Source organism: Vipera berus (genome assembly GCF_964194415.1).
Source record: "Vipera berus genome assembly, chromosome: 3".
Lineage (NCBI taxonomy): Eukaryota > Metazoa > Chordata > Lepidosauria > Squamata > Viperidae > Vipera > Vipera berus.
The window spans coordinates 174491966-174612340 of NC_138204.1; the positions used below are offsets into that span (position 1 = coordinate 174491966).

The 120375-nt window shown below is 37.6% G+C and overlaps 2 protein-coding genes and 1 long non-coding RNA gene across 3 annotated transcripts; 2 read left to right on the plus strand and 1 right to left on the minus strand.

Annotated features, from left to right (window-relative positions):
* Positions 1–896: 896 nt before the first annotated feature.
* Positions 897–95737, minus strand: PRKDC (protein kinase, DNA-activated, catalytic subunit). The gene is made up of 86 exons (XM_081326028.1): positions 95504–95737; positions 93409–93485; positions 93076–93168; positions 92131–92205; positions 91928–92036; positions 90940–91052; positions 89699–89798; positions 88456–88511; positions 88323–88353; positions 87814–87971; positions 87029–87175; positions 84577–84741; positions 84239–84407; positions 82069–82118; positions 81133–81270; positions 80531–80683; positions 80232–80347; positions 79795–79954; positions 77992–78078; positions 77511–77630; positions 76931–77090; positions 76493–76599; positions 75648–75738; positions 75299–75462; positions 74101–74253; positions 72898–73005; positions 72041–72267; positions 71471–71565; positions 70515–70614; positions 69466–69596; positions 68161–68415; positions 65688–65917; positions 64103–64311; positions 63859–63991; positions 63170–63328; positions 62188–62391; positions 61544–61729; positions 60317–60418; positions 59255–59422; positions 58481–58608; positions 57793–58000; positions 57506–57684; positions 56790–56958; positions 50766–50831; positions 49761–49833; positions 49062–49210; positions 47500–47637; positions 47270–47389; positions 45580–45723; positions 43894–44045; positions 42345–42476; positions 41692–41803; positions 40809–40933; positions 40563–40712; positions 40186–40359; positions 38252–38350; positions 35916–36126; positions 34550–34721; positions 33995–34213; positions 31988–32100; positions 30194–30325; positions 28170–28349; positions 27717–27928; positions 26249–26387; positions 23482–23670; positions 22365–22589; positions 22026–22134; positions 21392–21503; positions 20767–20950; positions 19891–20065; positions 19575–19765; positions 18123–18306; positions 16996–17156; positions 16055–16266; positions 14419–14506; positions 13867–14010; positions 12053–12257; positions 10594–10661; positions 9706–9926; positions 9166–9258; positions 7823–7909; positions 6410–6481; positions 5967–6168; positions 5180–5368; positions 4683–4822; positions 897–3707 (listed from the first exon to the last, which is right to left on the minus strand). The coding sequence occupies exons 1-86, from the start codon at positions 95667–95669 to the stop codon at positions 3503–3505; spliced, it is 12417 nt and encodes a 4138-aa protein (XP_081182154.1). The 5' UTR covers positions 95670–95737; the 3' UTR covers positions 897–3502.
* Positions 22508–25966, plus strand: LOC308666990. Its single transcript, XR_014026201.1, has 2 exons — positions 22508–22576; positions 25842–25966. It is a non-coding gene; the product is annotated as an uncharacterized lncRNA (long non-coding RNA).
* Positions 95738–96517: 780 nt separating the features above from the next.
* MCM4 (minichromosome maintenance complex component 4) lies at positions 96518–109189 on the plus strand. The gene is made up of 16 exons (XM_081325338.1): positions 96518–96793; positions 97863–98018; positions 100317–100477; positions 100626–100727; positions 100990–101085; positions 101168–101263; positions 101811–101949; positions 102320–102540; positions 102943–103063; positions 103659–103918; positions 104782–105147; positions 105589–105716; positions 106563–106770; positions 107692–107920; positions 108072–108205; positions 108820–109189. Exons 1-16 carry the CDS (start codon positions 96700–96702, stop codon positions 108910–108912), a joined length of 2604 nt encoding a protein of 867 aa, XP_081181464.1. The 5' UTR covers positions 96518–96699; the 3' UTR covers positions 108913–109189.
* The last annotated feature ends 11186 nt before the right edge of the window (positions 109190–120375 follow it).

Sequence of the window (120375 nt, forward strand, 5' to 3'; positions counted from 1 at the left end):
GCATCCTGAGCATTTCTTCTTACAGTTCAAGCTTGAACTAGATGTTTCTTTGTGTGATCATAATTCATCAGTCTGCCACAGCAAACACATTTATGATTAACTCTAATAAATTATTAGCAAATTTTGTAGAGAGTTGGGGGTGGGGGGGAAAGGTCAATCCTAGAAAGCTCTTAAACCAATCAACCAGAAATCACTTCCACACCCAATCTGGTCATCAGATCACTATTATAAAGGGTGGGGATTACTGTTCATGTAGACCGAGGGTAGAAGCCTATGGAGCCCAGATGCCCCAGTCAACATGGCCAGCATGACGAGTTGTCCATCATCAACTTTGGATAACTACAAGTTTTCCACTTTAAAGCAATAATATTTCACTTTATGGCCTGAATGTTTATTCCTTTATGTTTGGAAGTGTTAATGGTAAATGGAAACCAGGACATCAAAGAACATGGGTGGCTGTACACCATCAAAATTGACACTAGCCAGAGCACAGAAAAACTCGAAGGAGTAGTGCAAGATTGGAAGATGTGGAAGGACCTGGCCCATAGAATCGCCAAGAGTTGGATATGACTGAATGGTTATCATCATCATCATCATTATGGCCTCAAAGACTTTAATAGCAACTGATAGATTAGAACAGGGGTCACCAACACCCAGTCCGTGGACCGGTACTGGGCCATAGCATGCCAGCAACCGATCCGCACAAACAAGCAAAGCCCCATCCGTGGGATGCAGGTAGCACACAAAACCACACACTCTGCAGTCCATGGAAAACCCTTTCTCCACGGAACCGGTCCCTGGTAGCCAAAGGGTTGGCAACCTGTGGACTAGAAGATAACAAAAAAAAATGGGGGGGGGGATTATCAAAATTGATTAAAGCAATCAAAATAATTCCATATGGTCCAGTAGAATTTATTTTATAACAATGGAGACATCACTATACAGAAAAACACACATGCAGTACAGGACTTAATGTGATTTTTTTCCCTTTTAGTTACAACTACAGTGAAATAATATTTAAAGAAAACTAAATTCTCCCTCTCCTTTTGAAAGCTTATCAATACTGACCAGACTGGAAAAATTATCTTTGAGCTTGTAAATTTAAAGACTGTCTATCTTACAAGCATATTGACTACTGAATGGAAAAAGGTAAAAAATCTCCCATAGAATTAGTTGGACTCCTGCCAACTATATGGACACATCACTGTTGTCTTCCTGGAAACAGTATAGATTTTCAAGGTCTCCCTTATTCATAATCCCAGGACTTCCTGGTCGTCTCCCATCTAAGTATATAACCAGAAGCAAGTCTATCTTTTGAATGGTAAGATTGTTTCTGAATAGCAGTTTGCAGACTTGCAACAGTGTTTCCTGTTTAACATTACATAATCTTGGATGCCTTTTTCAATTTTCTATTCTTTCATACCAGACTTAAGTTTCTCCCTAAACAATCATTACTCTATCACCATAATATATACTCAGTCCAAGGAATACACTTTTTAACCATAGGGAGTTTGGGATACTTCTTCAAAGTTTGTGGTTCCTATCCGGCAACTACTATCTTCATGTGAATACATTAACACCATTCTCATCGTTCTCTCAGGAGAATGATTTTGTTAATATTAGAAACAAGGAAATTTTTTTAATGGTATTGAGCATAGTAGGTATTAAATAGGTGGGTCAGAAACCAAACTATACTGTAACATTGAACAGTTAAATCATTTGATAATATCTTCCTTCTGTCTTTAATATACAGTACATCTGACATTCAGAATATGAACCTGTAACAAGAAGCAATTGCCACAAGAATGCTTTACTTGCACATGCATTATGATTAAGAACTTGGTTAAATTATAAGCATAGAACTTTGCCCTTTAAGCGTACAGGTCAAAGTGCTCAGTAAGTGAAAGACTGGGCAGAAGTACAAATTAATGCTTCTTTTTAAGGCAAGCACCTGATTCTTTGGCTGCAGCTTTCATTGAGCTTCATATTATTTTCACAGTACAATTGTTTTAAAAGTAGAACATCTTTATTGATATAAATATAAAAAGAGAAGATAATGCAAATATGTCTAAAACAATTTTAAAATTTCACTATACATACTCACCAAACAACGCAACCAGATAAGAGAGGGAGATCTGAAGGCAGAAGAACGGCCTTATTCCAAGGACTGACGGGCTCACAAAAAGCAGAAGAGAGGAAGGGGTGGATGTGTTTTCCCACTATATTTTTATCAGATATCTCCCATCCTTTGCAGTAGAAGGAAAAACTACTGGCCAACGTTTCTATTAGTCTTGAATATGGAGGATGCATAGCCAGATCATGTTTTAATGCCCATTATATGAACTTTTTACATTGGCTTGGAAGATGAGACTTCCCTAATAGGATGGATGATGATGATATTATCCATTCAATTGTGTCAGACTCTTGGCGATGATTCTATGGGCCAGGTCTCTCCACATCTTCCAATCTTAACCCTAACAAAATAGATCCAAATAACACCTGGATGCTGCCAACTGATCTTGGACTCAATCATTATGTTCAGGATTTGTATTCGTATGTTTTTAAAAATGCAGCATGAAGTTCAGTACAGCAAATAGTCCATACCATGTTTTAAAAAGTAAACATTTTGTTAGATTCAGTATTATTTATTTAAAAATATTTTGCTGATTTTATACATCCTAAAAACAGATTTTTTTATCCATCTGAAACAGGGTACACAAGTAAAAGTAAGCCACTTCTGTGATATTCATGAGGAACTCTTCTAAGCCATGTTTTGGAGTATCTTTACAGATGGGCCTCCGTGACGTATCTTTCAAAGGTACCCTTTTTGTCTCTGTAGTCTGGTTTCTATAACGGAAGGTAGGATCTTATTGTCAAAAGACTTTATTTTTAGTTTCATTTTAAAACTGCACACATATTAGAAATAACATTTCACAAGTGATTAATTTTGTTAATATCTGTGTCAAGGAATGACAGAACTCAAGAGTATGTATTTAATGTATTCAAAGTGCTCTGTCCACATCACTGCTTGTATATAACTATTCAAATGCAGCTAAACCATATTGTGTCTCTCTTCTGAACACAACTTACAACTATTTTTTCTGTTCATAAAAGAAATGATTTAAATAAAAAAATTACTCACTTTAGCAACCATACTCATACCCATTAACAGGCAATATGACACTAACGTGAAATCAATTCAGCATATCACAGATTTATAAAATATTCATTTTTAATACAGTAACTAATTCTTACTATCTTTTTCTAACTTTCTGAGTAATAATTTTGGGTATCTCTCCTTTCATTGAGATTATGCTTCAGGTTTTCCTAATATTACTTAATTTAAAAAATCAGTTTACAGAAATGCCAAGAAATATATAAAGTTCTACTGATACATAACAATTTGAAATGCATGCTTAATACTTTCGTTACAAAAAATAATATCCAGTCCTTTTAGTCTTCATCTCCAGGTCAATTAAACACTAAGTCACAACTTTGTCTTTCACATCCAGGGTTCCCATCCTTCCCACGTTCTGCCAAGGATATTTGGGTCGGTGGCTTGATCAATAAGGCATTTCACTTGTATTTCTTCTGTAAGTCCATCCTGTGATTCTCTGGCCCGGATGTTGAACTGTTTGTTCCCTTGTGCTACAGACACATATTCTCTGAAGGTCTCAGATTTCTCATGGCCCAGGCGTAATTCATCACTTAAAAACAAAGCTTGTATTTAGTAGTTATTTGATGAACCATCTTTCCCAATTACTTCTTCCTGTCCTACCAGATCTCTACTAGACCTGGCATGCAGTTGGCTGTTTCATTTAGGGCAGGGGTCCCCAACCTGAGGGCCGTGAACCACTACCGGGCCGTGGGCCACTGGACTGCATGAATGGCTGGTGAGTGCATGTGTGCATGCACAAACCCCCACTCGCACTAGCGTTGCAGTGTCACGTGGATGCTAACATTGCATAGTTTGGTTCTTGGCTACAGTGGCCTTCCGGAAAAGCCTGTGACTGAGAAATGCAGGCCTGGCTGCAGAAGACGCCGCAGAAGAAGTGGATCAGCAAGGAGAGGCCTGGCTGCAAAGTAAGTGGGTGTGGGGCACGTGGGGCAGCTCCACACACCTACCCCAGCTTGATTTTTAGGTGTGTCTTGCCCCAAAACTAGGGCTTATTTTTGGGATAGGGTTTATATTAGGCCCACCCCGCAAAAAATCAAGCAAGGGCTTATTTTCGGGGAAGGCTTTACTTTCGGGAAAACACGGTATCTGGAGAGTCTAAGGAACATAAATAGCTATGAGGCAATGTATGTGTTCCAAACTCACGTGTTGCCTCACATATTTAAAATAAAGTATGTTCAATGCAGTCTTCAAGAAATGAGCATGAATGAGTGCTTATAGTTGTACAAAACAGATAAAGGCTGAAATATTTTCATTCCCAAATGTTCTTTCCTGGCATTAGAAAAAACATATTGTCCTGCTCCATTTTCAGAATAGGTGAATCTGGCTATAATGGCTTATTTGAAATCTGGACATTTTTGATACACAGAATTCTCCAAATGTTTTGCACACTTTAAATAAATTCATCTTAAAGTAGAACAATATTAAATTTCCTATTTTTCAGGAATCAATTCTTGCATTTGCATTTTTAATTCAGACCTGCACATTTAAAATGTCAAATTCATACCAGGTAATCACAGCTGGATTAGCCCCTGCCAACTTTCTTCTTGCAAATTTTACTTTCTGTAGAGGATACCAATTCACTTCATCTGTATTTATTTCCTTAGTCCATGTACCTCCTTTTCTCAACTGTTTCAGTTCAAAATTCTGAGAAAAGAAGGTCAATCCATGAAACCAATATTGTATAATACAGTGCATATTATTAATGGCAGTTATCAACCAAAGTTTAAATTCCTACTTCATGTCTGTATGTGTGTATATACTGAATCTTAGAGTACACATATACCTTCAAAATGATTTTACAAAAGAGAAAATAGTATTTTGCTTAAATTTCTAAATGGCAAATATACTTTGCCATATTTATTTACTGAAGGAAAAGTGGGGCTAAAATGTAGGAAGAAACTATTTTAAAATTCAGTGTTTGTTTGTTGAATAGCAATTCATTTAATATTTTTTCCCTATTTTCAGGTGTGCCAAAATTAAGCCATTAAGTCAATAGCTTACTTTCCAATCCAAAGAAGGTTCCTTTACAAATATATCCATAGTATTAATAAGAACATCTTGATTTATACGGTAGGCTCTTAAAGAATGTACCATCACACTGTATATAAGACCAGATTCTTTCATTGGCAGCATCAAATTAACAAATTGTCGAGTCAAGCGGAAAGGCATCAATTCTGGAACTTGCAGAAACTACAAAGAAAGAATAAAAATTATGAAAAAAATTCATGTAGTAAACAAGAAAAAATTAACTTTTTGCTCACAGCAGAAGCCTGTGATTTATGAATAGCAGAAGTAAAAACATGTTAAGGAAACGTGGCTTCTAGTTATAAATGCATGCATTAGTACATAGTTGTGTCTACACTGTTTCTGACTTTTAAGATACTCTAATAAGCTACTAAGGGTGCAAAATAAGGGGACTGGCAAGTACTTCCCCTTTAAATTTCATATCCATTCTGCCTAACAGGAAATGTCTGCTATTGTAAGAAGCACGTGATGAAAGCAAGCACTGACCTAGAAGGCTATTACATTTTGGTCCTCTTAGCTACTGGAATTGTGATAGTAGAAACAGGGGGAAAAAATGGTGCTCTGAATGGATTCTCTTGACACGGCAAAGAGCAAGAGCTCAAGGGACCTCAGACCTTCTGTGAACAGAAAAAAAAGCCCCTAAAGTCCCACGGTTCCTCAAAAACATCCCCTGAGGCTTTCAAGATATTTTCTACCCTGGTTTCATTCAATATAGCTAAATGTGTTTGCTGTAAACATTAGAATAAGGACAAGAGGAGAATACCTGTGTTGCTGAACCAAACGCATGTCCAAAGTCTATTCCCACCAAGCCTCCAGTCTCCATACTGATCATAAAATTTGACAAGTGTCGATCACCAATGCCAAGAATCCAGTGGCTGATGCACAGCAGTGCGTGGGTGCTGGCAAAATGGGATCGCAGAGACAGCAAGGCTTCTGGAGTTGTACTCATTTTAACAAAGGCTTTCCTTTAGAAAATAAATAGATTTTACATTAGCTGAATATAAACTACCTGAACTATCTTCAGATAATTCCTGGAAATCACAACATTACAAATATGGGTTTTTCTCATCTTTTCAGACATGTAATAAAAAGTGGGGGAAAAACAACAACCAAAATTAGAGTGATTTGTGGAGTAGTAAATATTGCTACTCTATTCACTACTCTTATTTCAAGGCCAAGAGCTTTGAAAGAACACCCTCACCTTACCTTAGCAAATCTTCAGGAACACGGTTTTCTCGACGCTGGAAGGACGTAACTACTTCTGTTCGGCTAGCTCTTCTGAAAATTAGAGCAAATAGTGAGAATTATAATTAGAATTATGTAGCAATGTTTGGTAGAGGACAGGAAGGCCTGGAGGAATGTTGTCCATGGGGTTGCGATGGGTCAGACATGACTTCGCAACTAACAACAGCAACGTTTATTTTTAATCTGTGCTTATCCTAAATCCTTATTTTTTGCTCTGTCAGTCTATAAACTAAAAACTCTACTAGGATGTGAAGCACCAATAACAGTGAAAGTATAGTACAGAGAATTTTATTCTAAAATAATTCTTTTTTGGCATTTTAATACCAATGTTTTACAATGTATAATTATTTGTACAAAAACACCAAAATATATACATCAAAGATAGGCACATATAAACATAAATTAATTGTGTTGTGTTGTATACTTCTGTGGCGATTATTTAAAAGGATACAACTTATGCAATCATATATTGAATGTAATTAAACTAAATTGTTCTTAACTCCAAAGATATTCTTACCTGCTTGCAAGATTGAACTAAAACACAATCATAGACTTGCAACCCATTCCTTAATTAACATTCTTCTCTGTCTCTATAATATCTTTTAGTTGTTGCCTTTTGTTTTTACTGTGCTTTAGGTATGCTGACAGAATTTGATCCTGCCTCATAAATGTACTTTAAGCCTATAACAATTGCTATACAGCTCACCTTTGTATTTGGGCCTTTTCAATACAAAACTACATTTATTTATAAAATGATCATAAAAACTTAACACATGGAACAATTTGAATAAATTTTACATAACAAAAGAAGACAGATTATGATTATACAATCCATATTATAGTAATTATAAGTTTTGCATATGATCACTCTATCTGATTTGTCTTTCCTGGAAACCTGTCTATCACGAAGAAAAAGACAAGACATATCCAAGAATGGCATCTCCCTCTACCACAGTGGTTTCAACACAGGGTAACTTAAAATATACTATAGTATTACATCTGTTTCTAAGTCTTCTAAGCCAGTTCAAGCATAAGGTGCGCCTTCCATCCTTCCGAGATCGGTCAAATAAGGAGGACCCAGATTGTTGGGGGCAAGATGCTTAGAGAGGGCTGTAAAGCACTATATAAGTCAAAGTGCTATTGATATTGCTATAAATATGTGGAATGCAGAAAATAGAGGCAGGTGGAAGAAGGGAAGCAGGTGTGGATGATCAGTCAGTGCAGAACTGCTGTATCTTCAGAAGCAGCTCTAAATGCAGTATTTACTATTACTGGAAGAGCAGACGGGAATATCCTGCTGACAATAATTTATGTATGTGGTGGAGGAAGGGGAACCAAAGTATCTGATGGAGAATAAGCATTTCCAAGACTTACTTGAACATAGTCATGTAACGTTCAATTCCATCTCTTTCCCCCATCTTGCACAGCCAATCATTATAGTCAGCACAAGGGCCTTTGGGGCTTTAGAGAAGGAAGAATGCAAATTTAATCTACATGCAGGCATTTATACATCATTTGAACTATTAAAAATGCTTACTTTCTGATTTGATTTTAATACACTAAAAGTTGGGGTCCTTAGTGTTCTCTAAGCGTGGTTGCTTTCTTGCAAACTTTTCATTACCAAACTAGGTAACATTATCACTGCACTCGTTACCTAATTTGGTAACGCAATATCTGAAAGAAATCAACCATGCTCAGAGAGTTCAACCCCAAGCTACAACTATTGTCTTTTATTGGTAGTGTACTAAACGTTTTACCAATATTTTAGAATAATATAAAGACTAACTTTATTTGCAGATGACTGTTACATCTGTTAATAAAAAATAACCAAAAAGAATGTGAACCATTTATTGTTATCAGTGCTATATTCAGTCAAGTTAGTTCAAACTGTTACAAGAACCCCCACAATTGTTTATAGGAAAAAAATAGTTCGTTACATAAAATCTATTCACAGAAAAATGCCAGGCACCTGGTATAAACCAAAAAACAGAAGGTTAATGGGGCTGATAGACATTCAACTGAATGTATACATTCAACCTCAAATGAAGCTGTCAAAACAAATTATGTCACAAAATATCACAGAAATTTTGATAAGGGCCAATAAGTAAAGACAAGCATTGAAATGTTGGCAAAAAGAGTTTTCTTTAATTTGGCCTTCGTATAAGCCTACAATTGTACATGATCTGTCTATGCTTAAGAGCTGCTTTCATCATTAGTTTAGCATTCATGAGGGGGTAAAATACTTCCATAATGAAAAGTGGCTTAGATTCTGTTGAGTGATGCACAGTGAGGGCTCCTCATACTCCTAATTTTCCACAAGAAATGTCTCCTGCTGCTATTGATCTGATTTCCACACTTAAGCAAGCATTTACACAGATCTGAGTTCCAATTTAATTAAAGTTCACTTCCTAATTATTTAAAGTGAAATTTAAAAATCCCTTCCTTGTAAAAAAAAACAGCCTGTTGATAAGAATATGGTGATAAAAAAGCCTCAGGTAATAAAAATGTTCTTGCTTAAGTAATAAAATATATAGATGAATTGATGCTGATTAAATAAACACCTTCCAATTATTATCTAGGTCAGGAAATACTTCAAATAACCTCTAACGATTATTGTCAGCTGATCCAATGGGCATTAGTACAATGAGTAATGTTAATTGGAGATACCTAACAATAGAAGCAAAGAAAGTCTTAACAGTTATGCTCCACTTGCTTACCTGTTATAACAATTCTTTTCCTGTTCAGACATGTTTTCCAAAAGGAACTCTTTTAATGTATAGGTATTCTCTAGCCATTCAATTAGTCCCAATCTGTATGAAAATAAATTCGAACTTATTTTTGTTAAGATATGGCTGTAGGAGGATGACTGGCAGAACCAGAGGGAGGAATTAAAGGAGGCATCAGTTTAGAATCATTACAAGTCAAATAAGCCCAACTCTCCCCCCTCCCCCAAAATGCCATTTATCTAGTTCTAACCAGGTGCTAAACATTAATCTGAGAAGATTCCTGCGCATAGGCTTTAACAATAAATCAGTAATCTGGAACTTCTGTGTATGGATCTGATTTTTCACACCTGACAATAGCAAAACAAAATGTGCATGTTTTGAAAACATCTTTAGAGGAGGAGCTTAAGAATGTGGGGGGAGGCACAAGTAATTCAGAGTTGGTGCTTTGGAATATGCAGGAATTATTTCCAACAAGGTCTTGTGATGAAAACAGAAGTCTCTGCGCTACGTAAGGGTTTAGCATGTCTCTACCTGGTCGTCACTGGTATAACTTGGTAGGTTTTTATCTGCATGTTTCTTTGGCTGCAGGCAGCATCTCGTGAAAGGATGTTATTCATAACTTCAAAGAGTTGCTCAATGCGTTGGTCTTGCCTGAGGTCTTCTCCTCCTTTCACAAGAAAGGGATATTCCCGTTCATCATTGCCTCTGATAACTATACGTTTTGGTTTCCGGATGGATTGCATTACTTTTATCTTTGACAGAATGTAGGAAAAGAAAAAATAAAGATAGGAAAATACTGTATTATACAAATTGACCCCTAAAGAGATTATTTATTTCTAAGCAGCACAGAAATGAAATACTCTCCTGAGTTTTTCAAGCAGTATTTCCAAAAGGTATCTATTCTTTATTTTTAGTTTGTTTTTGCATGTAGCATGAGTTTAGTGACCCACAATCTGTAGTAATAATAAGTAAGATTTATAATAAATTAAAATTAACAAAATTGGAAAGTATGGGCACAAGGGGGTAAATCACATCAAAGATGTATTAAAGATGCTATAGAATTACTTATTACTTATGAACAAAAGTAAAAATATCACCTGAAAAATCTTCCTGTTTTAATATGCACACAACTCAATTTTAGGAAAAGTCAATGATATCCTACAATTCTTAATGATATTGCTCTTAAATTTGGTTATACATACAGGCAGCAATGAAAAAGCCATGTTGAAAGTAAATAGATTTAGTTTGCTACAGGTCACTGATTTTCAATGAGTTCTGGATATACAGTTCCTACAGATGTATCATAAACCTTCTTGCACTGAGTGGATTAATATGGGAAAATGCTCAATTATTTAAAATTAAAATAAATTTCTACTACAATGTTAATCATATGCTCTGTAGGTTAATAGTTTAACATACCCGCTCATCAAATCCAGAAATTTTTGCATGATATTCCGGCAATGGCTTTCCTTTACCGTCATACTGACCTGAATAAGTAAAAGTTTTTTTAAAAAATGGCTTTTTAGAATGCTTACTTGATTAATCAAATAACAAATAACTTCATTAAAATGTATTATGTGTTTGATACATTTTTATCTTGTACACAATGCAGTATTATATTGGTAGAAAATCTCAATGACTAATAGGTTATTTTTTTATAGTAGAAAGATAGCTGTAAGGGAAGGATGCCTGTTAAGAGAGTTTCAATATGATTCTTGCAATTCTAGTTTTGACATCAAGATTGTCAGCAAAAGCTTTTACTAAAAGTCCAATGGGCTAGGCACACTGATAAGCACACTGTACAGGTACAATTTTAGCACCTCAGTCCTGAATACCAACCGAAGCAAAATGCCATTTTTTCTTTGTCAGTGCATTAAAAACAGTTCAACGTTGTTTTAAATCACATTTCAACCAACATGCATTTTTTAATACTTAAAGCTTTTGAATTTCAGTAAGTTTGAAGATTTCAGAGTATCCCCAAAGTGATAAAAATCAAAGATAGAAAGTATCTATCAAATAGTCTAGTCCACGGGTCGGCAACCTGTGGCTCCGGAGCCGCATGTGGCTCTTTGAGCCGTCTCCTGCGGCTCCCAGCCGCCCGGTGCGCACGCACCTCTTCGAACGGGCAGTGGTGCGTGCGCACCTCTCCAAATGGAGAGTGGCACCGCCTGTTTGGAGAGGTGCGCGCGCACCTCTCCAAATGGGCGGAGGTGCGCGCGCACCTCCCCAAACCTTTGAAGAGGTGCGCGCGCACCTCCGTGCGAACGGGCAGCGGCGCCGCTCTTTGGGAAAGCTGCCGCGGCACGTTTGCAGGCTGCCGAAAGCGGCAGCTCTGCAAACGGGCCGCGGCAGCTTTCCCAACAAGTGGCGCCGCTGCCCATTCCGAGAGGTGCGCGCGCACCTCTCCAAACGAGCAGAGGTGCGCGCGCACCTCCCCAAACCTTTGGAGAGGTGCGCGCGCACCTCCGCGCGAACGGGCAGCGGCGCCGCTCTTTGGGAAAGCTGTCGCAGCATGTTTGCAGGCTGCCGAAGGCGGTAGCTCTGCAAACGGGCCATCGCCGTCGCGCAACCGGGAACTGGTTCCATCACACATAAAAAAAATGGCAACCGCGCACGTCCACGCATGCGCAAGAAAAACCCGTTTTGCGCATGCGCGTGCATGGACGCACACACGCGGCTCCCACTTTTTTTATGTGTGATGGAACCGGTTCCCAGTGGCTCTTTTCCTTTTTCAGGTTGCCGACCCCTGGTCTAGTCCAACTCATTGTGATTATATAATTAGAGGATATTTCTTCAATTAATAATAATCTTTTTCATTAGGGACATTCTTTAATTTATAGGGAGTTTTCTTCCTTTTACACTTCGAAGTATACCTTACCAGGGATTTCTAGTTCAGTCCTCAAGAATTCTGGTTTGAATTCACTCATCCAAGGGGAGCACTCCTTCAGATTCCCAGGTTGTTTTTCACATTTTTTCATCTTTGCAAAGAGAGAGAGTGCAACTTTATTGAAGACGCTGGTGTTCATATCTAGCAGTTTTGAACCTCCTTTTCCAAAATGACTGTCAAGTTCCTTTCCAAATTCCTGAAATAAAATTCATTTACAAGAAGAGCACTAGCTTTAATATAATAGGCCGCTATGAAAAAAAGTGTACAGTGGTATCGTTAACAAAGGACTAGCGTAGAACCTTGACAAACTGCCAGAACTGAACTGTCAACATGCCAAATTTAAGTGATCAGCTAAAAGTACAAGCTGTGGCCAGGGAAGGACGCCATGTATCTTAAGAATTATGGGTTGTGAGTGATGTACTACAATGGGGTGGAAGCTTCTTATGATGCTTCCAAACATTACCACTGGACTGTTCTCTTGGGATGGCAGTTTTCATTGAAGTTAGTAAACGTGGATAAATATGTCTTCCTAGAGAAGCTGCAACACTGAACCACAATCAAAGGTGCATGAACTCTTCTTTTTACTAATGGAATAAAACATAACTATGCCAAAAGGAAAGATACTTGGAAAAAAACCCCTAGAAATTTAAGAACTAAACTCCAAGTGTCCAGTCTACTTACATTATAGGAAAAATGAAATCAAAAATTTTGCAGGAATAATTCACATAAAAGACTGTAAAACTCTGAAACAGGTAAATTCACTGCCTTCTAGGTGTCCAAGAACAAGGAACTCAAATCGTTCTGTGCATACACATTTACCTCAGATCTATTTCTAGCTGACCAGCAAATCAGTTAATATAGGAGATTCCCAAAATTCTGCCAAATCATCACCCATAGACTAATTTTTGAATTGCTCAGTTCTATGTATGAATATAAGGGACGCGGTGGCTCAGTGGGTTAGGACGCTGAGCTTGTCGATCAGAAGGTCGGCAGTTTGGCGGGTTGAATCCTGAGTGCCACGTAGCAGAGTGAGCGCCCGTTACTCGTCCCAGCTTCTGCCCAACTAGCAGTTCGAAAGCACGTAAAAATGCAAGTAGAAAAATAGGGACCACTACGGTGGGAAGGTAACAGCGCTCCGTGCGCCTTTGGCGTCTAGTCATGCCGGCCACATGACCACGGAGACATCCTCGGACAAGCGCTGGCTCTTCGGCTTTGAAACGGAGATGAGCACCGGCCCCTAGAGTCAGAAACGACTAGCACGCATGTGCGGGGGAACCTTTACCTTTTATGTATGAATATGCTAAAAAGCAGCTGCTGCAGTGATGACTTCTGATGACTATTACTAAAAACACAGATTATCGAGAAAATTTCTTAAGACATTTTCATTTTTAATTTACTGTGCTCAACAATTTCAGAAGAGGCTGAAAAAGTTTCTTGAAGTGGACCTAAAGTCTTTTCTGTATTTATATTCTGTAGTTATGCAGCTGGAAGCTTATTCTGTAAAATCGGAATGAATGCTCCCTCTGGAGGAAAGTTTGAAAACTTCTATTCCGCTTTCAACTTTTCAATTTGCAGCCTGAGTAATAATAGTAATGGTGGACTAGAGTTAGGACTCTTAAGTAATTTTTGTTTGACTGAGTTTTTAAAAATGTTTCCAAATTGTGTATAAAGCCAAGATTTGTGAACAGTTGCGCTAAAGAATGTCAATATTCCTGGGAGATGTAGCTACAATATACATATAAGGATTATTAAAAATTCAATAATTTATAAATTTATAGTATTCAACTGTAAAGCATGATACATACTTGAATAAATTGCTTTCTGAACCACCCAAGACCGGGAGCATCTAAATTTCCAAGATTTTGGTACATCCCATCATACAATTGCTGAATGTTACTTGTATTTTTCTTAGTTTTTCCCAGCTCATTTCGGATATCTTCAATCCAATCCTATAAATGCAGAATAAAAATTATTTTCTCTTCTAGTAAATGAACTGATAGCAACATCAAAATGTAATAACAATCAGGTCATAATCAGAAATTCATGTTGCTGAACATAGAATATTTTATTAAATTTAGATGCTACCTAACTCCCAGCGTTTCTGGCTGGTTTACAAAGTTACAACATTAAAACCAAGAAAACAATAAGAGACAAAAAAAGGGTAGAAATGGCTGGATGACAGAATTGGATGGGAACAAAGGAAAAAACCCACCTAGTCTAGAGTTGCTGAGCGAACAGCAAGGCCTGGGCGAATAGCAAAAACAGATCAATTCTGGCACATTCAAGTCACTATATAAATAAATAATATATATATATATATATATAATTTCAGATTATGAAGAATTTGACAGATGTACCTTGAATAGCATTGCTGGACTGGAAAGCTGTTCCAAAGAGTGGACAAAATCTTGTATCACTCCTCCTTCATACAACTTGCTCTTCACTCTACAAAGGAAAGAAACAATGCAACAAGAGATTACAGAAATGTTCCCCTTGATGTTTTTAAGCAGTAACCTAACAGTTTTTCAACTTAGTTTTTCAACCTATTTCAGCTATAATCATCTAAAGCATGTTTGGCCAACCTTGTGGCTTGCTTGGATTGCACTGAGTGAAGAGGAATCGTCTTGGACCACATATAAAATATATAATATAGTTAATATATATAAATAACAAGCTTCCTTTATTTTTAATACTTTTATTTTCTTGTTGGCCAGGATTAGTAGCTGTCTAGGGCCATATATGGCCTTGGGTTGTGGGTTGAACATGCTTGGTTTAAAGAGAGATTATAACTTAAGTTTAAAATTTAATGATTTAATATAATGATTTAATATAAACTGCTATTTAATTAAGATACCTTACTCTTTGGGTTAATAAATGTATTTTGCTCTTTCAGAACAGATGTAATAAAAAATAAAATTAAAAAAACAATTGTAGTGTCTGAGCCACTTGATAACAAAGATTATGTTAGGGACAGCAAGATTAATAAGCTGAATGAACTTACAACTTATAGAAACATGCTTCAGCAATTATGTAATTCCTTTTTTAGGAATAATAACCTTTAGCAAACTAAAAAGAACTTTTCACTTAAATGTAGTGTAGTATGAAATTATGTGCAGATGATACCACTCTAATGGCAGAAAGTGAAGACCTAAGAGCCTCTTGTTGCGGGTGAAGGAGTGCAAAGTTGACTTGAAACTTAACATTAAGAAAACCAAGATCATGGCATCTGGCCCTCTCAATTCCTGGCAAATAGATGGGGAAGAAATGGAGGTAGTGACAGATTTTATTTTCCTGGGCTCCAAGATCACCGCAGACGGGGACTGTAGCCAAGAAATTAAAAGGGGACTGTAGCCAAGAAATTAAAAGACGCTTGCTCCTGGGGAGGAAAGCCATGGCACATCTAGACAGCACACTAAAAAGCAGAGACATCTTCCTGTCAACAAAAGTGTGTATAGTCAAGGCTATGGTCTTCCCAGTTGCAATGTATGGCAGTGAAAGTTGGACCATAAGAAAAGCTGAGCGCCAAAGAATTGAGGCCTTTGAACTATGGTGCTGGAGAAGACTCCTGTGAGTCCCTTGGACTGCAAGGCGATCAAACCGGTCAGTCCTAGAGGAGATCAACCCTGACTGCTCTTTAGAAGGCCCAATCCTGAAGTTGAAACTCAAATACTCTGGCCACCTAAAGAGAAGGAAGGACTCCCTGGAGAAGAGCTTAATGCTGGAAAAGATTGAGGGCAATAGAAGGGGACGACAGAGAATGAGGTGGCTGGATGGAGTCACTGAAGCAGTAGGCGTGAGCTTAAATGGACTCCAGAAGATGGCAGAGGACAGGAAGGCCTGGAGGAACGTTGTCCATGGGGTCACGATGGGTCGGACACGACTTCGCAGCTAACAACAATAACATGAAATTTTGTGCCATTACACTTTTCCCTAACCATAAGACATCATTTGCTTTTCTTCTAAAAACATGTTTTTGTTAATTTTTAATATTACCTTTCTACAAACTCCTTATTTTTATGACCTATGGCAGTTTCTGGGAAAGAAAAGCTTTCACTGCTGATCATGAAGGGATACACTATTGCTTGTGGGTAATTAGAAGCAATTTCTTCCACTATATGCTGAACAGCATGTGCTTCATTCTTATCCAGCATTGCCATCAACTGGCTGATCCAACCAATGAACTGCCAGCAGGGAACTGAAGAAATCTGTGAAAACAGTAATTGTGAATTATAGCAAATAAAGCATGCTTATATCTTGACTCCCCTGAACCCAATAAAAGCCTTTACCTGATGGAATATGGAAATGCATGTGGAATCTATAAAAAGTTTACCAAATTCAGCCAAGGACGTGGTAACATGTTTCCAAGAACCAATGAACTTGAGAGACAACAAAAATCAACTAGTTTTCGCCCAGAATTTGTAGCAATACTCTTATCAACTGTGGAAGCAAACCACAAACTTTGTGTTCAATGCTGACAGTTGCATGCACTGTTCCTTTGAGTGTCTATCCTAAATATTATATTTAAATGTAAATATAGGCTTGACCCAGGGAAAAAAAGGACAGGGAAAATCGGGGCACTTTTCCAATTGTCACTGGAACAAATTGATAAAGTTCTCCACATGGAATAAATGTGCAGAAACACCTATGGGTGAAGCATCAATTTGTAGGATGCTCTCCTGAGGCAGTAGGATGACCTGTAAGATAATGTTGGAGGCCTGCTAAGCGTGCTGCAGCAAGTAATATTCACAAGCAAGGCACTAATTCCAGTGAGAGGTTAAGTACAGATGTCCGTGAGAATACCTTCTCTTTTTTCTAAGTAAACCCTCAGTGGTCTTAAATTTTCAAAATGTATTTATAAATGTACAGGCTGCCCACACAAATGATTGTGAGTGGCCTACAAAAGTAGATGATGTATTAGAGGTGGGAAGACTTACCTCTTGTGTCATGAGTCCCAAAATCCTTTCTGGGTATTTCTCTACAATTTGCAATAGTCTGGGGAATTTTAACCTTGCTTCATTTGAATTTAGTTTCAAAGCTTTTATTACTTTTTCCACTACAATTGCTGGAAACACCTGCAAATCCTCGATGTTTACATCTGACAAACATAAGATCGTCAACAGAATATTAAACTTTTAATGCTGATTAAAACTATGATTTATTTAACATAAAGTGTTTTTATGGCTACATAAAATAATACATCCCATTTTTTTCTAAACCTTTTTCATAAGGTTTTTCTAAAGTCAAACCTTCTGTGGACTTCGTATTTCACCTATCACCACACTTCACAAGAAAACAACATATATTATGAGACTTGATGGATGGCAGGAATGACATTTACAGTAGTAGTAAAAATAGTAAGAGATCTGTTGAATTAGGTGAAAGGCACCTAGGCCAGCATTTTGGATCATATAGTGGCCAATAAGCAGGGCACAATTCTTTTCTACTGTCATTAAACAGAAACTTGAATCCAGGGCCCATGTCGCGATTCAGGAGATAATGAAGAACTACTAAAACGGATAACACCAGCTCATTCCTTTTTGAAACTGCCATTTCTTCTCTCTTAAAATAATCTTAACTGGTTACCATCACATTCAATGGTGATAAATTCCAGCATTTAACTCTACTAAGTACTCTCATTTATCCAGAAATCATCTTGCATTATTAATTTATTTGAATTCATTAATTACAATAGGTGATACTTTTTTTAATGTGAACAATGTTTTCCATCTCTCATTTTACAGTACTTCTATTTTATCTCTTTCTACCTGTTTTGCTTTGAAGTATAATGTCCCAAATATTATGCCAAATATTAAAGTCACTTTTAGTTGATTTCAGTTATGGCTAGCAGGAATGTATCATTAGCACGGTAAGAACTGGTATTTATCAAGACAAAATAAAGGTGAAGATTAGAACTGCTCTTATGTTGCAAACATTAGCACTACACATAACTGAAATCAACTAAGGGCGACAATATCAAAAATGATATGTATTGGTCTGAACCCAATTTTCTATGGCATTTGTTGCAGAACTGAAATAATGAACAAGTCATCTTTTAACTTACCTGCTGAATTTTGTTCTTCTTCTTTGCGGAGATGACTGTCACAGAAATTAGCCAGTGTCATATAAGCATCAATAATTCCATTTGTATCTATGTGGTCAAATGACATGGACTGTATCTCTTCTTCAGCTTTTTTCATAGCCCCACTGAAGCACAGAAAAGCTCTCTTGTTCAGCCCTGCTATCACCTGAAATTATATGATAAATCAGTGGTCATGATCACAAAGCACAATAGGAAACAATAAAAAAGGAATATAAAACTATGAAGTTTATGTGTGATTGCTTAAACGGGTTATGAAATGGTTTTGATTCAACACTAAGAGACGAAAACTAAGGGACACTAGTAGGAAGAAAAGATTAAACATTCACAGATTAAAAAATGGAAACAGTGGAAGAAAAGTCTTGATGAAATAGATTAATTTACTCCAAATATGAGTATTTATTTAACCATTCTTCTTCTCTTAAGGATGCCACACCTTTTCCATTTCTTAACTTCTGAGTAGAGGGACCTTTTGTCAGTCCCTATTTTGACCTTTCTTTAGAAATGGAAAGGAGAAAGACACAATCATAAGTTCCTACAGGGGGGTGGGGAGATCATATAAGAGAAAAACATTACCTGAAAAATCTAAATGGGATATTATCACTGATCAGAATGTACAAACACATCCGAAAGAATTTATTGGAATTAAAATTAAACCTTTTTGTTAAGGCCACTATTATCTTTATGATATGCTGGTAGTACAGGAATATATTTAACTACTTCAGATCCAAAATCATTCTCATATCTATGCTCTTTGAGATCTAAAGTAAACTTCTGTCCCAAACTGTGTCAACACCCTTCTCCTCTCTCTTATCCTTAACCGAGATCCACTGGAAAATGTTGTTTTTACCATCCCAATCAGTCTGCTAAGGAGTGTCAGCTGGCAAAGCTCAGGTGGACAACTTTTTTCTGTTGTGATGCCTGGCCTCATCCATGTTGGCATTCCATAAGGCTTTGAAGACTTGGCTCTGTGCTCTGTGCTCAAACCTGATGAGCTGGGTCTATGATAGAACCAATTTTTTGGTTGTGCCGAGTAACTGACTGTTGCTTTTGTAATTTTGGGGGGCTGCTCTGTTTCTTATAGTTTTTTTTGTGGGCATATTTTTATTATTTTTATATCGTTAGGTGGTCAGAGCCATATATTTGAAAGGGGCAGCCATATAAATCTACTAAATAAATAAACATATAAATAAATGTAAAAAGAATCACTGAGAATGAAAGGATCTAAAAACAGACAAACTCAACGAAGTCCACCATGCTTCTTTATTAAGAGCGCTTGGTTCTGGTTCAAATATCAGTGTCCGTGAGAACTATAACTATAATATCTGCTGAATCATTTTTTTTAAAAAAAAATTCTCAAATTCTACCTTCATTTTTCTAATTAGGCATTCACATTTTAGGAAATGGGCATCTTACTTTTTCAATGTTATCAGGTCTTTCTTCCGAAAGTATCAAGACTTTTCTAGCTTTCTCTTCTTCAATTTGGTCGAGGCAATTTGGATCCTTGGAAAGAGCATTGGCCATTATATGAAAAGTGGTTCCCAAGAGGAGGTTTTGGTTACGGAAAGTAACAGGATTATTGCTCATGCTGCACAGTTTAACCTCATCTGTTGACAAAAAATTATAAAATTAGTATGCTGGTATAATACCGCATACAACCAAGGATCATTTCCTTAAGGTCAACATCATGATGTTCTTACGTATTGATGGAAAATCTACGCAAAACGCTTACCCAGTAGAGAGACTGTTTTGAGTACTGTAAGAATTTGTTCAGGACTACTTTGACTCCGGCTGCGACTATGGCTAAAACAACAATAGCTGTGGTTCCATTTCACTCGCCAATCTTCACAAGTCTTAGAATCTCCATGCAAATCCTTCAGAAGCTTTAAGGCTAATGAGAAACTGTTCTATTTTGCAATCCGACAGGAGAAAAGAATGAAGAGATTACCATAAGAACATGGAAGAAGAGTGAATCTCTTGAGTTCAACATATGAAAATTAAGAGTAATAATACGCATTACAGAAATGCCACGGTGTTAATAAAGGGTTTTTTGACTGATCATCTGTTTTATTTAAATATTTAATTCAAAAGATCAAATAGGCCAATTCTTTGTGGGCACGCCGACCCTCTGGAATGAGTTGCCTCCGGAGCTGCGGATGGCCCCGACCTTCGGTCCTTCCGCCGTGACCTGAAAACGTGGTTGTTCCAACAAGCGGGCCTGGACTGACTACGATTTTTAATTAGGCTTTTTACTGGGTTAAATTGTTTTGTAATTTTGTATATATTGTTCAATTCTTTTAAATTTTTTACTCTATGTTTTTTAATTTTTATTGTTGTGAGCCGCCCTGAGTCCTCAGGGAGAAGGGTGGCATATAAATTTAATAAAATGAAATGAAATTTTGCTCATTTGGTACCTCTGACGGTGTCTATTTCAATAAACTATGCCTAAAACAAATCTTGGCATAATGGTAGGCACATACAGCCCTGTTATACTAAAGAATATTTTAAGGGAATTAATATGACTGAATCTCTCAAAGCAGGCACAATATATTTCAATGAAAGCCTATATTATTCTGTTATATTTTGTTCTCATAAAGGCCATAGATACCTGTTTCCTAGCACACTCTATCATCTTCATTTTCATAGCAAATTTGCAGTTTTTAATCTCTGAATATGTATCTTCGTTCTTATTGTCCATTTCCATGCTGAAAGAAGCATCTCCATCTAATTCCATGCTCTCATCTAGGTGGGTGCTAGAAAATTTCTCCTGAATTTTGTCAAGGAAAAAGCATCTGCACCAAAAATTAAGAAAAAAACTGAGAACCCATCCAACTATCTAAAAAAGCTATTTTTGTTTTGCCTCACAAAATGAGAGCTGGGCATAACAATGATTTTATTAGAGCTCTTAATGACCTTCCCCAGCCAGTTTCAGCAGTAAAACTGAGCAGTTGAAAGCAGGAATCAATCCATAAGCTTGTTTCAATCTGAATATATTTTTGAAACTCATAATAAAAGGTATTTTAAAACTTATAAGGGTCAATATTTTTATTTAGGAAGTCTCACAAATCTGCAAAAGTCCTCAAGTTGTTACCAAATGGCCCCATTTTTCTCCCAAGCTGATAGATTTTAAGTGACCAAAACAGTGATCTTGGGAGAGAGATTTCACCGGGGATTGTCTTGGGTGTACAATAAATATATGTAAACACCAATAACGGAATCAGATTGTTTTTTACCTATTTGCAATTATATCATCCCAAATGTTCATAGGATCCATTTTGGTATCAGGATATGTGCTTGTCCAAATACTGAGAAATCTCTTAAGAGAAACCTGAGAAGTTAAATTACCTAAAAAGCAATTATTGAAAAAACATATTTAAAACTGCCAGCAAGTGAAGAATCACATTTTAAGCTAAATAAATCATCATAGTTAACAGATTTTAAGCTCTGTAGGCATATGCTTGTATTCATGCAGGCTAAACCATAAAAAATAAATTTACAAACCACAATGGCACATTAAGCTGAAGCCAAATGAAACGCATGATATGAACCTAATACATTTCTAATACATTTGTTTTAGAAACATCAGTTTCATTGGTCATCAGAACCTTTTAATACTTCTTGTATGTTAAAAATCTGTTTTTATGAAGTGTAATATACAGAAATAGTTTCAATCAAATTTTTATATGCTCTTATGTATTTGAACCAACTAATTCAAACAATAAAATGAGCAGTAATGTCATTAAAAAACCCAAACCCAAAATGCTATCCACCAGCGATATCCAAAACTATGTTCGTTATTATTTTACTAAAACAATATATTTAGTACATAACAAGTGCTGCATTTGGGGGGGGGGGGGAGGAACTTACTTGGTTTACTCATAAAGCTGATGAAGTCTTGTGTTTCCGTTAAAGCCTGAACAGACTGCAGTTTGATCATACGGCTATTGTACAATAATGAATCAATATTGGAGTAGTTCTGTGGGAGAAAAAGCATTCGTTTTGAATTTCTATCTGACAATCAGTGGATTTTCTTGGATTTCCCTGATATAATCATCTTATCTTAACAATAAAACTTTTATGAACCCATTTATCCCATTTTAATATTGCTGCATGTGGTGGATCCATGTACAGAATCTCTGAATGATATAATACTCCTGATTAGTTAATACAATTAGCATGATATAATATTCATTCATTCTGAAGTACCTGCATGAACACTTGCATGGCATTTTTCACATAATATCTGGCTCTGTCAAAATCATCCTGTAAAATGTAGAGAAGACTCAACTCTTGGCTGTAATACATTTCTATTAGAGCTTTCTTCTCTTCTGCTTTCATAGCCTCATCAATAAAGGTCAATAAAGACTGGTCACTGCCACCATGAAGGAGAAGTTTCAACTTGCTGCGAATTATGTAAGGTAAATAAGCTTCCTAAATTGTAAGAAAATTGGAATTATTTTTCTGTAATAAAACACACATTAACATGGTACGTTAAATTGTAAACTCTACAAATTTATATATTTTAAAATACAATCAGGTTCTCCAACACACAAGTTTAATGTTGAAACTGAGAATTCTCTCCCCCCAACCAAATAAAGGTTAAACCACAGCACTGTACATATTTTAATGTATTATACAAAGCAGTTCTTAGAGGAAAGGTCAATGGCTCAATTAAACCCTTTCCTTTAGGCTCACAAATATAACATGAGAACAGAGGCATGCGTATATCTATATATCTATATCCAGTGGCGTAGAGTGGGTTGTCAGCACCCGGGGCAATTTGCGCCCCCTAACCCGGTGACGTCATGGCACCGCCGAAAAGACGCGCCCCGCAGCGGCGTAGACTTTCCAAGAAGAGTCGCGCGCATGCGGGATGCTTCCGGGTCCCTCTCGAGGGCGGCTGGGCGGGGCTCCGACCTGCAAGAGCCGCTGCATTCAAGCTCGCACGTGAGCCCCGCTAAATAAAGCCACGCATGCGCACGAAGCTAGGCCAGCCGGCCGGCGGGTCCGTCTTCGCTCGGCCAAGCCTGCCGGGGCGCCTGCGGGGCGCTTGCGGTTGGCCTGAGCCTGGGCGGAGAGTTGGGCGCTTCTATTTATTTTATTCAGTTTATGTGGCCGCCCATCTCACCTGCCGGACTCGTTTCGCTTTGCAAGAAAGAGCAGCTCGAGAGCGGAGCCAAGCCGACTCTGTGCAGCCCTTGGGGCTCCCTGAGCAGCTCAGTGCGAGCGCGCCCCCCCCAGATGTTGCGCCCGGTGCGGCCCGCCCCCCCTGCACCCCCCACGCTACGCCACTGTCTATATCTATATATTTTTTTCTGAAAACCTGGAAGAACGGATCACTCCATATTTTATTTAGGTCTGCTGGTTGCCCATTATCAATGTTCACAGTCGAGCAATATTCCAGAGATTTCCATTCTGTCAAATGGTTGTAGCATTCAAGAGATGCGATTTCCCAGAAATCCTTTTCTGCTTCGGTTGGCTCGTCATCAGGCCAGTCTTGTATTGAGAGCGCCTACCAAAGCAAAGAAAGTTGCAGTTTAGCAATTAATATAAGGCTGCTGGAAAAAGTTGTGCCTGTGATTTGCACGAATATATTTATGGAATTCTGAGTTATTTTTCCCACAAAACTGAAATACATCTATGAAATAAATGCCATCAGTTAGGGACATAGAATGATTCTTACAAGAGGTCTATATAGATCAATATTTACATTCACTGGCAATGACTTTCCCAGTCTTTAGAGAGAAGCCTTTCCAAGCTCTACCTAAAAATACCAGAGATTTCTGCATTCAAAGCCTATATTCTACTGAACAGTCATAATAAACGAAGTTCATAGTATAAGAATTTTTATAAAAAGTACTCTAAGGAGTTGCCAAAACTATATTCAACAAAGCTAACTTTCATGAGCTGCAATACTCCAATTTAAAATAATTTAATTTTCATGTGCTGTAATACTACAATTTAAAATACCGATAACACTACACAGTATGCTACAATATAAGAGCCATGGTGGCATAGTGATTAGAATGCAGTATTGCAGGTTAACTCTGCCCATAGCATGGAATTTTATTCTGACAGGCTCGAGGTTACTCAGCCTTCCATCCTTCTGAGGTCAGTAAAAAGAGAACCCAGATTGTGGAGGGCAAAATGCTGACTCTGTAAACTATCGGAGACTGCCGTAAAGCAGGGGTCCCCAACCTATGGGCCATAGCCATAGCCCAGGCTGGCCAGTGCGCGCAAGCGTGGGTGTGCATTCCTCCCTCTCGCTAGCACCCATGGCCCCATTTGCAAATGCACGTGGGCGCGAATGGGGATGCTAGTGGGGGGAAGTGTCTGCGGCCCATTTGCGCATGCGCGAACAGCCCACTACGCACGAAGGGGGGTGTGTGGCCATTTGCCCATGTGCACACTGACAGCGCATGCGCGAACAGGGCCACTAGTGCCTCACCAGTGTGTATGGCCCCATGTGCCCATGCGTGCAGCAATTTTGAAGCTGCTCTCCTTCCCTCTGGTCCGCGAGCCTGGAAAGGTTGGAGACCTCTGCCATAAAGCACTATGGAGCAGTATATAATCCTAAGTGCTATTGCTATTGCTATGTTCTATTTTCATTATGGACTGGACCAGACATGTCAAACTCGCGACATCACGTGACGTCACGCAATGTATCGAGAGTTTTGCCATTGCCGGCAATGGGGTGGGTGTGGCTTCCAGATGACGCATCCGGCCCGTGGGCTGGCAGTTTGACACCCCTGGACTAGACTAAACATTGCAATTTCCCTTCTCAGAAGTGATCATAAATTATAACATTTTACCAAGTTGTTTATTTAGGGGTGGGTTTTTTGTCAGATTTCTATTCTTCAAAACTGGCTCAGACCAATTTAGAAAGACAGGCAAGAGACAAAAATAGAAGGAAAATATTGGGGAAAAGAAGGCAATCAGTTATTTAAGGCCTGGGTAAAACAGCAAATCATAAATAGTGATTTAAGCAGTTCAGGCTGATCAACCCTGTTTCTGCAATTCTTCAAACACAGGGTAACTATCAGTAGGAGCTCAGTTTTTTAATCTAGCCTAGAAGTAAGATATTGAACTCAGCTGCTGCAATGAGGAGGTAGGAAGTGCTTGGCCTATAGATGGGCTAAAACATGCGCTACTGTTGGCTTCCCCACCACAAACTGACTCAGTCTTAGGCACCAAGGAAAAGCCATACCTCTGCATCCTTTTTGTTGCTGCTTTTTCTTTGGCATGAAGTAAATGCCTACAGTAGTTATTTGTTTTAAATATTTCTACAAGTCTGATATGCTATTAATCTCCAAACAGTTCATAGCATTAAAATACATTGTTATACAATTTTAAGATTAGAAGAGAATACACTGCCATAAAATATTTAAGGTATGTTAAAATATTTAACCCAGTGGTTATTAACAGTGGAGCAGTACCAACATATGTCATGGAACTAAAAATAGTTTCTATTTGTACCTATTTTTTAAAAAAGATGCAGGATGGAAGGTATATATACAAATATTTGTTTTCATGTTTTTACGCTAATACAAAAATCTGGCTACATATGGTGCTAATCAGGCTCAAACAGCAGCCTAACTGGTACATTCTGCCAGCCTACACTGCAATATTTAAGACATCACGTTACCAATAACTGGATCACTGTTGTTCATTTATCATGTTTAGGACTTATGATAATGATATCTGAGCAGAAAATGGGAAAGAACATTAATCACTGAGCATCTGTGCCTTTGTTGAATTCTTGCTGTGGATTATTGTTTTAATAAAAGGAGCTTCTTTAGATGCCTCTGGATTTGTTTTCCATTTGAATTATTTTAATTAAAAATGTCTTTTGATTCAACCTCATCTCAAAGGTTATTCTTCAATTGACCTATCTTTTAAAGCATATTAATAGCTATAAAACTGCATTAATAATCTTTATAAAATTTAAATATATTTATGCACAATTCAGGTTCCTTCTTTTTCCTCAGGCACCAGTTATGCTGATGATACTTTTTGCATTTTTACGTGACGTTCTATTTGTTTCCCCTTTATGTCCTTGAAAATGCTGTACTTTATAAACATAATTGTACCTTATCATACAGCTTAGCTGCTTCAGCATAATCACTTTTTGCTTCAGCTAACAAAGCATTGTGGGTAATTTCCTTCGTTCCAATCTTTCCACTAAAAATATCCCGGACAACATCATAATCTCCAACAGATCGATAAAGCCTACAATATTTGGGGGGGGGGGAGAAACTTCAAATTACTAAAATAATTCATTCCTCAAATCGATGAGGTTAAACTAATTTTCCAAAGACACAGATAAATCAAGGACAAATTTCATAGCTCAGGATACAAAGAAACTCAGCCATGATAGGTTTCTGTATTCATACCGCTTGCATAATACATACTACCACCATCATCATCAGTTTGTTACCTCAGCTAGCAAATCTTTTTTGCTTTTGAGAAAAATCTGATGATTGCCAGAATCAAAATCAGGTGATAGCTAGTGGGGAAAAGCTGTTCTGAACTAAACTGCAAATATATGCCAATCGGTGCCTGACTTCTCTAACCTCTGCCCAATTATATAACTTCATAGTAGCCATGCAATCAAGTCCAAAATCACCCTTACCCCATGATAGAACTAATTAAATTACCACCTGGGCACCCCACGTGCTTTTTCAATTTTCTTCTATTTCATAAACCATTATCGTTTCTTAAATGCATGGATTGTGTGATTCTCTGTCAATCAATTCTAATTCAAGTAGCCAGGAGGCTCATTTGGCTCTTCCCCTCATTCAAGAGATTTAAACTATTTATCTTTTCATTTGATCTCAGTTTTAATCAAGACCAAAAGTTGGCCAAAAAACCCCACCACTCCCATTATTTACTATCCTAAAGCTAGGTACCCTAGGCAGGCTCTATTTTAATAATTTGCAAGTAAGCTAAGTTAGCCAATTTGAATTAAGCGTGTTGCTTGGTATGTCCAAATAACGCTTCATACTAAGGACCACTGAATTCTTTGAGCCAAATCATAAGTTGGATATAGCCATGTATGAACTGACTGCCTTTGCCTATTGCATCTGATGCCCATGAATTTCTGACCTTGAGTTCAATGAGTAGAGGGATAAATAGTAAATTAAACATGGTGTCAAACAAAGCTTTTAGTCACATCTTTGGTGTAGATTCTCCATATTTTTATTTTTTTCTTCATAGTACTTTTAAAAAAGCCTTAGCATTTTTGTACTGTATTTCAAAGTGTTTTTGCAGTAAGGCTTCTAATACAGTGCCACTTCTTACTCAGTACTGGATAACTCAAGGTATACTTTATAAATGGCTAACTGTATAGAGATTCTTTATTATTTAATTAAAATAAAAGAGACTGAAATCATAACTTCAGAAGTAAAAGGTGATCCAAAATTCTGACAATATACAACCAAAGTCATTGCCATTATATTAATTTCATTAATTTAAATATTATCTTTTACACAATTCTAAAACACAAGTGCCACTTAAGGTAAAAATCTACCAATATTTTCTTTCTCAAGGAAACCTTACCTAGCAAGTTCAATCCACCTGGTCACATCAGGTGAAAGTTCTGTCTTTCCACGCATTCTTTTGGAGGGAGGCTGCTGCTCCACAGGTGAAAGGTGAACCAAAGCTTGTTCAAGAAGAAGGATGCCCACTGGTTGCTGTAAACTTGCTAAACAGCTAGTACTTACACTGTAACAATTGAGGTCTACCAATTCTTTGTGCTGATAAGTCATCTCCTATTATAACAAATAAACAATTAATGAAATTGATTTCATTCTGATAATGGAGTAACAGTGAGTTATAGCCACCAATATTAAATATAAGAACATATTCAAACCTTTACTGAAATTTTTAGAAAGAGATCTAAAGTACTTTGAGGGGGGGGGGAAGAGAGAGAGAGAGAAGAGGGAGATTTTATATAAGTAAGAAATAAAGAAGTAAAAAATAAATTCACAAATACAATATTGAATGCCATACCAGGATGCAAGCTATGAATGGTGGAAAATACAACACAGTTGTAGTTAAAAAATGATTGAAGTCATGCAACAATTGCTGGATGATATTATTTCTTTCAGCCAGAGACTTGGATTTTTTCATTTCTTCCAGAATTCCAGTAAACAAGCTGCTGAAGAGTTGTTTAGCCAGCGTGGGATCTTTCTGAAAATTGCACACATATAAATGATATGATTGCTTACCACATTCTGCAAAAGTATTATAACAGTATGAACAATACGCTCACTAGAGTAGGAAATGTCCTGTTTCAAATTGGATAATATTCCATATTATAACCTAATTTACACATTTTAAAATTTTGTAGGAAATATTACACAACAACTATTAGATTTTATGTAATCATGATAAACAATTTGTGAGTTCTTGTAAAAAAGTTTCTTTTAAAAGATGACAAATACTAAAACAAATTGCAATGAAACTTGTGAAAGATGGTTGAATAAGAAAGCACGAAGAGTTACAGAAAACATATTGTTTCTGCACTCTAAACTGGAGATTACAATTGCCCGTGAACTCTATGCAATGCCTGAAAGTAAAAGAATCTAATGAATTAAGTGGTCTAAATAAATATATATTTTAATATGCCAATCTCTGAGTGAAAATATGATTCCCAGGGACTTGTTTTTACAGAGCAAAGAAAACCATCACTTTTTGTATAGTACATTTCCACTATACATGAAAGTTTAATCATGTTCAGAATCCATGAATACAAATGATGACGATGATGATGATTTCACAGAGTTAGGATTTCAGACTTTTCCATAGAGAAATGGAAAGCCGGCCATAAACAATTTTGTAGCTATTCTTGTCTTTGTGGCCATTGTATTCTTTTGGGGGCAAAGGGGACATGTAAAAAACAAACTCTGTTTTTGCCAAGATCAGATAAACAAGTGTTTGGGTAAGCTGCTCGCTTGACAAAACTGTCAGAGAGCAGGAATTCTGGGTTCTGTACCAGCCTACTACCGGCCCTGCAGAAAAGGCAGGGACAACCTATTTACAAAAGGCAAGAGGCTGAAACTAAGCCTGCCAAATTTATTAACATAAAACAGAGCAAAACAAGACACGAACCATGAAACAGGAGCTATTCAAACGTCTGCCTTCAGCAAACCAGCCCTCCCACACATTCCCCTTTTAAACAGTTCAGGGCGTGGCTTCTCTCTGCCTCCTTCCGAGGTGCCCCATTGCCTTCCTCTGTTTACTCCTGATTGACTGCCTCCTGTGTCGGGCGTCCTTGAACAGGGCCAGCTGTAGGTCATCTTCATCCACGCTGTCAGGCTCATACAGCTGGGTCTGCGTCGTAACCAGATGGGAGGGGCCTGGCTGAGGGCTCTGCGGAGCCTCAAGGCCATCATCAGCAAGCTCTCCAACACCCTCAGCAAGCTCTCCAACACCCCCATCCTCCTCCTCTGAATCGTCCGACCCAACTGCCGAACCCACAGGCTGACCCTGAATCACAACATTCTGAAGGCCTGGTTTCTTGAAGTTGGGCAAGACTGGAACGGTAAAGGATCCCTCCCCCATGCTTAAACAAGCATGAGATTGTTTGAACAGTCCAGCCTCTGAAGCATGTAACAGGAAGAATACGCTTCTGGTTACAATAAGCAACATTTAAGCACTTTAAAAGACCTCGTGTGTTATACCATGTTTTAAATCTGAAATGCCTCATTTTCAGGTTTACCTCAGGATCATTTGATATAATACAGTGAGAAAACAACTATTTATTTTTCTAGAATGCAATAAGCTAAAGAAAACCTGGTATCAAACTCTGCATATTAAATTATGTACTAAGACTAAACAATTACAAAAATAATTTAAAGAAAAGAAATACTGTCTAATATGTAAATTGGACTGACTCAGTGCAATAATACAAAAACACAAGAGTCTTCAACAAAAATACCCAATATCCAAACTTTTAGCATGCTGCTCTTAAATTGCATTTACTAAAATTGTTTAGCTCAAAGATATTAAGAATCCTTGGTAAAATAGCCTACCTGTGCCACAACCTGCAGGGGAGTAATTAGACTGCTGTATTCAATCTGGATGTCAGGGAGGTCTCCTTGTCTGTATTTTCTGTACAAAGTGATCTGAGCATCCTGCTTTATCTTCAGCTGGGATTTTATTTCCTGAAACAATTTTTATCATAAGTAGTAAAAAATTTGTACCTCAGATAAGACCAGCCCTTTAAATTCCTAACTGTCTCTCTAATGCTCCCCTCTGACGAAAGACAGGCTTCAGGAAAGTGGAGGCTAGAGCAAGGGTGACCATACTCAACTACTAGCTCTATATGTTTTCCCCTTGGCTTCACCTCATTAACTATAAGTGATGATTTTCAACCAGCAGCAGTCAAAATTCAAGAGATGACGAATCTTGAATTTAATAAGCCCCTAGCTTGCCATTTTAGAGTGCTGGGCAACTTGATAAGAGTCTTCTGCATGCTGACCTTTTCTTCTTTCCAACACCCATCTAATGCTCCTATGTCTTCTTTTAGATGCCAGATTTTTATATATACTTTGTTTTTATTTCATGTTTTTTTAGCTTTTTCTATTTTTTAAGATTATTTTTATTCTATGCTTTTTTTAATGACTGTACCCACCCACCTAATGCTGGTCTATAACAATAATAAAGATCTGATCTGATTTGATTTGCCCCTCACAGAATAACTTAAATCATTCACACTTCCATTAGTTTGGTTTTATTACTAAATACATTTTTCCCTCTCAGTGAAAATGTTCATTTCCAGATCAGAAAGAGGAATCTAAAAACCCATGAATCTCCACAGTCATCTTCTAACTTTATAAAGGGAAGAGTTACTGCACACCCTTTAAACCAAGCCAGGTATTTGCTTGGTTATCTAACATTATCCAAGCAAAATGCAAAAATGATAGATTGGCTTTCTATTCACACATGTATTTTTTTACGCTTTGTGTTTTTTTCCCAGTTATAATTTGAATATTTTGGCTCAAAGTTTAACTTTGATTCAAGAAAAGGTAGCTAATTTTAAATACTTATGGAACTGCTAGGTACACATTATATGGCTTCTCCACTGATCTGGACTGGATTCCTCTGTGAATGAGATTGAAGAGAATGTCACTTTCTTGAAATTGTTCACCCCTATGTTGTTGTCTATAGGGACACGGTGGCTCAGTGGGTTAAGACACAGCTTGTCGATCAGAAGGTCGGCAGTTTGGCGGGTCGAATCCCGAGTGCCGCGTAACAGAGTGAGCCAGCCTGCTACTTGTCCCAGCTTCTGCCAACCTAGCAGTTCGAAATCACGTAAAAATGCAAGTAGAAAAATAGGGACCACTACGGTGGGAAGGTAACAGCGTTCCGTGCGCCTTTGGCGTCTAGTCATGCCGGCCACATGACCACAGAGACGTCCTCAGACAAGCGCTGGCTCTTTGGCTTTGAAACGGAGATGAGCACCGGCCCCTAGAGTTGGAAACGACTAGCACGCATGTGCGGGGTACCTTTACCTTTATGTTGTTGTCAGTGAACCCATAAGGAATACATCAGATCTGCTTGCTCTTCCTGAAATACTCTAGTTCCGTGTCTTTCAAACTTGACAACTTTAAGATGTGTGGACTTCAACTCTCAGAATTCCCCAGCCAGCATGTTGGCTAAGGAGTTCTGGGAATTGAAGTTCACATATCTTAAACCATGCTTAAAGCACAATTATATTATGATTAAAACTTATAATAATCTTCTATAATTTACTATCAGCCCAACAATGGGAACTCCCATGTACCAGTCAGGCATATCTGGAAAATTATATATAGAAAACTAACCTTTTCTTGCTTCTGTTCAGCAACACCCTTTTTTGCATAGATCAAACTGAGCTTTTCTTGATCTTTTAAAAAGCGTCTCCGTAGTCTCAGAATTTCTTTGCGTTCTTCTGTATCTAATGCATTTAGAAATAAATTCCTTTAAATCAGGGGTGTCAAACTCAATTTCATTGAGGGCCGCATCAGCATTGCGGTTGCCCTCAAGGGGCCAGGTGGGTATGGCCAGAGTGGACGTGGCCTACTGGGTGGGCATGGCCAGCTCTACATCGTTCTCATCAAGGGTGCCTATGGGGGCCTGGGCAGGAGTGGGACAGATCTGAGGGTCTCTGGCAGAAGGAGGGTCTCTGGGCCAGGGCCATGCAGTGGGGGCCATTCCTTCACTGTTTCCAGGATGGCTTCACGGGCCACATGAAACCACTTCGCGGGCCGGATCCGGCCCCCGGGCCTTGTGTTTGACATGTCTGCTTTAAATGTATACAGTAAAACTATTTAAGAAATTATATATTCAATCTTGTTAGCCAAATCTTGGAATTGAGAATTTCTGAAATTGCATGATTTAAAGATGTATAACAGGACAGGGACAGAATGGAATACCTTTAAGAACCATCCTATTGTCATGCTTTAAGTTAGGTTTTTGGGATTCCTTTGAACAAAGAACATAATTTGACAAATACTGAATTGCTTCATTTACCATTTCCTGCCCACTGTTACAATCCCATGCAATAGCTCCTGCAGGGCTATAACTGTTGTCCTTTATGCACTGGTTTCAGTTGTGTCCTTGCAGGTGTTCATATAAGCAAGCAGTGCTTCTGATTAGAAACTAATTATTTTTATTTTTTTTTTATTTTAATTCCATTTATATCCCGCCCTTCTCCGAAGACTCAGGGCGGCTTACAAGCTTAGCAGTAGCCTTCATTCTATGTATATGCCTGCTTATTAGGGCTTTCACACCCCCCCCAAGCGGCATTATTACAAAGTCAGCTTAATTGCCCCCAACAATCTGGGTCCTCATTTTACCTACCTCGGAAGGATGGAAGGCTGAGTCAACCTTGAGCCTGGTGGGATGCAAACCTGCACTGATTGCAGGCAGCTGGTGTTACTTAAGGAGGCATTAGCCCACTGCTCCACCAAGGCTCAATTAGTAACAGCATGTAGATTTCACAAATATTCCTGTACACAAGCATACTCCTCTCCCCCTCTAATGAGGCTGCTAAGGGAGAGAAGAGAGGTAGAATGACAGAATGGCTGAAAATATTTGTTCTGAAAACTTTTTAACAAGATAGCTTGTAAAAGGATTTTTTACAGTGGAGATACTTGTTTCCACATTTAAAGTTAATACTTTCTCAGCAATTTTTTTTACATAATTTTAGAAACTTGTTCAGATTTCCAAAGAAAAAATCTGTTTTAAGTTACATATTTATATGTATATATTTAATATTGAACAGAGAAAGTAAAAGCAGGATGACATTTTCCCCATTTGTTTGTATCTCTGAAAGAAGTTTGGCTATTGGAAGTAAACAATTGTAGATACCAACAAAGCTGCGAGCAACTTCATGGCGTAAATAATTGGATTCAGGGCATAAATCTTTATGAAGACATGTCTACTAAAATCTCTTCAAACCATTTAAGCATGTATTATGCTGAATGTGGGTTCACTAGTATCCCTCATGTCAGTATGAACTCAATGTGTTTTTTTGTGCATCCTACAAAATAGAATTTCAAGTGCTGGTGTTTGGGAAAGGGGGCATGCAAAATTGTGACATGTATTGTTGATTTACAAAGAACAGATAAGAGACACTGAAATGTTAATTTAAAAAACCCTCAATATTAGAATTCTAATATTTAGTATTTGTGGTGGTGTTGAGGCCTACATGATGTTTACTCCCAGTATAAACTTAAAACAAATTATGCTACTGCTATCCAAATAAACCCTGGTTTTGTCATAGGGATGACCTGATTTGAGAACGACATTGAAAGAGCAAAAAGAACTAGATTAACAGTAACAAATACCTTTAGTTTTACTGTCTACTTCATCTCCTGGCAAACCCAGTCGTTTTTCCCCAAAATTAGGACTTAACGGTTTGAACGCAGTTTTGTAAGATCTGTCTGTACGCTTGTTAATGAGCAACATGGATGAAGAAACTGATTCAGAAGAGGAAGGAACTGTATAGTAGTCTGCAAAGGTGTCAACACTATTTCCTATTAGCCAGTTGAAAGAGCTTCTTCCACCTGTAAAAAGAGCATAAGAATATAGTTCAAGTTACATAAAAGTAAATTGCCTCTCTGCAGCAAATACGGTTCCTTTACTTTTTCCTATTATATGCTAAAGAATGAAAACAGAGTATCAGTTTTTGATAGAAAAACTGAAATTCAAGCATACTATATGAAATGCAAAGACATATATGAAAGAAAGGTAACCAATGACATCCTGAAACAAATTAAAAATATAATTCTGCATTGAATGATTCTTTAATGCAGCAAAAACATAATATGTCATGTCCTTTAAGTTTGACAATTTCGTTATGACATGCTAGTACCCTTACAACAAAGGTGAAACATACTTACTGATATTCTGAGTGGGCGTAAATTCAAATTGTTGCTGAGTAGCTCTTAGCTGGCCACCCAAATATCGTTCCTGTGAGGAATACTTAATGGCACCTTGAGAAGCCTGAGTCTCCAGAAAAATAGGGGTAAGCATAGTGCTTCGATACCGCCAATTGGAATCAATTACAAAATCCTGGAGAACAGATACGGTATATGAAATATTTGAAGCCATCTTGATATCATCGCTCTGATGTCAGCACAAACATTATAATCCTATGCAAATATATTTTGCAGAACCCTATTAAAATCAAAGAGATTACTAAATCTTCACATACTTAAGGTGTATTATTTTCCCAATTATATATTGTATATTTTCTATTTATTTTTAATATCAAATATCAGTAACTGGGGAAAAATAGATAAGTTTGTAGTTTTAATCAAATCATGCATCTATTAGCTTGAAAAAACTACCCCTTTGACTTTTGCTTAAAAGAGATTCATTCCTAAAAATGATTTAAAGATTTTCAGTTTTTAAAAATGATAGCATGTATTTTTATTTATTTCCCACCTATTATTTTAATAAGTAACTCAAGGCAATTAACATGACTAATTTTCTCTCCTTCTCCTATTTTCCTCATAAGAACAACCATGAAAGATGGGCTGTGAGAGAGTAACTGGCCCAAAGACACCCAGGTGGCTTTCATGTCCGTCTAAGGCAGCATTAGAACTCACAGCCTTGTAGTTCCTAGCTTGATCCCTGGTGTTGTTAAATTATAAATTAAAAGTATCTTATAAACATTATAGTTAAAAACTATAAAGTATAATATGCAAAACTATATATACTGTATACGGTATATAAAATCTACATTATAGTTAAATAATTAAATATTTATTTGCCCATTTATTCTCAAATTACTGGCTCACATAGTCATAAAAATAGGAAAACATTATCCCCTTTTCCCCCATAAAAATAATCACAACAAATTGTAGGCAGCACCATATTAATACATGCAACCTTTGTAAATATTTCATAAGGAAATTAAGGAAGATTCATTTTTAGAGATGCATAACATTTATATGGAATAAGCATAATTCACCATATTCCTCTCTTCCATTTTTCCTTATTATGAAGTTTATATAGCAGTAAATGATAATTTTAATTTCAATAAAATGTATCAAGATAAAAACAGAAATGCAGTTTGCTTGTTTTTTTAATGTAACTATCAACATTCATATCTTTGCCTTATTAAAACAAAGGATTAACATAAAAATTACAATATTATGAAATAAATATTTTTAAAAATGATCTACTTCTGATCTAAAGGATTTTAGTTGTTAAGATGTACTCCAATAATCTCTTATACATTGCAAAATAATATACATTCACCTGAAATTTACATTCTGAAAGCGGATATTCAAACATTTTTCTAGAATAATCTGGGCTTTTGCTCGTCATTTCAAGGAGAAAATTTGTAGCTAAACTCAAATACTGAGTTTCAATTTTGTCAGAGTACAAACCCCTTAGTAAAGACAACATGCGATCAAGAGTATTTGTTGGTAACCTAGTTTCATCACTCCAAAAATTCCTAACAATTAATCTGTAAAAGAAAATAAATATGCAAATGTCAACTTCAAATAATCCATAACTTTGTAAATATATGAACAAAGTGCATGACATATCCTTATGTCATTATGAATAGTAGGTGAGGATTGCCTCTATATCATTCCCATATTAAACACACAAAGTTTTCTTTAATCTTCATAAAAAAGGATCAGAAATAATAATAATAATAATAATAATAATAATAATAATAATAATAATAATAATAATAATAATAATAATAATAATAATAATTTAATTTTTATACCGCCCTTCTCCCGAAGGACCCAGGGCGGTGTACAGGGCAGTACAATAAAATACAATATATAAAAATTAAAAGAAATATTAAATACAGTAGCCCAATTAAATAGATTAATACAAAATGTTAAAATACCCCTAAACCCATCAGACCAGGCCGGCTTGTTCAAATAAATATGTTTTTAGGTCACGTCGGAAGGAGCGAAGGTCGGAAGCTGTCCGGAGCTCCACCGGTAAACGGTTCCAAAGGTCTGGCACGCCCACAGAGAACGCCCTCCCCATGGGGGCCGCCAGTCGACACTCTTTGACCGACAGCACCCTAAGGAGGCCCTCTCTGTGGGAGCGCACTGGACGAAGGGAAGTTGATGCCGGCAGCAGATGCTCCCGTAAGTAACCCGGACCCATGCCATTTAGGGCTTTATAGGTCGTAACCAGCACCTTGAATCTTACCCGGAGGACAACCGGAAGCCAATGCAGCTCACGGAGTAGAGGTGTTACATGGGAGTATCGGGAAGCCCCCACCACCACTCGCGCGGCTGCATTCTGCACCAGCTGGAGCCTCCGAGTAGTCCTCAAGGGCAGCCCCATGTAGAGAGCATTGCAGTAGTCCAAACGGGAGGTCACGAGTGCATGAGTGACTGTGCGCAAGGCATCCCAGTCTAGATAGGGCCGCAACTGACGCACCAGGCGAACCTGAGCGAAGGCCCCCCTAGTCACAGCTCCTATATGATCATCCAAGGAGAGCTGTGAATCTAGGAGGACACCCAAGTTACGAGCCCTATCTACGGGGGGGTAATATCTCACCCCCCCATAATTAGCGATGGAATATTCTGAATTTCCCGACATGCCGGCACACACAGCCACTCAGTCTTGTCAGGGTTGAGTCGAAGCCTGTTCCTCCCCATCCAGACCCTGACCGCCTCCAGGCAACGGGACATCACGGAGAGGGCATCACTGGGGTGGTTTGGGGTGGAGATAAAAAGCTGGGTATCATCAGCATATTGATGATACCCAACCCCACAACCACGAATGATCTCACCCAGCGGCTTCATATAGATGTTGAACAGGAGAGGCGAGAGGACCGACCCCTGAGGCACTCCACAAACAAGAGGCCTCGAGGCCGACCTCTGCCCTCCTGCCAACACCGACTGCGAACGTCCCAGGAGGTAGGAGAACCACCGTAAAACGGTGCCTCCCACTCCCAACCCCCGAAGACGCCGCAGTAAGATACCATGGTCGATGGTATCAAAAGCCGCTGAGAGGTCTAATAGGACTAGGACAGAGGAACAACCCGTCCCGAGCCCGCCAGAGATAATTCACCAGCGCGACCAATGCCGTCTCCGTGCTGTACCCGGGCCTGAAGCCCAATTGCTACGGGTTTAGATAATCAGCTTCCTCCAGGAACAGAGGGAGCTGCTGCGCCACCACACTCTCAACAACCTTCGCATGAAAGCGAAGGTTGGAGACTGGTCGAAAGTTGTTTAAAACAGCTGGGTCTAGGGCAGGCTTCTTGAAGAGGGGTCTCACCACCGCCTCCTTCAAGGTGGCGGGAAAACTACCCTCATTCAGAGAAGCAGTTATCACTGCCTGGAGTCAGCCTCGTGTCCCCTCCCGAGCCGAATAAACCAACCAGGAGGGGCACGGGTCCAATAAACAGGTGGTGGAGCTCAGCCTCCTCATAATCCTGTCCACCTCTTAAGACATTTAGACTGCAATTCTATATCATATTGAATAAACAAGTTTCAATTAAATTTAAAATTAGTTTATTCTGTAAATGTATGTGTATACATGCAATTTTGCAACAGATACAATTCAATTTTTTAAAAAGAGAATTCTGATTTCAGAATAAAATTTATGTTACTTACTGTAATTCAGAATTTTTATCAATCAGTCCTTGAAGTAAAAATTCTTTTGCCAGTTTCAGCACTTGTGAAGATTCCTCATCTGCTTGACTTTCTGAATCACTGATAAAAGAAAGTTCATGCTCTTACTGAACCTCACTCACACAAGGATATTGATGAGTTTTCATCAGATAAAATATACTACGTGAGACCACTTAGAATAATAATAAATAATTAAGAAACAGAAAAAAGCACTTTATGGCTTTGCTTTACATTTAGATATGGTTGTTAAATAATAGGCTTCAGATCTCTCTGTTGGTCTAGGATTCAAAAGAGGTGCTTATAAACTAAAGCTAAACAAAGAAAAAGAAATGCATTTTTTCCAGTTGCATGTACTTTGCCAAAGTCACAAAAGAATATTTGAAGCTGCTCCACGTTGAAATAAATTCTGAAGGTGAACACAAAATTATTTCTTGTGCCTCTTCATCTTGTTCCTATTCTGGTTTTAAATCTTTAGCCTGTTTAATGTTTCTTTCTCACATTCCTTCACTCCATAATATAATCTCTTAATAAACAGAGATAATGTATTTTGAGGTTCTCAACAGTTTTTTTTAGCTGTACTCCATATTCTTTCCTTCTTCCCCTTTGGTTATCTCCTCTAGCTATAGGTAAAGGTAAAGGTTCCCCCGCACATGCGTGCTAGTCGTTTCCGACTCTAGGGGCCGGTGCTCATCTCCGTTTCAAAGCCGAAGAGCCAGCGCTTGTCCGAGGATGTCTCCATGGTCATGTGGCCGGCATGACTAGACGCCAAAGGCGCACGGAACACTGTTACCTTCCCACCGTAGTGGTCTCTATTTTTCTACTTGCATTTTTACATGGTTTCAAACTGCTAGGTTGACAGAAGCTGGGACGAGTAACAGGCGCTCACTCTGTTACGCGGCACTCGGGATTCGACCCGCCAAACTGCCGACCTTCTGATCGACAAGCTCAGCATCCTAACCCACTGAGCCACCGCATCCCTCCAGCTATAGCCTTTGTCTATTTTTTGCATTTAAATACCTTGCCTATTTCTACCAGTATTTGTTGAGTGATCTTTCTGTTCAATTCTCAGAGTCCCTACCTCTGCTGATATTCCTATTATTTCTCTGGTTTTGTAGATTTTATGAGTTTTTCTACTTAAGTTACTCCCTCCTTCCTCCATGGAAGTACTGAAAAACCCAAGATCACACAGAAATTCATCTAATGGCAGTTTTGCTATAATGAGCTTATGCATGAATTCATTCACATTCTCTTTGTTCCTAAAAAGTAGGCTTTGCCTATTACACAAGTGTGTATGTGATGATGGTTTGCACATCCTCATATGTTAAACGTCAAAGCCTGAATGTACATGATATACACCCATTATTCTGAAGTTTCTGTAAAGTGGAAAAAGAGAAATGAAAGAGGCAACTCTCTAATGCACAGTACATCTGAAATATCTAACTGCATTTCCCAGCTTTTTCCTCTCTTTAGCTACAAATAGGCATTGTGGCAAAAGTGAACAATCTGCAGAACAAGTATGACCCAGGCCTTCCCAATGCAGTTTCCAACACCTCATTTTCTTTGCTGATTTGAGCAAAAAGAACTGATAGAAATTCAGCCATGTATAGAAATGAGGTATTGAGGCATTTTGCTCTGTGGCTTTCCAAACTGTAAAACAGATAAGATGAAAATGGGAGGAGGAAAGAGACAATTTTCTTTGGTAGGTGGAAATAAAAATAAAAGAGCCTGATCAACTCTAGTTTTCCTTTTTCTGGAAAAAAAGAATTCTAATCAAGGCCTGTTTTACAGGTATTTTGTTAGACAGCACATAAAAGTTAAATTAAATTGCAGACTACAGAAATTGATTTAGAATCCTGGAAAAGACAAAATAGCTTCAGAACATTTATTTATAATAATATTGATGCTTGAGTCTTTACCTGTAGTTATCATAGATCCACATGAGCACATCATACATTCGGCCCCGACATAATGGTGAGGGATGAGAAATGAATCCTGTTATTGTAGGAAGTAGCTCTAATAGTTCAGCAGGTTTCAGCTTAGGTAACATCTTGTACACGATATTTAAGCATATTGTTTGCCTTTCATCGTCTCTAAGGGAAGAATGAATAAAACACCTTTATTGCCTTCGTTACTAATCATGGGGAATTATATCAAATAGCCTATTGAAACTGACGGGATGTAATTCCAGCATCTGTTATCAGAGAAAATGACCAAAAAACCCCAAAACACCTTCATGTACTCCCACTTTCTTAAGTGGAATTTGTTCAAAGACATTATAATATGGATCCCTCACCTGTGACACATGACTTGTGTGAATTCCTTACTCTTCAACTGTAAGTACATATCAGCCGTTTCTTGGGTACGGCACATGACTACTTCCAAGCAATGAGTCTTCATTACTCCATGAAGTTTTGGTATCAGAAAGAAGACAAAATTCATAAATCTTCCCATGACCGAAAACAAAAAGTATAAAAAGTTATACCAAGCTATTAAACTCATAATAACAACAATTTTAATACCACTCATAATTCTAATATACCTATCAGCAAGACGAGGGAAGCTCTTTGTGATTTTATTCAGGCATACAATAAATTTGTCATCTCTGGTATTCTGATGCAGCTTTAATTGTTTTATGACCATGTCATAAATTGGACCTTCAAATATCTGAAAAATTGAACATATGTAAATGTTAAAAACATAACATATTGGCCAAATATTTTAGCAATAATTAAAACTACTGCTGTTAATTGATACTCTTATCATAATGTTGTAAACTATTTTTGATACAGCTTCTTAAGAGTTAAATAGTTGCCCCGTACTGGAGAATAAGTCCTGGGCTAGAAGAATCTTTCAGAAGATCCAGCGAATTAATTCTAGTCTTTTGTAATACTACTGTTCTACAGTACCTATCAATGCTATTTTTAACACTGGTAGTCCTTGACTTACAACAATTTGTTTAAGATACAACAGCATTGAAAAAAAGTGACTTATGACCATTTTTTACACTTACGCAGCCATCCCCATGGTCACATGATCAAAATTCAGACACTTGACAATTGACTCATATTTATGACAGTTGCAGTATCCTGGGGTGGTGCGATCAACTTTTGCGACCTTCTGATAAGCAAAGTCTATGGGGAAGCCAGATTCACTTAACAACCATGTTATTAACTTAACAACTGCAGTGATTCAGTTAAAAACTGTGGCAAGAAAGTCTGTAAAATGGGGCAAAACTCACTTAATAACTGTATCGCTTAGCAACGGAAATTTTGAGCTCAGTTTTGGTCATAATTTGAGGACTACCTGGAGACTAGATAAAGTAAACCCAAAGTATTTCAGGTACTAGGTTAAAATTAAATTGATTTTAGAAATTAACTCTTTGGTTCTAGCAGCATAACACATAAAAAGCATGTTCTCCTCACATTTTCTTTCTCGGCAATGTACTGAAGAATGAGTCCCAGTACTTCAGCGGCAGCAGCATATACTTCCTTGTATCTTGTCAGAGCCATGTTGTTAGACAAAGCTTGGAAATAACTAACATAAATAAGAAATATCATTTAGTTCTCACAAATGCATATTTATTCCTCTTATATTAAAATATTGATTTTCTCACTCATTTTACATTTAGTTGCAACAGGATGATTTACCAAATGTCTAGTGCACACATGTAATTTGAATGTAAACTCCTTTCACTGTATTTTGAAGTGTTCAGTTAAAGTCTTAAGAGCTCCAGAGCTATATCTGTCTTTTACATCTCCCAATTCTATTATAAATTTTCTAAATTTAAAATGGTTAATTTGCATTCACTGAAAATCATCCCAACATATCTACCTCTTTCCCATGTTTGAAACATGTCCAAGCGTAATATTTCTGAAACACATCTATATATGTGAAATATAACAAAGATCAATCAAATTCTTTAGGAAAACGATCGCGAATAGCTGGTAATGTGAATTTCATCATTTGTTCTCTAATCTACATGCTTGGGGATACCTATTTTCATAACTTTCTTCTTGGCTAAAAGTTTTATGCTCAGTACACCTCAACAGGAATATCAGAAAGTTGAAATTCTTACCTTATATTATCTATTTCACACTTTGGATCATATGGAGGTAAATTATTAGCAAGAACAATTCCTAATAATTGAATTCCTACTGAATTGTCTTTTGTATTAGGATCTCCACCAGAAAATTGTTCAAATATTATCCTGCAGCAAGCAAAAACATAGATGAAGATACTGAAAATAATAAGTAACTATTCGTACCAATCAAAACTATCAGGTTTGTATTTTGTATTGAGAGAAAATAGGCAGCAGATTGGTCACTTAATAAGTGGAATCACTCATCACACTAAGTCAAAGATCCCCAACCTTTTGGGCACCAGGCACCAGTTCCGTGGAGAAAGGTTTTTCCATGCACTGGAGAATGCATGGTTTTGTGTGCTGCCTGCATCCCACAGATGGGGCTTTGCTTGTTTGTGTGGACCGGTTGCTGGCATGCTGCGGCCTGGTACCGCTCCACGGACTGGGGGTTGGGGACCCCTGCACTAAGTCATAAAGTTTACCTAAATAAAGAGATTGTTGAGTAGGTAGCAGACTGGACAAATTACTATAACATAATAAATCAAAATAAATCATAAACAATGGTTGGGATTCCTTATCGAGCTTAAGCTCCACAAGCAAATGATGCAAAAACATAATCCTTATTAAAATCTTTTCTGATTTAGTATAATGGAGGCATCTAATAAAAGAGCCAGTTTCCCATAGATGAAGTTGAAACCTGGGTCTAGGCTTTGGAGACCCAGTATTAAATCCACCTTAAGCCATGGAAGCTGACTGGATGATTTTGAGCCAGTCATGCTCTCTCACTTCAATATAGCACACAGAATTGTTCTTGTGAGAACTTGGGTCAAAGTATTATGAGATGTCATAACAAAGCCATCTAGTTCTGGCAGAACTAGAAAAGTTTGATTCCCAGTAAAAGAATAATTTGTAAGCATACAAATGGTGTATAAAAATGCTTGATTTAGAAAGTGATAAATAGCTTTGATAGTTTGGGTAAATATTCTCCTTAGGCAACTGAAAGAACCTGAAGAAGATGAGACAAATTACAAAATAAATGCTTTAGGAAAGAAGTGGATTTAGGAATAACAAAGTGAAAACTTTGTTCTGGGGCTATCTTTTAATTTATTAAAAAATAATAAATTAATCAATCAATCAAGTCACTCATCTCAAGAACTTTGCATTTTTTAAATATCAGAACATGTAGAAACCTTTTTCTATCAAAATCTTTCCTCATTCGTCATTTAATCTTCTAATGGCACAGACAACATGACTTTTATTGTTTCTAGAGGAAATCATGTTTAATTTGTACATATTGTCACAAATCACCAAATAAATAACAGATTAGTCCTACTTTACTTAAAAAGCATATATGACAATAGGCTTTGGTATAAACCAGCAGACCAACAACTACTGAACTTCAGTTACAGCTTCTCTTAGTATGGCCAATGCCCACTGGGGCTGCTGTTGTACTTCAATAATATGCAGAAAGTTATCCCTTCCCATCTTTGCTGTAGCTCTTGGAGAATTCTATATACAACCACATTTTATTATCATTACTTACTTGTAAGGTATGCTCAGACAATCCTTCCAGCACTCTATTACCGTCTTGATTATTTCCAGGTTATGTCTAAATACTGCTCTTTTCTGATGAAACACATTTTTCATTAGGAACTCCAACAACCTGTTTGCTAAGATTTCATCCTTTATGTTTCCCTAATATGAAAGAGTTAGAACAAACATATTGCAAATATTCCTCTTTGCTCATAAAATGTCAAAACATATGGTACCTTAATTTAAACATCATATATTCAAGGCTTGCCAATTTCTCCCTGGTTAGGAATAACAAATACCGTGTTTCCCCCCAAATAAGGCCAGGTCATATATTTATTTTAGGCCCAACAGACCCATTAGGCCTTATTTTTGGGTAGTATTTTTTTCTATGGCCTACATGCGGGACAAGCCTCCCACGACGGCCAACCGGACCCTGGGAAAGCTGGATTGCTTACAGGGAGAGGCTACATGTTGCAGGAGGACGACTTCAAAGGGTGCACGGGGATCCCTGCAGCTCCTGGAGGCTCCGAGCACTGCTTTTTGTGCCACTCGGTTTCCCACCCCACCCCACCCAGGCTGATCTGGTGGGTGGGATTGCTGCTGTCCTCCCCACCATTGCATTGGCAGCTGACGCTGCCTTCCTGAGAGGCGGCATGGCCACTGAATGGCAGCCACACTGTGAATGGGGATAGACTATCCCCCCCAAAGCGCTGCCGAAAACAGCAAGGCAAATGCGCAGACACGGTGCTGAAAACAGCATTGCGAAAAGCATTGTTCGGCGCCTTCAGGAGCTACAGGGATCCATGTGTACTTTTTTCATGCCACTGTTTTTGTCACCGCATCTGTGTGCGTGTTTGCCTCGCTGTTTTGGGGGGGATGATCTATCCCCATTTGGAGCATTGCTGCCGTCCAATTGCCATGCCGCCTCTCAGGAAGGCACCATCAGCTACCAATGAAGCGGCAGGGAAGACGGAAGGCAATTCCGCCCACCAAATCAGCCTGGCGGGGGTGGGGTGGGAAATTGAGTGGCACGAAAAGCAGCACGCAAAGCCTCCAAGAGCTGCAGGGATCCGCGTGTGCAGTTGTCCTCCTGCAATGCACGGCCTCTCCCTGTAAGCAATCTGGGTCGCCCAGGGTCAGGTTGGCTCCCGTGGGAGCCTCATCCAGCATGTGCGGCGGAGCTGGAGGATGGGGACGGGCCATGCCTCCCGCGACGGCCAACCTGACTCCGGGTGAGCCAAATTGCTTCAGCTGAAAGGAGCCTGGCCTAAGGTTTCCATCGCCCTGGCTTCCTGAAGCTGATGGGAACTGCGGCCTGCCGCAGCTGAAGAATTTAGCCAAGCTGCAAAATTGAACTTGCAGCGGTGGCACCGGCAGCAGGTAAGGGTAGGGGGAGGCACGCGATCCAGCCTGCCAAAAAAAACCTACGGTGGGACGAAGTGGGGTGGGGGTCTTAAGTAGGGCTTACTTTTTGGGGTGGGGTTTATATTAGCCCGAACCCCCCAAAATAAGCTAGGTCTTATTTTATGGCTAGGTCATATTTTTGGGGAAACATGGTATTCAGGAAAGAGAGAAGTCCTTGGCATAGTGTTAAAATATATGTACTAAAGAGAAGAGAGAAGAGAGAGGGGAGGGGAAGGAAGGGTAGAGCATAGATATATATGGCTGTCTTATTATAATCAAATACATTTCTTACTTTAGGAGTTGCCACATTAGTCCATGAAAGCAGAGTGACCACTATCTCCACCACCATGTAATGTATTCCTTCTCCTCCATTATCTCCAGAAACGACCAGCTGCAGTAAAGGACCCAGCCACCACTTTGCATAAGGCTGGAAAACCTGGAGAAGAAAAATCCAAGATTGCCATTGTAAAATTTGTTGCATGTTAACTTTATTATTTACTTCTAACCAAACTAAATGATTATTTAAAAGGTTACCTGTGCAGATACTCAACAATGCAAACACATTTCATGTCTTACACAACAGTAGCTTTTTGTCTAGAAGAGATATTATTTTGCCAAGGAATTACCATCCCTTACTCCAGGCTAGTTCCAGAGACTTGATAAAACTTGTGAATCAGAAGCAGCTTTTACTTTGTTGGAAGGGTTTATTTTTGAGCAATAGCACAGAGAATGAATGATATTAAGGTTATTTTGCATCCTTGTCTATTTACAGTCAAAATGCATATATGGTAATAACACTATTATATGACCATAGTTTGCTCATACGAATCATTCATGAATCCACCTCATATAATACATACTAGCTGCATTAATTGCTTAAGAAATCAGTTAGGAATCTATCCTTGCTTAGAAAATTAGTATATTTCAACAAGGGGCGCGGTGGCTCAGTGGGTTAGGACGCTGAGCTTGTCGATCAGAAGGTCAGAAGTTTGGTGGGTCGAATCCCGAGTGCCGCGTAACAGAGTGAGTGCCTGTTACTCGTCCCAGCGTCTGCCAAAATAGCAGTTCGAAAGAACGTAAAAATGCAAGTAGAAAAATAGGGACCACTACGGTGGGAAGGTAACAGCGTTCCGTGTGCCTTTGGCGCCTAGTCATGCCGGCCACATGACCACGAAGACATCCTCAGACAAGCGCTGGCTCTTCGGCTTTGAAACGGAGATGAGCACCGGCCCCTAGAGTCAGAAACGACTAGCACGCATGTGCGGGGGAACCTTTACCTTTACCTATATTTCAACAAGCTGCCAAAAAACAAACTAGATCAAAATACAGACTTTATTTGATATTGTTATGCCTATATTTACTTTGAACAAGAAGCTTTTGTCACTTTTGGTAACACTTGAAAACCTTGAATGTTTAACTGCCTCTATTTAATAAAACCACCAGAACAATTATTACTTTTAGTCCTCATATACTGACTGCCTTGTTTAATGACTGTTCAGTTATGACAGTTGGGAAAAAACAGCTTTGTGACCAATCTTCACATCTCATGGATGTCACGGCCATCACAGCTTCCCAGTCACAGGATCACCATTTGGGCGGTTTGCAATTGACCCATATTTACAGCTGTTGTAGCAGTCACGTGATTGCATTTGCAAGCTTCACAACTAGCTTCTACCAAGTACAATTATTGGAGAATGTAAAAGTGAAATTGCAAGTTGAGGTCATGTGATATCTTGCTGAATGATCACAGTAACCCCCTTAATGCTAGAAGTGGAAATGATATTGTAGGTCTGGTATGGTTATGTGATGCCTTGGTGCATAACGATGGACTTGCTGGTCACAATTGTGGTTGTTAAGCAAGGAATACCTGTAATTATTCTAATTATTCTAATCTCATTATTAGCTTCTCTAATAACCCAAAGAAATGCAAGTATATCAGATATATCTTACAACACTTTTCTCTATCATAAAAAAGAACTTACTTCCTCTGTATTCACAATGAGTTTTGCTACAAAGAGACGAATATTTAGAGGTACAGTAGAATTTCCCAGTTTACTGTGCAAAAACTTCATCCATGGAGGAAGTTCTGGTGAATTTGTATCCTGAATACCAAAAAATTACAGATTTATGAATACGAAAGCATACTTATCATAAATTAGTTTAGCTGAAAGTGATATTTGCCAACTCCATGAAGCTATAACGGGATACTTACTTTTTCTACTACTGGTGTGATATTATTTCTCTGCATATGTTGGACTAGGGTTGTCATAGAAGCCATGCATTCGTGCTGATTGAGCTCATCCATTTCTAATTCCATAACATCATCTGTAGCCACAGTACCTGTCATCTCCTTTTAGAATAATAATTAATTTCAATTTTGTCCTTATCTCTTCTTTTTGTTCAGATTTTTGCTATAATAACAGTACCCATAAAGAATGCATATATTATATCCTAGTATTTCAAGATGGTTTATCAGGCAAAGCTTGTATTTCTCCAAGTTATTTATATAATATCTTTGTAGCTCTATTTTTTTTAAATAATATGTTGGCAAGAGACTTGATGTAAATGAAGTTTGAGCTGGGTATCTGATTAATATTCCATGTGCTAAGCTCTCACTTCAATTAAGTCTCCCCTAAAAGTACCAAACCACAAAATGAACACAAATGAACAATGAGAACAATGCAACAAAACTTTGGGAAATATCAATTTATTGCAATAATGTAACTAAAAGATTCTCCACATTTCCCTGGACTCTATCTGGACCTCTCCAAGAAACCATGATTTAACAAAACAAAAGTTTCCTGGCTATTTATTACACACCTAATGTATTATTTCCATTTAAGTTTTGAGGAAAATCCCAATTAGTATATCCATTGCAATCTCTATGGTCTGCACATTCCATGGGCTCCATCATTTGATGTGAAAATTTTTTTAAACCTAGCCTCATGAAATTTGATCAATATATTGAAAAAACCTTAAAGGCTTTTATATAGGGAACATTGTAACTGGAGTGTAGAAAACATTTTTGTATAATGTGCAATAAAACAATAAAGAATAATAAATGACAAACTGTTAAATTTGCCTGAAGTGGAAAATTTTGATCCAGCCCACACCTCTTACCCTCTTTCTCCTCACAAGATAACTCAAGGCAATTATTATTATAATCAAGCTTAATTAATGACTCAGCCTTCCATCCTTCCGAGGTAGGTAAAATGAGGACCCAGACTGTTGGGGGCAATAAGCTGACTTTGTAATAATGCCGCTTGGGGTGTGTGTGAAAGCCCTAATAAGCAGGCATATACATAGAATGAAGGCTACTGCTAAGCTTGTAAGCCGCCCTGAGTCTTCGGAGAAGGGCGGGATATAAATGGAATTAAAATAAATAAATAAAATAAAATAAATAATTAGACAACCTAATGTTAACCTATTCATGCCTATCTATTCTGCTGCTGAGGTACTAAAGTTGCAACATTCCCGTTTTTCACAGTTGAAATTTGTCATTTAGATTTAAGCAATCATAGAAATATTTGTAACGCAGACATGGTAACGTGCCTGACTAGTTATGGATTTATGTCTTCCTCAAAAGAAGATGGTATTTTATAGGAAAACTATGTTGCTATTAGACTGCAGTTATTACATCCTCATTAGTATTCCAATAAGGTATGGTTTTAAAGTCTTTAGAAAATTTGACAAATTTCTACAAACAATTAAAGGAGTTGTTTGGGCTAAAAAACAGTATAGTTAAGGCACACACTTACACATAAATTAAATCACCTTTTTCCTGAAGTGAGAACCAGAAGTAGTAGCATCTTCAGAGTTGTATGAAAAACTCTGTATTCCAGTTGAGAAATCAAATTGGCTCATTTCTTCACTTAAACTGCTATCTACCATATATGATGCAGATGCTAAATAGTGTGGTTCAGCTAGAAAGAAAATAGTCTGGCTTAAATAAGGAAGAAGCTTCCCAAAAAAAATCACACGATCAGTTGAACAAACCTCTGTATGTGTTCAATAAATAATGCTCAACAGATTCTCTTGCTTCTTTCAAATCTCTTTTCTGAATTTTCTGATTTCATCATTAAACTGTATTTATCCCTTAATAAAAAATTAGTTAATGTTAATATTGAAAACACCAAGAGATATGATCCAGATTGTTATTCCTAGAGTTTGTCCTGCTTAGTTACAGAGTCCACTTATTTTTCACTGTATTCACCACAGTTAAACATCAAAGCTATCGCAGCATAACGTAATGAGGAAGGTGGTTTTCAGCTGGTTCTTGCAGACCTGATGCCAAATAGGGTTGAGAGGGAGTGTCTGGCCTTCAAACCAAGGACTGGAACATGGGTCTCTCCATGCTCAATCCAACACCTTAACCACTATACTACACTGGCTCTCTAGAATATATATATTCATGCTCGACACAGAATAACTTAACCATCATCAATTCATCTTTTTTGTAGTCATAGCAAATACCTGAATCCCCACTCATTGCTTGCCTGGCTTCTTTCCTAATAATTATGTACCGTTTTTTCTTTTCCAGAGGAACCTAGAAAATATAAAAACCTTTCAGGTATGAACTAGTGTGACTGCCACTTAATTACAAATTTAATATATTTACAGAATTTCTAAATAAACCAAGAGAAATACAAGGAATTCTGTGGCAACTTAAAACACTAACATGTATGACTGCACTATCCACTTTATTTCTAGGCACCTGGCTTTTGAGAGGCATGCTGGATAGTCATGCTCCAAAAAGTAGAGAATTTGGTTAGATAAAATTTGGTTTCATTTACCTAACAAAGAGATTACCCTCCACTTTTTATTTATTTTTTGTCACATTAAAAATGACCCCTTTGTACGTTTTTGGGGAACTACATAATCATCATAGGGGCTAAATCTGTGCATCATTATTGTAAGAACTTGCCCACAAATTCATGTTGTTTAAGGCAGAGGTCCCCAACTTCCGGTCCATGCCCTGTTACTGGGCTGCGGCCTATTGAGAAACAGACCATGCAAGCAGCAGGTGAGAGTATACATGAAACTCCATCTGTGCAAATGGTAGGCACACATACAAAACCATCCCCTCCCCCCACTGCTCCACAGAACTGGAAAGGTTGGGGACCAAGGTTTAGACTCCACCATGCCAGAATTGAACTTGGAATTCATCATATTCCATATCAAGCAGTTCATCAAAACAGCAGCCAGCAAAAAAAACGAGGCTAACATTTGCCAAAGGAAACACTCCATTCATAGTACTATAGAGTTATATAAGAATACTAATTCAAGGAGGTATACTTTGATACTTGTCTTCGGTTTAGATTCCTTAAGCTTACTGTAGAACTTTTATAATTGGAAAATGTTTTCTCAATAAACTTATCTGGGAATATTAAATTCTTATATTATCTATATCACAATCTAGTATCATGCTAGATAAAAACAATTACCCTTTTGGAAAATCTAGAAAATAAGATTTCTTACCTCAATCTCTATGGGAAATGAATAACGCCGCTGTAAATCTAACAAGTTTTCAAAAATAAGCAGATTCTGTAGAACAAAAAGAAATTGTAATCTGGTCACCGTGCATTTACATTATCACAAACATTTCTTTTATTTATTCATAATATATCATTACTACTCAATATGCAACCCAGGCAGGCATATACATTTTTTAAAAAAGCAATATTACATACAAAAAGAAATTTATGAATACAATGTAACACAGCATATTGTATCAAAGGCAGCTCAAACACCAAAGACAATCACTCAAGACTAGCTCATAAGACCTCTTGATTCAATGGTTAGGGGAAACCAAGTATTTTGAAACTTTCAAATTTAGCCAGTTAGCACTGATTTTCCAGGGAATGGTGTTCCATAGCACAGTTGTTGTACTAGAGAAGGAACATCTCCCAGTTCCCACCACATGATAGAGTTTATTAGACAGGCAGAGGTAACTGGAGAAAAGCAGTAGTTGTGTTACACAGGCATACCAAGGTGTACCCATAACTACCCACACTATTATACTCAGGATTATTTGTAGCTTCTGAGTGTTCTTTAAGGGCATCTCAATATAGAATGCATCATGGTAATCCAAATGAAAGATGATCAAGGCATGTATGACCATCGGTAAGACCTCCAGATTCAGAAATGGGCACAACTGGTGCACAATTTGTAGGAACACCCTGTGAGGCATGGCTAACAGCAGGATGAATTTAGGAAGACCTTCAGTCTGTCTGGAGCAATAAGACTTCATCCAGGACAAATGATGGGAAAATTCTGGATTCAGGAAGCCTCAAAATCCAAGGCCACTTATACTTTATAGGACTGAGTCTGATTCATTTCTTCCTCATCCAGTTTCCTCACAGTCTTTCTACAAAGAAGCTTGATAGCATTATTTGGACAAGCAAGGGCTGATATATACAAGTGTGGCTGTTGTTATGAGGGAGACCTTATGTCCGCGGGAGGCCACTGTTCCTCAGATAGTCGGGTGTGAGTCTCTCTTTCTGAGATGCGGCCCTGGTGCGCAGTTGGGCTTGCTGCTGGTGTACCTTTCACCTAGTCACGCAGCAGCAGCCCTGCCTGAGCTGCTCGATGTCCTCTCTGGGCTGGTGGTTGAGTTCCCGAAACTTATAGTTTTGGGGGACTTCAATCTACCATCGCTGGGAGGATCATCTGAGTTGGCTCGGGAGTTCATGGCTTCCATGACGGCCATGGACCTGACGCAAGTAATTTCGGGACCGACTCATGAGGGAGGCCACACCCTTGACCTAGTTTTCTTATCTGGACGGTGGTTAGATGATCTTGGTGGGGGCTCTCCAATTATTATGCCCCTGTCATGGACCGATCATCATCTCCTGCGGCTGGTCTTCCGTTTTGCCACCCCCCGCCGTGGGTGTTTGGAACCAATTAAATGGTACCGCCCCAGACGCTTAATGGATCCCCAGAGGTTCCAGGCAGCGCTGGGGTCCCCACCTGCCTCCCTTGCTCACAGCTCGGCAGATGCCTTAGTGGAAGCCTGGGAAAGGACGGCCACTGAGGCTCTTGACCGGGTTGTACCCCTGCGGCCCCTGACCCGGTGCAGATCCCGTCGAGCTCCATGGTTCTCTGCGGAGCTCCGGGAGATGAAGCGTCGGAGACGGGGCCTAGAGAGCGGTTGGAGGTCCAGCCGATCCGAATCCGACCGATTGCGACTAAGAGCCTACATTAGGTCTTATCTCGCTGCGATAAGGGAGGCGAGGTCTAACCACTTCGCCACCCTTATCGCGTCCGCAGATAATCGCCCGGCCGCCCTGTTTAGGGTGACTCGCTCCCTCCTAAATCAGGAGGTGAGGGAGGATCCCTTGCAGGGTCGTGCCGAGGAGTTTAACCAACATCTGTCGGACAAAATCGCTCGGATTCGGACCGGTCTGGACTCTGACTGGGCAGAGTCTGACGATCAGGACACGGGCGGTCTTGTCGATACCATCTGGGATGAGTTTGATTCTGTGACTCCGGAGGAAGTGGACAGGATCATGGGGAGGCTGAGCACCACCACATGTTTATTAGACCCGTGCCCTTCCTGGCTGGTATATGCAGCCCGGGAGAGGACACGCAGCTGGTTCCAGGCAGTTATATCGGCTTCTCTGAGTGAGGGTAGCTTCCCCGCCGTCTTGAAAGAGGCGGTGGTGAGGCCTCTCCTCAAGAAGCCTGCCTTGGACCCAGCTGTATTGAACAACTTTCGTCCTGTCTCCAACCTTCGCTTTCTTGCGAAGGTTGTTGAGAGTGTGGTGGCGCATCAGCTCCCTCTGGTCCTGGATGAAGCGGATTATCTAGACCCGTACCAATCGGGTTTCAGGCCCGGGCACAGCACGGAGACGGCATTGGTCGCGCTGGTGAATGATCTCTGGAGGGCTCGGGACGGGATATTCCTCTGTTCTAGTCCTATTAGACCTCTCGGCGGCTTTCTATACCATCGACCATGGTATCTTGCTGCGGCGTCTCAGGGGACTGGGAGTGGGAGGCACAGTTTTACAGTGGTTCTCCTCCTATCTCCAGGGACGTTCGCAGTCGGTGTTGGCAGGAGGGCAGAGGTCGACCGCAAGGTCTCTCATTTGTGGAGTTCCTCAGGGGTCGGTCCTCTCGCCTCTCCTGTTCAACATCTACATGAAACCGCTGGGTGAGATCATTCGTGGCTTTGGAGTTGGGTATCATCAGTACGCTGATGATACCCAACTTTTCCTTTCGACCCCAAACCACCCCAGTGATGCCCTCAACGTGATGTCCCGTTGCCTGGAGGCGGTTCGGGTCTGGATGGGGAGGAACAGACTTCAACTCAACCCCGACAAGACTGAGTGGCTTTGCATACCTTCATCCCGGGTTTATTCGGACATTCCACCTCTGGCTATGGGGGGTGAACTATTACCCCCCGTAGATAGGGCTCGCAACTTGGGAGTCCTCCTAGATTCACAGCTCACCTTGGAAGACCATATAGGAGCTGTGACTAGGGGGGCCTTCGCCCAGGTTCGCCTGGTGCGCCAGTTGCGGCCCTATCTCAGCCGGGATGATTTGTGCACGGTCACTCATGCGCTCGTGTCCTCTCGTCTGGACTACTGCAACGCTCTCTACATGGGGCTGCCCTTGAGGACCACCCGGAAGCTCCAACTGGTACAGAATGCAGCCGCGAGAGTTGTGTTGGGAGTCTCCCGATACTCCCACGTTACACCTCTGCTCCGTGAGCTGCATTGGTTGCCGGTTGTCTTCCGGGTGAGATTCAAGGTACTGGTAACGGTGTTTAAAGCCCTCCATGGCATGGGGCCGGAGTACCTTGGGGAACATCTGCTGCCGGCATCAAGCTCCCTGCGCCCTGTGCGTTCCCACAGAGAGGGCCTCCTCAGGGTGCCACCGATCAGAGAATGTCGATTGGTGGCCCCCAGGGGGAGATCCTTCTCTGTGGGCGCCCCGGAGCTGTGGAATCAGCTACCGGTAGAGCTCCGGATGGCGCCCGATCTTCGCTCCTTTCGTCGCGATCTCAAGACGTTTCTGTTTGTTCAAGCCGGCCTAGCCTGATGGGGATTGGTGGGGTTTTTTATTTTTGGTGTCTTAATTTTAACTTGGTGTTTTAGAATTTTATTCCAATTGTTTTAACTTGGGCAATCATTTAATCTCTTTTTAATGTTTGTATTTAGTATTTTATTCTGCCCTGTGAACCGCCCTGAGTCCTCAGGGAGAAGGGCGGTATACAAATATTATTAAATTAAATTAAATTAAATTAAACATCATATAAAGTGATATATAACCTCATATAAGAGATGACATAACCAAGAAGCCTCATTTATATATTAAACAGGAGTGGAGAGAACTGAACCATGAGACCCCACCACAGAGTAAGAGTTGGGGACAAAGCTCACTATCAAAAATGTCTGGAACCAATATCACAGAAAGGAGGAAAGCCACTGTAATACCATCTCTCCCATTTCCAAACCACCCAAAAAGATATCATGATCCATGGTATTTCAGGTAGTATATGCTAGATTTTCTGTTCTTCCACCTATTGATAAGAGCATAAGTCAACCAATTTTGGAAGATGAAGGTGATTTTTATTATGAAAATATTTTAAAATTGTATCCACTCAAATTGCATTAATTTCATCTTGTCCATTTATTTATTTGTTCACTCATTCTATTTATATGGCTTTCAACTCAACTGCATAACTCTGCATGGCTTACAGCAATTTAAAAACTCCAAAAAAGCAATATACTCAAACTACATAAAATACAGGTGAAACTCAAAAAATTAGAATATCGTGCAAAAGTTCATTTATTTCAGTAATGCAACTTAAAAGGGGAAACTAATATATGAGATAGACTCATTACATGCAAAGCAAGATAGTTCAAGCCGTGATTTGTCACAATTGTGATGATTATGGCTTACAGCTCATAAAAACCCCAAATCCACAATCTCAGAAAATTAGAATATTGTGAAAAGGTGCAATATTCTAGGTTCAAAGTGTCCCACTCTAATCAGCTAATTAAGCCATAACACCTGCAAAGGGTTCCTGAGCCTTTAAATGGTCTCTCAGTCTGGTTCAGTAAGAATCACAATCATGGGGAAGACTGCTGACCTGACAGTTGTGCAGAAAACCATCATTGACACACTCCATAAGGAGGGAAAGCCTCAAAAGGTAATTGCAAAAGAAGCTGGATGTTCCCAAAGTGCTATATCAAAACACATTAATAGAAAGTTATGTGGAAGGGAAAAGTGTGGAAGAAAAAGGTGCACAAGCAACAGGGATGACCGCAGCCTGGAGAGGATTGTCAGGAAAAGGCCATTCAAAAGTGTTGGGGACTTTCACAAGGAGTGGACTGAGGCTGGAGTCAGTGCATCAAGAGCCACCACACACAGACGGATCCTGGACATGGGCTTCAAATGTCGTATTCCTCGTCAAGCTGCTCCTGAACAACAAACAACATCAGAAGCGTCTTACCTGGGCTAAAGAAAAACAGACCTGGTCTGTTGCTCAGTGGTCCAAAGTCCTCTTTTCCGATGAGAGCAACCTTTGCATCTCATTTGGAAACCAAGGACCCAGAGTCTGGAGGAAGAATGGAGAGGCACACACTGCAAGATGCTTGAAGTCCAGTGTGAAGTTTCCAGTCTGTGTTGATTTGGGGAGCTGTGTCATCTGCTGGTGTTGGTCCACCGTGCTTCATTAAGTCCAGGGTCAACGCAGCCGTCTACCAGGAGATTTTGGAGCACTTCATGCTTCCTTCCGCAGACGAGCTTTATGGGGATGCTGACTTCATTTTCCAGCAGGACTTGGCACCTGCCCACACTGCCAAAAGCACCAAAACCTGGTTCAATGACCGTGGGATTACTGTGCTTGATTGGCCAGCAAACTCACCTGACCTGAACCCCATAGAGAATCTATGGGGCCTTGCCAAGAAAAGATGAGAGGCATGAGACCAAACAATGCAGAAGAGCTGAAGGCCGCTAATGAAGCATCCTGGTCTTCCATAACACATCAGCAGTGCCACAGGCTGATAGCTTCCATGCCACGCCGCATTGAGGCAGTAATTGCTGCAAAAGGGGCCCAAACCAAGTACTGAGTACATATGCATGCTTATACTTTTCAGAGGTCCGATATTGTTCTATGTACATTTGTTTTATTGATTGCATGTAATATTCTAATTTTCTGACATTGTGGATTTGGGGTTTTCATGAGCTGTATGCCATAATCATCACACTTATGACAAATCATGGCTTGAACTATCTTGCTTTGCATGTAATGAGTCTATCTCATATATTAGTTCCCCCTTTTAAGTTGCATTACTGAAATAAATGAACTTTTGCATGATATTCTAATTTTTTGAGTTTCACCTGTATATAAAACTAATACAAATTAATATTAACAAACTGCATAGGCAGGGTCTAAAAAAATCGATTTCTCAACATAACAATTGTATAGGCTGTTGACCATCTTTCTACGCCAAAATTCCATTTTGGAACTAGTTTCTGTTTACTACTACGTACTTTGTCTGGTTTTTCAGTGAACAGAAAACCTTGATAGAATTTACTTTCAGTGAAGACACAGCTGATAACTGCAATGGCACAATTATATGCAGCACAATGAAACTGTCTCCTCTTTTCCAACATTTGTGTTTCACCCGACATGTTTTCTGTAAACGCATCATAACAGGACCTTGGAAGGAAGTAAAAAAGAAAAAAAGATACCAAGACATTTTAAAGAAAATTGTGTATACTCTTCCCAAATCTGCTACCCTGTGTATGTATGCACTGCAACTCCTAATACATCTGAACAACATTAGGGCTATTAGTCTAATTTGCTAGACGAATACATTCCAGCAAATACCAAACTGAAGTTGTAGTCTATCTTTAGTTGGTATCTATTTGGTTTATATAACATTCCAATCATAACCAACCCTCAGTCTACGGTATGCCCTATTTATATAAAAAAGGCTAAAAGATACAAAGTTTAAACAAAAATAATACAATATAAAGGACAAGATTTTCAGAATAAACGTTTAACATCAAGAAAGAAATGTGAATTTTCATCTAAATAAATAGGAAAAGTTTATTGTTTATCATTATTAATAGTGTAACACTGCTCATCCATGTAGCTTGCCATGACACTTTTAAGGCAATATCTCAAAATATTTTTTAATGACTGTGATAATCAAATTAATTATTGGCAACATTGTTTTAAAGCATAAATGAACAATTCTCACTTTATAAGTGTTTTTGTAAGTTCATTCCCCTCTACATGAATGGAATGCTGAAAAGCTTGGTTAATTCTGGAATCTTTGGAATATACATCTTCTTTGGATAGACGGGAGTACATAACTTCTAGAATCTTGTAATAGCTTATTTTCTTGATTAGCTGTGTTTCAAAAGCAGTTTCATTTGACTGGAAAAATATATTAATGGAACAAAATGTCAAAGGAGCTTCATACATGAATATGCATTTTATTTTTTTAAAAAATAATATAATGATTTAGTAATCATTCACCTTTACCTTCGTAAACCTGGACTTCAGGGTGTCCATGGCCTCTGTGATAATCTTACTTAGAAATTCTTTCAATGCACCTAAGCTGCAGTGAAGCAACAGAATGAGAAGACATCGATCTACATAGGCTTGACGGGTTATATTTGAGAGAAGGGTTTCGCTCTGGAACATCTGGTGCACGGTATCCAACAACAGCACTTGCCTTTCACAGCTGCCCCTAAACATCACAATAAATTTAAGTGGAATTTTCAGCTACTTTCCTACTTATAAATTATATGTTATCCACAATCTTTCAGTAAATTCTTTCTAAAGCAGTGGCTTGCTTAAGTTATCATGAAATAAGTAGACACATATTTTTTTTAACAAAAATAACTTACCGTAACTAATACTACAAACCAATCTATCTTTCTTTCTATCTGAGACAATCTCCAACAAAATGTCACAACCACCAACCTTATTACTGCTGTAAGAAATCATATGTGCTGTGCCTTCTTCAGCAAGAGTATCTTCGATACGAAAGCAAAATGAATTACATGTAAACACACACAAAATATATACAGTATATGAATTTCAATGTGTAAGCACAGCATATCGGCTGTCATTGTTCACATTTTAAGCCTTTAATCTATTACTGAACTCTTGTTTTTTAATCATGCTGTTAATATAATGTAATTAAAGAGTATGTTTTACTGACTACCTTTTGGCAATTCTTTTGAAGTTAATCTCAAATAATTCCTCCATTATATGCTTATGGTCCCTACAAAGAATTTCTGCCATCAGCACCAATAATGTAGAATTCTGGGATAGTTCTAAGGCATCTAAAAACTAAAATATAAAAGAATAATTGTACAGTTAGAGAATATGGTAGAGGAAGTTAGTAAGATTGCAAAGTTTTGTGTTCTAAACTTTCTCTGAAACCATTTATGAGGCAGTAACAGCTCTTTAAAAAAAAGAGAATAAAATTTTAGTCCAATAAACATACAATGTGTTTACTTACAAACGCACACACATTCATAACATCATTTACATAAAGGTAATGTGCCTACAATATACATGATTAAGAGAGAAAAAAACAGAACTGTTTCCATATATTAGGTGTATTTCTGGTACGTTTAGTAAAACATTGATTGACTTGGATGGCCATCTCACTTTGGGTGCTAACAGCCTTTAAAATTAAAATACAAACAAATACAAACATGAAATCCTTAAAAAATTAAAGAATTTAGAATGTTAAGGTTATGTCAACTGACAATTATAATTTCTAAAAGTATAAAAATATTTAACAATTACACATGAAATTTAGGTAATTAAGGTATACATTAAAATAATTTCTCTGTATATTACATATTGTGTTTGTTCCTATAGTTTAGTTCACAGATTTGTTTGCTTTATTTTAACTTGGCTTAGAGTTAGTAATATGCTAGAAACACATAAATTACGTAATAAATTGTTCTAGCTTTTGCTCACTTACTTTTTTTATGCAGTCCACATAGTTATTGTACTTTAAAGATCCCTTAGGAAATTCATCTGATTTCAAAGGAAAATTAAACACTACAAGTTGATCTAGTGCATTTTTAAGGCTATGAAGTCTTTCTCCCACAAGATTAGTGAAGAATGGCAGAATAATAATTGCTTGACTCTGAAATATATACAATTTACAACGTTTCATGTTAAATCTAAAATTGTTGTCTTTGGTAGAAAAAAAAATAACACACAAGAGTGGTAAATTCTGCTAAGATTAAGGTTAAGCAATTTTTACACTGAAATCTGAACATGTTTTAAACTTTACCTTTACTTCTTTGATTAATTACAAATCCTGAATAGCATTTAGACCAATGAAAGCTATAAATATTTAAGATTTAGTAGGGAAAACAAGGTATAAAAGCAGCAGGCTACCCCATAAACTTTGCTCAAATGTAACAAATGATAGTTTGTGAAGCCAAGTTGGCTTGTACATTTGATCATTACTCACACAAACAAATCATAACCTGAAATTGCCTTGGCAACCTTAGCTTTAGTAACTGTAGACTATGTTGTTTCTTCCCAAACTGGTGTTCTTACTTTTTAATTAAATGCTGAGAAATGTAGACTGTGGAGGACAGCTGAAACCACTCATATGGTAAAGACAGACTCTGGCAGATATTTTTGTAGAAATCTGTAACTCTATTAATTCTACCTAACAGTCAGAGATTTTTCTCATTTTCTTCCCTGCTGAAAACACATTCTCTTCAGTTTATCTAGCAGCAACCGATTACATGGGATTAGGTTTCATGTACTCAAAAATCGTCCTCAATACAGATATCCACAATAAACATATCAATATTTACCCTTAAATGATGATACTGGCACAACTTCTATGAAGCATCCTCAGACTTACCCAAAGTCATTGAGTCAGGCAGCATTAAATAACAGTAATAATAATTCTCACTGCAGCTCAATGTGTCTAGCTAATCACACATTTGAATAAAGCTAAATGGCCACTGTATGCAACACATTATTTACTTATACCAATCAGCAGGCACAATACACTTACCTTGAGATTTAGACCCAACTTCTGATCCATAAGTAGACATGTGTATGTATTAAAAACATGGGGAAATGCCTCATGATGAGTAAATGACATCGAAGAGTCGATCTTGAAAACATAAAGGAACTTATCTTTTAAAACACACCTATAGAATAGTAATCTGATAGTATTCCACAGCATTTCCTAAAACAAATTTGTTGAAATTTTCCATGTTTTTTTGTATACGTGTGTGTGTGTGTTTGTGCTGAAAGTAAATCTGTATTAAGGAAAGTTTATATTACCTGTTTTATAATTCTATATACAATATATTTCTACATTTTTGTATCACGCAGAGCTCTTAAGAACGCTCATTTAATTAAATTAACAAATGCAAAAAACAGCAGCATTCCTACTAAAATCAAAGCATTCTTTTGAACAATTATAACAAATTTATTATTTAATTTCATATTAGTCCCAATTCTAAATATATGCAGACAAGTAACTAACGCTCTCCATTATAAAATGAGGTTGGATACTATAAGCCACATTACCAAACTGACAGATTTGAGTCATTTTTGTTCATAGTGCAGGAAAAGTTGGCAATTTCAACTGTGAAACATCCATCATATCAGTATAGTTAATATGGGGAGTGATGCTGCAATATTTATAAAAGTGCAATAAATATTGAGCCATATCCCATACATATATTGAGATCCTTGGAAAGGTGGACTAAAGATCAACATGCTACAGCTATGATAATATAACAACTTATACACAGATACAGGAATAAATACATTTAAATAAATATATGTCTAATACTTCTGACCACACTGAACATTTTTACCTTTTTTAAGCATACATGATTCTCTCAAGGTATCCTGATGTAACTATAGTCTTACCTAGGCAACACAAGTAATCTCAGTTTTCATGTGTTCTCAACCCAGACCTTTATATTACCCTCTATTGTTAGGTGTTTTGTTAGGATGAGAGACCCCTTTATCAAGATTACAAACACAGCAAGTGTAAAATTAATGTGATGTGCAGTTCCTAGTATGGTTGTGGGATGCTGATTTTATCTTGTAACACTGTTTTGAAATGATGTTACAACAATTACATGAAGCCAAACATGCAAAAGGAAGAAACAAAGCTACAATAATGAACAGGTATAGCAATAATTATTATTCCAAATTCAATTTTGATATTATATCCCTAGGAAAATTACCCAGAGGAGGATAGATAGATAGATAGATTTACCTGAAGAATTTTAGCCAATAGGGTCAAAACAGACATTTTGCTCTCAGGAGAAGACTCTATGGCCCACCAGTCATCAAGATGTCCCCAATTTTTTAAAATAGCAGCTACTAGTTGTACTCCTTGTTGCTTGCATTTAGCACGGTCTTTAAAGCTTTGATCCAACATGCCATTCAAAACTGTACTAACCTGCAACATAGGATATTGAAAATATGGAATATTGACAGCACTTTATGTAATTCAACTTTTATACTGTGGAATAAACATACAAAATGTGCAAGATAAGCAATTAGTAAGTACATTTTTGAGACGATTTTCTCAAATGCTAGAAAGAATGTTCTAGCTAGCCTGTTTAAAAACATCCATTACTTGTAGAGTAGTAACAAGACGATCTAGTAGTAGATCCGATCTATTTATCTAAAAATAGATGTGGGTGTTCAAGGTAAAAGTAACAAAAGGCTAAAAAAATATGATTAATTATAATGAAAAACAAATAATTCAACAGAAATAAAACCAGCAAAGAATCTGTGATAAAACAGAAGGATAGCTAAAATACAGTTTCATTATGAATGTTTTGGGAAATAAAATCTAAAAAATAAATATGCTAGCATATTTTAAAGGAACATTTTAAAGGAAAAGTCCAGTACCATTTTGGGGCTATCTAAAGCTGATTTCATAAGCTCAAGTACAGCAATTTCCAGATTTTTCAACAACTCTTGGTTAATGATTTCTAAGAAGAGACTGTAGAAATATTCCCCGTGAGAAAAGTTGATAAGACTTTCTTGGGCTGTTCCAGACAATGGTACAGATAACATCAATGTGTTCAACAAGAGGCTCACCAGCTCTGTGCACTAAGGGAAACAAATACAAAAGAGTATTTCCTGTCATTCAACTTTTCCTGTGTACCTTCTTAGTCAAAAAATACAAAATAATACAAGATTTCCAATGAGAACCATAAATCTTTTCTATTTGAACAGAGGCAAATATCCTTTGGTGAGATGAGCAATAGTAACCCAAAGCAATTGCTTTGTTCTTCTTGAAAAAATGATTTCTAATGATACCTAAGCACTAATCTTATAATGGTAGAAATGAAAGCAGGCACCCAGATGGCACATCTACAAATGTCTTTCATCGATTGTGCTGTTTTCATTTTTGGGGGATATTTAGGTTCACAGAATAGGGAGGTTACCCAGTTCTTCCAGTGGAACAGGACACTGATGACAACATAGTAACTTGCAACTGTCTAACAAAGCAAGCTGCTTTTGGCAACAGTCACAATTTCTAGAAGATCTACCAGCAAACTAATTCCTCTCTTGTTTGCTGCTGTTGTCATGCTGTCTTTCTTTCCTCAATGAACTAAACTTGGAAATAGGAAGGCAAAGAAGAAAAGCTCTCCTGGCTACTTGAAGTTCAGATGCAGAACTGCAAAATGGAAATTCTAAGGGTCTTCTGTATGCAGTTCTGCCTCTCTGTCAATCAAAAGAATTCACTCTACCCAGAACCACTAACTTGGGCGGTGGCTTATACAAGTGACAGAAATCAGCAAATGGAAGGTTTCTTAAATAAATGTAAACTCCAAAGAAGAGACAAAGAAGAGACAGATAAGAACCAATAAGGCCAAGTCCTTACCCGGACACCAAAAGCAAAAGCCAGATGCAGAAGTCCCTCAGCTAATTGTTTATTGCTGATGTCTAACGAAGGAAGGGACCTTCTTTCATCTCCTGGTGCAATACCTTTGTACACTACCAACATGAGCTTAGAACCAATTTCAAAATGTAGATCTGCACCCTTTGGGGAGAGAAAAACAATAAAACATTTGACTAAAAGCCTATTCATAATTAAGCAATTAAAGAAAGGTCATCTAAAGTTACAAAAAGTCCTTGCGGTCTTTATCACTATTTTAAAAACCCTAGAGATTCTTCTTAAACTGAGTAACTGATGAAAAACAATGGCTTTCCTCCAATCCATGACATTCCCCCAAACTATTAAGAATGAGAACTGCATCATTTAGATGCTCCTAAAAGAGCAATACATATTATGACAGTTACAAACACTTCAACGTGAACGAAATTATTCAGTAAAACCCAGTGTGGATTCAGATACTGAGCACTGAGCGAATGTATCTAAACAGTGAGCAAAACTAGAAATGTTTCCCCATACTAATGAAGGAACACAATACTTGGTAAATGATGAATGCCTAATGTTCCAACGACTAACAAACATGTTACATTGGCATGATAGACATGTGAAGTCCAATTTATTCTCTTTCACTTTGCAAGTATACTGATGCCAATATAAACAACAATGGATATTTTTACCTTAGACTGCAAAATACAGTACAATAAACCAGCCTTGTGAAGCTGTCTGCAGGCAGAAAGAATGGATACATATCTAACGTGATCCAGCCGGGCTTCTGGATTGTACAAATCAACAGTGCAAAGCTCATCAATGCTAACAAATAGAAATAAATAATAAATGTATATCAGACACATTAAATGTCACACTAAAATTATTTGTTTTTTTTTAAATATTAATATTAGAATAGACTCTAAAGTGTCTTACCTTTTCATTGTTATTATTTCTCTGATACTGTTCTCTAAATATTTATTATAGGGAGATTTCATCAAAGCTTTTACTAGTCTCACGCAAATATTTGGTAGATTTTCCATAATTTGTACATCAGCTATATTAAAGCCTACACTTTTGGGGTCACAAATAGTTTTCACAACAAGTTTTATTAGATTCTCATTAAGCAGTTCTTTCTCAAGCAGCTAGAAATAAGATAAAAATGAGATAACAAAATAATAATTTTGTTCAATCTACATTTTATTATTGTACATTTTTTCAAAAGTTAAAGAATCTATTTAAAATGTATTATGTAAGCGATATGTTTATAGATAATAACTGGATCAAATTTTCAAGAACACCTATGACATTAAAGGTAGCTGAGGGGTAACAGTTCTACTACATTCTAACAGTATCTTCAGCATGCCCAATGACAACTAGTGGGCATAGTTTCAACGAACTGCTCATGATATTATCATCTTCATGTGGGGCAAACATATATTTCTCCGGGCTTGCAAATAAACACCATGTAGTTCTTTAATCAGTAAATTAATTCAGCTCATTCAGGACAGTGCCAGAAAAATTACAAAAGGTGTTGGCCTGAATTTCAGAAGTCAGTCAACAAAGGCAATGTGGAATATGAAGACATTTTTAAAATGACACAATACTCTTTTACTATTATAATTCCAACCAAGATATACCACAAATGTATCTTAAATCTATCTTATGTGCCCACGGTATCATTCCTAAATCAGAAAGTCTTATTCACTCATGCCTTACCTACCGTACCTTACACTTAGATTACTGTAATATGCTCTATATGAGGCTTGAAGCTACATCGGGTTGAGGATACGGCAATACAGGTAGTTATGGGTACATCACAGTACCATGCAGGTATTTATGGTATTTTGGCACAGTATCCAGTCCTGTGCAAAATTGCTTATATCCAATTACTGTTATTTGTCTCATAAGAGCTGATAGTTGACATGCTCCAATACCATTACTTAAGTATTATTTAATACAGGGTTCCCCAACCCCAGGGCTGTGGCCCATCCAGAACCAGGCTCAGCAAGCAGCAGGCACATGCACGCAGCTCCACTTGCACACCTGCTGCTTGCATGGAACCATACCCTCTTCTCCCCACTGCTGTCACTGGTGGTCCACAAAGTCGGAAAGGTTGGGAACCGCTGATCTAATAGAACCTAGGAGATACGCCTTCTCTATCATCATATCCACCCTATGGAATAACAAAATCTTGATGGCTGCTACTTTTTATAAGGCCTTTAAGACATTTTTCCCCCTCCAGAGAAAGGTAACGTGGTCTTGTGATCTCATCAGGATTGTTTATTATTGCTTGGAATAATTTGCTATATTTGCTAAATTTTTATAGTGCTACTGCTGTTCTGATTATATGTCACACTTATGTTGAGATTATATAACTTGAATAAATCAATCAATCACAATTTCTGAAAATAATTTGCTCCAAAGTCAGAAAATAGTGCGCCTGTGAATGCATTTCTTAAGTGCCTTCAAGTGTGGTAGCTCATAGCAAACTTGCTTGAACCAATGGAGCCAAGCCTACCTTCCAGAAATGTTGCTGGTGAGTCTCCAAAATCATGCTTCCAAAAACCATAATCCGAACTATAATTGTACATTTGCTATAATTGTATTCTTCTCTTTCTTGTGGACTCAATAACGTATCACCTTTGGATGCACCGCTAAAACATTGCTCTGCACTGGATATATTGTACAAGGCAATTTTACCAAGGAAGAACTCCAGTGATTTTAAGAATGAAGACCCTGTATTTGTAGCTTTAAACAAATATAAAAGAAATGTTAAAAATACAGCCATCACAATTTTTACTCACAAGAACTTTCAAAAATCATTTACACCAATATACTGTATATTATTTGAAAAGGTAGGCCTTTGTGATGGCCACCATCAAATAATGGCCTTGTAAAAACAGGAAAAAAATATATAATTGGGAAGTTCTTTGATAATAAGATTGAAATACTTTTTGGCAAAGTAAAGGATATAAAGAAGAATGAGATCTTCTATAACGTAAGTCCTCCTGGTGCAACAGTGTCACAGTGCAGAATTTCAGAAAGGAAAACCTACTTCCCTGAAGGCCCTTTCCTTTGCCCCAATAATCCAACTGTTGTATAAGGTAAAGGTAAAGGTTCCCCCGCACATGCGTGCTAGTCGTTTCCGACTCTAGGGGCCGGTGCTCATCTCCGTTTCAAAGCCGAAGAGCCAGCGCTTGTCTGAGGACATCTCCGTGGTCATGTGGCCGGCATGACTAGACGCCAGAGGCACACGGAACGCTGTTACCTTCCCACCGTAGTGGTCCCTATTTTTCTACTTGCATTTTTACGTGCTTTGGAACTGCTAGGTTGGCAGAAGCTGGGATGAGTAACAGGCGCTCACTCTGCTACGCGGCACTTGGGATTCGACCCGCCAAACTGCTGACCTTCTGATCGACAAGCTCAGTGTCCTAATCCACTGAGCCACCACGTCCCTAACTGTTGTATATCAAGTTACAATTATCATTCCCTGCCTTCCTTAGAGAGAACACTTCATCCCTGCAAGGCATTTCATCCTTTCCATACAGAAAATTAAAAGCCTTTACGTCCTTCAAATCACTCAGTCTAAGTTTAATACAAATACCCTTATCGTTCCAAAATGCATTTAAAATACTGCATTTCATTTAGAGACAGCTTGTTTCTGTGGATATTAAAGACTGGCATCCAATGTTTAGTTGAGTCATCCTTTTCTAAAGTGCATCCGGCTCCACTGGCTTCCGGTCTCCATTTTAAGTTAACCCAGCTAAAAAAGGTACATCGGCAAGATTCATTTCCTAAGAATCTTGCCAGAGTTGTGTGACCATCAGTTTTTCTAATGTCAGAAATATGTGGGACGTTGGTTTCAAATCTGTAAAACTGGCCCCTAGTCCTAGAACCTGTGGAGGAGGTTGTCAAACTTGACTCTGCCAGTCTACTTATCTCATCTTTCACTCCTAAAATTCTGCCAGGCCTGCATTTTGGGCAAGCTGGATGCATTGCCTTCTGCTAGCCATTTGGGGTTTTACAAAATATTCCTTTTTTTAAAAAAAAATTATATTCAATTTTATTTTCCCATTTCTTCCACAAACAAGTCAACAAATATATCGCCATACATAAATACATACACGTAAATTTGGGTGCTGCTCGTCCATTTCCCCTTTAACTGTATCCACCATCCTTTTCTCTCTTCCATCTTCTCTACTTTCTTTCTCCCTTTCTCCTCTTTCTACTTCCCTCTTCTTCTTCTCCTCTCCTCTTTCCCTCACGACTCCCCTCCCATTTCTCCTCCTCCTCTTTCCCTCCAACCTTCCTACTTCCTTCCCCCTCCTCTACTCTCTTCCCTGTCTCCTCTCCTTTCTTCCCCCCCATTCCTCTTCTGATACAATTCAGGGGAGATGTCTGAGCAGCAAAATATTCCTGTTCAGCAAAGCCGATACTTTTGTGGGGAGAGAACTTACAGTTCCTGAGCCAAGAAATCCCCTCATTACTCTCTCCACAGGGAATACCAAATGACCTTTATATATTCTATCCAGAATTGACCAATATTTTAAGATAAAAATTTTATCTTAAATTTTAAGATTAAAAAAACTGGCTTCCATTTCTCACTTTTGCTATATGTTCAATATTGATCACGTCCTTTAGAATTGCCTCTTCTTAGGCATGATTTGCACTAATTTCCTTTTTTTAAAAAACTTTCTGTAGTGAAGAAGCTGAAACAGGAAAAGATATAGGAAAAACAGTGCTTGATGCTGCAGGCATGTCCATGATATTATAACTTCCTTGGTGCTGGGACAAGAATATGTTCCTAAATAAAGGGGGGAACTGTATGATTTTCTGTATATTGGTCAATAGATTATAAAAATTCTATCAAAAATAATTTATTTAAAATTAAAAATGATCTTAAACTCGTTTTCACATCTGTAGTTATATATTTTTTTCTAATGGATTTGGGATGACAATCATAATGCAAAGTGATTAGGTCATCTACCTACCTAAGATCTCATTTGGTTTTATCATTCCCTGTTCAATAAAGGTATTGTAGCAGTCTAAAGCAGCTAGAAGCATATCCATCCATTGTACAACAGCTCGCAAACTAAAGCTCCCTTGCAATTCATAGAGGGTTGAATGAGATAAGATTCCAGAGACATTTTCACCCTCGCATCCTCCTCCTTCAAATTTCTTTATGAGAAAAGAGATTCCTTCTTTCTGAAGAACATCACCCAACCATGAAGATGGAGATGGGTTTCCTGTCAGGGAAGCAAACAGATTAAAGACTCTAGATAAATTTGTTACAATTCAATTCCATGCTTACATTAAAAACAAAACAAAAAACAAAAAATATTTTTGTTATAAAAATGGGAGGAAAGTAGAAAAACCATTTGCAAAAAATGGATCCTTTTTAAAATAAATCCTAGATCAGTAGAGAAATTGACAAAGAATATTTTTATCTATCCTTAGACATTCTACCATGTTTCCCCGAAAGTAAGCCCCACCCTGAAAATAAGCCCTAGCTTGATTTTTTGGGGGTGGGCCTAATATAAGTCCTGCCTCAAAAATAAGCCTTAATTTTGGGGTGAGGCACCCGCCTAAAAATAAAGCTAGGGTGGGGGTGGGGGGTGGAGCTGCCCCATGCGCCCCACATCTACTTACCGTTGCAGCCATGCCTCCCATGAATCAACAACTGCCTCGCTTCACCGGCCCACTTCTGCAGCGTCCCCCGGCCTGCATTTGGCCATCAGAGGCCTTTCCAGAAGGCCTGATGACAAAATGTAGAACAAGGGATGCAGCGCATCAATCCAGAGCTCCATTCTCAGCATTTCCTTCGGCTGCAGAAGAAGTGAGCCAGCTGGGTGGGGCTGTTGGTGCTGCCATGAGATAAGACCGTGGAAAAGATACCCACGAAAATAAGACCTGGTGCCTCGTTTGGAGGCAAATAATAATAGTAAGACCGGGTCTTATTTTCGGGGAAACACAGTAATAAATTAATATTGCTAAGTAAGCAAAGGATTTGATTTTCTTTGGATGATAATACAATTTTTAATAATTATAGAAAACATAGTAACATTTTGAGGTTATTGAACTATTTTACCAATGTAAATAAAACTAGTAACTTCATGGTATGCAGAACACAATTTTACAACCAGTCCACATGCTTTCAGAAGGTATTCACATGAGGAAAGTATAATTAATTGCTAAATTCCCCAAAGTGACATTTTTCAAAAGGAACTTCCAATTTACAACACAGCGCAAAAGTCAGCATATTATGCTAGCAACAGACTATTTACACATATACATACCTGGCAACAAGGGAACAAATTCAAAGAAAAGTTCCATGACTTTGTGCCGGCACTCTGTTTGGGGTTGTCCACACTGTCTTAAAAGCCACACGACAACATCCTCTAAACAAACAGATCTAGATGGAAATCCCCTACAGGAATGTATTAAAACAAAGTCTGAAATTACCAAGCAGTTGTCTGCTCTGCTTCTGCATTTAAATATAAACGTAAGATTTCAAATGCTCTACCAATAAGAGAATCAACAGATTCATATGTGTAAGAACTTTATACTGTAGTCAGATTTTTGCCATGCATTGCATTTTAATTTAATTTAATTTTAATTAAATTTTAATTCCATTTATATCCCGCCCTTCTCCGAAGACTCAGGGCGGCTTACAAGCTTAGCAGTAGCCTTCATTCTATGTATATGCCTGCTTATTAGGGCTTTCATACACCCCCCCAAGCGGCATTATTACAAAGTCAGCTTAATTGCCCCCAACAATCTGGGTCCTCATTTTACCTACCTCGGAAGGATGGAAGGCTGAGTCAACCTTGAGCCTGGTGGGATGCGAACCTGCACTAATTGCAGGCAGCTGGTGTTACTTAAGGAGGCATTAGCCCACTGCTCCACCAAGGCTCTTAGTATCTCCAATACTAAATATTATACGTAATATTAAAATATTAATTTGTCCTCATGACTGCAAAATAAATAATTAGTAACTCTGTTTATTCCCCCATGCCATATATCAAATCAAACACTGTTTCATCTTTTATATTTGTGACAGAATTGTATTCTCCTACATGTCCAGTTGCCTTCTGAAGAAGCATCTTTAGGACAACCATGACCTGGATGACTGGGAATCTCCATAGGTTGGATTTAGAGGTTTATCCAGGTCAATTATTCTGGATGCCCACTTTAGCTGCAAGTAAATTTAGGGAACAAATTCAAAATTTATAGAATGCTGAAATATATTCAGTTAGATTATAATAGTGTTTCCTGAGAAGAAAAATCACTGAAACTAATATCTACGTAATGTTCCATCTGAATTGATAAAGAAATTAATACTAACCGAGGCAATCTCCGATTGCTTTTTTTGTTCAAAGTAGATGCTTTTTGCTTAATGATACGCTTGAGGTGATCAATAGCATCACAGCACTGTTGAACTGTACCTATTTTCAAACCAAGAAAAAATATTGTGACTGCTTCCAAATAATATGTTGAACAAAAATGACCCTTAATTGGTTTTACAGTGGTAAAATACACATTTTTTTGAATTACTCTCTAGCTTTGCTGATACTGTATAAGGACTATTAAACATTTTTTTATTCTCTGCCAAGTTGGTAACCTTTAGGTTTTCTGAGAATAAGAAACAGAACCAGAAATAATATCTCTTCTGTATGCTTTGTCTGAAAAGGTAATCTGAAACCTGATAATGAAGACATTTCCTGGTGAAAATTGGATTCAGTCTTTATTTAATCAACAAAGTTGTAGTATCTAGCCCAATTTCTAATAGTTGTAGTTTTCCCCCATTTTGGAGAACAAAAAGTCTTGAACATGCCTCACTTAGTTTGTTTATAATAAAAGTATTACATAATAAAAGCTTTAAAAACATGACTAGGTACTTAGACCTGGGGCTCTTGGTTTTACTATTGGTTAATCGTCTCACCTGATGTTTGTATTTATTCATTTTGAGAAAGTTTTGTCTATTTTAATATGTTGTTTTACAATTACAGAATTGTAATAAATAATTTATTAAAATGTAGCACTTAAAAGAACATAATACTGAAGTAATTAATACAAAAATATGAACCATACAAAAGTATTTGAAGTATATTTTTAAAAAAAGCATTCTTCCAAAATTGTCTTGTCAATACATTTTTATAATATAATTTCATAGAAACATTCTAACTGCTCAAAACAGAAACATTTCATTAGAAAACTATTAAAATATATAGGCCTGAAGTTTTTAAAGAATTCTGAAACACCAAAATGTAAATCTAATCCAACAAAAGCTGTTAATATCACCTAAAGACTTCTCATCTCCATGTGTCAAGGCCAGACTTTCCAGATATACAACCAATGCTTCAAAAACAAACTGGTCCACCAGAGCATTCTCTTCTCTATGAAACAAAGGGAGAACAAATCAAACTTATTATGCGGGAACTATTTACAGTTAATGTACTGTAAAAAAATGGTATTGTTTCAGATGTTTCAAAAATGTTTAGAATACATGCAAATGATAACAATTTGATCTCTGTCGAAATAAACATGAGTTATTAACTGGATTCTACTACACATGAACAAACACCACAGCCAAACATGGCAAACAATTCAGATTTTAATAACTATAAACACAACAAAACTGTTGCAAAGTTTAATAAAGCATTTCATTTATTTATTTGATTTTGTCCTTTGACAAATCTCTTGCACCCAGTATCATAACAGGTTGTGGCAATGTGTTGTCCTCAGCTTTGCAAATACTTAATATCCCACAATACTTTTAATAGTATTTTAAAGTGCATTTGATAGAAACTGCACAAACACTCGTACATCAGTGTATTGCTTGATTCAGCTATTAATTTATTCACTGCTCACCTAAACTCTCGGTAAATGTTATTGAAAGCAAGTGCAGCTCCTAGCCGTTTGAAAGCATTAGGGTGGAGAGCAAGGCTGTACAGTCTCTTAAAAAGGGATTTTGTGTTCACTGGACTTTTTTCTTGCTGCTGTGGAGTAGTTTGCTTAATGGACCATTTCAAAAATTCATGGACACATTGACCACAAAAGTCTCTCAAAGCGCTGTCCACAGGATCCACTATCCCATCCTGAAACAGAGAACAATCTTGATTCACTGTGCTTCAGAGTTCATTTAAGCAACACAAAATGAAGTGGAAAGTAATTTATGTACACCATTTTTAGGCTACTTAAATAATTACAAATGACAGCAAAAATTGGCTATTTAACCTACAAGTAAGCTGCTCCAAGAGAAATGTTTGGCTTAATAACAGGGAATTTTTTAAAACACAAAAAAGGATTGTCTAGTTGGTTGAAATCAACAATCAATTAATTAAATTCTATAAAAAACCAGAAGTCAACATAAAATAAACACTGCACCATGAGACCATATTTAAATTGCATTATAACCAGCAGAGAAAAGAACCATTAACCTCAAAATTGGAATGTATATAAACCAAATTTTACAGTTTTGGAAAAACAAAAAGGTCTACATAAAGCTTAAGAGTTCCTAACACAGTATTTCTGGGAAGCTTATTTCCCAATTCAGAACCTGATCACCTAAAAAGTTTTCCCTTTCTCCTTCCCATTAGACATGGAACCTAATGTCCTTGTTCCTGATGAAAAACTGAAAACTAATTGAGAAAATCTGAAAAATTAGACTGGTAAGTTACAATTTTGACAGAAATACTTATAATTTATCTTAATCAACAATCACTTACCAAAATTGCTTCCAGTAGTGTCACAGTATCTTGACTTTCAAACTTTTTATTGTTTGTGAACCAATGAATTAATTCCATTACTAAAGTGCCATAGAGTTGCCTTGTAACCTAAAAATGAAAGATTAGTTTATTCTACATTTTAGATTTATAATTATACTGTAGAAAGTTTCTCACAGTTTCTCACAAAATGATTCTAATGTTTGTTGGACCTTTTAAAAAACACATACTCACAACTTGATTTCATATCGCTTGAACTCTTATTATATTTTATTAAATATTAAGTGCTATGTAATGATTTCTATTAGCTCCCTTTTGAACTGATACAAAAATTATTGCTAAGAATAATCCTTGGACTAATTTGGATAATAATCTTCAGTGCTATCCCAATGAATGGATAAAAACCTTAACACATTAGGCACTGAAAAGCAACTCCTACAACTCCTACAACTCTGCAGTATAATTCTCCTGGGAAAGAACATTTGTCCATGTAAGCAGGAAAGACATCCATGAAGCTTACACTGTATCCTCTTCCAATCTGTATTCAATCTAATGCTACCAATTCAGATTCAGTTTTCTGTATTCATTGCAGTCAACCAGTTTCGAAAACAACAACAAATGAGTAAGTGGATGACACTTGACCGTTGAAACATACAAATTTTGGCATGTACACTTAAATTCAGAAAACTGACAAACTGGTTTCCCCTTGACTCTGCCTGTCAGAAGGTCTCAAAAGGTGACCATATGACACCAGGACACTACAACTGTCATAAATATGAGTCAGTTGCCAACCACGTGAATTTTGATCAAGTGATCATAGGAATGCCGCAACAATCATAAGTGTGAAAAACAGTCAGAGGTCCCTTTTTTCAGTGCCGTTATAACTTTGAACAACCGCTAAATGAACTGTTGTAAGTCAAGGACTACCTGTATGTATTTAGTAGTCCACTATTAAATTAATTCAGAAACACTGATTTAACCTATATATTGAGTAGACTGATGACTGTTGTTTTTAGTTTTAAACTATTTTCCTCCTATTTAATTTCAATGGCTCCCATGATGTAACAGACAAAAAAGTAAATTTTCCTTGGGAGGGGCAATAAGACCAAAGATGAAATTCAAAATTATTGGAAATCCTCTCGTAAGTTTTTTTTTTAACCTCAAAAACCAATCTCACTCTGAAGCAGTAAAATGAAATTTACTTGCCTGGTCCACATCACAAGCAAGTCGAAGCAGTACAGGAAACAAATGTTTATACAAATGAAACATTGGTGGGGATTTCTCGTGTCCTTCAGGTATTTGAGAAGCTTTTCCCAGCATGAACATAACAATGCTATGCAACAACTCACAAGCTGCAACCTGAAAAATGTGAGTCCTGATCAGCTACTAGATTGGATTGTTCCAAATTAACTTATTCAGCAAGTTTTATTTGATAAAAATAAGATTTAATGTGAAAGAATATGTTACAACTCTAAATCTTTAATTTTCCTTTAAAATGTACAAACAATACATAAAGGTAAAGGTAAAGGTTCCCCTGCACATGCGTGCTAGTCGTTTCCAACTCTAGGGGCCGGTGCTCATCTCCGTTTCAAAGAGCCAGCGCTTGTCTGAGGACGTCTCCGTGGTCATGTGGCCGGCATGACTAGACGCCAAAGGCGCACGGAACGCTGTTACCTTCCCACTGCAGTGGTCCCTTTTTCTACTTGCATTTTTACGTGCTTTCGAACTGCTAGGTTGGCAGAAGCTGGGATGAGTAACAGGCGCTCACTCTGTTACACGGCACTTGGGATTTGACTCGCCAAACTGCTGATCTTCTGATCGACAAGCTCAGCGTCCTAACCCACTGAGCCACCACGTCTCTAAACAATACATAGACGGGGATTAATATTAATAGTTCACCAAATAATTAACATCTTTATCCTGCAATTAGAAAGCTGGGGTGAGTAATGCTTACACTGTTGGATACGTGCAGGAGATAATCAGGTTCTACTTTCTATTTGCCCATGGAATTCACTGGAACATTCTGGACTGGTTTCTGTCAGCCCAACCTATCCCAAAGAGTTGTTGCCATTAATCGTAAAAATAGGACAGACCTCTATGTATATCACCTTGAAGTCACTGAGAAAAGGCAGGATATAAATGCAACAGCAATAGCACTTAGACTTATATACCACTTCAAAGTGCTTTACAGCACTTTCTAAGTGGTTTACAGAGTCAAAATATCGCCCCCAACAATCAGTGTAAAGAATGCCACTGTGTTCAAATATCTTCACAGTTTATACGGATAGAATATTTATTTGTATCATTCATATCTGGATTACTTTTAATGATGAACCATAGCTTCAATCCAGAAAAAAAATAGTTCAACAGGAAAAGAATAGAAGAAAAAGATTCAGCTTAATACCTTAGTTTGTCTGTCGCTAGCACAAAGAGCCAATTCAGTGACCCGAGGCAAGAATAAATCCAAGTATATTACAGGCTTCATATCAGCAAATGGAACTGCAAAATTCAGGCGCTTCTCTATATCCCAGGACACAAATTTCTTCATTTTTTCCTCTGTAGAAGCAGCTGGTAGAAAAGAATGTCTGGTTGAAAAACCGAGGGCTGGTTTATCTGCAGATGGGTTTACACTTGAGTATGTACAATATACAACTCGAGGCAGCTTTCAAACAGTTAACACAATTTTAAAACCACAAAACCAGTACAATTTAAAACAAGAAAAAATTATAAAAGTTTACAAATAAAACTGCTACCTGTAATTAAATAGCGATTGATTTGTCCTCCCAAAGTTCCAAGAAGGCGTACAACTCTAGCTCTTACTGCCTCTAAAGACGGATCTTCCTCCTAAACCATAACAACAATATAGTGAGAATATGAACAGCTTAGAAGGTTTAAAACCACCCCAAACATGCTACTCTGGTGTAAGATTAGGCAACAGAGACACAAATTGGGGACACCTGCCAGGAGACTATTACAGTAATAAAGGCACAAATAACCAAAGCATTACCAATGCTGCAACCATTTCCTGTGTCAGAAACCTACAAATATTCCTGGAACATCTTAAATTTATTTATCAAATTTAGAAAGTTGGCAACAGAAGTGGTTTTATAAAATTGACTTTGGCCTTCAGATAATACATGTATAAAGCGTTTTTCAAAACAAAAATCAGAAAAGTACATTCTCTTCTTATTTTATAAACCTTCTATATTTCATAACCAAACTCTGTCAGAAAGATCTTTCTTTAATATTGTAAATTTTGAAGCCTTTTAGGAACACGCTATCCTTTTTGACGGAATGGAATATTTATGGATTCTGGATATTGCAAGATCAAACCAGCAGATACAATTTTATTTGTACGAGATTTTAGCCTACCTGAGGATAAAGTATTCTATAATAAATCATACATAGTCCTTTATTACTACCAATGAAATCTAACGTGAGACACTGTTTACTGAGAAATTCTAAGCCTTAATATGTAAATTCTATTCAAGGCTTATTTACATAATAAATAAAATTAGCTTTTATTGAAATAATAAAAACACATATCACTTTTCCAAATGAAAAGCTGGTATTTTAGAAAGTCAGGAAAATTCTTTACCAATTCAAGATTCTTTGATTTTTTGAGATGCTGAATTACTACTTTGTTCATTCCTTTCTGAATGGCTTTGGAAAGTTTCTTCACTTCCCAATTATTCTGAGATTCACCTATTTTAAAGAAAAAAAGTGAACATTTAATATGCAAGCAATAAAATATATCTTAAAAGGTCTGCATTTATGATTTTTCAAGAAACTAATATAAAACTCAAAGCGCCCCAAATGCACTAGAAATGATTGACTACATACACCTTCCATCAACGCTATTATAAACAGCCATTGAGTGGTGCTACAGAAAATCAGAAAGCTGAAATACAGTCCTTTACCCCTCAGACATTGCTCACTCCAAGACTATTCAGTAACACATGAATGATGCTAAAACATCTTCATATTCCTAGATATACTGCAATAAATATATAGGAGGTATATTTATTATTTTTACCTGCTGATGCAGAAGTTTTCAAATAACCATCAAGGCAAGGCACAATGTCTTTGTAATAAGGCTGAATAGTGTATCTGGGAATGTGGGCTGACCAGTCCTCCAATGCATCCAGTGCCACATCAGCCATTGGAGTGTAGCTAAGACCCAGTCTAAAAGCATTCTGTAGGTAGTGCATAATATCAAGGCTTAGAAGTTTGGAGATATAAAACATCTATACTGTCCTGAAGTTATCTCTGACTACACAATGGAATATTTTCTTAACTATTGCTACAAATATTTAAAATGTTAAGGTTGCTAAGAGACTTGCTCCTGGAATAAGGTACAGTTAAACCACAGAATCAAATAGATGTGATAAAACTACAAAATCACATGTAACAAGCATACAAATTTATCATTCACATTTTGGACTTTCTCACTGATTTGCTCACTATTGTGATGGTAATATAAAGAGGACTGCAGTCCTGCATGCGTACTATTGAAGTATCATGAAAAGATATTTTGTATAAGTGAAATGAAGGAAAGAATACCAACAAAATTACAAAATAAATATTCTGCATTATTTGATCCCAAATTAACCCACCTGTAAAGCAGGAATGTATGCTTTGATATCAAGCATAATGATGTCATATGGCAGAGAAAGCACAAAAGTCAGACAGGATGCTAATAATTCATCTTTGTACTGCTTCATTTTTGCAGTTACCTGTGATAAGAATTTTTTTCAATGCAAATAACATTGATGTTACCTGAACGAATAAATAAATGTAACACATAATTCACTGTACTTCAAAAAAGCAACAGTATTCTTTTAAGATAAACCCACAAAAGTGTTCTTTTAACTAAAATCAACACTTCATGCATTTAAAGTTAAGAGAAATTATAAATGAAAAGGTGATAAAGTTAGAATTCTTTGCCTTTTTTCATCCCTGCAAATGCTACTATCACAGTTCAAAGAATAATATTTATTTATTATTTATTTATTTATTTGATTTGTATACCGCCCTTCTCCCTAAGGACTCAGGGCGGTGAACAGTGACATAAATATAAATATAAATATAAATAACCTCTTTTCCAAATTTGGAAAATAATGCAAAACAGGAACTCTTCTCTGGATCTTCAGGACATTTTTTCTTACTCTTTGGATTGACACCCTGGCAAAAGACAAAATAGAATTAACTGTATAAAAAATCTTATGTTTTACATTTTAAAAAACTTTTTGGATAATGTAAAAATATTATGCAATTCTATATGCCAAATAAAATATCCTTATATGTCATTTCCTTTGAAGACTGGAAGTTGGAATTGGTTTAGAATACAGTTCATTTTTCTTAGCAATTTTGCTAATTTTTAAATGAATTACCATGGTCTATGATTTCTTTCTGTGCATAACTCAAATACTAATGTTCTTATAAAGCCCTAAGGAAACTTATAGCAAGTATATCAAATGTCCCATTTGTTCATATATACAGCACTACCTTTAAGACCCTGAAAAACATATGAGATAAGACTGATGAAGAATGAGTAAGGACTTCAGGTCTTCTCAATTTTGACATCTTTTCTATAATGGAGCATTTGTCAATTTCAACAGGCTTAAAATTTATTTATTTTTTAAAGTTTAAGCTTAAAGTGTTTCATGCTAAGAAACATGTTGTAAGGCACCTGTACTACAAGGCATGCATACAATAGCTACCTCAAGTATTTTAAAAATACTGCTATATATTTAAGCCTGCCATATGACACATTGACATGCACAGCTCCTTTTCTGCTGCTTTATGTATTTAACAGGGTTTATAGACAGTTCAAATCACAGCCAAGTATGAGCAGTGTACAATTGTCCCTGGTTACTTGATGTTTAAACAAAATACAATCTACAAGTCAGGGCCAGAAAATCACCATATAAGACCTTGGGAATACGTAGTTGAAATCTATCTCCCAATTAAAACCACTTCCAATACTGTCACTCTTCATTTAACAACTACACTGGCTAGTTATCATTTGGTAACATGATGATAATAAACAGCAATAAAAAAAATCATTTTCTGACCAACGCCTGCCTTTACAACCGAATTTCATGCGCCTGACAACAAAAGCCTTCAGCATGCAACTGATTAAAGTTTGGTCAGTTTAAAGCAGCAGCTAATCAACTAATTATTGAACTTATTAGCTTGAGGTCAGCACTTTGTAAGGAAGCGTTCCGCTATGAAGAAAAGCAGCTCAGGAAGAACATTGTTGTTCACTTAGCAATTTTTTTGCTTAACAACCAAGTCGTTGGAATGAAATGTTGTCACTAAACAAGGAAGGGGTTTAATGCTGCATTTTAATTTTACTGCTTTGGTAATAAACTTCTTCAGAAAATGAAAACAGAAGATGCTTGTAAATAAGTATTTATTTGTACCCTAGCTTTATTATTATTAGAAATAGCTTAAAGCAGAGGACATCTCCAACACCTTCCTCCTCTTATTTTCCCCTGGAATATTATAAAAATCCAAATGTTACAAATATTTGTAAAAACCCAACTGACAGATTATGCATCTATCATCAGAATTGCTCCTGATCTCCACCAGCCTGAACCATGACCAACTCCTGTGTCTGAAATGTTTATAATTTACTTCAGACTTGTGATTTAATGTCAAATAGAAAACAACAATTATACTTAATGTGATAAAGAAATAATATGAACCATATATAGGTTCAATGGGAGAAGAGAAAAGCGAGTAGGAAAACAGCTCAATCCTACTTTTTCTCTTATAAAAATGAAGTAATCACAATTATATTTAAAATATGAAGGTGTGAACAGACCAATGCAACTTCAGTGATTCTTTGAACCCCCTCCCCTCAAAAAAAAAATCCTGCAGTGGCTTACTCACCACAAAATATTTAGTCTTCTTTGCAATTTTCATCGCAACAGACAGCAGCTTATAAAATCCACTAATAAAAGGTAAATGTGTTGCCTGTATAATCAGCTCATAACCAAATGAATAAATCCATGGTTCAAAATATTTAATATGCTTGTCTGGAAGGATCTCTCTGTATAAGTTTGGAAACAGGACCAAAAACAAGTAGAGAAGAAAGTGATGAGCAATCTGACCAATGATGAGTTAAAACAATTCTCAATAACCCCCACCTAGGATGCCCCAATCAACCAAAGAGTCAAACACAACTATTTCAACTATTTTTAAAAAATCCTAAATAAGTACATTTGTGATGCTTTGCCAGGATATGGCTTTTTAGTAAGAATGATAAAAACACAGTATATTAAATGATGCATCTCACACATATGCTAGTCTTTTTAGTCCTATTATACCTGCAAAATTCCACTAAGTTAATGAAGGCTGTATAGTCTTTAGGCTTAGATGGCTGAAGGTTTGCAGCTGGATCAGAGGTAGGAATTGTCAGATGGGCATCACCTTCACTTCCATCCTGAGAAAAGAGTATCAGAAGCAGTTTTGGAAGTGATTTTCAAGTTTGCCATAAAGTCTATTTTCAAATTCTTGCAAGCTTCTCAAATAAGAATAAAAATCCAATAATAGACCTTGAAAACAATGATATGGAAAAAAGTACTGAATAACTGTATATTAATATTTTTTAAAAAGTAAATCCTACCTTCTCTTCATTAATGTTCTGTTTCTGAACTGTAAGATCCAGTTTATCAATTATTTTTATGATAGATTTTATGAGTTCATCATATAACAGACGGTTTAGAGACTGTAGTGGTGAATTTTCAGTTAGACAAGCTTCATCTGCCAACAGAATGTCCTTTAACAGGAAGGAAATAAAGAAAACTGCAATTGCACACTATATTGGGTTTTTGCTAATTTATTAGAAAATGCAAAGATTAAAATAAATAATACATATATAGAGATCCCAAACATAGAAGTTCTACAGCTCTTTTTTGATCAAATGTATTTATGGCACTGTATTTCAATGTTTGTTTACCACAAGAAAGATGTAACTGCATATATTGCATATACAAAAGTACTCGAGAAGCCATTTATGTTCATGCCCAGCTAGTGCGATCTAAACATCTATATGAGACTTCAGATATATTGAGCTGGACATAAGGAAAAAGAAGACTTTGAACAACTAGGTGAAAGAATGAAAGTGTGCGCCAGGAGACAAAACTATAAGTTTTTTTCAGGAGAAAATGTATCACAAAGCGTAACAATCTATTAATTATTATCGTTAACCTTAAAGACTTTCTTTACCTTCATTGTGTCGCAGCTAAGTAAGGTTCTAAACAGAACCAGGTAATCCTTGTATGTAGGCACTTTCCATTTCCCAGTCCTTATTTCTCCAGATGAATTTGATTCTTCTGATTTGGAAATATTCTTCCCAAAAAAATCCTGAAAGATATTTCAATGTTGAAGTAACCATGCCAAATTATGTAGTTTTCCATACTTAATCTTAGACTCCATGACAATAAATCAGGAACATTTTGCCAAGACACATTGAAATATTCTTTGAAATGCCTTCATCTCAGGAACAAATAACTGGTACAGTATAAATTAACTGAAAAGTGCTGAATGGTTCTTAATATATCTGCTGGGGTCCCTATTTATGTTTCTTGCAATAGAAATCAAGAGGGTTGCATTAACATATAGGCAAATGAAAGTTATAAATTGATACAAGTAGTCCTTGAGTTACGATCATTTGTTCAGTGGTACTTGTGTTTGGTCCCCAAAGTTATGGCCACCACAGCAACTCCATGGTCACATGATCAACGTTTGGGGATTTGCAGCCTGCCCGTATTTACAACTATAGGGGTGCTTCACCTATCTCCAGTTCCTTCTTTGCCCCTTTGGCCACCCTGTACAGTGGCACTCCTCGGTGGCAGTATTGGACTGAACTATACTAAAAAAATTACGGGGGGTGTCTTCTGAGCCTTTTGCCCCACCCATTATCCAGCTGTGGACTATGCTGTCTCTTATCAGACTATTCTTAGGCAACATCTCTGGAACCAGCCTCCCAAAGTCATTCCTGCACACCAGTACACTACATTCTAAATTTTCTGGTAAGGGAGAACATTTTTGCCATTCATAATTGCAAAATTACAAATTTTGCAGGGCCCCTAAATTGCAAATAAATACTTTTCCAATTTTGTAAATACACATTTAATTCCACAAAACCCCAAATAAACTTACCATTGAAAACACCAGTGGTTTTGAACAGATTCTGATTAAAGCCTGATGCACTGAAAATGAAGAAAGTTTGTTTTAATTTAGTATTTCAATAAGCTGGACTTAAATCAGTGTTTTTCAACCTTTTTTGGGCAAAGGCACACTTGTTTCATGAAAAAAATCACGAGGCACTCCACCATTAGAAAATGTTAAAAAATTTAACTCTGTGCCTATATTGACTATATATAAAGTAATTCTCTTGAATAGGAATCAAATAAACACAAAGAAAGTATTTTATAATTACTTTTCAATTTTTCCCACGGCACACCAGGCAACATCTCGCGGCACACTAGTGTGCCGCGGAACAGTGGTTGAAAAACACTGACTTAAATAACACTAATGTCCTAATGTAACAAAAATTATATGTTCCCATTACAGAGGGGAGACAGATATTGCAGTGATCAATCTGCTGTACTTCTCTGAGGCCTAAATGTGAACCCAATTTTATGGCAGACTTTTGCAACAGTCTTTGGCTTACGACCTCAATTGGGACCTGAATATGAATGGCTAAGCAATGTGGTCATTAAGTAAATGCAAGCCAGTTGCCAAGTGCTCAGATTGCAATCATATGATCATGGGAGTGGTGTGAGAACTGTAACTTCAAGGATGGAATGCAAGCCATTTTGTCAAGGCTATAGTAACTTTGAACTATTGTTAAATAAATGGACATAAATTGAGGACTACCTATACTCAAAATTACATTTTACAATGTCAACTTTGCACTAGCCACTGAACTCAAAGAAAATGAAGAAAACTTCTAAAAACTCTGCTTCTCCTTTTCACATTTACTATGAATCTTAAAATGGTATTTTAAAATGGTCCAGTTGTTTAGTGAACAAGATTTACAGCATCCTTTATCATGTTGAACTTTATCATGTTGAACATTATCATGTTGAACATTATCACTATTTTTCTGTAAGTTCTAAGTCCTTTTGCATGTCAACACATGGAACGTATTTCCTTGACTTGTCAGACTATCAACTTCATTATTTGTTCCCTTCCCACTAATCAACTGCTAATTTCTGACTGTATCACTCACCCTATTTGTAGACAAGAAGCCTTCCCCCTTATTTCCAGATTGTAAGAAAATAAAACTTTAAAAAGGTGTTTTCTGACCCAGAATCTTGCTGGTAATAAATCTTTGTCTGCCTCCTATCCAGAACCCAGTCTAAGCAAAACTAAACTAGGATGGAAATATGGAACCTCTTATCTTCTAGCATTTAAAAATAGGGAAAATGCCTGAGTCAAAAGAAAACTATGACAAGTAGCATTAGAAACTGGAATTAATACAAAATTCTAAGCCAAGATTTTAAAATGTTTGCTGCATGAGCCATAATGTTCACATATAACGCTTAGTTTACTCAATGTTCATTTTGTTAAGCCTAAAGCAAACTTCATTATAGTATAGGAAGCCCATTTGTTACAAGAATGAGGAAAAGAAAAAATAAGTGAAAACTAATAATTAAATCATGATTGACAGGGAGGAATTTAAAAAAATAACTGAAAGGGAACAAAGTAATGTCTTCCAAAATGGTGGAGAACATGATGGGAGTTGGGGAAACTGATTCAGAAATTAAAATCCAAATTGAAGGGTTGTACTAGAAGGGACGCGGTGGCTCAGTGGGTTAGGACGCTGAGCTTGTTGATTAGAAGGTCGGCAGTTTGGCGGGTCGAATCCCGAGTGCCGCGTAGCAGAGTGAGCGCGTTATTCGTCCCAGCTTCTGCCAACCTAGCAGTTCGAAAGCACGTAAAAATGCAAGTAGAAAAATAGGGACCACTCCGGTGGGAAGGTAACAGCGTTCCGTGCACCTTTGGCGTCCAGTCATGCCGGCCACATGACCATGGAGACATCCTCGGACAAGCACTGGCTCTTCGGCTTTGAAACGGAGATGAGCACCGGCCCCTAGAGTTGGAAACAACTAGCACGCATGTGTGGGGGAACCTTTACCTTTACCTTTACTAGAAGATGCAAAACTTTAATGTAACAGTATATTCTAATTGCTGCAAAAGTTAAATAGTAATTATCAGGAAATGCCTATTACTACTGTTTCTTTAAATTTGTAATGCTATTCAAACCTAAATTCATGCTGAAGTCAAAGGAACTATACACATTTGTACACTATAGGATACTCACCGACAGTGCTCATAAAACTCCACAATACAGGGCCTTTTGCTGCCAAAGCTAAAAATACTTTCACAATAGACCTACAACATGCTGTTTGCATCTTGGTACTATATTGTGGGAAGCTATCTATTTGAACTATTATAAGACGTTCAAGAACTGGAGTGTATATCTCAGGAATCTAGAAGAAGAACAAGAGGAGATATTGGAAAAAAGCAGTTGCCTTTGTTCTCAAATTTGCTGTATTATTCAACCAAAAAAAATTATATCAGCATCTTCATCAATGGAGGTCCAGATATTTCCTGAACATACACATAGCCTCACAAATTAGATTTAAACTGCTTACTTACAGTATCCAAATGTAATATAACACTTGCAATGGATTGAAGGAAGCTTGGTAGTTGATATACATGGTCATCAATTGTTTCTGCCTCAGTTAGATACATCTGCTTACAACGCTGAAGAAGTTCAACATACATGAAATCAACATCCTTTGGTCTGATAACTTTACAAGGCTTTAAGTGGAAAAAATACAAAAATTATTATATAGGTTTAAGGTTAGGAATATGCAAAATTCATTAATTAGAGAATGGACAATTCTGGACTGTTTTACTCCGCTTATGGACCATGTCAAAATGTCTTTAGAAATTACTAAGTTATTCATTAATGTATATTGTCCCAAATTTATTTCACATGATGAGACTTCTTTGAAATTCTATTCAATATTCAGTAGAAGTAATTTGATACAGAAAATCCAGAGAAATGTACAAAATGGTCTCTAAGACAGTTTGTTTAAAACATCTTCTACCTATCAAATAGAGGTAGTCCTCAACTTACAATAGTTTGTTTAGTGACCATTTGAAGTTACAACGGCACTGACAAAAGTGACTTATAATCATTTTTCACACTATTGACCATTATGACATTTCCATGGTCACATGATCAAAATTCAGACACTTGGCAACTGACTCATACTTTTGATAGTGTCCCAGGGTCATGGAATCACTTTCTATAACTTTCTGACAAGCAAAGTCAATGGGGAAGCCAGATTAATACGACAACCGTGCTATTGCACTGATTTATCTGATAATGCGCAAATTTGAAGATTAACACAAAAGAACTTAAATGGGATATAATATTATATCTAAAGAATATATTTTTTCTGTCAACTTTCTGCATAATCAAAACCTTTAATATAATCTTGAATTTATATTATATTGGTTTGAATTTCAACATCTAGCTGCATGAGTGGAATGAATTCCTAACTGCATAAGACTACAAGAATCAACAGCATCCTGAACTATTTGAAAAGTTCTTTCTCAATAAGTCTCCTAAAGCCAGTTAAAAAAACTATACAGGTAGTCCTCGAGTTACGAGTGTAATTGAGCCTGCATGTTCCACTCGTAACTCGAAAACTTGTAGAGTGAATCTCGTACCTCAAATGAGATTACTCCCTTGCTTGTTAAAACGCACATGGCTCGTTAAGCGAACATGAGGTATCTCAGGATGGGGAAGGCCATGGAGGGCCTAGTGATGGAACAGGCCCCCAAGGTCTCCCCGACCCACTAAGATATCGCATGCTTCCCCCTCCCTTCTTGCTGTGCCGGACTCACATGGAAAAGATCTGTCTTTTCTCTGCTGCGGTTCCTGCTGCCACCTGAATCTAAAGCTGGGGAATGCTTCCGTGGCCCGATCTGGACTCCAGAGGCCTTTCCCAGGCCACTGCCACCTGGATTTGAGTCCAGGGGATGCTTCCATGCAACGCCATGACCCGATCCGGGCCTGGAAAACAGCCTCTGGAACCCCGATCCAGCCTCTGGAGGCACATGGAACCATTCCCAGCTTCAGTTCCATTCTCTGTTGCAGAGAACTGAGGCCTAAAGTACCGTAAGATCACATGAGATCACTGTGTGGCGTGATCTTGCATTACTTTAGGCCTCCATTCTCTGCAAATGCACCAAAGGCCTGGAGCAGCCAAGAAAGCGGAGGATCTCAATCTTCGCAGGGTGAGTATTGAAGGCCTGGTGCCTTGTGAGACCCAGGGGGAGGGAGGGAATAACCAGGGTGAATGTTGCAGAGCCACTGCGGTTGCTTGTAAGGGCAAATGACTGCCATGGTGCCGCAATATTCGTAACTTTGGGACTTGCTCGTAAGCACTAGGGGGCACTCATCATGTAACTTTGAACCAGCATTGAGTGCTCATAACTCGGGGATTATCTGTAGTTTGGAACAGAAGGCACCCGTGTCTTCAACACAAAATGAAGTATTTATAAAAGGCCTTCATGACTATCAATTTCTAGTTGAATAGCTCTATCAAAGAACATGTTCAAAATTTATACAGTAATCTTAGTATACAAGGGAAACCAAATTTAAAGAAGGGGAAATTCTTAGTTAAAAATCCCCTAATTGTTCCTAGCAGAATTTTACTTGTAGTATAGCATAGCAATTAACAAGATTTCTATATGAGATTAAGAAATCTTTGGTTGAAATATTAAAGATGTTAAATTATTGAAAATGATTGTACTTGTCTTTCTGAAGATGGAAGTCATTTCTTTTTAGGTTTTTTCTTTTATTCTTCTTTTTAATATATTTTTCCCTTTTTGCCTTCTCTCCCTCCCTTTTTTCTTTTTTCTCTTTGCACTTTTAATCTTTTTTAAAATATTTTTCTTCGTATGTATTGGTTTACTATCTACAGAATTTCTACAGAAAATGATCTGCCAGATATATAAAATAAAACCTTATTCCCATTTGTAGCATTGCATTCCTTCAAAATAACTTTATATCATGAAGAAAACTACGTACCGCTGCAAATAGTCCATAACCACGAATAGCAATGGACAGTTCTTTGTTGCTGGCATCCATATTTTTGATGGTAGCATAAAATTGTTCCATAAAGAATTGTAACTTGCTCTTATGCATTTCAACATCTTTTGCAACCATTGATGAAATCTTAAAATTATATATAAAATTAGCAATTTTATCATTTAAATATTCAAATGTTAAATATTTCCCAATCTTACATTTATCTATCATTAACACTATTTCCCCCCCAAAATTATGTAATAAAATGCTAACACATTTGAAGGAACAAGAAGCAATATCTATTGACACTAAAATTAACATAATAAAACTATTAAGAAGCCTACAATCCTACAGGCCATGAAATCATGCTCCGGCAATGCAAAAAGTCACGATATGTCGCGACATGTCATGTGACACAGTGAGTTTGACACCCGTGGTCTAAGACATGAAAGGAAAATCTGCCTTTAAAAGAGTGAATAAACTCTGGATGACCTTTCCATGCCTTCATGGAAGTCTGAGACCCTCACAACTCTGAACCCAGTCTAATATTGACGAATATAAAAGGGAAGAAAAGAGATAAAATATGGTTACCACAGGTAGATTTTGAAAATTTTTGAATTCTTTGGGCTAAAGCCATTCCATTCTTCTTAAAAATATATGCCGGGCTAGAGCTAGTATGCATAACTCATTTCTTACTAGTTAAAACAAGAGGCAAACTTACATGTAGACAATTTCACTATAGTATTTTCATTCTAGGAATTCTGCCAATGAACACTGTATTGTACCTGTTTAAGAAATGAATCCAATGCAGAATGACCAGCTTTCTTGACTTCTGCATTTTGATGGCCACTCCATTTGGACATTGTTTGAAACAATGAGACATAATTGTCTAAAAGATAAGTGCTGAACTGAACAGCATGCTTACTGAATAAATGTAGACCAGCTGTAAAGTAAACATTTTAATTTACATTGACGTTTTGTTTCAATTATACCCAAAATATTTTCACAACAGATTTTAACAGTTTTGAATGATTATTTGTTCATAGTATTAACTTTGATCAAATTGTTCAATTGTTATTTTATTTTTAAATATTTCCTTGCAAAAAAAATCCATATGACATGTCTATGTCTTTTCTAAATGGAAGGCACATGTCAGCCTAAGCTAAACTGCTATTATACCGGATAATAATGAAGCTGAAATTAAAACTAGCTAAAGAATATAAACTCAATATGTTATTACAGAAACTACTTTGTCACCAAAGAACTATCTCATAAGAAAATAAGAAATTCTTACCAAGAGGCACTGCATATCTTTTTAAATCGATCTGCAATTTCAAAAGGTTCAAAATAAGAATAGTTTGCCAAATCTGCTTAGCATGTCAGAATCTTCTTTTAAGAAGAAGATATAAAAGAGACACTATATATACCTGTGGACTTATGGCCTTTACTGTAAAATCAAAGATCTCTTTTGAAGTTCGGGGATCTGTAGAAAAGAGACAAACCATACAAATACAGTAATGACAGAGTTGTGTGAATTTAAATCTTTCTTCACAAGACATAAAAGTCAGATATCAACAATACTTTATTCCACCATATTGCTTTGATTCGACAAGGACTTCCTAACAAACTAAACCAAAGTAATCCATCATGTGTATTTACCATAGAAATAGGCCCTGGTTAACAAAACAGTAATTGGGATCAGAATTTCCATTGCTAAGTGACAGGTCAGGAAGTGCAACAGTGTGTAACTGCATCACAAATCCTGGCATTCCCCATTCCCATTGATAATCAAATTCCACCAATCATTAGTCAAGGACCCACTCCAATCCAAGGCATTCCCAGCTTGGTCCATTCTACTTTTGCTATTGCAGGGAACCACTGAAAATCTCCATACAGATGCACCATAAAGCCTAGAAAATTATCAGAATGAACTGTAGAGAACAACTAGAAGTTTTAATTTATACCAGTTTGTTCTACTCTACTCTCACATTTCCCAATTTTACAAAACCTTCAGAGAACAAAGCCAAACATTATGAAATGTCTGCTAATCTGCTTTAAGATTCTAAGAGAACAAATTATTTGGAAAGGGCACTAAAATGCAGATATTTTTAAAAATATTTTAGAAAAAGGAGAAAAGCAAAGTATACACCTACATTACAACAGGTTAAATAAAGTGAATTAAGGCTATTCCAATAAAACAAATTGCCAAGATCAAAAAAGTTAAAAAATCACCTTTTATGATTCTAAATATTTGTAGGCTTCTTTTATACATGAATTAATCTAGGAAAGTATCCATAAGTTTGTTTTATAACAATTCTTCTCAAATTGATAAATCAGTTTTAGTATTAAAACAAAGCAAGAAAGTAATTCATAGAAAGTTTCCATAATTTACAAGCTTTCAATAAGACTTTTCATTTTAAATGTGTGTGCAAATTGTTCAACATTGAGATTTTGACAAATTTGGTCATTTCCATTTTATTGAAAGAAGTCTGATCTTGAAACAAATTATTCCAAACAGTGAAATGAGATTTAAATAGGATGAACTTTCCAGCCTTGAAATTGTCCCCACCCTTAAAAGATTTAGCCTTTTTGGTGAAAGGCAATTTTATACAGGAAGAAAATTGTACACTTTTTTGTTAATGATTTATTTTAGTAAAATAAAGATTATACCTTCATCCATGGATTTGGTAAAATTATACATAAGTGCAGTCAGTCCTTTCAGACACCCTGCTACAATAGGCAGCTTTGGTTGTCTTGTTGCAGAGGTCATCTGAAAATGAGAAAATATATTAAAATAAGATCAGAGAAGGTCTGAACTAACAATAGTAATAAAAGTCAACATTTTAGCAATGCATCTATTTTAAGATTATGGAATAAATGTGGTACTTCTGATGTATAACTGGGTACCAGTTTAATGTAGGATGAATAATCCAGAAAATGTTGACACCTAAATAACCAGTAAATCATACAGGGTTGTGATAGCACTAACCAAGTTCTTACCAAATGCCTTTAAAGAAGTCATTTATATATTCTGGCAAATTGGCACCATTTATATATATTAAATAATCAGAGATCTATTATAAATGAATAACCGATACTTAAAAGACAGGTTTGTAAAATCTGCGCTTGTTAGAAGCAAGCTACTTTCTACAGCAATAAGAGATGTATTCATCACTCTGATATACTATATAAATAGATCAGTTCTTTTATTTCACAGTTCTAAAAAGTTTAGAGCACATGCAAGTTTTAATTACATGTGTAAGAACAATACTATATAAGCAGTAGAAAATATACATAAAGGTTATATGTTGTAAGTAAAGGATAAACTTCACCTGATTCCCAGGAGCTTACATATAATTTCTAACACATTTACAAAAATATTTAACATCCTTTTCACCTATTCATAATTTAATACCAGCTATGCAAATTATTTTTGCCCATCATTATATTGAAAAATTAAATTCAATGTAATATACAGATTTCTGAATCTCATTAAATTTTTTAAAAATGCTAGATGTGTTTACAAAAACATAGCAAATATCTCACTAATTCAATTTGCATTAACTATGTCTCACTTCTGCCAATTATTCTCATAGTGCAATTTATAGAAGAAAATGCACGTCCAAAATTAAAACACTGTGATGACCTTATTAAATAAGCTTCATTAATACTGAGTAATTGGATCAGCCTGGAAACCTGCAGACATATACATATACAGCCTGGAAACATGCAGTACATATACATCAAAAGCATACATGGAAAAATATATATTCAATTTTATACAATGAACTGGAATAGCCCATTAAAACTTGTATCATAATAAAACAGTAATATATGAGGTATTAAGAGTCACCATTGTCAACACTAAGAAATCAAGCTCAATCTTCCATACCAAATGCAAAACTCTTTACCTGTATTTTTAATTCTCCCAGATAAGCACGGAATAGTTTTTCAGAATTGTCAATCATTTCACTAGGTTGAACTTCTCCCAAGACTCCTAAGAGCTCATAAAGCCTTTCCAACACTTTAAAAAAAACATAGCACTTTAATCACTTGATTATATTTTATTTGATGTCAACTACCCCAATTATTTTTCCACTATCATCAAATGTAGGATTTAATTCAGAGCAACATACAGATTTCCAAGTTCTTACCAGCATTCACATACATTGTCCTGATGGGTACTAATCTCACTGTATATATGTTGCTACTCAATTAGTTATACCATAAAAAAACACCTAGAAATGCACTCCTGCACATCTGCAATGATTACTTCCAAGAGAAGTTCAAGTAGCTGCTTAGTTTTGAAACATGTAATTTCAGCAAATAACTATATTTGAGCCCTCTCCAAATCCCACCTCACCCTTCAGCTTTCTGAATTGATCTTGCTTGCCAGGCAAATCACAAATAAACTTGCTAAAAGGAAAGAGTCTACCACAAGGTGGTACACCTATTGCTCAGGCTTTCAGCAATAATTTTTTAATGATTCAGGGAAGAAATAGAGCATGTGAAAAGATATTAAGCCAGAAACCAACAGAATACTCTTCTTTTTCCAACTACATTTTTTTCCTGGGAAGAAAAAGTTACAAATTATCATGCCATGTTCCTCAGACTGGTCTCTTTTGCAACACCTGGGGAACAAATCTTGATGTCTGGCACATTTTTTTAAAAAAAATGTTAAGCTGTACATGAATTTTAAAAACAATTAAGTAGGAATAAATTTGTACAAATCAATGTCACATAGGGTCACCATCATTCCTTGCTTTCAATACTACTTACAACTTATTAGAGGCTTACTACTTTTTGTCAGGATATATCTCAACTGATTTATTATTTGAGACACTAGCTAATTTATGATACTTGCTAATCTTAGTTACTTACAAACAAGTTAAATATTACCTGTATCAGGCACTTTGCTTTTTATAGCAAGTTCTCCATAAAATTTGTTAAAGATTTCTCCAACTTTCATATCTTCCATTACATATGATGATTGTAAGTTCTGAAGCAGCTACAAAGATATTCAACAATCAACATGCCAAGGATTAGAATGGTAAATAATTTTTTAAAGTACAGCAAAATATAAAAACATGCCATAATTTTACCTTTATCAGTAGCTCGAGAGCTGGAATTCCACATTTTGCTGATCTTTCTTTTGTATAAACAGTAACACATATCCGCTAATTTTTTAAAAGACAAAAAAGATATTATATAATGATATAACCAAAATCCTCCAACTTAAATATGGAATTGTTGATGTAATTGTTCATTATTTTACTTTATTCAAAAATATTAAAACACCTAAAGATAACAATGCAAATTTGTTTACCCACATAATAATTTTGGATACTGGAATATTTCACATCCCTCAGTTGCATTAATCAAAAGCCAGGTTGTAGCAATGTCTTTTCTGTACATTTTGGGCTAAATTAAATCTTCTCTTTTCAACAATGAAGTGTGTTCATAAAAAGACATCCATTCAGAACATCCCAGTGGTAAAGAGAGAATATGAAATTGATAGAAATCTATTATTCTATCTGGAAGCATTAACAATATTCGAATATTATATTCTAATTATGATAAATACTATTAACATTAAAATAAGATTAGAACAATATCAACAATAGCACAATAGTACAGTTTCTAGTTTGAGACAGGTTACAATTACAGTTGATTGTTCAGACCCAGAAGAACTAGCATGTTACAGATTTTTATATTAAAAGGGCACATTCCGAAGATAAAATTATGAAATTAAGATGAAGTACAAATCATGTTTTCTATTTTTCCAACCTCCATCCAAAATACAATTTTCATACCTAATCTGTTTTGAAGATGTAATGTTTTTCATTTGAGATATTTTAAATATTTCTCATGAAGTACAGGTAAGTATTATCTCGTTTGAGAATTTCAATTGAACAAATAATTTAAGAATTTCATGAAAGCAATTAGCTTTTAAAATTACCATTAGTATTTTAATATTAATTTTACTTTGCTCAGCAAATTTATCTAGTTTGACATAAAAAAACGTAAAATAATTTTCTTTGACTTACCTTTACATCTTGTGCATAAGGCTGAACTTTGAGGCCAATCTTTTCCACAAAGGCAAGAATAAATTTTAATGCTTCTTCTCTGCATTCTCTAAACTAAAATAAAATCATCTTCATTAAGAATATATTCAGACAAAATAAGGCTTAATATCAGCCTTCTGAAATGAACATATAAAACACTGCACTCTCAGATCACTTACTTAACTGCTACACACAGCCTTTGAAAAAGCAATTCAAATAACTTCCAACATAAAATGTACCTAATTAGTCTAGAAATATAACTCAACAAGGCAAGACTATTTAAAAAATAGTTTCATCCCTAGATTTTTAACTTACATCTTGAACACTCAGCGACTTATGAATAAAAGATAGTAGTCCATTTTCTTTACAAAACACCAGTGAAATCTGCAAGGCTGAGGGAAGAATAAATGCAAATTAATATTTTTTAAAATTAAGCAAATACTTGACAGGTAATCCGTGACTTACAATTATTGGTTTAGCAATCATTCAAAGTTACAGTGGCACTGAAAAAAGTGACATGATTGGTCTTCACACTTACAATCGTTGCAGCATCCCTACTATGGTCACATGATAAAAATTGGGTGCTTGGCAACCCCCATGTATATTTATGATGGTTGCAGTGTCCCTGGGTTATATCATTACTCTTTGTTACTGTGGGAAGTCACCCCCCCCCAGAAAAAGGAATGTTTTGGGGAATATTAAAAAGGCAGAATATATTTCTCCAAACGAATAATGGAGATCTTAAAAAAGGCAGGAAACTTCTCCCCCCCCACCAGAAACTCGGCAGAAACCAGGTCTGTAGAAATGCAGATATGATAATCCTTTCAGAAAGGCTGAAGCCAGGAAGCTTGGAGTTTATGGGATTAGAAAAAGATCCCTAGAATCAACAACCCCTCACCCAAAAAACTCCAACACAGGCCATAGTCATCAGCCACAGCCCCAGGGAAGCAGGATATGACCTTTGGGACATAATAGGATTAACCCACCATTAGAATACCAGAAAGGCACACTGAACCTCAGGTCATAGTTCATGCCACAGGAACAGGAAACAACCTCAAAAGCCCAAGAAGGTATAAAGAACCACCACTCCCTGCTACATGTGGTCAGCTTTCCCAGAGTCACACTTCTGTCTGGCTCTGCTCTTCAATAAACTACAACCTTCTTTCTAAAGCAGTCTCCATTTTGTTTATTCCCGGCTTGGACTGGACCCTGATGAAGATTTTTCTTTCAGCATTACTTTCCCAATCAGCTTCCAATAAGCAAAGTCAGTGGGTGATTTGCTGAGCCATGGCAAAAAAGCTTGTAAAATCAGGCACAACTTATTTAATGACTGTCTTGCTTAGCAATGGAAATTCTGGTCCCAATTGTGGTCGTAAGTCAAGGACTACCTGTATTTCCAAATAAAGGGTTTCAGAATGTAACACTATCCCTATGAATGTAACAAAGAATGGCATGTCCAGGAAATACATGACATATTGGAACAAGGATTATGCATTTGGCTTTTTTTCAACATCACAGATGCAGGGGAAAATCTAAAGGCAGTCTAGAAGTTAAGACAATTTCAAATCTTGCTTGGGTTTATTCATCATGTTAAATTAAATAGTGGAGAATCTGCTACCACTGAAATGTGACTAGCCACTCATTTCATTCTCACATTAGACTGAGAAACAGCAAGAGAAGTCAGCAACTTTAAAGAGTTCGAATTCCAGAATTCCCCAGATAGCATTCTAGCTAAGGAATTCTGGGAATTGAAGTCCACAGGTCTTAGAGTTGCTGAGACAGAACACTTTTTTAACTGTTAGGTTACACTGCAGCTCCCTACTATTGCTGCTTCAGAAATCAAATTGTTCCAGCAGCTTTATCGAAAGATACCAAGATTACTATAGCTTTATATATCACTTTGTTGAGAACTTAACCCTGTAAAGCAGTTTAACATAATGTAAATAAACCTCAATTTCATAAATAATACTCCCAAAAAGTGATGTAGTATCTACACGGTAATAGGACGATTTAAGTTCTCCTGCACAACTCATTACTCGGAAGGTTGTAACCAACCAATTGTTCCCTGTTTAGTGCACAGCATTTGCGAATGCAGGCGCTAGCATCTATACTTCTGTCTGCAATTTTGTTTTCCCGTCTGTTTCACCTAATTAACTACAACTGAGTCTGGAAGTAAACATTCTGCTTCCAGAATAGATCACACAGCTGCAACATTACGAAGTAAGGCTCGCTGAATAAGCAACGCATCGAGCTCTTTGCTCTCCGCATGCTCGAGAGTTAGAGAAACGCGTCGCTTGCGTTTACATCCCAAAGCCCCAATTCCACTGCCTCACCACCGAAGTTTGTTTGCTTTTTTAAAGGAATGCATTGCCGAGACGTCAGGTTACGCCTTGATCAATTGTTTACACACCCAGGATGTCGTCTCCACTGCTAACGAGACACGCCTCCGCTAAAGAACGGATTAAGCCGCATCCGTGGAGCGCTGCACTGCCGGGGTCTGAGCTCCGAAGGGTGTCGTGCAGCTGGAAAAGGAAGCCCTGCAACCCACCGCCAGGCGCTGCACCGGAGGGCGCCATGCCGCCCGCCGTACCAGCAGCAGGAACAAGCTCGGGCTCAAGAGGGAAGTGGAGAGGAGTGGACGAAACCAAGCCCACAGCCGGACGGAGGAGGAGGAGGATCAAAAGCGAAATATCCAAGGAATAAACCAACTCTTATCAGGCGCAAGAAAACATCACGGGATTGGCTTTAGCAAGAGGAAGCTGCCTGCATATTAAATTAGATTAAACCATTGCCGCCTGGAATTGGGGGGAGAATCTTGTCTAAGATGACAGGATATTATTCGCTTGGTCCTGTCGAGATGTTGAAATAGGATACAACGTTAGATAAACACCCCCTTTACATTAATTGGATATTCCTTATCTGAATAGTAAAGAGGCTCTTTGAGACATCGAGGTACTAGTTCAGGGATAGGCAACCTCGGCTCTTTTATGACTCATGGACTTCAACTCCCAGAATTCCTGAGCCAGCTATGCTGGCTCAGGAATTCTGGGAGTTGAAGTCCATGAGTCATAAAAGAGCCGAGGTTGCCTACCCCTGTACTAGTTGAACACAGGGGGAACTCAACGTGGAAAAAAAGTACTTGGAAGCATACGGGGCCGTATGGTTTGGTCAGCAGCCCCTTCCACCAAGCCGACAAACGGCTTTTCGTCGTTCTAGCCATCCCACTCAGAAACACCACTTCAAATATTAAACGTGCAAGAGGCAAGCGGGTATTAGCTCCCCCCTTGCCTAGCAGACGGTGGTTTCTCCCGCTTTGCAATTGGCGAGAAAGCCCGCGAAAACGCGCGGTCAGGTGATCCCATTTGGCGCGGTTTCGTTTTGTTTTTTTCCCCCCCTCCCTGCTAAGCCTATTTGGGCAAAACGAACCAAAAGTTCCAGACGTTCGCGGAGGAGCGGGTTGGTTTGCTGAAAGTCCTCGCGGTGGGCTTTGGGCGCAGTTAACAGAGGAGGTCGATGAACCGCACTTGATTATTGGCATTCTCTGTAGTGCGGCGCTCCCCGTTACCTGTAGTTTCCCTTCCTCTTTCCTTTAGGATTCGCCCAGCCATGTCCTCGCCAGCATCGACTCCGAGTCGCCGAGGCAAAAAACGCTCAAGAGGGGAAACCACCCCAACTGGCGGGAACGCCAACGCTCCTACCCGTAAGTTGCTGATCCCCGAGCGCTAAGGGAGAAGATGGCTCTGCTCGCCCTTCGTTTCGCCGAGTCCAAGTGATCGATTGGATGCGATCCCTTGAATCAGGGGTCCTTCAAACCTGGCCCTTTTATGACTTGTGCACTTCAACTCCCAGAATTCCTCAGCCAGCTTTGCTGGCTGAGGAATTCTGGGAGTTGAAGTCCACAAGTCATAAAAGGGCCAAGTTTGAAGACCCCTGCCTTGAATAGTGCAACCCGGCTAATTGATCGGTCCAAGTTCTGTCGCGCAAGGGGGCCGCCGTTGTATCATCCCGAATTGTGCATTTATTTGCAAGCAAGGATCTGCAACTGTCTTGCTTTCGGTTTTTCTGCGGGTGGCTTGCTCATTAGATAGGCTATTAACTATTGAGTCCTACCCTCTGATTGTTTTCGTTCCTGTAGCTTCCTATTACAGGAGCATTTTGGAGATCTCATTGGTAAAATATAGTAACTAAACTGTTTAAAGGTAGAGTAAACGTTTTTATTCAAAATCTCAACCACACTGAGAAGTACCAAGCAGAATGCAGCCTTACCACTTTCCTGTCATTTGAGTATGCTGTTAGATCAGGGGTGTCAAACTCAATTTCATTGAGGGCCGCATCAGCATTGCGGTTGCCCTCAGGGGGCCGGGTGGGTATGGCCTGGGTGGGCGTGGCCTACTGGGTGGGCGTGGCTAGAGTGCATATGGCCTACCGGGTGGGCGTGGCCAGCTCTGCATCGTTCGCATCAAGGGTGCCTATTGGGGCCTGGGCAGGAGTGGGACAGATCTGAGGGTCTCTGGTGGAAGGAGGGTCTCTGGGCCAGGGCCAAGGCAGTGGGGGCCGTTCCCTCACTGTTTCCAGGATGGCTTCGCGGGCCACATGAAACCACTTCGCGGGCCGGATCCAGCCCCCGGGCCTTGTGTTTGACATGTCTGTGTTAGATTAAGGAAGGAAAGTATTTTCACACTCTCTCTGATGCTCTAGAAGTAGTTTCTTGTGCAGATTTTTCTTGAAACTCTAGTTTGAAGTTTTATTTACAGTATTTCTTGCTGCAGCTGCTTCTGAATCCATACGCTCCACTCCGTCACAGCAGAGTCGCCTGGATGACTCTACAGATTTGCAACCAATGCCAACTTCTCCACCAGTTGACATACAAAGCCCAAATGGTCAGGATGCTCTGTTTTCCAGTCCACCACAAATGCAAAACTCAGGTATCTTTAACATCGGATGATAGTGATTGCATTAAACTACTAGGATTTTTAAAGTTGTTATTTGTCAAGTAAATTTGAGATATGTAGTAAATAATTTTCTAACGTAATTTGTTTAACTTTATTTCTAATTGATGTTCTTCTGTCATCAGTAAAAATGGATGAAGAATATTAATACAAATACAGAATACATAGGAAAAGATATACAGTCTTAAATTTGAGGCATCAAATTCATAACACTACAGGTGTTCCTTGTTTCATTCAATGATCCTTCACACTGAATGAGTGATAATTACAACTCGGTCCTTGGAGTTCTGGCTATTGCAATTTCCCTGTTATAGTTATAGTTATAGTTTATTTGATTTATATACCGCCCTTCTCCTTGGTGGGGCTCAGGGCGGTTCACAGGGCATACATAAGAAACACTATACAAAAATTAAAAAGAATTAAATCCATGCCCAATTAAAACAGAAGTACAGATTAAAAACAATTAAAAGCCCATAATCCCCCATCAGGCCAGACCAGCTAATTCGAACAGATGGGTCTTCAGGCCCCGACGGAAAGTTCGAAGGTCTGGTGCCATCCGGAGCTCCACCGGCAATTGATTCCATAAAGCCGGAGCCCCCACAGAGAAGGCCCTCCCCCTGGGGGCCACCAGTCGACATTCCCTGACTGGCGGCACCCTGAGGAGGCCCTCTCTGTGGGAACGCACAGGGCGGAGGGGAGTCGATGCCGGCAGCAGGTGGTCCCTGAGGTAACCCGGACCCATGCCATGTAGGGCCTTAAAGATCGTGACCAACACCTTGAACCTCACCCGAAAGACAACTGGTAACCAATGCAGCTCGCGGAGCAAAGGTGTAACATGGGAGTACCGGGAAACTCCCAAGACAACTCTCGCGGCCGCATTCTGTACCAGTTGGAGCCTCCGAGTGGTCTTCAAGGGAAGCCCCATGTAGAGAGCATTACAGTAGTCAAGGCGAGAGGTCACGAGCGCATGAGTGACTGTACACAGGGCATCCCGGTTCAGATAGGGCCGCAACTGGCGCACCAGGCGAACCTGGGCGAAAGCCCCCCTAGTCACGGCCACTATATGCTCTTCCAAAGTAAGCCGTGAATCTAGAAGGACTCCCAAGTTGCGAGCCCTATCCACGGGGGGTAAGAGCTCACCCCCCATAGAAAGAGATGGAACATTTGGAATGTCCCGGGATGCCGGAATGCACAGCCACTCAGTCTTGTCAGGGTTGAGCTGAAGTCTGTTCCTCCCCATCCAGACCCGAACCGCCTCCAGGCAACGGGACATCACGGCGAGGGCATCACAGGATCACGATTTCTAATGTTCCCTGCTGGCTTCCCACAAAGTCGGTGGGGAAGCTGGCAGGAATTTGGATGTCGGAGTGATGTGAGGTCCTTGTTTAACAACCCACACTATCCTTGCCTAATGATGGTAACCAGAACTGGTCATGTGACACTGCAATTTACGGCTGTGTTGCTTATCGCTGGCAATTGTGGTTGCTGTTCTAAACTGAAGGCTACCTGTATTGGGAAAAATACAGATAGTCCTTGACATACGACCATAATTTAGCCCAAATTTTCTGTTGGTAAGCGAGACATTTGTTAAGTAAATTTTCCCCCATCTTACAATCCTTCTTGCCACACTTGTTAAGTGAATCACTGCATTTTGTTAAGTTAGTAACACAGTTGTTAAGTGAATCTGGCTTTCCCATTAACTTTGCTTGTCAGAAGGTCACAAAAGGGGATCACATGACCACGGGACGCTGCAACAGTCATAAATATGAACCAGTTGCCAAGCATCTGAATTTTGATCACTTGAGTATGGGGATGCTGCAACGGTCATAAATGTGAAAAACTGTCATAAATCACTTCTTTCAGTGCCATTGGAACCTCAAACAGTCACTAAATGAACTGTTGTAAGTTGAGGACTACCTGTAGTCAGTTCAGGGTGCAGTATCATGAGTACATTAGTGATAGTCAATTATATATTCCTACCCCAGATGTGTGTTACAGGGTCTTGGTCTGTAGCTGAAGGAGTCGTGTCTGGATAGGTTGAAACAAACAGAAGTTTCTATTAGGGTTTATTTTTATCTTGCAAGTTTCAATTTTATATAGTTATTTGGCATATGGTTATTGATACCTATTAAGTGTCTGTTGACAGTGGAGGATATAAATCTAATAAAATAGCCTTGTAATTACATGAAGTTTTATATTGGCAGGAAATGACATAAATCATCAAGCTTGTGTTTAAAAGATATAACCTATGTTATAAAACTTTTTCTCTAATAGTTCCCATGGATTTTGATATTAGTTCACCTCTGACCTATGGGACACCTAGTTCTAGAGTGGAAGGAACACCAAGGAGTGGTGCACGAGGGACTCCAATTAGACAACGGGCTGATCTTGGCTCTGTCCGTAAAACCAGGCAGGTGGATCTGCATTCTGATACGGTAGGTTTTTTTCACACATTTCAGAAGGTACACGTGTCAACTCTATGTATATTAAAAAAAGGGTGAACTGAGAGTGGCATTCTCTTGTATAAATAAATGTAAAACTGTATCCTTTTGATTGATATTAATAAGTTCCTGTTTTACTTAGCCTGCACCAGGTGATGCGATGGCAAGTGAACACTCTGTTGGACAAAAACTTGTGATCTGGGGAACAGATGTCAATGTAGCCTCATGTAAAGAAAAGTTCCAGGTAAGTAGTTACACATCATAATTTGATCTGAAATTGTGGTAACAGACTTGGAGTCTAAACATGCAGTATGCATGAAAAGCATTTTGCTGAATGCTTCGGGGTATTTATATTTATTATGCTTTCTTTGATTACATAAAATTGATAGCCCTTGTGGAGACTTGTTTGAGTTGAGGACCATCATCAGGATTTTTTTTATCCTATTGTGATTTTGCTGTATAAGCCCAAGCACTGAAGCTGTATTCTCTTGTTTTCAAATATTCAGAGATTTCTTCAGCGTTTTATTGATCCAACAGCTAAGGAAGAAGAAAACATTGGCTTGGATCTTAATGAACCTTTATACATGCAGAGACTAGAAGAGGTATAATTATAGCATCGTTATTTAACTTAGTCTTGTGTTGGAAGATTTACCAGCTAATTTTCAATCTTTGTTCACCTTGCAGATAAACTTAATTGGGGAACCATTTCTGAATCTAAATTGTGACCATCTAAAATCATTTGATGAAAATCTTTACAGACAGCTGATTTGCTATCCCCAGGTAATATTCGTTTTTAATGAAGGAATAGTCCTAGCCAAAGGTAATTTTAGACAGTTTGGATTAATTGCTTTAAGTAATTTGGATGTTCATTAATGTGCAGGATAAAAATGTTGCAAAAATTATAAGAGTTCTTGTGATTAGGAATTACACAGTTGCTTATTTTAATGAACAAGCATTTCTTTTGATCTGAAAATTTTATTGAATGGTTTGAGTCTTTGCTTAATAATTATTTATTAAATAATTTAGAGGCTGCCTAAGTCCAGAACAATTTGGGGGGGGGTTGACATTATTTTTAAAAAAAGAAAAAGCCCTATGTGTCCAGAAAAACCACACACTAATATATAGCCACTGCATGAGATATTACACACACACACACACACACACACACACACACACACGTGTTTTAAAACAAATATATCAGTAATGTAGATTCTGAATCTATCCACTATACAATTGGATTGAATGACTGAGTTGCTTTTTAGGGGAAGGGTGTGCTAGTGCTGAAAAATGTCAATATGTACTTTTCATTTGTATCTAACTTGCATAGGAAGTAATCCCAACATTTGATATGGCTGCTAATGAAATTTTCTTTGAGCGTTACCCTGATTCCATACTGGAACATCAAATTCAGGTTAGACCATACAATGCATTAAAGACAAGAAACATGAGAGGTTTGAACCCTGAAGGTAAGTTTTGGTACAAGTTCGATATTTGTGTATTACCATAGAAATTGTTTATAAATGTCTTTAGATGTCAATAGGTTTGTAACCAACTGAATTTTAGTCCATTTTGTCACTATTGTTAATTTTAACAAATGTATTTGCTTCAAGGGGAGAAACACTGTCATTTGGGAAATTATTTCCTAATATATCAGCTTTATTTTGAAATAGAATAGTTTACTTTATATATAAGTGTATAATTGTACAATGAATATTTTGGATGTGGTCTTATTGTATCTATATCCATTTGAGATATGCTTAGAAATGTTAGATGCCATTTTACAGTAACACAATTTTCATTATGATTAACTATTTTTTTAAAAAAAAATAAAATTAGATATTGATCAGCTTATCACAATCAGCGGCATGGTGATCAGAACATCCCAGTTAATTCCGGAAATGCAAGAAGCTTTCTTCAAATGTCAAGTCTGTGGATTCACAACAAGAGTTGAGATTGATCGTGGCAGGATTTCTGAACCATCAGCATGTAAGAATTGTAACACCACACATAGTATGAATTTGATTCACAATCGCTCTCTGTTCTCGGATAAACAAATGGTATGTTGCTCTTATCTTCAATCATAAAAGATTCTGACAATCTTAATTTTCAAAAATCACTATATGTATGTTTCTTGTTAGCCTTCAGCTCCAGGTCTATAGTGACTTGCAAATGTTCATTCCTTGGGCTACATGCTAATTAAACAGTTAACTTATACCATGCTATATTATACCTTCTTTAAAAATCCTTGTTTTAAATGTCTTTTGAAATTACTTTTGACCTAGTCAAAGCTAAATTAATTGACAGTAGACAGCTGCAATCTCAGTTTATCGTATCTTCTAAGAACTATACAGCCTAGGAAAACACCTTCCTTTTTGCTCTTGATAGTTTTCTTGAAGAAGAACATTTTGAGATTATCTAATATAATAGAAATATATATTTTTGCACTGGTTTTCTGTCAGATCAAACTACAGGAGTCTCCAGAAGATATGCCAGCTGGTCAGACACCATACACTGTTATCCTTTTTGCTCACAATGATTTAGTGGATAAAGTTCAGCCTGGGGACAGAGTTAATATTACTGGTAAGGAAAAAAGATTGATAGTATTTTACTTTTTATAATCCTGGGATGGGTGACCACAAAAATGCACTGAGAAGAGCAGGGCATGGGCGTGATATGCTACAAGGTTTTGGGAATGAAAAGGGGGCTACACCCTCCAGGATATCTGGACTTTGTTTTATCTGAAACATTCCCTGGTTTCCTTTTGCTGAAACTGGCATCTTCAAAAGTTCTGCAGATCCTCCAAAACACAATGACTTGTTCCAAAACAATTTATCTGTTTTGGGTACAACATAATTATTTCACGAATCCAAGAATGATGGAGTTCATTTTGTATGTGTTATCTTTATTGCTCAACAAAATAATTTCCCATGTTGATTGCTTATTATAACATATTTTTACTGAAGGTAAGACATAACCACTGAGGTGGATCTATCTCTTTGTTGTATATTACTTAAAAAATATTTCCAACATATAATTGTATTATGTAGGAGCATTACTAGTATCCAGTTGTGAACTCCATAATCTAGCCAAAGTAGACAGCTATTGGATTAACATTTTAAGAAAACTGTATATATAATATATATGGTAAACCTAATACTATTTTATTTTTGGTCAGGAATCTATAGAGCAGTTCCTGTTCGTGTCATCCCAAGAATGAGCAGTGTAAGGTCTGTCTATAAGACTCACATTGATGTTATTCATTACTGCAAAACTGATTCAAAACGTCTCCATGGACTTGAAGAAGGAACAGAACAGAAAATGTTTACAGAAGAACGTGAAAAAATGCTTCAAGTGCTTTCTCAAAAACCAGATATTTATGACAGACTTTCTTCAGCTCTTGCTCCAAGCATATATGAGCACGAAGACATTAAAAAGGTAAGGAAAACTTAAAATTATATTTGAGCAGCTGAACCAGATGCTATGTTGATGAAATGCATGAAATACTTTGCACACCGCTTGGAACAAGTATTCTAATAAATTATGGTCAAATTATGAAAAATTAATAAAATCCAGCAATGAGTAAAGTGGCTTTATATTATGTAAGGCATGGGGTTTAAAACCTGAAACACTGATAATTAGGCACAAGTATAGGAAGTGAACTTCACTTAAGGAATTTAGATAGCATTTTCTTATAATGATAGTAGAGAACTTTTAGTTTAGTGGTTTACTACAGGTGAAAATCCGTTATACTGATGGCTCAGTATAAATGAATGAGGCAATTCATTTTGGGAGTATATAAAATAAGATACTTCATAATTTGAAACCAAACAATATAAAATACTTAACTTGGATAGCTAATGTCTATTTCAAAAGTAAGAACACTGCCTAGGGGAAATTGTTGTATCTTGTCAGAGGTTTTTAATACTACCTTAAATTGCCCCTTAAATTTTTAAAACATGCATCAATTAATTTAATTAAGATTTATAGTTTGGAGGTTTAGTCTGATTTTGGATGTGTTTTTAAAAGGCTAACAAATGATATAACAAGATATGTCTCTAAGCAGAGTGCAAGGAGGTTTTCTGAGAAGTAATACCTGTTCTATGGAAAAGATGCATATGACCAGACATATCCATGAGATTATATCACTTAGATGTTCTAAGAAAATATTCCGTACATATTAATCAGATAACTAATTATTATCTGAATTTGAAATTTCAAAATCACATGATTCATTTTGTTAATAAAATGATTAAATCTTTAAAGAGCGGGGGAGTTTTGACCTTGAAATTGTTTTGCAGGGCATTCTTCTTCAGCTATTTGGAGGTTCAAGAAAAGATTTCAGTCACACTGGCAGAGGTAATTTCCGGGCTGAGATTAATATTCTGCTTTGTGGAGATCCTGGCACCAGCAAGTCACAGTTGCTTCAGTATGTTTATAACCTGGTTCCAAGAGGACAGTATACATCTGGAAAAGGCTCTAGTGCTGTTGGTCTTACAGCATATGTAATGAAGGATCCTGAAACAAGACAATTAGTTCTACAGACTGGAGCTTTGGTCCTCAGTGACAATGGGATTTGCTGTATTGATGAGTTTGACAAAATGAATGAAAGTACAAGATCAGTGCTTCATGAAGTTATGGAGCAACAAACACTGTCTATTGCCAAGGTAAGCTTAATAAAATCTGCATTTTAAAATTTTGGTAAATTCTATTCCCTCTATATCTGGCCTCCAGGTGTGAGTGCAGATACCTCTATACCCAAATGGAATCATTCATGCAAAATAGGATAGGACAAATAAGCAGGCATGACAGTCCAAGAGAAAAAAAAATTTCAAATAGTATAAAGGGGGGAAAACCGAAATGCTTGAGTTTATGGGAATAATAAGAAAAAGAGGATGTCCTAAGAAAGGTCTATTGACCAGAGAAAGAGTTAATACTTGCATTTCCCACTAACATAGTTTATGGTCTTATTCACACAGAACAGTTGAGAAATGGTTCACTTACAGAGTTTTTATAAAAGAGTAAAACATAAGAAATTCATTGCTGCACTTTCATGTAAATGAGATCCAGAATTTTAAGAGAATCTCACATTTTTTTCTTCCTAACAGGCTGGAATTATTTGCCAGCTAAATGCTCGTACTTCCATTTTGGCAGCTGCTAACCCAATAGAATCCCAGTGGAATCCAAAGAAAACTACAATTGAAAATATCCAGCTTCCCCACACATTGTTATCTAGGTATGCTCTGAAATATATGCACTATCATTGCTAGTAGTTATTTTTGCATAACATTACTCTTTTGTTCTTTGCAGAGTTTTTCACCAACTCCCTTCTAGGGCTGTACAATGCTTTGGATTTAAAGGCAAAACAGTATATTGAAGTGTAAGGAATGAGTATTCACAGAGCACTTGTTTGTAACTCTTCAGAAGTACTGTATCTTCTGGGATTGTGTGACTGCTTACCCAACAAGAGGAAGATTCCAGTGTTAAATGTTCAGGTGAAGGGAAGCTGTTTCACAGACCCTTCTATATTGCTTTCTTGGTATACTCCAGAAGGAGGCAGTTTGTTCTGAAGCTTGCAATATTCAAATCTGAAGTGGGCAAGAACACTTCAGATCTGGCATGGGTGCACTTTCATTAACCGCAGGTGCTCCTTAAAAGAAGCCATGGCTTTTCCTGGAACTGCATAGGCAGAGGAAAATTTAAATATTTAAGGAGGCAGCAATAGGGATACATGCCACTAGAAGACCTAAGATTTGTAGCTTATGGTCATATAGTCCATTCTCAAAGAAGCTTATTGTGTGACTGTCTCAACCCAACCTGCCTCAACAGCGAGCGGAATGTGGGGAAAAATAGGAAGGCACACAGACACTCTGTATGTCCTCTTCTGTGTGAAAGGCAGGACAGAAATCAAATAAATATGCCATACATAAAAAACAAAATTCTAACTTAGATTTTACTGGATGAACTTCACACATTCCAGAATGTAATAAAATTAATGTTTTTGTAACGAGTTACTGTCATTTTTCAAGAAGCAGTCCTATTAATGATGGAAAAATCATTCATATTGTTTTATTCCACATAGATTTGATCTCATTTTCCTTATGTTGGATCCTCGTGATGAAGCATATGATAGACGTTTAGCTCATCATTTGGTTTCATTATACTACCAAACTGAAGAACAGGTTGAAGAGGAATACATGGATATGGCAGTACTTAGAGACTATATAGCTTATGCTCGTACTTACATCAATCCCAAATTGAGTGAAGAAGCAAGTCAAGCTCTCATTGAGGTACAAGCAGGCTAAAACATTTTTTAACTTTCGCACAGCATACTCTTTAATTACCCATCTGATTTTGAAGTCTAATAGTCATTTAAAGCTCTAGTGGGAAATCTAATTAATTGCAAGGGACTCTAAATTAACAAGTATATAAAAAGGGTATTTTATTTGAAAAGCATGGCCTAAAATATGGTTACATGAGAATAGGGGAACTTGCTCTGGATTAAATCCATTTGGACGGAGTACCTTTGTATAAATAGATGATCCCACAGGGAAAATTGAGGCACTCTCCAGAACATTGTGCTGCAGACAGCAGGAGCACCTCTTAAGTGTTGGTAGGTATAGATCCTCAGAAATGAATGTATTGAATAGGCAAATAAACATGATTTGGAACTGATTGGAGTCTCATGTCAGTGTTAAATTTAAAATAGAATTTCATGCATTAATTTAAGGCTACTTAGTTGAATATGTGAAGTTAGGTATTGTTTGAAGAACTCTGCCCTAAACATATTAACTCGTTAGTTGCACAAATGAATGCCCAAGGATTTTGTTGCAGGGAAATGGGTGGGAGGGTGGGTGGTCACTTTCTGCTGTAAACTTATGAGTGGATGTGATAAGGATGAGCTAATTAAGGGAATTGCTTGCCTACATAGGTCCAGTTGCATGTTCAACTAAATTAAGTAATATACATTACATATATCCCTTACATAAATATTTAAAGGGGAGATAAATCATTGATCCCATAAATATTGAAAATTATATGAATACTGTCACCCTATCCCCAGTGACTGAGGGTAAACAATTTAGCCATTGGATTAAATAGTAGAACTGGTGTTTTTAATATTTGTAATCTTTTTCTCAGTTATGTCTCCTCTAAAATGTTTAATCCGTATATATAATATATACAAACAATATTACAATCTTCTCTACTAGGCATATGTGGATATGAGAAAAGTTGGAAGTGGTAAAGGGATGGTTTCAGCATATCCTCGGCAGCTAGAATCATTGATTCGTTTGGCTGAAGCTCACGCTAAAGTGCGTTTTTCTGCAAAGGTGGAAACAATAGATGTAGAAGAAGCAAAACGTCTTCATCGTGAGGCATTAAAACAGTCTGCCACTGATCCAAGGACTGGAATTGTGGACATATCTATTCTTACAACAGGTCTTCATATTATAATAATACATGTTTTGTATAAATATTTCCACATGATGATAAAACTAAAAATACTTGATGCCATAATCTGGAATTTTTTTTAAGATATTAGAATGTAGAATCCTCTTCCTATGATTTACTCCTGTTTTTGCTCTTAAAGGGATGAGTGCCACTGCCCGTAAGCGCAAAGAAGAATTGGCTCAAGCTTTGAAGAAACTTATTCAGTCCAAGGGTAAAACACCAGCTCTAAAATATCAACAACTCTTTGATGATCTTCGTGCGCAATCTGAAACAGTAAGTTTGAAACAAGCTTAAGAATTTGTGTATTTTATCTCAAGCCAACAAAGCACTTCTATTTATTTTTCAATGTTTTGTCTTCACTTTTATTATTTATTTCATAGCTACTGAAAAGCCGTAACTACTAATCAAATAAAATATTATATCTTATCCTGCTATAAGAATTTATTTGCATTTTTCATAGGCAGCCAGAAAATGCAAAAGACAATGTGTATGTTTTAGAGAACAATGTTGATCTGGTTGAGGCCATTTTGTCATTGCATAAATTGGAGAACAGTTATTTTAGAATACTTTTTCCAGTCTGGTTCTCTCTGTTGGATTACAATTCCAGCATGGAATGTGATTTAAACATTTGTAGGATAATAGATTGGAGAAGGCTACATTGCCAACACTGATTGTTTTTGAGACTTTTATTAGTGTTTCAGGAAGTATTAAAATAATTGTTTTAGATATCTGAATCTATTATATAATTTCTAGATTATATGTACATTTTGAATTATAGTTGAATCTTGAACGAGTTTAGTGAAGGAAAAAAACTGATGATAAAGTAATGCTGATATTATGCAGGTCAATTAAAATCATATTTGTTCATTTCAATTTTTTTCTTCAAGGCTATCACTAAAGAAATGTTTGAAGAAGCACTTCATGCATTGGCTGATGATGATTTCTTGACTGTAACTGGGAGGACTGTGAGACTACTTTAATTCAAACACCATTTTGCTGTAATTTAAAAATACTGTTTAACAGAGGCTGTCAACATCACTGAACATTAATGCCTAAACTTTAATTTTTAAAAACTTTAAATACTTAAAGCACAGTAGATTTTATCTTCATGAATATACTTCCTTAGCATTTTAACCTGAATAAATTCTATACTTTAAACACCAGGGGTAGTAGACAATTAGAATTCAAAGATTGTTGAAATAATGTTGCAGTCGTTATTACATAAAAATTTTAAATAATGTTACAATAAAAAAATCTCATCACAAACTTCAAGTAGTTGCATCTGTTTGGCTGAAATACAGTGGTTGATTTTTTTTCTTAATAATTTCAGCAAACAATTCAGGTAGAAAACTGGGTCAGTGAATCTTGCCACATCCTTTATGTGTATTGTGGACAAATCTTCATTTTTAACTTAATTTTCCATCTGAATATTTGTAAGCTCACCTCTGCATAATTATTATGGCATGGGCCCGGATTATCTAAGGGAGCACCTGCTGCCAGCGTCAATTTCCCATCGTCCTGTGTGCTCCCACAGGGAGGGCCTCCTCAGGGTACCGCCGGTCAAGGATTGCCGACGGGCGATCCACAGGGGGAGGGCGTTCTCTGTGGGCACGCCTGCCCTATGGAATCAACTGCCAACGGAACTCCGGACTGCCCCCGACCTTCGTTCATTTCGCCGGGACCTAAAAACCTGGCTCTTTGAGCTATCTGGTCTGGACTGAGGGGTTTAATGTTTTTAAATTGTGATTTAATTTTTGTGGCTAGACTTAATTTAATTTATTTTAATTTTATATTGGATTGTTTTTAAATTTTGCCTTGTAAACCGCCCTGAGTCCTTTGGGAATAGGGCGGTATATAAACCGAATGAATGAATGAATGAATGAATGAATGAATGAATGAATAAATAAATAAATAAATAAATAAATAAATAAATAAATAATGTAGTTAGTTTTGGTAGTCCTCATTAGTTATTATTGTTCTGAGCTATTGGAATACCACATCAACATATGAACGATAACTTAATATTTTGAGGAGCAAATTGGTTTTCTGCTTTTTTATATATTGAATTTTATAGGGTTAGGAAGAGGATATAACCAGGGTAAGGATCAGGATTTGGGATGGGGTTAGGATTGGGATTGGGGTAGGAACAGGGTTGGGAATAACATTGGGATTCCCCCCCAATAACATTTTCAAGCTTTAGCAAACAGACTATTGTCCGGGTACATATGTTCAATTAACACTAATTAATATAACAGTAAATAGCTATAATATATATGCTAAATGATAATCATAAACAGTATCAATTAGTCAATACATATCATTCTCCTTAGTAATATATATTCAAAATAACATATCAAATTCGTTTCTTGCTAGTTCGTTTTCCTAACCATTGGTAAAATTTATCCCATGTTTTAAAATAAATTGAATCCTCTTTCTCTTTAATCTCTAAGGTTAACCTGTCCATTTCTGCACACTCTAAAATTTTCTTGATTAAAATCTCCTCAGTTGGTAGTTTTCATTTTTCCAGTATTGGGCAAATGCTATTCTCGCTGCTGTCAATACATGCAATATTAGATACTCATTCTCCTTCTCATACTTAGCTCCTAATATTCCTAACAGAAACGGCTCTGGTTTCAATTCAGCCTGTATTTTAGTCATCTTTTCCAACCATGTATTTATCTTAAGCCAGAACTTTTCTGCTTTTCAGTGTAGCAAATTGATGTCGTATTCTGCCTTTATAATAGATTGTATTTAATTCAACTTGTAAGTAAGCTTATATAATATTTTTTATAAATGCTGTAGGTTATGACAGAAGTATAGGACGCGTATAATATATTATAGTACTGAAAATCGTGAGGTAGTGCTTAAAATATTGGACTGATACTTAACTCTACCCTTAGCCATGGAAATTTACTGGGTGACTTCAAGCCAGTAACACACATGCTCAGCCAAACCCTGTTCCAAGGTCTGCTGTTGTGGAAAAAAATAGGAGAAGGGAATGTTGTGTATTTCCCCAATCTGAACAAAACACAAGATATAAATGTAGTAAATACAGTAAAAGCAACAGAAAATATGAAATACAATTTTGGAGTTCGCTTGACCTGTCACTGTCAAGCAGCTTTTCTTAGTGGAGAAGATGACAAAGATCTCTGGGTAAGCCACTTAATGATTTGATTTTGAAATATGCAAAGTACAGGGCCTGCCATCATTCAGAAGTGATAAAAGTATTCCTGTCAAATAGAAGTATTAGCAACATAGCTTGTAATTTTCTTAAAACACTATAAAACTTGGGTCGTCTATAGCTGACTATTTCAGACAAGTGAATCTGAAGCTACAGCTGCAGTAAGTTATAAGCTCTGAAAATCAAATGGCTAGAATTCATTTAAAATGAAATTAAGATGTCAGTATTTAAATAGAAAGCACACTAGCATTCAAACAACAAATAATTGCTCTTGGCAAATCTCACAGAATGCAAATAAAACTTGGGGGGGGGGAAGGGAAGGGAAGCAGATGTAGGCTTCAGAGAGAGAAACTAAAAAACAGGAACTAGCACAGAGGCTTTGAAACTGAGTCAGAGAGCCATATAACATTAACCATTGAAAGATCTGTTCCTAATATGTCAGTTCATTAAGGAGCTCCATAGCTGACTCTTGGATAATTTATGAACACAACCTGTTTGTGCTTCAGTGTATACACAAGGGAATTGTACAATTGAGTAAACATTCAGGTCAAATGTGGGTAAGGAAGTATTCTTGATGTTCTGTTTTCAAGCATTTAGAAACCAAGTACTAGGACCTGGAGACTAACAGCCATTTTAAATTAAATCGCAAAGTAAAACATTGGAGAGAACAAAAAGGATAACCCTGACAGAGAGAGAAGATCCATTACCAAAGTGATGAGCAGATGAACACTGCAGAAAACCAGATGAGGGGTGGGTGGGTGGGTCCAAAAGCATCTCAGACACTCCAAAATTTCTATGAAGATAAAAGAGGCAGAGAAATCTTAAAACAGTTTTAGGCAAACCTGGCATTTGTTTCTTAGTTTGGTCTACCTCATAGGGCTGACTAATATCCATACAAATGATTTCAAATTACAACTGGTTTTTAGTCCCTCATAAAGAATGGCCAACTTGATTCATATCAGCAATGAATGCCATACTAGAATGTTAGGCAATCAATAATGCTAATCAGATATTAGGCTAGTTGCCAGCTATAGGGGTTGGTGCTCATCTCCATTTCAGGGCATTGAGCCAGTATTGTCCAAAGACATAGATTGGCAGGAGTTCACTTTGTTGCATGGAGCTCAGGTCTTGAACCTGGGTTGCCAGCTTTCCAGCTGACAAGCCCAGCGTCTTAACCACTGAGCCACAGATGGGGACTTGCTATTAAACTTCTTTATGACAATAAAGCAAAGGCATGCATTTCAACACAGAGAAGTGTATACAGAGGATATAATTTGATATTTCTGACATACTCAGTGTACAAGGTATGCATGAACAGAGACCAGCAAACATTTTCAGCTCTGGCACATCTGAAATTTTAAGAACATGGGCTAATGACAATCAGAAGCCTTATCAGTCAAAATGTCTATCTTAGGGAACACAACTGGTTACAAAACATTTTATTTGCTGTCCCCATTTCCCTTCTGCAGGATATTCTAACCTATCATTTTTTGTCCATTTCTGGGTATGCTGGACTGCACATGACCTTTATTTTTTATTTTGTAAGGAAAAGTTACATGGTCTATTTTGACATTCTTTGGAATAAAGATGTAATAATGGGCAGTAATGGGCTTTGTCACATACTTCTAATTTATTCTAAGATTTCTTACACTGAACAGGTGCTTTGTTCCTATATAAAAAAGAAACTCCTGCAGCCTACATGCAAAACCTTGTAATGTACACCTGCTGTTCTAACTTCCTGTTAGCAAATTTTCTCATCTTTGCAACAGAAAAACAGCAATGTTTTATATTGAATAGGGTGAAACTTTACTTGGGCTGCGTGTTAAAATTGATTCTACCAAATATCAATTTTGCCTCCCATCTTTTATATAGGTCTTATTTCTTGGTCACACTAAAAGTGATATAATTTTGAAATAGTCTTGAATAGATTAGAGGATGAGCAGATTATAGTTCAACCAAGCCACTACTTAAACTGAACAGGTTTCACTTTGCACAGCAACTAGCTAAGACTTAACAAATTTTCCTCTGGTATAAGCAGTATAAATCCTTGCACCACAACGAAACTATTTTCTAAAATAAACTAAGAGGATTACTGTTGGACAGAGTAGCATAGATTTTATACCACTGCTGCTATTGGAAAAATATTTGTGTTTGTTGTAATAATTATAACCACAAGGAGGAGATGGAGGCAAACTTGAATAAAGCTGAATTACAATTCTATTTATTTTTTCCATGGTGGAAATAAATAGTACAATGTTAATCAGTTTAAAAAATTTTTTTAAAAAGTGCCAGGAAAAGGGACAGCAACAGATTACTAATATTTGTAGGGAAATATTAACAATGACAATATATTATATTCTATTCGGAAACAAATAGAACAAGTAGTTCTCTTCTGAGCAAAAGATAGCTAGCTAAAAAATATATTGAAATAGCTTGCCAAATGGAAATTGAAACTATGTATACATATATTCATGTTTTCGTGATAATGAAATTAGTTCAATTAACTGTACATCTGTTCATACTACAGCACTAAAAACATAGTTATACCCTGATGGAGGAAATGTTCATTTTTGGATTTTAAAAAGATGCCTCAGATGCATGTCATCATTTTATAGTCCGAAAAATAGTAAGATAGCATCTTTGTGAAAGATTCTAGGATGCACCCAAAAGGGATATGCCACAATTGTTTTAGACTGGTTTTAGACATTTTTGACTTTATATTTACTATGTAAAACACTTTGTATTTTCCATTTGTGTTTGAAAATAAACTTAATCAAGCATATTAAACAGTAACCCAAATTAGCCAAAACAGTAATTTCTTAGCATGAAAAGTATGTAATTTATCAGATTGGAACTGTACAGATCTAGGTTCAAACTGAGCTGCACAAGCTCACTGGATGACTCTCAGCCAAGAATTCTCTCAATAAAATCTACCACATAGGATTATGATGTGGGGGGGAAAAACGGGAGACAGTGTTTACATGCGCTGCCTTGAGTTCCTGAATAAATGGTAGGATACACACCTACAAGTACGTAGCTAAGGCTATTGTGAAGCTAACCTGCATTTATAGGACTCAAGGCTCGTCAGTTGCATGCCAAGCAGACTGCCAACATTCTGAAGTGAGTCAAAGCTGGGAGCATACACAGGAAGACTAACTCCCAACTTCACTCTTTTTGCCACAAGTGCAGTTTTTGCCTGAAGGAAGCTGGAAACGTGTGATTTAACATCCCCCATCAGCTGCATATTTCAGTTGGAATATTCAGGAAAAAGGGTTTTCCTGATAATCAGCTAGAAAATAAGTAACATCTTTTCCAAGAGTTCTCTATTCAATAGCGGATTATACATTTATTTATTAAATTCTAAACTGCTCTATTTCAACTGACTGGTTGAGTTCACAGAGTTAGAAATAACAGTACACTGTTAGGTATTTATTTTTATTTTATTTTAATTCCATTTATATCCCGCCCTTCTCCGAAGACTCAGGGCGGCTTACAAGCTTAGCAGTAGCCTTCATTCTATGTATATGCCTGCTTATTAGGGCTTTCACACACACCCCAAGCGGCATTATTACAAAGTCAGCTTAATTGCCCCCAACAATCTGGGTCCTCATTTTACCTACCTCGGAAGGATGGAAGGCTGAGTCAACCTTGAGCCTGGTGGGATGCGAACCTGCACTAATTGCAGGCAGCTGGTATTACTTAAGGAGGCATTAGCCCACTGCTCCACCAAGGCTCTAAAGGTATACCCATAAAACAGCAACTGTTAATGTGACATCACTCCAAAATCTTAATAATTCATAGGACCCATCAATCTGTCTCAACCCAAGGCCTGAGGGAAATGCCAAGTTTAAAAAAGAGTGCTTAAAAATAAGGAAAGTGGGACCAGCACAAATCTCAAGGCAGGTGCAGTGATAGAAAAGTCCCACTTCCTGGATCTCACAAATAACATTCTTAATTGATAAGAACTGAATCAAGCTAATCCTATGCATTGGAACATACAGGATGGACAGGTGTTAAAGGAGTTAGGTGATCTTTCAGTACGGCAAAGGTCAGGGATGTCAAACTGCCAGCCTACGGGCCGAATGCGTCATCCGGAAGCCACGCCCATCCCATTGCCGGCAACGGCAAAACCGTCTTAATAGGTTGTGCGACATCACGTGACGTTGCGAGTTTGACATGTCTGGCATAGGTATTATGCCACGTAGAGTTTGATAGAAAATAACCAGCACCTTGACATATCCACAAGCCAGCTAGTAACTAGTGCATCTTACAAATCAGGGGTGTTACAGTATGCGGGCACAGAAGGCTTATATCTCATAACTAGTAGTGCCACATTCTGAACCAAATGTAGCTTCTGAGTGGTCTTCAGCTATAGAGTTCATTGTAATAGTTGAACTGCAAGCGCTTAAGGCATGATCATAAGTAGGGCCTCTTGATCCAGAAACAGGAAAAGCCAGCCAACACCTTTTGTGTGTTATTAATTGCCTGATTTATTTCTTCTGATGTTTATTATCTCTGTACAAGTTTGGTTTTAATGTGTTTTACATAACAGGCAAACAGCAACCTGAAGTCTACTCAGAGCTTTCTATTTTTCTTTATGCTTTTCTAGTGGAGATTTATTTTTTATTTATTTATTCAATTTTTATAGCTGCCCATCTCAATTAAAAAAATATTACAATTAAAGCATTAAAACATTTAAAAAATAAAAAAATAAAAATATCCAAAATAAATATACACAGCAGCCAGTTAGCCAGAAAATGGCCCTTGACACATTCAGCACCTCAGACTCAGGAATATAGCCAAGCCTTAGGGCCTTACAAAAGGCTAACAGGGTCGGTTCTGTTCTGATCTCCACAGAGCCAGATGTTCTAAAATGATGTGGAAACAATTACATGAATATTGCTCCTTTAATCTCAACTGTCACTAGATTCTCAAGAGGCAGCTGTGTGTTTGTTCAATTATACCTGGTGTGCCAGCTGTGACTCTTCCTGAGGTAACTGAAATGTTTCTGGAAGCTCTGACACACAAGGAATTTATCTCTGGTGCAGAAGCTCTCAATATACATGCAAAGCAATAGAGTAATAATAATCATAATATAAAACCAAAAAGAGCAAGTAATAAAGAAGATATAATAATAATAATACTATAGCCATACAACATGGGTAAATATAGTTAGATATACCATGTTTTCCCCAAAATAAGACCCAACCAGAAAATAAGCCCTAGCATGATTTTTCAGGAGGTTGTAATATAAGCCCTATCCCAAAAATAAGCCTCATTTAAGATAGTCAGCATTGTGGTTGCCCGGGTGGGGTGGGGGGGACTGACCAGCTTGACATCACTTGCATTGGGTGTGTGTGTGTGCCTGTGGTGGCCCAGGCAAGGCTCAGGAGGGTTCCAGGGGTCTCCAGTAGAGGGAGGCGGGACCAGGGCAGGCACCAGGGCCTGATCCACCAGAGGAACCTTAACGACCCTCTCGGGCCACGTGGGAGGCACCAGGATGGCAATGTGGGCTGCCCTAGATGATGGACACACGGCTTGGCCCTTGAGCTCCTGGGGCGCTGGGACCACACTGCCTGGCCCCGCTTTCCTGAGGGGATGCCTGGCCACGCTTGCTTCCTACTCAAGGCTGCTGCTGCTATGTTCGCTCCCCTTGCCCGGGCTGGGCTTCCCGGACTGGGGGGGGGGGCTGAGGGGTGGCAGAGCTGTACAGATCTGCTTCTGCCGGTGCCACTGGCAAGGCAGGAGGCAAGGCAGGGATGGCCTGGCTATGGGGTCCTCAGGTGCATGGGTGCAAGGCACGTGCGGCAGCTCCAGGATTGGGATTGGGCAGATTGGGGAGGGGAGTCCTGGCAGCCTTCTGGGGATGGGGGCTCCTCACCCTTCCTGTTTGCTGGGACTGTTGTGGGTGGGGTGGTGGGTGGGCAGCTCGTCCCACGTGTGTGGCGGAGCTGGAGGACAAGGTTGGACGGGAGGCTGAGCATGCAGGGCCTCACAGCAGTGGCACCAGCAGCAGGTGGAGGCAGAAGCACGGGGGGGGGGGTAGGCAGGTAATCCGACCTGCCAGATGCACTGCATGGCTGCTTGTTTTGTTGTGGCCACGCAAGCAAAGACAGTGGGATGAATTGGGCCGGTCGGCCGCACAATGCATCCAGTGGGCTGGATTGCATGCTTCCCTCCCCCGTGCCCTTGCCTCCTGCTTCCGCCTGCTGCTTGGAGAGCTGGCCAGGGGGTCACAGAACTCAGACCCACCTGCACTGCGTGGGCTGCTGAACACCATCAACCCCATGTTCCTGTGCATCTCATGTCTGCGTACCTGGGGGGCACCTAGTTGGGCTGGGCTCAGGCTGGGGAGGTGGGGGCTGGTTGAAATTAAGACACATATTTGATTTGCCTTAGGAATTGGCTTTTTTTTACTTTTTGCATGTAATTAATGATTCCTTTGTTTTGTTTCTGAATAAGGCAGCTTGTGTTCAGAAAGACAGAATATAAACTGAGTCAGCAAATGTATAAATAAATACAAATAGCAAATGATTTACAAAAAACTGAGTTCTGTGCTGTAGAAGAAACATATCACTTAATTTATCAAGATTATTTCTTTAAGCAAATCTTAAATCTGTGAAGTATTGCTGTTGTATTAACATAAATTAAAAAGTGCTCACAACATCCATCACTTTATAAACCACTAATAATATTAGTTTACTTTTTAAAAAATCACTATTGTTTTGATTTTAATATAAAAGTGAGGAAACAATTGCATTGCAGCTCCAGAATTACTTTTTTTAAGATTAACATTTGAATAATCATAGCAGCCCCCGAAAATAAAAAGAGAAGATAAAAGGTTGACTAGTTCCTTTTTTAAACTCCATTATGTATGACATACTGTTGACCAAAACGTTTTCAATAAACGTGCAGCGTGTACTTTTCCAAAGAACAAAACAGTTCTTATTAAAATAGACTAAAATGAAAACTGGAGAATGCGGGCATCGATCCCGCTACCTCTCGCATGCTAAGCGAGCGCTCTACCATTTGAGCTAATTCCCCTCCCTTGATTCGAGCTTGGAAGCTTCTGTATAAAAAACTTTGTCAGAAAGAACAGGCAATTATCAAAGGATTTCTGTTGATTCACAGATCATTCAGCAGCAAAATCTCCAAAGCAACAGTCTGTAATGAAAACAAGCCATTTATATCAATAGTTGGAAGACTGTGCTTATGATAAAACAAAAGCAAATAGTAGTTTTTGTAATTCTCTATGTTTAATCAAGCCAGTCCTACTTCTTACAATAATAACCATTCAATTGCAGGCACTCATGAAAAGAAATGGAAACTTTTGCTATACTTGATCTTATGTAATAGTCAAAAGCAAAGCTTTGTAATTAAAAACATATTAAAAAAACTACCCCGTGGATCGATCCTACTACCTATCACGTGCTAAGAAAGTGCTTTACCATTTGAACTAATTTCCCACATCTTTATTCTAATCTATACAATACGGTAGTCTCATTTTTTTTAAAAAAAAATCATCCCAAAATTCTAAAGTATGATTCTACTACGCATTAGTTTTATTAAAACTTAATGCATATGGGAGAAGGGGAAATATATATGACTTAATTTGAATATCCCCATCACCCCCCTCCCGCGTATTAGCTTTTTTAATATAAAAAACATACAGTGGAGAATGCGGGCATCGACTCCACCATCTCTCATATGCTAAACGAGCGCTCTACCATTCGAGCTAATTGAGCTCTTTAATACTGTTCTTAACCTCTGATGAATCACCGCAGGAAATGAATGGACCAAAATAAGTACTACAACGTGTTCTCCATCAGCACAAATACAGCATTCATATTTTTTTCCTTTGGAAGAAAGTTAAAGCAATATAAAAAGGGCAAAAATACACTTCTTCAAAGGCAAAGATTCACTCATTCAGCTTATTGCAGCTGAAACTGTGAGATATCTGCTGCTTTCATTCTCTTCCCCTTCCTGAATAATCAAATACATTTCTCTCCCATAGATATGTTCCAACCTTCCTCCTCCCTTAAGTGTCAAGTATCCAAGAAACTTTGAATAGCCATTCAAAAGCACAGTGGTTCATAACACTCACTGGTGCAATAATAATCTATCCTGGATTATTAACTAACAGTTTGCCTTAATAAGGGAACTGTTAACTATGGGTTGTATGAGGAAGATGTAATCTAAAAAAAAAACAAAGCAAAAACACCTTGGAGAATGCGGGCATCGATCCCGCTACCTCTCGCATGCTAAGCGAGCGCTCTACCATTTGAGCTAATTCCCCTTCCTAGACATGCTTTTCAGTGTTCCATTTAAAAGTAAACAAACACGAAGGCTTTCACGTTATATATATTAACTAGTAAACTGGATTGGGTATTCTGCTTCACTTGGCAGCTTAATTAAAATTGAAACATGCAATTAAGTGTTGTAAAGCTTGTCTTAAATCTATCCCTCCTCATATATTAAGTAATACCTGAACTAATTAAGTAACAAGTAAGCTTACATATGAGATTATAGTCAAGATTTAAAGATATTCTAATGTGGTAAAAGCAGCACTAAATGCTCAGGCAGTCTTATCTATGGTGGTAAGGTGTCACGGCACGTGTCATTTGCAGAGGGCAATGCGGTTTTGAAGGTTAGTATGTCTGAAGAAAGCATTCGATTTCAAACTGAATCTTGGAAATATACAGCTTCATTAGATTCCTATAAGTATAGTACTGGGAACAGTAAGGCTGGATAAGGCTGGTAAGGCTGGTAAGTCAAGCTAGAAGTCAATAAAAGCTACCACTCCTCAAGATAAAAATCACCCAATACTGGCCAGCATTTCCTTCTCGTCCTAGTCATTCCTATGATCTTATTTCCCACTAGCCTAAGCTGTAAAAACTGGTCTGCAGACTTAAATTTATACTTCAGGGGAATTTCAGCTAGTGATTACTGCCCATTGAAGCCGATTCCTCAGCAAAACTAGATAGTCCAACAAAAGCTAAGCATTATATGCTGTGAAATGAATTGACTCAGATGGTACAATACTTGTTTAGCACGTTAGCAGTAGCTTATTGAACACAATCTGCATAGCAGATTTCTCCAGAATATTCCCCTAGTTCAGGGGTAGGCAACCTCGGCTCTTTTATGACTCATGGACTTCAACTCCCAGAATTCCTGAGCCAGCTTGGCTGGCTCAGGAATTCTGGGAGTTGAAGTCCATGAGTCATAAAAGAGCCGAGGTTGCCTACCCCTGCCCTAGTTGGAA

Bases quoted from the DNA above. Each gene is read 5' to 3' on its own strand.
- MCM4 (XM_081325338.1), top strand. From the start codon at position 96,700: ATGTCCTCGCCAGCATCGACTCCGAGTCGCCGAGGCAAAAAACGCTCA. The intron at 103,064-103,658 runs GTAAGGAAAAAA...ATTTTTGGTCAG, and splicing joins GGACAGAGTTAATATTACTG to GAATCTATAGAGCAGTTCCT. The intron at 105,717-106,562 runs GTATGCTCTGAA...TATTCCACATAG, and splicing joins CCCCACACATTGTTATCTAG to ATTTGATCTCATTTTCCTTA.
- PRKDC (XM_081326028.1), bottom strand. From the start codon at position 95,669: ATGGCGCCCTCCGGTGCAGCGCCTGGCGGTGGGTTGCAGGGCTTCCTT. The intron at 58,001-58,480 runs GTAGTCAGTAAA...TGTGATGTTTAG, and splicing joins TTCAAAAGAATTGCCAAAAG to GGGCAGCTGTGAAAGGCAAG. The intron at 42,477-43,893 runs GTAAGTAATGAT...TGCTTGCTGCAG, and splicing joins TGTCTGAGCATACCTTACAA to GATAATATTTGAACAATTTT.